Raw genomic sequence first — 121,896 nt, 5'->3', positions numbered from 1 at the left:
TCAAAATGCTAAAGACAGGACTCAGCAATTCCACTCTTAGTATATATCCAAGAGAATGGAAAACATGGCCACATAAAAGCTTGTACATAAATGTTTACAGCTGTATTATTCATAATAGCCAAAAAATGGAAAGAACCTAAATATCCATCAGTGATGGATATCCATAAACAAATGTGGTATATCTCCACACAACTGAATATTTGACCATAAAAAGGAATGAAGTACTGATACATGCTACATCATAAATGAACCCTGAAAACAGGCTAAGAAAAAGCCAGACACAAAAGGCCACACATTGTATGATGATTCCATTTATATGAAATGTCCATAATAGTCCAGATCCATAGAGAGAGGAAGTAGATTAGTGTTTGCCAGGAGCTGAGGGGAAAGGTGGTGAGGAATGATTGCTAATGAGTATAGAGTTCATTTTAGGGATGATGAAATGTTCTGAAATTATTAGTAGGGAGGGCTGTACAACACTGTATATTTAAAAGGGTGAATTTTATGGTATGTGATTTCTGTCTTAATGCTGTTACTTAAAAATAAAAAGTCAACATGATTTCCTATTTTTTTTTTTTTAAGATTTTATTTTTAAGCAATCTCTACACCCAATGTGGGGCTAGAACTCATGACCCCGAGATCAAGAGTCACATGCTCTACCGACTGAGCCAGGCACTACATGATTTCCTATTTCTCAAATGCTCAAGGTCAATTGATGCAACTTTTAAATGAGCATGAAAGAAAGGTACACATTATTTAGCTAAAAAGAATCTTGATACTGTTAGTATATATAATGGCTTAGAATAGTTTTATTTCATATTCTGATCAATAATGGATTAGATACTTTATCCTTATCTGGGAAAAAATACAAGTATAGGTAGCTACAGTCTGGAAAGAATTACTATAGGCTATAATTCTTTTAAAAAAAGTAGTATTTGTTCTCAGCAATATGAAAAACTTATAAGGAACTGACCCATGGATGACAACAGGTCTGACAAAGTTAACATGTGAGACAAAGGTTTACACGGATATACATATTTTTTTTTAATTTACAGCACATGGAAACCCAGAACAAAGAGTTTTTATATTCTAGTTCAGTCTCCTTTCTAGGTACTTTCTAAATGGTATTCTTGTGATGATTGTTCTCCCTTTAGAAACCATCAGTGTTCCTCCTAGCGTGAGCTGGAGACCATCATAGATGACAAAAGGCATTTTCTATCCCTAGCAGCTTGTTCCCTGCACCAGGGACAACACTGCAAAACATAAGCTGGCACACACGGAATTTCTTTTAAATCAAAATAATCCAATCTAGCCCTTCATTCTTTGATTGCCACTCTGTGCTTTATAGTGCATGAACTGAGAACCATATTCTGTTGCCTGCAACATGCTCCAGACCACGTCGATGCCATAGTGACTATGTTCACATGATTGCTCAGAGCTTAAAAAGAGAACAGAACACCAAGTTTCTTGCAAAATGGAAGAAGATAACTCAGTTTTCAAGGTCTTTGGCTAAAGTTTCACAGATGAATTGTAAGGTACGCTGGTATAAAAAAGCATCCTTTTTCTTTGGCTTACAAATGTTCAAATGGTCAACGTCCACAGGAATTAGATCTCCAATGCCTAAATCTGAAGAAAACAAAAATATCAATAAAATCTTAAGTAAAAATCTAAGTAAAAATCTAGACGTCCCCTGTCAATACTGAAAGAAGATGTATGGATAGTTCTAAATGGTGATTTGGTTGTGATAAGGGACTCTAAAAAGATACAGGAACTGGAAGTTTGACCATAGCTAAACTACATGTGACTAATCACACGAGAATGGATTCTTAGTAGGTCTAATTTTAAGCTTTTCATAAATTCTTTGTATGTAATCTGGCCTACTTCCTAATTTAATAGTGAACAGAACCTGAGCAGTATCATCATCAAAACCTTTATACACATGCATGTTACTACTAAATTATTCCACACTTCTTTTAACCACCTCTTTTTCTAGAGTTTATATTATTATACTTCATAATGAGCTCCCCTGTCCTGATGACAAGAATGGGAATGTCTCACATAGGATCCATTCTTCACTCTGCCAGGGGGAAGATGATTTAGTGCTTGAGAGATCTAGTTGAGTTTCTGATGTTTCAGCCTAACAAAGTGCACCTAGATGGAAGTGACAAGAGGTCCTGGTGAGGACTGCCAGGTAAGGAATGCAGGTGATGGTTATGAAGGAAGACAAACCTCCTCATGACCCCAAAGGGCAGACAGAATTATGACAAGGCTCTGTAGCGACAAACAGGTGGCCCACAGTATTACCTTTACTTTTGCTTCAAGCTTCCAAAGTCCTTTTTTTAAGTTCTACAACTACTAAATAGTAACTCTTCACTGTACAGTGTATTACTTTGTGGTAAAGCCTCTTTAGGTTCTACTACAGAGTATTTAATACATAATGGAGTTAGGACAAAACTTGTTATACAGGCTGAAGAACCATCTGGCAGGCACTCCAGATTCCCACTGTCCCTGGGAGCTCTCAGTATGGCCGAGTGCCACTAAGACAGCACCTAATCCTGCCTCAGAGGTCATCAGGTTGGCCAGGTGAGAGAAAAGCATTTCAAGGAAGGAAATGTGTGGGTTATCTACTATTACTATTACTGAGTAATACAGGAGTCAATAAAGAGAATTAAGATTTGGGCCCTACCTCAAAGAGCCTATATTACATTATAATACACCACAGTAAAAGGTATTGGTTATTTCCTTCAACCCCAGGATTATAAAAGAAATTGTTGCTTGAATATTCCCCATCTAAGATTCCAATGGAAAAAAACATTTAAAAAAATCTTTCATTTGTTAAAGCTTTCACACCTTTAGCTGCACAGAGAAAGCTTTAACAAATCAATTATCAGTCTGTTAAATGCCCCTTTCGTTGTAGCTGATAGAAGGACTTTGAATTCTTAATACAACAGAGCTCACGGAGGCAGCCAGTTAACCTCTGCCAGCTAAATGAAGGGAGGGAGGAGTAATGCCAAGGTTGTATGTTGGCAGAGAAATTTTAATCTATAGCTGAAAAGAATAATAGAATCTAGATCTTCATATAAACTGTCTCCTAAAACTGAGAAGCTTGAATATAAAAATGGATTGTTTATGATTAAATATAGGTACCACCAACCAGGCATCTAACAGCAAACAAATTTCAAAAGAAGGAGTACCTGCTGATTCCACGGGCACCACATGCAGTTTAATCATGCTACCAATGTAAGTTGGCAGTGTTTCTACAAAATTCAGCACCTGAAAATTTTTGTCTTTAGCAAACTCCAGAAAATCATCTTGTAGTGTTTTAAGTGCAGGAGAATCTGTAAAATTCCAGAAAACAAGACTGTGACAAATTCTGTTTACCCAATTTATAATAAAATGTACTAAAGAGAAAATTAGGGTTCTGGTTCAAGATAATAACTTGTTTATTTTCTCTCCTTCCTATGAAGTCATTAAGATGAGAGTAGAGCTAAAGCCACAGCAGAACTGATAGAGGCCGGCAGGCCGAGGGAGAGGCTTCACATGTTACTGGTTGACCATAAGCATGCGGGGCAATGTGGTATGTGGGACTGGGGTCCCTCAGTGTGCTGGCTGGAACCTTCACCCTAAAGCACAGCCTCCCATCGACAAGAACTGTCTATAATCACAGAGGGCCTGTCCCCCATCCTCAACTAGGAAAAGGCAACCAAGACATACCAGACCCTAGAGGATAGCTTACAACCTAAAAGAGACCCAGTGAGCAAACAAAACACCTGGGCACAGAAGACACAGAACTCAGTGAAGAAACAGAAAGGAACTTTGAGAAAAAACTCTAATTAGTATTGTTAGAATGATTTCAAAAGACTCAGAGAACAAGAAAGAGCTTCTGGAAAATAAAACTTGACTGCAAAAAATAAAGTTCAATAGACGGTTTAGAATATAAAGTTAAGTAACTCTCCATAAAGCAGAAGAAAGAGAAAATATGAACAAAAAGACAACTAGCATATTAAAGGCTCAGCCAGGGCCTCCAAATTGATTAACAGGCATTCCAGAAACTGAGAAAATGTTTATGAATCAAAATAAGTATTATAATTAATATCCTGAAAATCTTAAGTCTGTTTATATTTTAACAGTTGATTTTCCAAACTCATGGAAAACGGTTCATTGGTAATTTGGAATAATCCTTAAAACATGATATAACTTAAAATTTTAAATATTTAAGATAGTATTAAAATTGTATTTGAGGATACCTTTGATACCTTAAGGAAAGGTATCAAAGAAAAATCAAGCCCAAACTAAAAATTTTCCATGATAGTCTAAACACAATTTGTATACAAATAATAAAATGGGATAATATAGCCAAGTTAGAAACCGTCTTCTTTTCTCCTTCTCCTGTATAACTGATATTAATACAATCCCAATTCCCCTTCATGACAGAACATAAATATTACCCTTGCTGAGTTCTTTGACTTCCAAAGAGGGAAAAAGAAGATAGCGAACATTAACAGAGTATTCAGCCAGATGGGATCCATGATGAGGAACGCTATAAAAAATTATTCCTCTGGTATTGTTTATAACAGTACTCATTTCTGGCTTCTTAGAGGCTTCCAGCAGCATCTTTTTGACAAGAAGACCTAGCCATACAAAGAAAAACAATGCATAAGCTCTTTTTCTTCCCTCCATTATTCATAAAACAAAAGGAGATAGGGAACAACACAGAAAGAGATATTTTCTTTAAAGTTTAAATAATTCTCTAGAGTCCAACACACAGGGCCTTAAAATACTAGCACTTGGTAATACTGCTGACCTAGAATCCAGCGGATCCTTGAAGAGCATGGTTTCAATGGTATGGGTGCACTTATACACATGATGGATTTCGTACAGTACTATTAATGTATCTTACGATTTTCTTTACATCTTCTTTATTGTAAGAATACATACAGAATACATATACAAAACATATTAATTGAGGTCAGTAAAGCTTCTGGTCGACAGTAGGCTATTAGTAGCTAAGTTTTTGGGGAGTCAAAAGTCATAGGCAGATTCCTGACTGCACAGGGAAGTCAGGGTCCCTAACCCCCATGCTGTTTCAGGGTCAACTGTACATAATACAAGCCTACAAACAGGTAAGATCCTAGAAACTCACCCTAGACAGATCTTTTATCACAGAATACACTATCTCCTAGAAGGAGTACTAGGCATTGCTATGTTGGGTGTCCATCAATGAAGTAAATATGCAGCACCATGTGTCCCTATCCTGTCCCCAGTGGCCCACTAATGACCACAACATTAGGACAGTACTAATATTCAAAAAAGACAGAGCCCCTAAAGCTTATCCACCATGGAAAACAAAGTTTCTGTAGGAAAATGCACCTAGGAAGGCCCCATCTCTTCCATCCCCCCACCCTGGGCTTGAAGCTGATAATACAACACAAAGGTCACTTATATGGTTGGTAACCGTGGATCTCTGTGGACACAAAGGGCTACATCTACGTCTCTCTCAGCAAAGAGCCCCACCTCAGAGTTTGCAATCCCGAGCGTTTCATCAGATAAACTAGGCCAGAGGCTGTAGCAAGGCCCTCTCCAAGGCGGATGGTAACATCTCTTGTGAGAAATGGGCTGGGGAGTGGGCCGAGAGGAGCAGATGACACTTAGCAAGCACACACCAGGACCCAAAGAGCAGACATCTGCCATCACACCTCCCCCTCAGCAGGCTTGGGGCTGTGGGCTCTGCGATGCTTGGGGATGCAGGGAAGAAAGGAGAGCACAGGGACCAGCCAGGAATGTTGAGGGATATTCACAAGGCAGGCTTACATGAGCCACGGACTGCTTCTGATGTTCACTGATTATCGCTATATGAAAGCATTACGTTGCCAACCACATGTTCCTTTGATATGGTTTGTTACTAGTGGTCCCCTTGTAGAAAAACAATTAGGATGGAAGGAAAGCAGTCATTTAAAAACTCTTAGCTATAGCCAAAAACATTAATTTAGAGGGCAAAGGAGCCAGTATTAAGTGAAACAGGGAGCTGTGGTAACAGGTGAGCCCCACTGGCTGACAATAACCTCACAGTGCTGGCTTCACAAAAGTGAAACCTACTTACCTCCCATGCTATGTGAAACCCAAATGACTGGCCTGTCCCCAACACCAGCCGCTCTGAGCTTCCTTAGAAGTTCGTTGCTCCTGAATGCAATGGACTTTCTGAACAAAATGAAAACAGCAGGCATTATATGAGGCTATTGATTCCGCACCCCCCCACACACACACACAATTTTACTATCCAAGTTTTTAAGGCAAGAACTTTCATTGGGCCAATACTACATACTATATTTTGGGGTCAGGAATACCCCTACTCTGTTTGATTTCTACAACTGCTCATTCCCCGTTTCTAACTTAGTCACAGTGGCATAACTGGGAATATCTAGGCCCAGAACAAGCCATTCACTTACTAAACAAGCAGGGTTTGAGCATCTATTACGCATCTGGCAATTTTTACAAGCTGGATCTCACACCGACTGCCCCCACCACTCAGGATGTGTGTTCTTGTCATCATGTGGCCTGAAAATAATGCTGCATTGTCTGCTGTGAGCTCACCTACATGGTAAGCTGCAATTCTACTTAGTTCTACTTGTACTTATGCTGCAAACATTAAGCTTTCATCATTTTGGTTTATTTAGAAATACCAGAAAGCTCTTAGAATCAGAAAATTCAAAGTAATTTTCAGGCTAAAAGGGAAAGTCAAAACGATCTACTCTGGTAGTTTCAAACTGTTTATCTATAAAATCCTTTCCTTGCAATAAAGGTTTGTCAGAGCTCCTCTTGGTGCAATGGGGAAGGACCCCTGAGCTCCTGCCCCCTGGCACCTACGTGGGGGCTGTTCAGAGACAACGCTCAGCTTAGTACCAGTGATTCCGACCAACGCTCTCAACTTGCAGACCAAGCTTCCCAGACAAGTTAGATGACCTGAGACCACACAGTGGGTCACAGGCAGAATCGGCTACCATCCAGGTCCCAGAGCCCAGAGGTCCAGTGCTCCTCTTCCTGTATACACAATCAGCATGTATGACATGCAAGTGACAGAGGCAGCCTACATTGCTCAGCATCTTTTCCTTTGCTTCCTGTAGCCAATACACTTGCGAACACAGAAGCAAAAAGCCTCACGTTTACTTCTGGGAGTAAAGGAGATTCTGCTATAGAATCCATGGTCCTTACTACCAGAATAGTTATAAATGAACCACTTCAGGAACCCAACACTGACACTAGATCCAAGCCTTACACTAGTTCACTGTTTATATATTACTAAGTCCTTCTAGAAGGAAGAGAAAAAAGGTTTTTCATAAAAAAATTCTGTCTGTGGCATCAAAAGATAAAGCTCCCCTCAATCCCTGAGGGTCGTGGACCCCGGCCCTTCCTCCCAGTCCACAGTGTCCCCTCTGTTACCTTTCCATAGGACACCTCGTTCTCCAGTCACTAAGGCTGGTGTCATACTCCACAGATATAATTCGGAGAGCAGGACAGTCTCTTGCCAACCATGTCTACACAAAATGTAAGGTACAAAAGAACACACATGAATTTCCACTGCTCCCGGTGTTTGCTAGTGATTGACACCTGTAACTAAAGGCCACTGATACGGACAACTATAACACATTGCATTCGAACAAAGTTAAAAGGTGACTAGAAAACCGGTTCTGGCATTTTACTTTTTTATGTCTCTGGTCACAAGGAGGCATCGATATTTTTAGCATAAAGCCAATGCGAGTTTCGAGAGAATGTTCTCAGTTGTAATGTGTTATATGGCCAGAAGCAGGGAGTTTGTGGAGTCCAAATCAAATTGGCTTTTAGAAAGCATTTAATAGAAAGTTATGATCTCAGGACAGATGGCACCATCCGACGGCTGAAGATTCGAGCGGAGAACGCAGAGATGCTAACTGCAGCCACGGTTCCGTCTGTGGACGCAGGACCGATAGCCCTCTCCATAGGTCAGTGCTGCCAGAGACACAGTGCAAACCACTCTTTGTGCAGGACAGCCTCCGTGAAGGTGCAGAAGCTGCGGTGGACACAGCCCTGCAAACTATAGGCCTAGCCATCGTCGCTGAGATTTGGGTACACTGCGTGCAGTGCGTTCACCCCAGAGCTAAGGCTCTTAGAAGAAATATCACCGAGGAGATCCAAAGTAGAATTATCTTATAATAGAAATACTTTGAATATCTCTTCAAAGTATTTCTATTTTTATAATTATTAAAATCACAGAACTAGCAATGTATTATTTGTTATATTTTTAATAGGAGTGAACGAATATTGGTCCTTGCCAGTTTTTTACTCAATGAACGATTCTTTTAGAGTTCTAGCCCACACCCTAACCAGAAATGACACAACAGAAGGCAGGGTGACGAGCCCAGCTGTTCATGAACATACTACAAGTGTCTCTAAGGGACAGAAAAACTGTATGGTAGAAACATCCCAGGAAAAAGAGAAAAATAAGCAACTCAGAATGCGGGCTTCAATAGCCAGAGACACCAGCGTGCGTCATGAAGAGGGTGGCCTACCAGAGGTAGCCCTTCCTTACCTTGGGCCAACACGTGGTGTACCTGGCTTCATCCTCTAAAATCTTGTCAGTTAAAACCTGCTCGCTGTCCTGCTGGCGCCACGTTTTGAATGCTGCTCCCATAAGGCCATGAATAAAAAGGACATCTGCTTTAATGGGCTGACTGATGGGGGAGAGAGTTTTAAAAAGAAGCAGAATAAATGCATTACTGCTTTGGTAAGAGTCTACCTACCACTCTGTGGATGGTGCTCAGCAAGTGCACATACAGGAAATAACCGATGAAGGCGAGCTGTGTAAGCACAGGTGTGGCAGACATACATGGAGTGTGCGCACTGCTCTCTCTACAAGAATGGAGACACAGCTAGCCCTAGCCAGCTAGACCAACCAAAATCAACTGTAATGAGTTTAATAACCAATGAAGTGACATGTCATAGACTGCCCTCCAGAGAATTTCATCAGAATATTCCACAAATCAATAAAGTATTTAAGAAATTAAGTAAGAAGATGCTAGTGTAGTTTCAAATTGAGCATGCATGAAAGATTTTTAAAAACTTACCAAGGAAATAAATGTTTATCAGAAATGAGATTTTAGGGTCCCCTGGGTGGCTCAGTCAGTTAAGGGTCTGACTCTTGATTTCGGCTCCGGTCATGATCTCAGGGTTGAGGGATTAAGCCCCGTGTAGGGCTCCATGCTCAGCAGGGAGTCTGCTTGAAATTCTCTGCCCCACCCCCGCCCCGCTCACTCACACTCTCTCAAATAAATAAATCTTAAAAAAAAAATGAAGTTTTAAAGTAATTCATAGTCTTTAGATATGACTTTTTTTTTTTTTTTAATATGAGAGCAGGGGCAGAGGGAGAGGGAGGGAGAGAATCTTAAGCAGGCTCCATGCCCAGCACAGAACCTGACAAAGGGCTCAATCTCATGACCCTGAGATCATGACCTGAGCCAAAATCAAGAGTTGGACACTTAACCAGCTGAGCCACCCAGATGTTCTTAGATGTAACATTTTTAGAAACTGTAGATAGCATATGATTTGTAAGCTATTTATAGTACACACACAATTATGCAACACATATGAAATACATTTCCATATTACTTTGTTTATAAATTGGAATTAACCACAAAATCCATTTTTCAATTAAACGATTTTCCTATTTTCTGAGGTATTATTAAAGTACTGAGAAAAATCCAAGAAACATATAATTTTTTCATTGTGGTCCTCCTTATATTTATTATCTCAGCAATGATACAACTGGAAATGGTGACCAGAAATAATCTTAAGAAGGAGCATGAGTCAAATTTATTACAACTTACTCCTTCCAGTGAACAATTTTATACCTTGCATAAACTTTGTCCAGTCCTTCTGAGTTCCAGAACCAGGCTAATATAATATGGCTGCCTGCACAGGATGTCCTATCTCCTCCCATCCAAACCAACCTCTACAATCCAAATCAGCTATTAACTCAGATCTGCAGGAAACAAGTAGTGAAACAAAGAACTAGGCATTACAAAGCTTAAGGGGGGCCACATTACAAGAGGTGCATGCGATCTTACTGAAGGTCAGCCCTTGGTGTAAAATCACACTGATTAGTTTAGCTAGTTCCATACTTCCATGACAGCCCGCAATTCTTCTGAGGTTATTACAGACAAATTGTGTCAGTAAGTAAGGTTCTCGGGATTATTTATAAGGTATTTAACATCTGAATTATGCAGAAGTAAAGTGAAAAGATAAGCCCCCTGGGCTTTACCCCCCATAGGAAACAAGGCGACTGTCTGCTTCCTCACCTTGTGCGATAATGGGGGTGTAGCACGTACACGCCATCCTGGTATTTTTCCTGCACAGTCTCTCGGTCTAGATTAGCCAGGGTTCGGGCGGCATGTGAGGCCTCCATAATGCGGTGAGACTTCATCGCCTCTGCCAGTATGGAAACCCAACCTGGTGAAGAGAACAAACCCCCTCAATACCCACACTACTCCATCTGACACTTTGAGCGGTTTCTGACTGAAAATGGTGGGAGAAAGGCAGACTCCAGCATCCGTCTCCCAAGAAGAAAGAATACCCCAACTGCATTCTGCACTAAGGTTCTCCACGTCCCACAGCACGTGATGCCCCACGCCAGGTGCCCTGTGTGGGGGTCTCAGAGAAGGTAGAGGGGTTTAAGAGCCATTTCCTTTAGAAAATCTAACAAAGGTTGCAATTACTAGAGATGTCATCAATAAGAATATGATATTCTGCTTTTAGCGAGAATTACTAAACTCAGTAAGTTTTCATACTAGTTATGTCATCCTGATTGTCTGACACACTAGCAGCCTTTAATACACACAAGAAATGGTCTCTTAATAATGAGCTTGCTCAGAAGTAACAAGTATCGGCGAGGATGTGGGGAAAAAGGAACTGCTGGTGGGAAGGTAAATTGGTGCAGCCACTGTTGAAAACAGTACGGAGGTTCCTCAAAAAATTAAAAATAGAATTACCATATGATCTAGTAATTCCTCTACTAGGAGAAAATGAAAGAAAGAAAACACTAATTCAAAAAGATATATGCACCCCTATGTTTACTGCAGCATTATTTACAATATGGAAGAGCAAGACAGGGAAACAACCTAATATCCATCCACAGATGAATGGATAAGGATGTGGTACATATATGTAGTGGAATATTGCCCAACCTTAAAAAAGAATGGAATCTTGCCATTTGTAACAACATGGATGGATCCAGAGAATATTAAAGTCTTAAAAAAAAAAAAAAAAAAAAAGGTGCCTGGGTGGCTCAGTTGGTTAAGCATCTGCCTTTAGCTCAGGTCATGATCTCAGGGTCCTGGGATCAAGGCTGCTGCTGGCTCCCTGCTCAGTGGGGAGCCTGCTTCTCCCTCTGTCTGCCGCTCCCCCTGCTTGTGCTCTCTGTCAAATAAATAAAATCTTTTAAAAAAATAAAGATGGTTTTAACTTTTTTTGCTGTACCTATGTTCTCTGAAGTGTTTACCATGAGAATCTATTCCTATTTTATTTATATAACTTAAAATAACACAATATGGGCCTTGAGGGCAGAGATGTGGGCTCAAAATTTCTGTCCCCTACTTACTTACTGTGGAACCTCAGTTAAGTTACTTGGCTCCCTGGGCTGGAAGAAGGTTCTAATAAGTTAATCCATATAAAAACTGCCCTTACCAAGTCCAGCAGGCACTCAGTACAAAGCAGCTATCCCATGTCCTCCTCCCTTGCTCTGTGGCCAAAGTGTTGGAACATCAGTGTGATGACAATCCAAAAGAAGTCTCAGGCCCAATAATTCTTTAACAATATTCAAATTTGTAATATCAAAAAATGCCCCTTCCAAATGTGTTAAAGAAAGCTTTATAATAACAAATAAGAATGTTTTAAAATTCTACCTATAAAGATATACAGGTATATTACTGGTATACATACAAAAATATGCTTTATTTCTCTTTATTTATTTTTAAAGATTTTACTTATTTTTTGACAGAGAGAGAGACAGCAAGAGAGGGAACACAAGCAGGGGGAGTGGGAGAGGGAGAAGCAGGCTTCCCGCTGAGCAGGGAGCATGATGCGGGGCTCAATCCCAGGACCCTGGGATCATGACCCGAGCCAAAGGCAGACGCTTAACGACTGAGCCACCCAGGGGCCCCTATGCTTTATTTTTAATGGAATCCCAAGAAAGGAAACACAAAAGAAATCATGGCACAAGCCACTTCTATGGCTTTTTTTAGTTGACAAAGTATTTTCACAATGCCTGAGATACTTCACCTTTTACAAAACATCAAATGCCCCCTGGAAAACGCGTCTTTAAGATTCAGTGTTTTTAAATTATGTAACATCTGAATACATGATAATTATAAAAACAATTTAAAAATAGCTTTTAATAATCAAAGTCCCACTTTAGCACTCCCATCATTTCCCAATTCCACTTATATCCTCCAAAGTAACTAGAGTTAAAAGTTTGGTGGCGACCCTTCCAAACCTTTTTAAAAATTCAGTCCTATACCTATAACTTCTACATATACACTATAGCTCTATTTCCTTTTTTTTTTTTTTTTTTTGCCTAAATGGAATCGTACTATTCCTACTGTTCTGTGACTGAATCTAGTACTTCAGTATTATGTCTTGGAATGCTCTCCACATACATCAACTTTTCTTTTTAACTATAGCATTTAACATAATTTGAGTATACCATTGTTTATTTAACATTATTCCTACTGGCAGACATTTAGGTTGTTTCTATTTTTTCCATACTGCAAACACCAGTCCAATAAACATTTTTATACACAAATCTTTAGGAACACCCATGAGTATTGAGGTAGGAGAGAGTCCTAGTAGTATTATTACTAGGTCAAATGGTATATACATTCTTTTAATAAATACTAAGTGCCTATCAAAAAACTGAATCAATTTACATCCTCACCAACAATATATGAGAGGTGCAGTTTTAACACACCTTCAATCAGCAGTGGCTATTACCAGTATCTTTTTAACTTTTGTAAATCTGAATGGTAAAAAGTTACAGACTTGATACTATTAAGATTTATATATATATATACACACACCTATATATATAGGTAAAGATACAGGATGCCTAAAGGAAAAAATACAACAAGGTAAAGCAGCAGAATGCCGCTTTACTGAAATATTCAGAAATAATGGGAGCTGAGCAAAAAGAAGCATAGATAACTCTGAAAAGTTGAGATATAAAATCAAAAGCAAAAGAGAGGGTGAAAAAGCAGGGGGGTGTTGTGTCGCGCCACGAATTTAGGTGGCTCTTCATACTGTCCCCTAATCTGTGTCGATCAAAGAGTCCTGTTGAGAAGGAGCCGCTGACTACGCAGATGAGAAAAGACTGGCAATCCCTGAGACAGTGAAAGGAGCCAGGTGTAGTTGGAGGGCTCATAAGAGATGGCCCTCTTCCTATCATCAAGAGCAGAAAAGGGGAAGACCGGTTTGGTTTTGGTAGCGGGAAACGGAGGGAAATTCCTTTCAGGGTCTCAGCTGTCTCACTGAAGTAGGAGACGTCACCTGCTGAGAGGGACGGAGTCTGGGGAAGGTCTGAGGATGTGGAGGAGGTTCCAATCGTCATTGCTAGGAATGTTCAGGCAGGCTGCCTGGAGAAACAGGACCGCTGAACGAAACTGAAGGTGATGGCCAGTCTGCTATGATTCTGTGCTCAGCCACAGAAGCCGCAGACAGGAGGTTTTCTGTAGTGCTGGGGTCTTGACCAAGGGTGTGCTCAGAGGATGGAAGAGAAAGGGAGTTCTGGGGCACTGAAGAAAACGTCAATGAAATGATGGACCACGGAATATATATACACTGCGTCAGGAGGGGAGTGAGGATAAAGAGGACGATTGGACTGGGAGAAAATAAAGGGGTCAGCAGATAAATTCCTGGAGAGAATAAAACCAGTCACTGTGGGAGCAGATGCAAAAACAAGCTTGAATGAGAGGAGGATGTGCTCGGAGAGGTGAATTACTGATTTTGCAGGTGAAGTGGTTTCAGGCCATGACTAAATCCAGGTGTGGCATGGGAGTGTAGTACTAGACAATCAGGAGCAGAGAAGGAAGTCGATGGAGATGAGAAGGTCAAGGAACTGAGAGACCAAGGTGTTCAGTGGGCTGGTCCAGTAGATACTGAAATCACCGAGAGGATGAAAGACTTGGGATAAGAGCCAGGGTTCAGTTCGGGGAAGAGTGTTTTGTGGGTTTTTTAAATAAAATACTGATTTGATCAAGGCTCTATCCCATTAAAGAAACTGAAGATAAGTCAACATAAATTATCCAAAGTAAAACACAGAGAAAAAAAAATATTTGAAGAGAAATGAAGAGAGTCTCAACGACCTGTGGAACAGAATCAGGAGATCTAATATCCATGACTGAGGTCCCAAAAGGAGAAAAGAGCAAAAAGAAGACAAGAAAAAGTATTTTAAGATATACTGACTGGAAATTTTCCAAATTTGATCAAAAATATCAACCCATTGATCCAGTCAGCTCAGCATACTGTGAGCAGCATAAATATAAAAAAGGAACCAAGCACTTCATAGTCAAACTGCTAAAAACCAAACATAAAAACCTTAAAAGAAGCCAGAGAAGACACGACAAGGTACATACAGGAGAACGAAAGTGGGAATAAGACACTTCTCATCAGATAGCGGTGGTTAGGAGAGAATGGAATGACAGTTTTAAAGTGCTGATAGAAAAAGTAACACACTGTCAACACAGAATTCTTTATCCATGGAAAATCTCCTTCCTGGGATAATCAAATAAAGGCAAAGGAAAGACCTTCAGAAAATGAAACGTGAGAGAATTTATCCAGCAGGCCCAGGTCTTTAGCCTGAAGGGATATGATATCAAGATGTAAATGTAGATAAACAGAACGGAAGGAAGAACACTGGATATTACAAATGTGCAAATAAGACTTTTTTTCTTATCGTCTTTAAGTATCACTTGACTGAATAACAACAATGTATCACAAAGTCTATAACATATGTGGGAATAAAATACATTACGACAATACCAAGGCAAGGGGTGGAAAGTGAATTACACTGTTGTAAGAATCTCACACTATATATAAAGTGGCATAATAATAATACAAGATAGACTGTGATAAGTTAAGGATACCAGCAATAAAAAAAAAATACACAAATAATACTATATAAAAAGCCAAAAGAGGAGAAAGAACAGAATGTAAAAGATACTCAAGTAACCCAAAAAAGTCAGTAAAGGAGAAAAAAAGGAAACAATATTCATAATTACATTAGCGGTAAAGAGACAAAACACTCTGATTAAAAGGATCAAACTGGATTTAAAAAAAAAGATGCAACTATATGCTGTCTATAAAAGATGTACTTATTTTTAGAGTCACAGAAAAATGAAAGCAAAAGAAGGGGAAAAGATAAAAGATTGGTAATGCAAACAGCAAGCATAAGAAAAAGTGTGATCATTAGGGAAGTGAAAATCAAAACCACAATAAGCTATCACCTCACACCAGTCAGAATGGCTAGAATTAAAAAGACAAGAAATAACAAGTGTTAGGATGTGGAGAAAAGGGAGCCCTTGCACACTGTTGGTGGGAATGTAAATTGGTGCAGCCACTGTTGAAAACAGTATGGAGGTTCCTCAAAAAATTAAAAATAGAAATACCATACAATCCTGGAATTCCACTACTAGGGATTTATCCAAAGAAAATGAAAAAACTAATTCAAAAAGACATAAGCACCCCTATGCTTATTGCAACACTATCTACAAGAGCCAAGATATGGAAACAACCTGGGTACGTCAGTGGGTAAATGGATAAGATGTGTATGTGTGTATGTGTGTAATAGACTATCAGTCAGCCATAAAAAAGAATGAGATCTTTCCATTTGTGATAACATGGATAGACCTAGACGGTATTATGTTAAGTGAAATAAGTCAAAGAAAAACACAAATACCATATGTTTCAATTATACATGGAATCTAAAAAACAAAACCAAAAACTCCCATAGAAACAGTCATACAGAGAACAAACTAGTGGTTGCCAGACAGGAGGGGAGTGGGGGGGGGGGGGGGGGCTAAGTGAAACAGGTGAAGGGGATTAAGAGGTACAAACGTCTAGGTATAAAATAAGTCACAGGGATGAAAAGTACAGCATTGGGAATATGGTCAATAACATAATAATGTTGTGTGGTGACAGACAACTACACTTATGGTGAGCATCATACAGTGTACAGAACTGTCAAATCACTATGTTGTACACCTGAAACTAACATAACATTGTATGTCAATTACACTTCAATAATAAAAATGTTTTTAAAAGAAAAAGAAAGCTAGTGTGGCTATTTTAATACCAGATCAAGTAGACCTAAAGAAAAGGAGTGACCCCAGTGGGAGAGACATCCTTTTTTAATAAAAAATGAATAATCTACCAGGAAGAGAAACCTGAAAGAACTAAAGGAAAAAACAGACAAATTCACAATCATAGTTGAAAAATTTCACACATCTCTCGGTAATTCATAGAACTAGACAAAAACGCAATGAAGACCTAGAGAAGATTTGAGCAATACTGTCAGCCAATGTGGTTTAATTGTTATATGTTGAACACTTCACCTAACAACTACAGAGCACTCATTCTTTTTAAATGCACACAGAACATTCACCATGACAGACCATACAACAGGCCATCAAGTACGTCTCAATAAATTCCCAAAGACTAAAATCTTATAGGGTATGTTCTCTGAACACATGATATATTAAATTAGAAATCAGAGACATATGATACCTAGAAAACAATATTTATAAACTACGCAGCACACTTTTAGGTAACCCATGAGACAAAGAAAAAATTCACAAGAAAATTAGAAAATATGTCAAACTGAATAATGATAAAAATACAATATATCCAAAATGTGAGGGATGCATCTAAAGCAGGTTAGAGGAAATTTACCACTTTAAATACAAAATTGTAGTGATTTGAAAACATGTCTTCAAATTCTTTGACACTATTCTCCATTAAGAGGTGATGAGTCTACACCCCTTCCAAATCTCTTCCCCTTGAATGTGAGCCAGGCTTAGTGACTAGCTTCTAATCAATAGATCATGGCAGAAATGACTTTCAATGCTTGATTATAAAAGGAAAAAAGCTTATACCTGGCCCTCTCTGGGGACGTTTACCCTTTACACCTAGCCATCATGCTTAAAGGAAGCTCAAGCTGCATACAGGGGCGCATGTAGAAAGGAGCCAATGTCCCCAGTCCCAGCTGAGAGCCAGTACCAGTTTGCAAGCCAGGTAAGCGAGCAATCTTCAAAGTGTATCCTTCACCCCACAGCTAAGATGCTCCAGTTAATGCTGCTTAGAGTGATGTAAGCCTTCACTATCAAATCTTGCCCAAGTTTCAGATTGATGAGGAAAATATATGACCACTATTTTAACCAATGAATTTTGTGTTTGATACACAGCAACAGGTAACTGAAACAAGAAAAGAGGTTAAAATCAGTGATTAAGTTTCTACCTTAAGAATCTAAAAAGTAGGAACAAATAAAACCCATAGTAAGTAGTCCTTTATAGAAAAAGTTGGCTGATCCCTGAATGAGACTTCATTAAATTAAAAACTTCTACTGATCAAAACTCTCGTAAACAAAACTAAAAGCAGGGACACAAGAAAAAAAGTGAATTCATAGTTTCTAATAATAAATAGCTCTAATAAAATGAGCACATATGTATGCATATTTGTGTGTGTGCATCTATACATATCACCTTGCGTTTTCCACTGAAAGAGCCAAGAAGCAGACACTCCAGGACCAATAAGGACACCAAGCACCCAGATCCTGGTCTCTACCAATCAATCTGCACTAAAATCTACCTGCATTTCTCCTCAGAGAGATGAGCCTGGAACATCTTGTTATTCCAGACAGTAAGGAATGCCTCCCAAAACGAGGTAGGCACATTGCAAGGACACATGGAGCCAGTCTATGGGGCTCCCACTAACCAAAACTGAGACAATCTGGCACCAAATGTGAGGTACAGTAATAAGTTATAAACCATTAAAAAACCAGGAATCTATGTACCCATACTGATGGGGGAGGGAGGGGGGAGAGTCAAGAAGGAAAAAAGGAGGGAGACAGATGGAAGGAGAGAGAAGGGCAGGCTCTTGCTTACAAGAAAATGCCAAATGCTGAAAAGCACATGGGGAAGGCGTGCTGCAGTTAGAAAACCATTATTTTGCAACCATCATGCTAAAGACTAGATGAGGCAAGAATGTTCAGTAGATGAGGAGGATATCTGCATGGTCTTAAATATCTCCCCACCATCAGTTTATTAGTTGCAAGGGGGGAAAATCACGAATTATACTCCGAGTACACCTCTTGGTTAACCAAATCATATCAAAGATGATGTAAACAATTAGATGGTCATCATGGCAAAAACTGCTCTCCTGTGACTATCCACACACCGATTATCTTAAATGTGGATTATCCACATGTCTCAAGCGATTCCGTGCCCCTACTAAAATGACATGCTCTAAGGACCCATAAGTAACCCTAAGCAAAGTCTTAAGTCTATTAAAAAATTAATGTATCATGAGGGGTGGAGGTGGGAGAAGAACAAAGGACCAAATCCAAAATACTCAGCATATAAAGGTGTTACCTGAGCGAACTATAGTAGAATGAAGATGTTCATTCAAAGCCATATTTCCAATGATACGCATTATATTTCTCTGTATTGTAGGACAATCCTTGTGAAGTTGGTACAGCCTCTGAAGTAGCTGCAAGCCTCCGTTTGCTTCAATTTTATCACAATGTGTAGATATCTAGCACAACAAATCAATGAAAGCTCACTTTATGTTGCACAAATTCACTAACCAGGTGACAAAGTATGCTGATGGCACAGCCAGGGGGCTCCTGCTCAAGGACAGAGACCTACCTAAAACTCTCATGTCAGAGAGAATAAATAAATAAAGCAAACCCCTATCTATGTGAGAGGTGATTCAAAATCACTGAAAAAATGAAGGCATATCTCACCAGGACTTCTGAAATTTTTATTCTTATTCTGTTTAGCTCTTGGTGGGATGTATAACCTGATGATGTCATTATTATAAAATTGTTTCAATTTATAGGGATACTTTGGCTGGCTTGAAACTACCTTAAAAAGCTTTTCTCTGCTTGAGAAAGCTGCCACCTGGTAACAGGGAAAAAAAAACTCCATGCAAGTGGCAGATTTTGCTTCTGCATATAAGAACTCCCAGAGATAAGCACCACTTGTGGCCCTGCACACCACCCCACACAAGTCCACAGCTATGGGGCTCTCCTAAAACTCAGGAGTCAGAACAGTTTTTAAAGAGAAAGATCAAGTAGTGAAAATAAAAAAGAAAAAGGGATGTGAATTTTTAATGGAGAAAAGAGATAAAAGAAAGCCAAAGGAAATACGTAATACTATTATAAGTCGTCACAAGGTGCCAAGGTCACTGGCACGGCCTTGGCCTCCTCCCATCACCAGCTGTACTCACTAACATGACACCATGTCACATCTATGCAACAATTTCCATTCTCCAAATTTTTATTGAATTTTATCACATTTTAAGTGCATTTAAAAGTATGTCTTTTAGACATACGTCAGTGAGATATGTGATGACTTGAGAGGTTTCTGGAAAGGTATTCCACGCACTGTACTTTCCACTGAAGATGCATCTATTACTTCAGAAACTAGTCTGAAGTCGCAAAAACTCCAGCTCATATTCCCACATGCCCTTTTGAACTACAATGCTAATACCTCTGTTATGTACTCAATTCCTAACTCCACTGGTGGGAACTAGAGATGACCAAAGATGCTTCTGAGCCATGACTAATGGTTCCTAAAATTAAACTGGAGAGTTTAAGAGTTCTAGGATGGGGTTTCTCATGATGTGGGATGAACCACTTCCAGCAGCCTCACCAGGGATGCCTGTTAAAATGCAAATTTCTGGACATAACCCCAAATCTACTAAATTAAAATTGCTAGAGGTGACCAGGAAATATGCACTTTTAAGCATGCTTCCTGAGTGATTTTTATGCATTCATATTTGAGCACCACAAAGTTTGTTGCTTTTTTCTTTTTAAAATCAAGAATGCACCAGGGGGCACCTGGCTCAGTTGGGCATCCAACTCTTGATTTGAGTTCAGGTCATGGTCTCAGGGTCCTGAGATCAAGCCCCATGTCGGGCTCTGCTCTCGGCATGGAGTCTTGCTTGAGATTCTCTCTCCCTCTCCGTCTGCCCCTCCCCCTTCTCTCACTCTCTCTAAAAATAAATAAAATCTTTAAAATAAATATAAATAAGTAAATAAAATCGAACTATGATCACGACAGAAAAGTTGTCATAAATGCCAAAAAATTTAAAAACCACTAATACATGCTCTGGTTAAAATTCAAGAGTATGGTCATCCAAATATTTACTTTTTTTCTATATGCTGCATCTCTAGCAGATGTTTTACTGAAAATTAACTACCTGGTAATATTATTTGTAAAAATGATCTGAGAAAGGCAGGAGATAGCATAGTTCAAAGGTCAATGCTGTATTTAGACAATGGGTTGTTTTCTTTATGTATAATTAAGATTAAATACATTTTTAGAACTACTTGGCAAAAATGAAATACATGTATTGGTGCTAAATTATGATTATCAATTCTAATTAAATGGGGGGAAAAGCAGAAATTTTAAAACGAGCAAAAAGCTTTTTCTTCTACAAAAAATGAGGATTACTTCCCTTGATTGAGCCAACAGGTACAATTTTTTCACTGTGATCATAAAAACTAAACCACATTTTTAAAATGTAAGTTACCTCAGAATGTTTTACCAAAGCTTCTAAACAGAACATTTCCACTGTAGCTGAAGGAACTTCTCCAAAACTTTCAGCATAAGGAAGTCCATTTCCTCCAAAACACCATAAGCCACCCTGAAAGATAATTAAGATGTTTGCTAAAAAGAGTGACTCATATTTTTTGTTTGACAAAAAAAAAAAATCCCTGAGCTATACACGACATATTTTGGAAGCTGAAAGGGAACTAGTTATGCAAATTGTTGCTTACTAGAACAGAAAACGTAAGGAATCATTTCTAGAAAAGAGGCAATCTCTATGTCTTTCTTACTTCTTTACTCTGTGTCCTCTTCTCTCAAAGTATGAAGACTAACACACAATTCTTTAACAAGAAAAGCCCAGGCTGACCATAATGTTCTACTGTCAGATGATGTTAGAGTAGAGTCTACCTGAAGTCTATTAATCAAAATAATAATAAAGAGAAAAGGCATTACTGGGAAAATTTAAAATGAAGATAACCGATAAGAATGATCAGAGAGCTTTTAATTCTTCATAAACTGAAATTCAAGTTCATATGGAAGAATAATCAGAAGAGCTGGGAAAACCATGAGACAGAACAGGAGTGTATACTAGCCCTCGTAGATAGTGAAATATAAGAATAAACAGGGAACATGTGGTGATGAGCACCAGGTGTAATACACAACTAATGAATCATTGAACACTACATTAAAACTAATGATGTATTATATGTTGGCCACCTGAACATAATAAAAAAAAATTAAAGAAAAAAATAAACTGGGAAAAGAAAATTTCAACTCTTACCATAGATCAAACGCTAATGTCACTAGTATACAATTCCCTTCAAATCAGTGACAAAAACAGCAACAATGCTACGGAAAAATGAGCAACAGTCATAAACAGAACGTTCCTAGGAAGGGGAATCTACCACACGATGCCCAACACTGCTCTTACGAGAAGCATGCATGGTGACACTACATGAGAAAGAACAGTTTCATCTATCGGGGGGGTGGGGAAGCAGGCACTCCTATCACCCTGCTACTTCTGTGGAGGACAACTCAGGACAGCTGCGTCTAAACTGCAAGCACCTGTGCCCTTCAACAGTTCGTCCTACAGAGACACACAAGGGCAAAGTGATGCAAGTATAGGTTCCTTCACGGCAGCAATGTTTGTAAGCGTGAAAGACTGAAACTACCTACTGCCATCAACAGGAGGCTGGTTAAATCATGATGGGTCTACTGTACAATGGAATGCTATATGAACATGAAAATTTTTGAGTCTCCTCATATATTGATATATACCAATCTCCAAGATAAACCCTCAAGTGAGAAAAAGGGGCAGAAGAGTGTATCATAAGCTACAATCTGTGTTAAGAGTATATATAACCACATGAGTGCGTGTGTCTGCTGGGGTGGGGGAGATGGAAGGGATGGAAGGAAGACTCATTACTACACCTCCTTTGAAGCGCTTTGTATTGGAACAAGGGGCCATAACTGTGCCTACAGGCCACCTGCTGGTAAAAGAGCTCAACTACAAGGTAATGTTTTTCAAAAATGTGTATAGAAAGCCCAGTGTGAAATATATTCCATAAATTTCCACATTTTGAGCTAATGTATAGGGCCCATGGTCCAGTAAACCTAGTAAACAAAATGTTTGGCCATTCTATAATTCTTACTCATGCCCTCCTCTCTGATGTAACATTCTGTTTTTCCAAGTTTAAACATGCTTGAATCTCAACCATTGATGCTCTTGAAATCGAGGGCTGGGGAGGGACTAACTCATTAAGAGTCACTCTCTCCTCTAGCAGACATGAGGGCAAAGAGTGAACTGGGGGGTGGGGAACTTTTCTTAAAGATCTACCACCACAACCTGCCTCCCCCAAATCCCTCTCCCTACCTCACACCCTCAAATCATCTGACCTCTTTCTAAGCTAAATGCTCCAAGGAAACAAAAAGAAGGAGGAGAAAAAATTACCTAGGATTCTGCGTTTTTCTTGATCATTTTCTAAGTGGGATATAAGAATACAGTTCCAATTCCAACCTCATCAGCAAAGCTTTGAAGTTATTTATGAACTGGCAGATTGTGTGGTAGTAAAAAGCACAAGCAAAACGGAATGAATAAAAGGTGCAAACGCATGGTGTGGTCATATGGATTATATTCTAATTCTTTTTTTTTTTTTAAGATTTCATTTATTTATTTGAGAGAGAGTGAGTGAGCACAAGCAGGGGAAGCAGAGGCAGAGGGAGATGGAGAAGCAGGCTCCCCAGTGAGCAAGGTAGCCCAATGCAGGGCTTCATCCCAGGACTTGGGGGTCATGACCTGAGCCAAAGGCAGATGCTTAACCAACTGAGCCACCCAGGCACCCCTGTATTCTAACTCTTAACACGAAAATAAATACACATAGGTTACTGCTGCTTTATCGCTGGATTAAGGTAGAGCAAGATTATATAAATTTGTAAAAAATTAAGAAATGCCACACATCGGGGCACCTGGGTGGCTCAGTCATTAAACATCTGCCTTCAGCTCAGGTCATGATCCTGGAGTCTTGGGATTGAGCCCTGCATCGGGCTTCCTGCTCTGTGGGAAGCCTGCTTCTCCCTCTCCCACTCCCCTTGCTTGTGTTCCGTCTCTCGCTCTTGCTGTCTGTCAAATAAATAAAATCTTTAAAAAAAAAAAAAAAAAAGAAATGCCACACATCAAATTCCATAATTGCAACTAAAAAACAATTTCTTAAGGATCAAAGAAATGCAGAGGAAAAGAAAGAGTGACAATGTTAAAAACAGTAATAAGGGAAAGTATAAAAATTAGAAGGCAATAATAATAAAGCATAAGAGGAAATGTCAACTAATAAAGTTACTAAAGAATTTATATCCATATTATCTATTAATCACATGTGTAACAAAGCATTTTATGTATAATTTTTTCATTACGATACTCAATTTGAGACACAATATTACTGTGGATTAACATGGTATTTTTCAAATGCATCTCAACAAGTTTATAACAACCAAATGACTTAATGCATAATAGATATTTTCTTACCATATAACCTACACTCCAATTAAACAATATCTCCATTTTTGTCTGTCATACAAAAATACTTTGATTCATAATAGACATATGCGAGTTGTTACTTAAGTATGTATAAGTTTGTGCACAGCTGGCTATTTTAACAATGTCATGACTCATTCATTATTCCATAAATATTTATTGAGAATATATTGTGTGGGAGGCTGTATTTGGTACTGGGGAGAATATTATAGACTACTGGAAGGGAGTAAGAGAATTAAGTAAACAAATAAATATAAAGCATAATTACACAATGGGATAAATGCTATAAAGGGCAATATATGCAATAAACATTTGAGATAAAGAGGAAAGTCTCTCTGAGGAGGTGACAAGCTGAGAGCTGAAGGACGAAGAGGCAGCCATATGACAAGCTGGTAGCAGAGAATCCCAGGCAGAGGGAACATGAGCAGATAAATACTTCACAAGTTCAAGGAATGGAGAGCAAAGGCCAGTGTGGCTGAAGCATCGTGAGTGTGAGGGAGAGTGAGCATGAGGGAGGGGACAGTCAGAAAGGCAGTGAAGAAACAGATTCAGGTAAGCTGAAGCCAAGGGCTGCTAAGAAATGGGACATCTGAAAATGATTATCCATTCTCCTAGAAACACTTAGAAAAAAGCTGTGTTTGCTTTCTCTGTTACTTAAAATTGATGAGATTTACCCACAACCAAAGCTGGGAGAAGGGGAGGTACAGGGAGTTTGCAGATGACAATGATGGGTTCATTCCAACAAAGAATCCTCAATGTGCACAGCTGCACATCATGGGGAACCACAGGACCGAGGAAGCCTGTCCAACTATGTGAAAGCAAACTTGTTTTGTGTAAGTATTTGTGTAGGTTTCCAAATCCTCTGTCGTGAAAGAAATATCCAGTCCTTAAACCAAGTCTGTTGGTGTCTCTCAATCATAACACATTGCTACACTTATGCAGATTGATGTCAGAAGTGTTTTGATGCAAGGACTTGAGACCCTAATACCTAAGCTGATTTCAGAGGGACTAGGATATTACAGGGGCAAATGATAATACAAAACTGCAGGATTTTTAGCTGGACTATCCTTAAGCCAAGACCACAAAAGCTTTGTGATGGGAAATCATTTCAATGCACCACATCCACTGTTCTCTTGACTCTAGGCAGCTTGTTGTATTAGATGAAGAAGAAAGCACAATCTAAAATGTTCAAACTTCTGCATCTCTGGTTGTTGCTTCCTTAGGCTCTAGGTCACAGACACCTGAAGTCCTCTAAGAAAGGTTGAAACTGGGGATAAGCTGACTGACTGGAAGTGTCCAGATGGTAAAAAAACAAAACAAGACTGAAAGCTGGATCCTGACACCAAAGAAGGAACAATCTTGATGGTAACATCTGGGATGGTGGAAGGCCAAGGACCACCCCTCCCTGTCCCCCAGACTCCGAGCAGATTGTAGTCAGCAAATTCCCAGGGCAGATAATGGATGGCTGCCAAGGTCGTAGCTGTGGAGGAGGGGACAGCAAACCTGGGAAGTGCTTTTGCTCCCTCTGACCCAGTTCTCCCAATGAGCAGAAGGAACAAAAGGAGGGAAGGCAGATCACTGCCAGGGTGGGTGGGGAGCAGGGGGGACAGAGTGTCTTGATACGGCTTCTAATTGTGGGTCCCTTTGTTTTAACGTGCGTAAAAGCTAATCTCTGGTGTTTCTGCGTAAAAATTTACAACCTCAGAACTCTGCAATTTGTGCAAACCAACTCTGCTTAGAAATGGTGTTCATTCTAAAATAGGAACTGCTGATCCAGGGTCATCCTTAAGCACCTGGGGTAGATAGAATTCAGGGTAGGGAGGGCATATGCTTGGATGGGAAACGTTATGTCTTTATTCCTGACATCTCACAGAAATTCTGCATTGCATTCAATTATAAACACAGACAATAAACCATAGTAACTGTAGTAATCTGTGTGACTCTGTCAGCAATAGAGAACACAGATAATTTCCTATCACATCTCATTTGCTGCAGCTTTCTGAAAATAACACTAGGATCTTCATTCCTTTGAAAGCCAACTGCACATCCTCATACTGGTGACCCAGAATTGACATTGCCATCTAGCGTCCACCTACCAGCAGTTACTTGAGACCCATAGACGGACAGACTAGTCCTCAGTTTAATATTCTTATTCAGCCCAGCAACAACAGCATTCACAGTGATGTCTTAAAGAAGCAAAATTTACACATTGAATTGAACCACACAAAATTGCAATTTTCCCCAACTCTGTCGCTGGAAGGGTCTAAAAGCAACCCCACTAGCAACGAGCAAGCTTACACCCAAAAGGTGGTTTCTAACAACCACTGGTTGTTCCTTCCTTAGAAGGAACCAGGGCTTCTTGAAGATTCAGCTGACTCCAGAGCTGGAGCAGAGAAAGTTTAAGATGGAGCCTGGAATGTTTTCTAATGCCAGAAAATAAGAAAGTACTCAAAAAATAATGGAGACAATTCCAAAATGCATGGGAGGCAACCTGAAGGGGTTTTCCACACCAAATCTGAGACACTTTGAGCATCAATATGAGTAATAGTAGTACTGGGTTATAATCCAGTGAATAAAATAATCCATGAGCCCCTGGATCCATGGATCAGGAAGGAAGGAAGGAGGAAGGAAAGCTTTTCCTTACAGTAGACAGAAGTAAAGAGGGATGGTTAGAGTTGGGCAGGGGGGAGATCACCATTTTGCAACCATCGAAGAATAACCATTATCGGGCACGATTCATTGAGAGGATACTGAAACCAACAGCTGAAAGTTTGAAGAGGAACAGGATAGACTAATAGTCTCAAACATCCCCTCTCCCCTCAGATCCTATATTCATTATAAACAAAATATATATTAACATTAAAGCAGAGAAACCTGGCAAGTTAACATCAGCAACAAGGGGACCAACTGGCATCATGTGCTTCTGGATGTGGCACAGTGGGAAGGACACAGATCACCTCTGCTGTGTTCCTGCGATAAATGCATAAGCGGACTCTAATCCTGAGGACACGTGAGACACACTAAATTGAGAACATTCTGCAAACCACTACTTTGTATTCTTCAGAAATGTCAATGACATGAAGACTAAGAATGGCTGAAGCATTTTTCCAGATAAAAGGAGACATGACCATCAAATGCAATGTTTCATCCTAGACATGGATCAGATTTAAAACAAAAAAACAAACAATAAGCTACCATAAAAGAATTACTGGGATACTTGGCAAAATTCAAACATCGAGTCTATATTAGATCACAGTATTCTATCAATGTTAATTTTCTGAGTTTGATATCTGTACTGTGGTCATATCTCAGAAGGTCCATGTTGTCAGGAAATACAACACACTTAAGTCTTTAGAGGTGATAGGACATTATTTATACGTCTAACTCTCAAATGGTTCAGGGAGGAAAATAGTAAATATGTGTGAACAGACATATAAAATATATCTACAGAGAGATGGGGAGTAAACTGGGGGTCAGAAAACAAATGGGACAAAATAGTAATAATTGGTGAATCTTAGTGAAATGTATTATTTCTGCAATTTTTGAAGTTTGAAATTATTTCAAAAGTTAAAATATTTTAAAAATAAATTTCAACTTTCCTGTTCTAAATGTATCCGAGGAGTGATTATTACTAATTAAATGTATTGTTATTTAATGCATCAATAAGAAGTACTGTATTATACCACAAAAATTATTTTTGATAACACTATTTCAATATAATTGGTTTCCTTTGTAATCCTATGTATTGTGTTTTATGCATCTAGAAATAACTTCACAGACTTCACTAAACCACCGGGGGGGGGGGGGTCCATGGCATACAAATGTTAAGAAGCTCTGCTCTAAAATCAAACAGCTGTGTAGGTTATCTGCTAAGGCTAAGTAACCTCCTGAGGAGGTAGTTTTGTACAGAAGCAGCATATTGCCCCTTGAAAGGTGCTTGGAGACTGTCACAAGGCAGTTTCGGCAGATCTGTAAAAACTAGATGGACACCCCTCCTATCTCTTCACTCACAACTTCTTAGTAAGTAAAAAATCTGAGAAGCCTAACTAAATGGGGGGCGGGGGGAGGGTGACGGGGTGGCAGGGTGGGAGAGGAGATGAGAACAACTAAAATGGAGTTGCTTACTGGTCTGATGAGATGGGGCCTCAGAACTGAAACTAAATTAAATATTTTTTTAATGTTTAATTAAAGATGTGCTTTTTGTTTTTTGTTTTTCTAAAGGAATTCAACCTCTTTGATTAGGTTTATTGCTAGGCATCTTATTGTTTTGGGTGTAATTATAAGTGGGATTGACTAATTTCTCTTTCTGCTGCTTCATTACTGGTGTATAGAAATACACCAGATTTCTGTATGTTGATTTTGTTTCCTGTGACTTTACTGAACTCATGTATCAGTTCTAACAATTTTTTGGTGGAGTCCTTTGGGTTTTCTATATAGAGTAGCATGTTGTTTGCAAACAGTGAAAGCTTGACTTCTTCCTTGCCAGATAAACCTAATCAAAGAGGTGAAAGACATAAAAGAACATAAAGCCCTCAATCAGAATGGCTTTCCCGTGTAAAGATAGTCTTACTCCAAAGGTGTGAAGGACCCTGAAGAGCACTTTGAGAACTCTGACAAGATGGCACATACAGCTGGGCATGCTGACCTGTGCCCTTCTGACCTGTGCTCGGTCTCCTTGTTTGCACACCATCTGCCACTACACAAACTTTACATCCTATGACTGCCTACTGGCACCTTGTTATCAATTTCGTCACCACTCCAAGGGGAGCCACTCTGATAAACAATGCCAGTCAATGCCTTGATCACAAAAAGGGCTCAGGCTTAGCATGTAATGGGAAGCTATCTGGAAGGCTTAATGCAGGAGAATGAGTGGATCTAATTCACGTCTTATTTTTTTTTTTTAATCACTCTGGCTGCTGTGAAGGCATACAACTGGAGAGACAAGTAAGGAGCTCGCTGTGGTGTCTGAGATGATGGAGATGTGATACGGAAGCTTTCTGGATCCAGCAAGATGCTGAACGTGGCTTCTAGTGAATCCCTCCCACTACAAACATTTAGAAATGTCTACTGAAATATAATACAAGCTTTTTTTTTTTTTAATTTTATTTATTTGAGAGAGAGAGAATGAGAGAGAGAGAGCATGAGGAGGGGAGGGTCAGAGGGAGAAGCAGACTCCCCGCCGAGCAGGGAGCCTGATGTGGGACTCGATCCCGGGACTCCAGGATCATGACCTGAGCCGAAGGCAGTCGCTTAACCAACTGAGCCACCCAGGCGCCCAATACAAGCTATTTTAAAACATAGCCAAGTTCTAAAGAGAATGGGAAGAAGAAATAAAGGACAGTCCTCAGGTGACAGATTGAAAACAGAACCTTCAGCAGAAGCAGTGAGCACGGGGCAACTAATGTAAAATGCCTACAAGCTCCTTGGATGGGATTTTGCCACTTGTTCAGTGTAAGAGATGTGGTTTTGGGTCTCACATTCAATGGGAATTAAATTTGAGATACCTATATAAAGGCAAGGCCCTGGAAAGTTTGCCCTCTAAGAGAATCTAGAAAACTCTGCCCACCAGCCCACAAAAGCAATGAGAAAAGCCTGTTTCTGCTTGGGGCTTTGGATGAGAAATCAACCCTGACTATTCCATCTACAGATGTGTCTGAATTTATACTCTCTATGTGACACAGAAATCCCAAACCAGGGAATGAATATCAAACTAGTCCAGTAACAGTGAAACCCCTGGTGTATCCAAGAGAAGTAAACACAAAGGCTGCTCTGTGAGGACAGATTTACAATCCAGGGTACTTGGGACTCCCACAGAAAACAACCTGTTCAGCTAAAGACAAATTCACAGTAAAAATACATAACTCATGTTAACCCACAATCTAATATAAGAGAGTCAATGCCGCCCCAAACAGTAACTAACACCTCAATAAACTGAAATAATAGAAGACACTGAAAGAGGGGCACCTGGGTGGCTCAGTCGGTTAAGCGGCTGCCTTTGGCTCAGGTCATGATCCCAGAGTCCTGGGATCGAGCCCCGCATCGGGCTCCTTGCTCACGGGGGAGCCTGCTTCTCCCTCTCCCTCTGTCTGCCGCTCTGCCTACTTACACTCTCTCTCTCTCTCTCTCTGTTAAATAAATAAATAAATAAAATCTTAAAAAAAAAAAAAAAGAAGACACTGAAAGAGACTTTAAAATTATTTTAAAAACGACAGCAAGAACAGAGCCGAGATGAAAGAACAAGACAGTATGAGAAAGAGATGATGGCAGCCAGGGGGACGTGGTTACAGTGCAGATAGTGAGGCAAACGGGCTCAGGCTGTATTTGAAGGGACAGCTTGCAGGAACTGCAGATTGGCTGAATGTGGAAGGAAGAAAGAACAAGAGTTCCTAGCCGTTAGCTTAAGCAACTAGGTGGGTGCTGTGCCATTTACCGAGACGGAAAGGCTAAAGGAAGAAGAGCTTAGTGGAGGAAGGGTGGGCTCAACATGCTGAGTTTGGGACATCAATTAGACATCCGAGCAGAGACAACAAGTAGGAGGTTGAGTATTTAAATCTAGAGCTTGGGTTAGAATGTAGGATTAGAGGTATCACTTTAGGCTTCAATAGCATATAGATGATATTTTAAACCTTGTAAGTTACTATCTATTCATTCTTCAAGATGTAACTTCAGAGTCACCTCCATGGAGCCTTACATGACTTCTTAAGCAGAGTGAAGGGCTCTCAGAGTAACCCGTATCTCTCTCATACATTGTGTGATTTTGTTTATTTACCTGTCTCCCCACCATCCCTAACAGTGCCTGGCACGCGACCAGGAGCCAACATGTTTATTCTGTTCCTGAATGGATGACTATTCTAAGGTTCTAAGTGCTAGCCCCTGGCGCAGTATCCTAGAAAGGGTGGACGGGCACTCCAAAATATTTACTGAATGAATAAATGAGATAACCTTCTGAGCAGCTAGACTTTGACTGCTTTCACTCAGAGCCAAAGATGTAAAATACTGGACACACTCATCGAGCTCCGTTTGAGGTAAAGAAGCCAGCAGCTGTCTGAGCTCTTCTTCAGTGGAAGAATCCTGTAATGAAAGGAAAGGAAATTTTTCATAACTAAGCTCAACAACTGAATACAACAAAAGTACCCAAAGAATCAAAGCCAAAACAAAAGAGCAGAGACAAATTAGTGCTTTTAGTCTTGAAAACTGTTGCCCACCTAAGGACATAGAGAATCAATTATGAGTTCTGTACTTCTGTGTCTGCTACCTCAGTCTGAAAGCCCTATTGCAAAGTTTAGCTCTTGACTCAAAATGGATTATTACACTCTAACTAAACCTTGCTTCTATAAATCCAGAACTCATTACTGATTTTCTCTAATAACTTACATCTAGCATATTCATTTTTCTATTTTTCAATAACTGATTGCAAGTTTTCAGATTTTCATTTTCTAGGAAAGCCTTGGAAAGGTGCTGAAGAAGCACACTCTAATACCTATTAGTGGTTAGTAATTAACATCTATGTGGAGTAATACATTAATATCTATATGTAGTGTTTAATAAAAACCTATGCAGAGTGATATGTTAATATCTACACATAGTGGTTCTCCAGGAGCTTTTTTGCACCCCAGGAAACACTCAGCAGTATCTGGAGATAGTTGTGGTTGTTACAACTGAGGGGACTGCTACTGGCATCCAGTGAGTAGACCAGGGATGCTGCTAGACATCCTACAATGTACGGAACAACCTTCCACAACAAAGAATTATTTGGCCCAAAATGTCAGTAGTGTTGAGAAAAACAGATCTACAGCAATATTAGAACTAGGGCCTAATTCATCGATGTTGATTGGCTATGAAGTTACCTTCTGGTATATAAAGACTCACAATGCCCAAAAGGGGAAAATAACACAAGAGAAACAACATCTCCTGATAAATCAAGAAATCTTTGTATAGGAACTACAATTTCAGGTTTACATCTAGTTTACCTGCTTGTGAAAAGTAGCCAACAGACTGCTTTTTGAATGGTTACTTTGCACCCAAAGTGAAGATGATATATTAATCTATTTTTCACTCACTGGACTATTTTATTTACTTACTTCTTTTAAAGATGGCAAAGGAGGTGGTGGAAGAAAAAAGCGAAGATCACTCTCTTTGCTTCGTGCCAAACCAATAAGAGTTCTCAGATCACAGGCTTGAGCAATTATCCTATACTGGTAATCTATTGTAAAAGTATGTTATTAGCACCCAAATTAGCTTATAGTTGTTTCAAGAATTAAATGAACATTTAATTTTTAAATTATAAGTTTGTGATTCAAAATTTCCCACGTCTCTTTTCATAATCACAACTGCATTTACACTACTGGTAAGCCAGATATCAACATTTCCACGCCTGATCTCATAATTCTCAACATATATGTAAGCATATCATGGTCTAACGAACCTTTTGAAGAACTGAACTTCAAATGTGAAAATTGATAGGTCAGAACCAATTTAACTTCTCCTTTTCTTTGTAATAATTCTAGCGTTTAAAAACTGTTTTGATCACTACTTAAAAAAACCTGAGGTTGCACTGAGATCTACTGTCCCTGGTATGGTGTGGTGCTTTGCATCTCTTGATGTCCATGAATAATGTGAGGTTTCAGATGGTGGTACTTTGTTTGAGCCTTCATGATTTAACCAGTCCAGCCTTTATGTATTGCTCTGAATGACTGTGTCCCCCCCTACTCATGTTGAAACAGAATTCCCAATGTCATGGTATTTGGAGGTGGGAACTTCTGGAAGCCCCCATGACTGGGATTACTGTCCTTATAAAAGAGACCCAGAGAGATCCCTTGCCCCCTCTGCCACGTGAGGACACATAGTAAAAAGCCGGTCATGTATGAACCAGGAAACAGGTCCTCACCAGACATCAAGGTGGTGATGGCACTATGATCTTGGATTTCCCAGCCTACAGAACCGTAAGAAATAAATTTCTAGGGACGCCTGGGTGGCTCAGTTGGTTAAGCGTCTGCCTTCAGCTCAGGTCATGATCCCAGGGTCCTGGGATCGAGTCCCACATGGGGCTCCTTGCTCGGCGGGGAGCCTGCTTTCCCTCTGCCTGCCTCTGTCTCTCTCTCTCTGACAAATAAATAAAGTCTTAAAAAAAGAAAAAAGAAATTTCTTTTGTTTATAAGCCACCCAGTCTACAGTTTTGTGTTATAGCAGCCCAAATAGACTAAGCTATGTCTATGTATCGAAAACAAAATTAGAACCACTGAAGCAGGCATTATTTTTAATAATGGCAGTTCATGACCTGGGTGAGTTCTTTAAGATCAAGTGGGGAACTTTCCCAAAATCTATGTGCCTGGGCTCCCACTCTGATTTTTCTGATATAGTAAATCTGAAATGGAGTCCTGGAAGGTAGATTTTTTTTTTTAAGATTTTATTTATTTTGAGAGACAGAGAGAGAGAGAGAGAGAATGTGTGTGCACAAGTCGGGGGGGTGGGCAGAGGGAGAAGCAGACTCCCCACTGAGCAGGGAGCCCTATGCAGGGACTCGATCCCAGGACCCTGAGATCATGACCTGAGTTGAAGGCAGACGCTTAACTAACTGAGCCACCGAGGCGCCCCTGGAATGTAGGGTTTTTTTTTTTTTTTAAAGATTTTATTTTTTTGACAGAGAGAGACACAGGAAGAGAGGGAACACAAGCAGGGGGAGTGGGAGAGGGAGAGAGAAAAGCAGGCTTCCTGCTGAGCAGGGAGCCCGATGCGGGGCTCGATCCCAGGACACTGGGATTATGACCTGAGCCGAAGGCAGACGCTTAACGACTGAGCCACCCAGGCGCCCCTGGAAGGTAGATTTTTAAAAATATTTTTATTCTAAGTCTTCACCCACAGTGAACAAGCTTATAAGTTATATATAGCCACCAATCAATCAACTTGTATGGAGGCAAAGATCTTATTCTGATACTTTTCTCTAAAACTATTCTTTTTTGTTTACCCCATTTTATAAGATGACTACTGATAAAGTATATTTTAGTCCCTGTACTATAATCAGAGCAGATCTGAACTCTTGCTCATGTACTTTTACTGTAGAACTTGCAATTTTTAAATACAATTAAATATTTTAAATTTTCCTTTAAAAACAATAAACACACAAATCAGGTACACTTGACTCATTATTAGTATTAGAGCCAAGTAAATTGTCAAAGTGAAAACAAGTATAACTGTATGGTGCAGCAAGTAATTAAAATATATTTCGTGGGGCGCCTGGGTGGCTCAGTTGGTTAAGTGTCTGCCTTCGGCTCAGGTCATGATCTCAGGGTCCTGGGATCGAGTCCCACATCGGGCTCTCTGCTCTGCGGAGAGCCTATTTCTCCCTCTCCCCCTGCTCTTCTCTCTCTCTCTCTCTCTCTGTCAAATAAATAAATAAAATCTTTAAAAAAAAAATAAAGTAAAATAAAAAATAAAATATATTTCGTTAAATAGGAACCAAAAGAAAATGCAAATATAATATTAGGCTATCACTATCAGCACCAAGAGTTTCTCTCATCAAGTAAACTTCGTTCTGGTAGAAAGTTACACAAATACATCTTCCTCAGTTTTGAGCCTGTTCTTATCAAACACATCTGGATACCAGGCCAGCAGTTTTCTACTTTCTCTATCACTGGAGTTTCTTTTTTAAAATTTTAATATTCAGATTCCCTGAATTATTTTCCTTCCCTGACAGCTCCTCTCCTTCCCCTGATACCAGCGGTCGGAGCACGCCGGCAGAGTGGCAGGTGCTCGGAGGCCACGTTACCGTGCCAGTGATGGCTCTCTGACATGTCCTGCACGGCCTGCAGTCGCGCCGCTCTGTCCCCCGACTGGCTCTTCCTCAGGAGCAGCCACGTAGCACACTCGTGATCCTCGACATCAACTGTACTGAAGGTGTCTTTGTGGAAAGAGAAAAGAACAAGACAACAGAAACAGTGCCAACAGTTAAAACATGTTACCCGGGCGCCTGGGTGGCTCAGTTGGTTAAGCGACTGCCTTCGGCTCAGGTCATGATCCTGGAGTCCCTGGATCGAGTCCCACATCAGGCTCCCTGCTCGGCAGGGAGTCTGCTTCTCTCTCTGACCCTCCCCCCTCTCATGTGCTCTCTCTCATTCTCTCTCTCTCAAATAAGTAAATAAAATCTTTAAAAAAAATAAAATAAAATAAAAAAATAAAACATGTTACCCTTTCATTTATTTAAGATGGTAATTATTTTTTTTTAAAGATTTTATTTGTCAGAGAGAGAGAGCACAAGCAGGGGGAGCGGCAGGCAGAGGGAGAAATAGGCTCCCCGCGGAGCAGGGAGCCCGAAGTGGGGCTCAATCCCAGGACCCTGGGGTCATGACCTGAGCTGAAGGCAGACGCCTTACCGACTGAGCCACCCAGGCGCCCCAAGATGGAAATTTATAAGTACTTGAAATCTACAATAAGAGACTGAAATCCATTTCCGGGTATTGATAATGACTGGTAGGTTTGTTCTTAGTTCTGTCATATTATTTTGTTAGTATTTATTATGTATGTTATCATGTGCTTTTGTTTTATATACTACGTTGCTTTCACAACCTGGTCTCTTATTTGTTGTTGCTCTTTTTCCCTAAAAAACTTTTCACGATGAAAAATATCAAACATATGGAAGAATTAAAAGAATACCTTAACATCCACATGTTTACAGCTATATTTAATAAATTTTATTTTTCCATATTTGCTTAATCTATATGGATGTGTATTTTTTTTCTAAACCATGTGAAAGGAAGTTGCAGATGTAACATTTGACCCTTTCTTAGTCAACCTGCATCTCCTAAGAATAAGCCTGCATTCTCCTATATACTCACAATGCCATTATAACACCCAAGAACACTAACAAAAATCTTCCATAAACCATCTAAAATCCAGTCTAACTCCATATTCAAATTTCTCCAAGTGTTCAAAAAATACCTTCAGAGCCGTTCGTTAAAACCAGGACTTGATTCTCTTTAGTATCTTTTAATTCTTAAAAATTTTCTCACCTCTCTTTTTCATGATGGTAACTTTTTAAAGAGATCAAGTAAGCTCTTTCATAGCTAGCTCTATATTGTAGATTTGTTTGATTGTAAAATCTACATTATTGATGCAATATTCTCATTATGAGAAAGCATGGGAGTGATTTTCTAACAAATTTAAAATTTTAAAACACTCATCAACAGAAAACGGTATATTTAATCTCAATATTTATTATTATATTATCTAACAACAATACATCCACAAAGTGGAAGGAAGAAGACTGTCCAAGGCATCAAAATTAAAAGCACCCTTAAAATTAAATATAGCCCAAGAGAATAATGTCACTTAATTTTCCATAGCTATAATTAATGTCAGTATAAGAAATGGGGAAAAAAGATCTCAAGTTGATCATCAAATGACTTTCAGATCATTGATAAAGACTCCAAGTTAAATATTTGATACTTACCAGCAAATGGGCCCCACAGTATCTTGGCTGATGTTGCCAATACTTTTCTTACTGCTTTGTGAAGCTCTTTTCTTGCCTGGTAGGTGATTCCTAAGATGATTACAAACTTAGATAAAACCAAGTATATATTCTTAATGCTACACTCCACTACTTTAAAGAAAAATGTATAAACTAAATTTTTTCAAAAAATATAAAATAGCATTTTTTTCTTTTAGTGTCACTATCAAAACAACTAAAACCATTATGTGAACACAGAGCTCTAGATCCCAAAATAAGATTGCTCTCCAAGTCAGGAAAAAAGTAAAAAACTAAACAAAAACAAAAACACTAACTAAAGCTAACAAAATCCTCATATGCAACATAGGATTAGCTACATTCAGGAAAATGTCCCAGAACAACAGCCCTTCTCAAACTGAAATTTGGAGATGCCTTACTATGGAGATGAAGCTTTGCTATATGGATAAATTGTAAACTATAAAAATCATCTGTATAATTGAAACTGTAATGCCAACAGGACAGATGGTGATTTACACAGCAGTAGAAAGGGAAGAGTAGAATCCGCCTCACTCAGAGAACATAACGTTGTAACAGACAAGGTTAGTCTGGCCGACGGTGCAGGAACAGGCAGCTGGAAGTCAAGGCAGCGCCTCACCAGGCTACCCAAGCCCTGATGAAAAGATACGCCTCTGCTCTAAAAGTTCACGTTCATCAAGCAACTGTCTGGTTACTAATTAGGTTTCCCTGTGACCTAAATACAGAGAAGAGGAATGTTCTGACTCGTAAAGACAGGTTTTCTAGCCTCTGTGAGAGATTTTTTTCCCTCTTTAGTAAGTTAGTATTCAGATTTATGAATCCATGTCATGATTTTAGTTTGCATGAATAAATCCCTTGAAGCAAGAATATATCTAAGCTAAGTGACAAAATCATGTTTTTATACTTGCTAAACTGAGGGCCAGCCTCTGAATTGACCTCCACTAAGGTGTGGAATTCCAAGTTTAGACTAAAATAGCCAGCTAGTCTTCACTTCACTTAGTTACAGGAGAGTTGCAAACCTGAATTAAACATGGAAGTCCAAAACTTGGTCTTCAATTACTTCTTTAGGAACTTGGTTCTCACAGGATTTGCTGACTCTTAGAATGAGCTGAACCTACCTTGTTAATATTGTGTTTTAAATACTCATTTTAAAATTTAATAACTAGCTTCCATTTTTCACAGAAATGGGATTACTTTACCATAAACTTACCATAATTTTCTCTTTTATCTAAAGAAACCGTGTTCACATATATATATGACTTCATTTTTTCTCTTTCTACTACTTGAGTATCTAACGTCAAAGATTTCTTCAGGGCCAGAACTTCATATGTAAGAAATAAAGAACCGCTGAAAAAGAAAAAAAAAATTCATCATGAATAAGTGATCTAAAGGTTAACACAAGAGCCACTTTTTTTTTTTTTTACATGACAGAATAACAGAATTATATTGGTTATGGAGCTCATCAGATTCCTGAGTATCACATAAACTGAATGGCTCAACCTGAACAACAGCTGAGCTCTTGAGCCTACGGATTGAGAATAATATTTCCTACAAGTGGTGAAAAAAGGTTAAGGGCAGAATTTCCCAAAAAAAGGATGGCAAAAATAAGTGCTTAGTAAACACTGAACGAAATAAAATGTTTTCTGAACGAAAAGTTTCATATACACTAGTGATTTGCACCCCATAACAAACAGAAATTTCCTCAACATATACCCTGTTGATTGAGCCACACTTTTATATTAAGCTTTTTGTTGTAGAATTGTCCTTCTTATTAAGAAACATAATATATACACAGTAATGTGGATATAACATATACTATATTTATATACATATGTATAAATGCATGTACACACATTTTTGTTTAATGAACAGTAATAATTACAATATCCAAGCAAAAAACAGAACATTAACAGTACCCCCAGAAGCCCAGAGTGTGTCCCTTCCTGATCTTGACCCACTCTCTCATCTCTATAGCTAATTATTATTTTGACTTTTATTACAATAATGTCCTTGGTTCTCTTTATAGTTTGCCACCTATACATGCATCCTTAAACAACAGAGCTTAGTTTTGTCTATGGACTTCATCAGGATGGAATCACACTGTATGTATTCTTTTGCTCAGCTTCTTGTTTGTGACATTTGTTCACAGTGCTGCATGTATCAGTAGTTCATACGTTTGTATTTTCATATGGTATGTGACTCAGCGATTGGATGGATATACCACAACTTACCCATTCTACCACAGATGGGTATTCAGGGAATTTCTAGTCTGAGTCTATTACAAACAATCCTGTTACACACCTTATACATCTACACTGTACACATGTGTATATGTTCCTCTAGGATACTCATCTAAGAAGGAGAATTACAGACTTTCTGACAGTATACATACTATTCAACTTTATTAGATACTGCCAAACTGTTTAGCCAATTTGTACTCCCATCACCAGCATATCTCTCCTAAGAGCTATGCATAAAGTCAATTTTTAGATGTGAAATACAATGTTCTTTGTTATGTACCCAAAATGAAGGGGTTTTTTCCTCAACAGACTGACCTACACACTCCCTAAATCCAGACACAAAGGCTGCACTGTCTAGATTCAGGGCTTAGTAAAATCAGTTATATAAGCATTCTCCTGACCTTTGATTTACATCCCAAAGTTAAAGCAGGTAAGACAGAAGGGCCAGACAATGGCCAGCACCAGAGAAACAGAATCCTCTCCTCTCTTAGAGTACTATCTGAGCACCCAGAAAGAGCAAATGCATTCAATATTTTTATTGTGCTTTGCATGAAAGACAAAATTCTTTACTAGAAATTATGTGATTAATTTTCACTATACTCCTGAACATAACCGTGAAATAGACAAAGTACATGACTATATATTTTGCCTGGAATGATCCAAAGGGAAAAGTCATCTATGTTTTGTCTTACATTAATGTCATGGAGAAATGTATGTATTTGAATAAAATGCCAAATCCATCTCCTTTATCATTTCAGCATCTAAGAGTTATATATGTATGTGTGTATAGATAAATGATCTCATATGTATAATAGTAAAAAAGAGTTTTAACAAAAACAGAATAGTATTAGACATATATTAACATATATACCCCCCCTTCCAAAAAAAAGGGAAGAAAGTCACTCCATTTATTAAGCATGCGCCTCTGAAGAGCATGAGATGGAAGATGTCAATCTGGTTTTCTCAGTCAGCCTCCATTTCCTTTCACGAGCGCTGTATGGTGATTTAAGGGGTTTTCAAAAATAATTTTGGCTACAGTCAATTTTTACCTTTCTGACCACTTTAGAATCACAAGATGTGATTTTAATATGTGAAGCTAATTAGTGAGCACCTGCTCTGTATGGGTCAAGCGCTTTTCTCAGAGCAACAGTGCCTGGCGGGTAGAATCCCCATTGTACCCTTGGACCTAAGATAAGACACTTCTCAGATAGTAAAGTAACTGGATCGAGACAACACTGAAGTGGTAAAACCAGTGATTAATCCACCTGTCTAATTCCAAAATCTATACCTAATTGCCACCCCATTCTACTGTAAATCACTTCCATTGGGATTTCAAATAGTAGTATAAAGAAGCCAATTAATATTTCATAGTTGACACTTACCCTAAAATAAGTGATCCAGTAAACTTTATTATATTTCCTTCAAAAAGAAAGGAAAAAAGTCAATGTGATGAGTTTCATTTTTTAAAATGTGACAGGAAATAGGCAACAGTGTCTCTACCTATATTATATAATTGGATAAGAAGTTACTGATATTTTTCCATGATTATGATCAATTACTTTCCAAAAGGCTTCCTATCCCCAGATGTAGACAAACGAAACAATAAGCACTGGGTATAAAAATATACTCTGTATTTCATACTCATTCTCACTTCCTACTATTCTCCCTTTCTTGTATCTCTTATTCTGTCATCCCCAGCAAACCAGTAGAGACCCCGGTGTTACTGCACCTGGGACGTTGCCAGGCCTGCAGTGCTTCCACTGAATGAGACAGCCATGAAGCTAACTTGCCTTCTGACTCCTTCTAGTTCACAGCCAGTTAAATAAGGGACTGGGGAGAATTCTCTCCATCACTACTAAGATGATACTGGGGGGGGGGGGGGGGGGGGATCATATTTGTGAAGCAGGGACACAAAACGACTTTTCCCAAAGTAATTATGTTATAGTTGGTGGTTAAGTGCCATATGTATATAGCCCCATTAAAAATACTGGTTACAGGGGCACCTGGGTGGCTCAGTCCGTTGAGCGTCTGCCTTCGGCTCAGGTCATGATCCCAGGGTCCTGGGATTGAGCCCCGCATCGGGCTCCCTGCTCCGCGGGAAGCCTGTTTCTCCCTCTCCCACTCCCCCTGCTTGTGTTCCCTCTCTCGCTGTCTCTCTCTCTGTCAAATAAATAAATAAAATCTTTAAGAAAAAAAAATACTGGTTACATTCTACCAGTTTACTTATAAATTTGTTTGGAACTTAGAAAACTTTTTTAATATAAAAAAAATCTCCTAGTGGAAGACACATCTAGCTGCCTATTTGATCCACATAAGCCCCTTAATCCTTACTAACACAACCTAATTACTATCTAAAAATATTCAAATTCCTTACTCTTACAGCTAGGGCTAGCCATGCAACACAGTTGTAGCCCATCAGCTATAGATGGAAGTCGGTAAGTAGAGATCCCTCCCCAAATAAAAAGACACAGCTTCATAAGATGACTTTTGACCTTTCTGCCTTCTTGATGTCTAGAGATTCAGCAACCGTGTTGTGACCATGAGGACAATAAAGTTAATGGAGCAGGAAGACAGGAGGACTGCTAATCTGTGGTTCCTGCTCTAAATTGTCTCTCTTGACTCCCTGTTATATAAGAAAAATGAAAACTTTACTAATTTAAGCCATATGCAGTGAACATGCACTGAACACAACCTTTACGGATACATTACCCATAATCGTCAGGTATTGCTACCTGCCTGCAAAACTTACATAACCTTTAATTCATTGGATGTGTAGAGGTTGCAGGTTGCTGTCAGAGTTTCAACTTAGGCTACTGAGAACACATTTATCCTCCCTACGGAGGGATAAGGAACTCAACTCGACTGACTTCTCTAGACATCAGGCAAGGGAGATGGACATTCCTCCCAAACTCCAAGACCTTAGTAGTGGTTCCAGAACTGGGAAGGGGACAGTTCCAGGAGGTCAGCAGGGATGAGATCAGAAGTTGTGACAGAGCTTCCTGACTGTGGGACTCCTCTAGGATTTTTTATTTTTTATTCTAAGATGGCTTCCTTCCCACCCACCCCCACCCCCTCGACCCCCGCCCAACCCTGTGGGCCCCGAGAGCAGCTTGTTTCCTTCTCTACTGCTACCAACTTGCTATGTTTCTTTTTCACTGGCTTTTCTCCTATCCTAAAGTAAATTCACTACTCTCCTATCCTAAAGTAAATTCACTACTCTTTGGTCTTTAGGAATGATGAGAGAGGAAAAGCTCCCTTCTCTGTCTCAACCCCTCTTTTTATATTTAAAATACAGAATCATAGAATTTTCTACATGAAAAGGAGCTATCCTAAAAAAAAAGATGTATCTTAAAGAACAAACAGAAGCTCCATGAAAACAGGGACTTTGTCTTAATCCATATGGTATCCTCAGGGCCTAGAATAGTACCTGGCACAATGAATGAAACATGATCTAGGCCTATCTTCTGTTTTACAAATAAAGATTAGTAATGAATAAGGTAAACAAAGATTTACAAATAAAGATAGTAGACCAGCACTAGATCCTAACCTCCCATAGGGCAAGCACAACATCTTTGCCCACTGCTGAATTCCCAGAACCTAATACATGTGCCTGGCACCTTATTTTGCACAAACTTAATAATGAATGAGAATGTAGTGATACTTGAGTTTGAAAGGATGAGCCTGAATCTGAGGGGACACAGAGGAGGGGAAAAGCTTCCCAAGAAAAAGGAGTATTGATGGCTCTGGCCTACAAATTTGGGGTGCACCAATGGTATAGAAAAGACAGAAACAAATCTGAGATTTATCATGGATTAAGTAAGTTTTTGTGGACCACCTGGAAAACTCAGCCACAATTCTATCAATGTTTCCTTTAGAAATACTGTTTAAACTGTACTCACTGATATCTCTCCAGTATGTGGTAGTTTTGGGTGGAGGAGTTAAGGTTCCTATTCTTCTCCAGCAGATGACACAATAAGCAGCCAGGGACATTCTGTGTATTTAGAACAATTAAAACAAATTTAACTTGACAGCTAATTAAAAACATTTAACTATAAGAATGCCACAATCACAGTGGATTGCCTATAGAGTTAGGTTTTTTTCAAGACCAGGAAAAAAACTTTTCCATTAAAAAAGAAATCCCATCCTTAAAAAAGACATACTAGAGGGGCGCCTGGGTGGCTCAGTCATTAAGCGTCTGCCTTCGGCTCAGGTCATGATCCCAGAGTCCTGGGATTGAGCCCCACATCGGGCTTCCTGCTCAGTGGGAAGCCTGCTTCTCCCTCTTCCACTCCCCCTGCTTCTCCCTCTCCCACTCCCCCTGCTTGTGTTCCCTCTCTTGCTGTGTCTCTCTCTGTCAAATAAATAAAATCTTTAAAAAAAAAAAAAGACATACTAGAATAGTATTTTGTTAGTACTTTATTCTTCTTCAAACTGAGTCCAACTGTGAACAATGATTATAAGGAAGCAGGAAAACACCAATTATTAATCAGAATGTCAATACATAAATTTTAAAATTTTTCAGTATCTTTTAAAATATATATATGTATACAAATAGGTGTTTATATTTACCTTTGATGACTGAAGGCTCTACAGAAATGAAAAGCGCTCAAAATGGAAGACATACTTAGAACCCATGGAAGTATTTAGCTCTCCTCTAGCTCCTTCAGGATGGTACCCAACATGGTTTAAAATCTTTGTTAACTGTTGGCATCCTTTTGGAGAAGAACTGTCGCTCAACTACTTCATCGACTGAGTAAAGATGACTGAAATATGATGCAATCGTTTCTAGAACAACTCAGTATTCTAGAATCATATCAGATTGTCTTTGGATAAGACTTTTTTCTTTCGTTTTTGCTATAAAGGAAAAGAAGAAAAGCACATTGAGGAATTCATGTGAGAAAAGGTCTTTTGGTTCAATATATAAAAAGTTCTAGCAGCTTTATAGGGATAAGGAGGAAATTACTTGCTGTAAATATCTAAAACATGTCTCTTAGAGATAACACAAAATAGGGGCACCTGGGTGGCTCAGTCAGTTAAATATCGACTCTTGATCTCAGCTCAGGTCTTGATCTCAGGGTTGGGAGTTCATGCCCAGCGTTGGGCTCCACATTGGGTATGGCGCCTACTTTAAAAAAAAAAAGAGAGAGAGAAATAACACAAAATAAAAAGCTTTTGCATTTTTTCTTGTAATTCCAGCACATCAATTGATAGCTAAGCAAACTGGTTTAGGCAAGAAGTAAACTTGTAAAGGTCACTATTTTAAAGGTCATTGTTTATTTTCTCACTTGTTTAATGGGTTGCTACTACTACTCCATGAGACATAAGGATACTGTAAAAAATGATATAAAGACTGCAATGAAGTAGATGCTCATGAAACTCGGGCAGAATGCAATGTAAACTAGAGTTTGTGTACAGATTTGCATTTTAATTACTACACGACAATTTAAGTAAAACAAAAATACAGAGCAAAAATACCTATTGCTTCTTTCAACCCTGACACTATGAAAGCAATCAACTGTAAAACATTATACAAATACTCTTTGCTATTACTTCTCTGGCCTAAAAAGCTTCACATTGTTAACTTAAACATCCTTCCCCCCGCCCCCCACCAGCCCAGGCAGGCTTCCCTTCTACTAAATCCTGGAATAAATCTAAGTCTACTGGAAATATGTCCTCATCTTATTTCCTTCTGGGTTTCCTCAGATGACATCACTGGCCCTTGCAGCTCTCTCCAGAATAAAATGCTCCATTTCTAACTCTCTAGCAATTCGGTCAGAGTCTTGATGGTTTCTCTGCTCTCCAGCCCCAACTAACCTCCCATCCCTTACTTGTCTGGGAGTGAGCAGCCAGTCTCATGGCTGTCCTTCCCTCCCACACATCACTCTCTGCCTCCTTCCTCAACAGTACTAGATCCCTCCTCTTTCTTTTTTTTTTTTTTTTTTAAGATTTATTTATTTATTTGAGAGAGAGAGAGAGAGAGAAACTCAAGCAGACTCTGCACTGAGCACAGAGCCTGATGTGGGCCTAATCCCATAACCCTGAGATCAGACCTGAGCAGAAACCAAGAGTCAGATGCTTCAACAGACTACACCACCTAGGTGCCCCTAGACCCCTCCTCTTTCTAGTAGCCCGCAACCCTAACCTGAAATATGCTTTCTTTGTTCCTACACATTGAAAGCCAAAATGGGGTGCAGGGGACGGGCCGGGGGAGGGGGTGGGGGAGAGTCGGGGAGTGGTTCAGGGAGAATAAAAGACAAATTGGGAGTGGGTTCTCAGAATCATTTCTGCTGTTCTTAATCAGTTCTCTCCTCATCCCCACAAGGACTGTTCTAAATGACCCACATACCCTTCTAAGCCTCCTTCCTACCTCTACCCTCTCAAATGATCTTGTCTCTTATTTGACTGAGAAAGTTAAAACTGTAAACTCCCTCAACTTCTGCCCCCTTACCTACAAGCAAGGATGTATCCAGGTATTGAGGGGCTTAACTTTTATTCAAGGGGGGGCTCTTTAAAAACAAACAAACACAAAATCACAAATACCAAATTAGGTACTAAAATAAAAGTTATTTAGGATGAGAAAAGATAACACAATAAATGACTGGAGTCAGAAATTTTGATACCTTTCTTCTGAGATTTTGTTAGCATGTCAGAAATACTTGTATAGAAATGTTTCTGGGGGCGCCTGGGTGGCTCAGTCGGTTAAGCGGCTGCCTTCGGCTCAGGTCATGATCCCAGGGTCCTGGGATCAAACCCCGCATCGGGCTCCCTGCTTAGCAGAGAGCCTGCTTCTCCCTTTCCCTCTGCCTGCCACTCTGCCTACTTGCGCTCTCTGTCAAATAAATAAATAAATAATATCTTAAAAAAAAAAAATGTTTCTGGATTACAATCTGGCATTCCCTCTCCCCCCAGGACATTACAACTCCTAGTAACTCATAGCACTCGAAGGGGCCCATGCAAGTAAGGCATCCAAAAGCATAAGGTTCATAACTCCCTGGTAAATCCATCTTGGCCTATAAGTGTCTATTCATCTATATTCATCTACAGTGCCTTTTCCAGATTCAAAATGGATCTTCTTCTGCATTGTTCTTCCCAGTTTCTGAGGAAAAGATCTTATTCCCTTTCCAAGGGGAAATCTTATTCTAGGTCTCATCTCTTTCACTTCCACAGGGACCTTGATTTATTAATTAGCTGCTTTTCTCTTCTTGATCCTCACTCCCTTTCTTTCAGCTTTCTATTCCTCCTCCCTAAATACTGGATTTCCAATGTTCTCCCAACAAAACACAAAAACAAAACAAAAAACAAATGACTAGGGGGGAAAAACCGTCTCTCGATCCAAGTGCCTCTTATCGCACCTTCCTTGCTAAGATTCGTTCTCCAGGGTCCTTCTCTAGCACTGACACAGCACTCCTGAAGGTCATCAGTGAGTGACATCTTTGTTCCTAAATCCACTTTTCAGGCATCATTTTGCTTTTTCTGAAACATTTCATTTCTCTCTCCTGCTCTAGCTACTATGACTCCCGGTCTTCTGGTTTTACTCTCACACTTCTGGCTGCTCCATCCCATTACTCATTCAACAAACATTTATTGAGCATCTCACCTATCATCTGTTGGGAATGTAAACCTGAGGTGTGAATAAGACAGCAGAGCCCCTGCCCTCACTGGGCTGCCAGGTGGCTCTGCTGTCTCCACCTGGCCCTTAAATATTAGTGTTCCAGGGGCTTCCATCTATGCTCCTCTTTTTCTCTCATGCTATATTCTCTGGCTGAGTAATTTCAGTTTTGTTTTGTTTCTTAAATTTCAGTTTTTTCCTCACAAAGCTCTACCATAAGCTTGTGATTCCCAAATTTCTATAACTAACCCAGGTCTGTCTGCTAAGCTGCAGGTGCATACATATTCAACTGCCTAATGCACACTTCCACTTTAAGTACCACAAACATCTAAAACCCAGAATGTCTAAAATCAAATAATCATATTCGTAAAACCAAATATCCTAAGACCATTTATTACCAGACCATAGTTTCCTCACTGATTAGAAGAGTTCTCCATACACCAAGGTCTAATAAAATATCCTAAGACCATTTATTACCAGACCATAGTTTCCTCACTGATTAGAAGAGTTCTCCATACACCAAGGTTCATTTCTGGACAATTTTGCTCCACTGATCTATTCGTCTAAACTTACATCAATGAAATAACATCTTTCTTAATTCCTGTATCTTTAAAATAAGTCTTGATAGCTTCTAGAGTGAGCCCTCCCATCCCCATTCTTTTTAGGACTGTCTTGGCTATTGGATTTTGATTGGCACTGAATTGAATTTACATATTAATTTGGGGAGAACTGATATTACATGGAGTCCCCCCATTCGTGAAAAGTTACATCTTCAAGTTTAGACCATTTGTAATTTTCTCACAAGGGTCACACACACTTTTCCTTTCTGTTTCTTCCTTTCATGGAAAATACATACGCAAATGTATAAAATGTAGAGAGAGGAATCAAGTGGATCTTATCAGCATCAAAAATCACCAACACGTGGCCAATCTTGTTTCATATAAACCTGTTCTATCCAATTGAACTTCGGCATGATAGACATTTCCTATATCTGCACTACCAGTGAGAAAATATGGAGTGTGACTAAGGAACTAAAATTTTTATCTTATTTAATTATTTTTAATTTAAATAGCCACATGTGGCTATTGTACTGAACAGTGTAAGCTATACCAAAAACCACATTCATTTTCCACCACCGCCATACCCCATTATTTTGAAGCAAATCTACAATGTCTTATCATTTAATCTGCAAATACTTTAGTATGTTTCCTTAAAAAAAAAATTAACCACCATATGTCAAAACAAATTCCTCACTATCATCTAATATCAAGAGTGTTTCAATTATTTAATAAACTTTTGTTTTGTTTAGTATTATTGGTTTACTACAATTAGGATCTAAACAAGGTCCACACATTGTATCTGATTGCTAACGTGCTTTTTTGTCACTTATTTCTACAATCACTGTTTTATTTAGATATTTCTCTTTTTGAATTTGTCTTGATAATATGTATTTTTCAAGAAAATAGGCACTTAAGTTTTCAAAATCATTAGCATAAAATTGTTCATGCTATTCTAGATCTTTTTCATGCCTAAAATTGTCTACTTTTTTTTTGTTGTTTTTGGCATTGCTTATTTGTACCTTTTGGGGGGGGGCAGTCTTGTAGAAGTTTATTAATTGAAAAATTTATTAATTTTTTAATTATCTATTGGTTTTGCTAATCATCTCTATTTTATTTCATATTTCTGCTCTTCACTATGTCCTTCTTTCTTTCTTTGGGTTCATTCTGTCCTTTTCCTAACTTCTTCAATAATGCTTAACTAATATATTAGGAGCATTTCTTGACCTTTCATAAACGAATTTAAGACTATAAATTCCCCTCGGGGCACCTAGGTGGCTCAGTTGGTTAAGCATCTGCCTTTGGCTCAGGTCATGATCCCAGGGTCCTGGGATCGAGTCCTGTGTCTGGCTCCCTGCTCAGCGGGGAGCCTGCTTCTCCCTCTCCCTCTGCTGCCCCCCCGCTTGTACTCACTTGCTCTGTCAAATAAACAGGTAAAATCTTAAAAAAAAAAAAAAAAAGATTATAAATTCCCCCTCTAAATTTTGCTTTATCTAAATTTCACAAGGCGTGATATTTCCACTATGATTTCCTCCAATCCATGGGTTGTTTAGGGTTGTTTTTAGTTTCCAAACATGAAATTTCTAAAGATTATCTTTTTATGGCACTATATAGCACAGATTCTTTGGAATTGTGGAGACTTGTTCTGCTAGCTGGTAATAATCAATAGTTATAAATGTATCACACAAATTTATTCTTAGTTAAAAGCAGAATTTAGTTATATCCATTATATCAAGTTTGATAAGCATGTTGTTAAAAGTTTCTATAGCCTTACTAATTCTTGTCTCTATGATCTACCAATACCTGAGACAGGTTTTTAATAATCTTCATAATGGCTTGTGTATTTGTCAACTTCCCCTATCCATTATTTCTTTAAATTATTTATTCATTCAACAAATACTTCTCTAAGTCCCTATGAACTGGGAAGTGTTCCAGGCACTGGACGTATAGCAATAAACATGAAAACTATGTCCTTGCCTTCATATATCTTACCCTCTAATGCAGAACTCCCCAACTGGTGAGCCAAATGAATACTATCATTTATCATGATGTGAAAAGGTGTCATTATGTACATGCAAATTCATGATTAGAACCTTACTACCCTATTCCTTCTATCGTCCTATATGTGCCCTCTTTATTAACATTTATTGCCTTAACTTCTATTTCATATGATATTAGTATGTCCTTACCAGTTTTCCTTTAACAAGTATTTAACTACCATATCTTTCCCCATCATGCTTATAATCTTTTGGTATTATTCATATTTAATTTCAAAATTGTTTTTTTAATAGAAGAATTTAATCCATTTACATTTATTGTATGTTGGACAGATCCAAGTTTTATTATCCTTTAACTGGTTTAAAGTTATACTATTTATTTCTATTCATTTAGAAAATAATTGCATTTTAAACATGCTATATAAAGTATAACTAAGCAATATTGTTATCCTCCCAAATGAGTCATTTTTAAAAGCAAATATTTACCAACATTTTTGCCAATTTCTTTCCCTACCATTGCTTCTTACATCTACAACCTCCTTCTGGGTTCAAATCATTCTTGATGAAGTTATATCTTTTGGTAGTTCTTTCATGAAGGCCTACATGTAGTTAGCACTCTCACTCTCAGCATGTCTGAATATGTTGCATTTCACCCTCTTTCTTAGAACACAGTTAGCTGGGTTTAGAATTCTAGATTAACAGATGGTTTCTTCCAGCACATCAATGATACTTCCACTGATATTTCATCTGATATTTCTTGTTGCTCATGAGAAATCCATTGCAAGTCTAATCTTTCTTTCTTTATAGGCAAAAACAATAAAGAGGTTAAGAATGTTCTTTGTAGAACCATGCTGCCTAGTGTCAAACCCAGTTCCACTAACAACCTGTACTGATTGTACCTTTTATAATGCTTTGACATTTTGGGGTCTTCAGGACCCAGGTTTGGCTAATTCCTAGAAATTGTAAACAACTTGCTTGTGAGCACATCTTCCATATGCAAACCAACTAATCCATAGTCCGCACTCCCAAACACCTCCTTTATCTAACCATTACACACCAAGCCAATATTCCTTTTGCCCTAAATCAATCCAGGACCAAGTATCAGATAATTAGGGACCACCCCTATAGCCCAGAGCCTACCAAAATTATTCAAACTAGCCAATCCTAAAATTGTTCAACTTGCCTATCCTGTCTCATCCATTCCTTCCAACAAATTCCATAACAAAGGCTCTGGCCAGTGGTTTCCCCTCAATTTTACTTCCTGACCAACCCTAATACTTCTCCATGTGGCCCTGCATGGCATGGCATAGCCCCTCCTCTTGGGAACTACAAATAGTAATACCTCTTAATGTAGTTGTCTCTCTGTCATCTTAAAATACATGATTAAAACAAAATCCTGGGTATATTTTAAAATACAACTAGACATATGATTATGAGCCAGCTAATTAACCTGTGTGTCACCTTCCTACAGGACTACTCTTCCATACCAGTTTTGGAAACCACTGATGTTTTCCTGACCTTAGTTTTACCTTTGCAAGAATGTCATATAAATGAAACCATATAGCATGTAGCCTATGAGTCTGATTTCCTTCACTTAGCAAAACGCAATTGAGAATTATCTGTGTTGTTATATCAGTAATTCATTCCTTTTATTGGCTAGTACTATTCCATTATACGGATATTACTAGTTTGCTTATACATTCCCCAGCTGAGGGATATTTGGGTTGTTTCAGCTATAAACATTGCATACAGGTTTTTTGTTTTGTTTTGTATGAACATAAATTTTCATTTCACTTGGGTAAAAACCTAGATGTGAGTCAAAAGGTAAATGTATTTTAACTTTATATGAAACTGCCAAATTTTTCCAAACTGGATGTACCATTTTATATTCCCACCAGTAAATTATTAGAATTCCAGTTGTTCTGCAACTTAATTCATACCTGATATGGTCAGTTGCTTTTATTTTACCTATTCTAACAGGTGTGAAGTAATAGCTCATTATAGATTTAACCTGCATCCTCTCAATGGTCAATGATATTGAGCATCTTTTCATGTGTTTATCTGCCATCTCTATTTTCTTTTCTTTTTGTTTTTTAGTTTTTATTTAAATTGAATTTAGTTAACATATAGTGTATTATTAGTTTCAGGGATAGAATTTAGTGATCCATCAGTTGCATATTACACCCAATGCTCATTACATCAAGTGCCCTCCTTAATGCCCATCACCCAATTACCCCATCCCCTTGCCAACTCCTCTCCAGCAACCCTCAGTTTGTTTTCTAAAGAGTCTCTTATGATTTGCCTCCCTGTTTTTATCTCATTTTATTTTTCCTTCCCTTCCCGTTTCCTCTGTTTCGTTTCTTAAATTCTACATATTAGTGAAATCATATGGTATTTGTCTTTCTCTGACTTATTTCGCTTAGCATAATACTCTCTAGTTCCATCCACCTCATTGCAAATGGCAAGATTTCATCCTTTTTTGATGGCTGAGTAAATACTCCATTATATATATGTGCCACATCTTCTTTATTCATTCATCTGTCAACGGACATCTGGGCTCCTTCCATATTTTGTTTCTGCCATCTCTATTCTTTCGTACAGAGTCTGTTAAAATCTTTTGTCCATTTTAATAAGGTTGTTTGTTTTCTTATTGACTTTTAGGAATACTTATATATTCTGGATAAAAGATCTTCGTTAGATATACAATTTGCAAATATTTTCTTCCAAACTACGGCTTGTCTTTTCATTCTCTTAACTTGTGTTTTTAGAAAGCAAAAGTTCTCTGGGGCGCCTGAGTGGCTCAGATGGTTAAGCATCTCTCTTCAGCTCAGGTCATGATCTCCAGGTCCTGGGACTGAGCCCTACATTGGGCTCCCAGCTCAGCGGGGAGTCTGCCTCTCCCCCTACTTGTGTTCTGTCTGTCTTTCTCTCTCTCAAATGAATAAATTCACAAAGAAAGCAGAAGTTCTCAACTTCGATGAAGTCAAATTAATCAATTTTTTACTTTATGGATCATGCTTTTGCTGTTGCATAAAAGAAATCTTTGCCTAACCCAAGGTCACCAAGATATTTTCCTATACCTTTCTCTACAAGATTTATAGTTTTAGGTTTTTACATTTAGATTTATGATCCATTCTAAGTGAATTTTTGTATAGTGTGAAAGTATTGATCAGGGTTCCTTTTTTTTTGCATACAAATATGCAATTGTTTCAGAATCATTTGAAAAGACTACCATTTCCTCATTTAATTGCCTTTGCATCTTTGCCAAAAAATAATTGATCATGTGTATATGTGTCTACTACTACATATTTCACTAATCTATATGTTGACCCAATCTTTTCCAATGCCACACTGTCCTGATTATTGTAGATTTATAGTAATCCTAAAATTAAGTAATGTCTCTGAATTTGGCTGTTCTTTTACAAAAATTTTTTGCTACCCTAGTTTGCCATTCCATATAAATTTTAGAATCAGCTTATTTCTACAAAAAAAAAAAAAATCTGAGTTTGTGATTAATACTGAGTCTTCCAATCCATGAACATGGATCACCTCTCCATTTGTTCTGTCATCTTTTATTTTTTTCACCTATGTTTGGTCATTTCCAGCATACAAACATTGCCAGGTATTTTAAAAATTTTATACCTATTTCCTGGGTTTTGGTACAACTGTAAATAATACTTCCAGGATTTTTTCTTTTTTAATTTCAATTCCCAATTGTTCTTTGCTAGTATATGAAAATGATAGATTCTGTGTATTTCCTTATATCCTGTGACCTGTTAAACTAAACTCATTAATTCTGGGGCTTTTATTTTTTTGGGGGGGGTGACTATTTAGGATTTCTACATACCCAATTATGTTGCCTGTGAATAGAACAGTTCAATTTCTTCCTCTCCAATCTATATGCCTTCTATTTCTTAATCTTGCTTTATTTCATGGGGTAGGACCTCCAGTAAAATGCTGAACAGGAGTAGTGAGAGCAGATATCCTTATATTGTTCCTGATCTTAGGAGGAAAGCACCCAGTCTTTCATCATATTAAGGATGATGTTAGCTGTAGACTTTTTTGTAGATGTCCTTTACCTGTTTGAGGACATTCCCTTCTATTCCCAAATTGCTGAATTTCGACAAAAGCATTTTGTGCATCTATTAAGGTGAATATGTGATTGCTAATACATCACATTAATATTTCCAGAATAAATTGAAGTAATGATACCTTAGATATTTTTAATTTGATTTGCCTGTATTTTGTTAGGGATTTTTGTGTCTTTGTACATGAGAGATATTAATCTTTAGGGGTTTTTTTGTGAAATCTTTCATTTTCCCATCAAAGTAATGCTGGTCTTGTAAGTTAGTAAGTATTCCACCTTTTTCTATATTCTGGAAAAGGTTATGTAGAACTGGTATTCTTTGCTCCTTAAAAGGTTTTAAGTAATATTCCTGTATTATCTTTTTAAGGTCTTAGGATCTAAAGTGAGGCCTTCTCTTTCATTCCTGATTTTGGCAATTTATGTCTTCTCTTTTTTTTTCTTAGCCTGTCTGGCTAGAGGTTTATCAATTTCATTCATTTTTTTTTAATTTTATTTTGTTTTATTATGTTAGTCACCATACATCATTAGTTTTTTGATGTAGTGGAAGTAGCTTTTAGTTTCACTGAATTACCTTGTTTTTCGATTATCAATCTCATTGATTTGTGCTCTTACCTTTATTAGTCTCTGCCCTCTGCTTGCTTTGATCTCAAATACCTCTTCCTTCTCGAGCTTCTTAAAATTGAAGTTTAAATCACTGATCTAAGGTTTCTTCTTTTCTGTCAGTATTTAACACTAAAAATTTCTCAAGTACTGCTTTGGCTGCATCCTTCAAATTTGGATATAATGTTGTTTTTCTTTCATTCAATTAAAAATATTTTCCGGGGTGCGTGGGTGGCTCAGTCAGTTGAGCATCTGACTTTGGCTCAGGTCACATTCTCAGGGTTCTGGGATCAAGCCCCCGTGTCGAGAAACCCTGCTCAGAGGGGAGTCTGCCTTTCCTTATCCCTCTTCCTCTGCCCCTCCTACCACTCATGCTCTATCAAATAAATAAAATCTTTAAAAAATATATTTTCTAGTTATATTGTGACTTCCTTTCTGACGCATGGAATATTTAGAAGTGTGTTAATTTCCAAATATTTGGTAATTTCCAGATATGTCTGTTGATTTTTAGCTTAATTCCATTGTGGTTGGCGAACAGGCTTTGTATATTTTCAATTCTTTTAAAACTTGGTTTGTTTTGTGACACAGAATACGGTCTGTCTTAGTGAATGTTCCACATGCACTTGAAAAGAACGTATATTCTGTTGTTGGGCAGAGGGCTCTACAAAAGTCTATTAGGTCAAATTGGTTAATAGTGTTTTTCAGGTCTTCTCCTTACTGATTTTATGTCAGCTTATTCTGTTGATTACTAAAACAGGAGTATTGAAGGCAGGGGCTAGTCAGATCATCAAAGTCCTTTTTAGCTAAGTTAAGGAGTCTGAAGTTTACCTTGAGTTATGGGAAGCTGTTGGGAAATTAACCTTAAGAAATGGAGTAACAGAGGTGCCTGAGTGGCTCAATTAGTTGTCTGCCCTCGGTTCAGGTCATGATCCCAGGGTCCTGGGATTGAGCCCCACATCCAGCTCCCTGCTCAGCAGGGTGCCTGCTTATCCCTCTCCCTCTTCCCCCCTTGCTCCGCCCCCCAACCATGCTCTCTCTCGCTCTCTCTCTCAAATAAATAAATAAAATCTTTGAAAAAAAAAAAGAAATGGAATAACATGGTATAAATTTTTTTTTTAACTTGACAAGACTGAAAATAGGTTGGAGGAAAGCCAAAGCAGCAGTGGGGGAAGACTACTGGGGAGGCTTTTAATGATAATCAAGGAGAAACATGTACTTGATTTAAAGCAGTGGCTCTGAGAATGATGAAGAAACAGATTTAGGAACTATTAAGAGAATAGAATCTAATAACCACTTGAAAAAGCTGGAGAATAATGAGTAACAGGGAGGAGATGGTTATGGTTCTCACTTTCTGGTTTGGAATACTGGGGTATAAAGGGGCATATATGGGTAACATTTATCAAAATAGGGAAATACAGGAATAGAAATTGATTTGAGAAGAAGGATGAATTCCCAATTTCAACATGCTGAGATTAAGGTTCCTATAAAATATTCATGTAAGATGTCCATTAAATTATGTGGGTTTAGCAGATAGGTCTAAGCTATATAGACTTATGAGCCATTAGCACATACTATTAATTGAAACCATTTGTTGGGGTGAATTTATTGAAGAATAGTATATAAAAAAGTGCTTCTCAAAATGTCATTTTAGGATTATCAGATTATTAAAATGCAGATTCTTAGGAACTATTTTAGATTGAATTTCTGTTTTCAGTCTCATAAGGCTGAAACCAAGGTGTTAGCAGGGCTGCATTACTTATTGAAAGCTCTAGGGGAGAATCCACTTGCACACTCACTCAGGCTGTTGGCAGAATTCAGTTCCATGCAGCTGTCAGACTGAAGTCCTTGTTTCCTTGCTAGTTGTCTGGGTGCCACCCTCTGACCTTTGCAGGTAGCCTTCTACAGCTCAGAACCAGCAACAGTTTATCCTTTTCACATTGCCTTACCTCTGACTCTTCTGCTTTCCTATTCCACTTTTAAGGACCCATGTGATTATATTAGGTCCTCGCAGATAATCTAAAATAATCTCCCTAGCTTAAGTTCTAGAACTTAGTTCCATCCGCAGAATCCTTTTTTGCCATAATAACATAACATATTCACAGGTTGCAGGGATTTGGGCATGGACACCTACGGGAGACCAGTATTCTGCCTACTATAAGCTACTACGAGCATTCTGATTTAAGACTTTTTGTAGACCCATGTTTTCATTTTTCATTTACCTTGGGTAAGTACCTAGGAGTGGAACTGCTGGGTCATAAGGCAGGTATATGTTTAACTTTATAAGACACTGCCAGACATTTTTCCAACATGATTGTACCATTTTACACTGCAACCAATAATGAAAGAGTATGAGAGTTCCAGTTGTTCCACATCCTCACCGATATATGATGCTGTCAGCCTTTTTGGTTTTAACCATTTTAGTGGGTACATGGCAGTATCTCCTTGTGTTTTTAATTTGCAATTCCCTGAAAACTAATGATGTGGAGCACTTTTTCATATTCATGTTAGCCATTTACATTTATTTTCATGTGAAGTATCTGTTCTTTTACTCATTTTTAATTTGGATTGTTGGTGTTTTAAATGAGTTATCAGCTCTTTATCCATTCTGGAAACAAATTCTTTATCAGATATATGTACATATATACTGCAAATATCTCCTCTTCCGTGACTTGTCTATTCCCTTTCTTAAATGTACCTTTTGATGAACAGAAGTTTTACTTTCATAATGTCTCTTTCATCAAAATTTTTTTCTTTTATTGTTATCGCATTCTGTGTCCTGTCTCAGATATTGCTGCCTACCTCAAAGTCACAGAAATTCTCCTATAAGTTTGTTTTACCTTTTACTTTTAGGTCTTTGATCCATCTCAAATTAATTTTTGTGTATTGGGTGAAATGGTTCATTTTTCCCCCATATGGATATCCAATAGTTCCAGCATTACTTGTTGAAAACATTTTACTTTCCTCACTAAATTGTGCTTTGTTTGAAAATCAATTGTCTATGTAATTATGGGCATAACTCTGGACTCTATTCCATTTCATTGATCTATTTGATACCATACTGTCTTGATTACTAGAGTTCTATAAAAATCTTTAAGCTAGGTAGTACAAGTTCTCTGGTTTTGTTCTTCCTTTTCAAGATTGACTACTCTAGGTCTTTGGCACATTCATATAATTTTAAAGTCAGCTTATCAATTTCTATTTTTAAAAAGCCTTTTGGATTATGAATGTGATTGCATTAAATATGAAATACTAACTTTAAGTAGAGAACAGAGGAGAAATTCTGAGGACACAGAAAGTAAAAAGGGAGAGATTATGAGTACCAAATGAAACAAATACTCAAAAATTCCATTAAATTTAACAACAGGGAAGTCACCAGAGCTTCACAATGGTAGCTTCATTGCCCTGGTTGGAGAAGAAACCAAAGTGAAACTAAACATCCAATTTCCTCTTCATTCCTATTAATAAAACACCTGAATTGTAGCTGGGCATACAGATAACCGAATAAAGACAACATTACCTATCTCTCCCTCTACTTAAGTGTGACCACTGATTAGAAACCGGCTCATGGGCCCTAAGCGGATGTGTCACATGCAACTTCTTAGAAGTGTCCTTAAAAGAGTATGTGCCTTTCTTCACCTTTTCCTTTTCCCCCTTGCTATGAGCAGGTGGCAGATGGAATTAAAGCACCCATCTCAACCACGAGGTAGCATGCAAAGGAAGGCAGAACAGCAAGAAAGAGGAGCCCAAGTCCCTGATGATCATGGAGCTGCTGCCACACCAGCTATGGCCTGCCTACCTATGGAATCATATGCAGAGTTAAGGTTTTATTAGCATCTTTCTTTGTAATGCAGCCAAGCCTGATTCTAATACATCACAGTTTTAACTATCTATATGCCAGTGATCCCAAAGTTGTACCTTCAGTCACAATCTTTCCAGACTCATCTATCCAACAGCTACTGGAACATTTCCACTTGGATGTCCAACAGATCTTTCAAACTTAACTGTCCAAAACAGAATTCTTTATTTTTTTCCTCCCTAAAGTCTTCCTCCACTCATCCTCCCCATGGCAACCAAATGGCAAATGGTTTTTGGTGATAAATGATAACTGACCTATCTTGTAGCTCAAGCAAAACACCTAAATGTTGCCTCTGATTCCTTGTTTTCCCCTCACCCCCTGTCCAAACCATGCAAAATTCCTGCTCAATGCCATCTAAATACATCCCAAATCCATCTACCTTTCTTCATCTTTACCGTTACACATCTAGTTGAAATCATCATCATCTCTCACCTGGAATAATGCAATAGCATCCTCAATGTGCTTTTTGTAACTTAAGAAATCCTTCCCAGAGAGATGAAGTTCTGGAGATAGACAGTAGTGACAGCTGCACAAGAACATAAATGCCACCAAACTATACACCCAAAAGCGGCTAAAATGGTATATTTTATGTTAGGTGAAAAAAACCTTTCCTGGAAACAATAGAGCCTCCTATATATTTTTTTAAATATTATGTAAATGTCCTTCACACTGAAGTCTTCAATCCATCTGGAAATCACTGTTGTGAATGGACAGTAATAGGAATCTAATTTAGTCTTTATTCTATATGGATACCACGTATTTCAATATCATTTAGTGAACAGGGTACACTTTCCCCTGTTTTAAAAGACCACTTAGTGGTATGCTAAACTCCCATATTTATGTGGGTGTGTTTCTAACTTTCCATTCTATTCCATCTGACCACTTTTCTATCCCTGAACCAATACTAGCAATTAACACTTAACAATTAAGTAGTCTTAATTATCATGGCTTCATATTAAGTTTTGATATCTGGGAGGAAGGGACTTCCATTTGATTTTTTTTTTTTTTTTTCAAAATTGACTTAGCGATTCCTAGTCCTTTGGATTTCCATATATATTTTAGGTTCAGCATGTCAAGTTCCATGAAAAATCATGTACAATTTTAATTAGAATTACACTGAATTTGTAGAATTGGGGAAAACTGACACCTTTATGATACTGAGTCTTCCCACCCATGAATACAGTGTATCTCTCCATTTACTTGGGTCTTCTGTTACGTGTTTCAAAAAACATTACAATTTTCTCCCTAGAGGACTATACAGCTTCAGTTTGATCTATTTCTAGATACCTTTAGCTTTGAATACTGGTATGAATAGTACCTTTTTAAAAATTAAAATTCCTACTTAGCTATTGCTGGTACACAGAAGTTATTTTTTAATTCAGAAATCTTCCTGAAGGCCGTTTTTTCCCCATTTATTGAGTGCTACTTCCCTTTCCCAGATTTGTGATCTCTTCCCTTACCTTATAAATGCATGTATATGCATGTCTACACATATACACACACATTTCCTTTTGTTTTCTTTCTGGGATGTTTATTCTGTTCCATTGTTCTGTCTCCTACTACTACCACACTGTCTTAAATGCTGTAGTTTTATATTTTGATAGCATTACTCTTCTGTCTCAAACTTTTCTTAGCTATTTATGTTCATTTACTTTTCCAAATAAATACTGCAATTATTTTGCAGGTTCTTCCCCAGAGCCCAATCACTCTTTATTACATCACCATCTACCTTCTTGTTAACTGATTTTGCTATCTTTCTCCCCCCACTGTAATTGGCTGCCTGCTCATCATTGTATTCCCAGTGTCTAAAACAGTGTCTGGCGCATACCAGGTGCACAAAAATGTTTGCTGAATAAATGGATGGAGATTTTAAACCTGGATGATTCAGAGAAACACAGAAAGAAAAGCAGGTTTTGAAGTAATGGTGAAAGATAAAAACTAGCTCAGTTTTGAGAGGAGGTGCTTAGATTACTCACAGGTGATTAATGTGTAGGCCTCAGGCCAGCACCTGGGGCACAAGAGTGGAGGTTCAATGAGATGGTCAAGGAGGAGAATGCATGCAAGAGCGTTGGGGGCGGGGAGGAAAGAAAAGATACTTGGAAATAACAAGTGCTGACGAAGATGTGGAAAAAAAGAAACCCTTGTCCGCTCTTGGTGGGAATGCAAGCTGGTGCAGCCACTGTGGAAAACAGTACAGAAATAATTACAGAATTACCATATGATCTAGTAATTCCATTACTGGGTATTTACCCAAAGTAAATGAAAACATTAATTCAAAAAGATATAAACACCCTTATGTTTATTGCAGCATTATTTACCATAGCCAGGATATGGAAGCAGCCCATGTGTCCATCCATAGATGAATGGAGAAAGCAAGTCTATGCAATGGACTATCAGCCTTAAAATAGAATGGAAACTTGCCATTTGCAACAACATGGACGGATATAGAGATTATAATGTTAAGTGAAATAAGTCAAAGACAAATACCATAAGATTTCACTCATACGTGGAATTTAAGAAACAAAAAAGAGCCCAAAAAAAACCCCGACTCTTAAATATAGAGAACTGGTGGTTGCCAAAGAGGAGGTGGATAGGCAGATGTGCGAAATAGGTGAAGGGAATTAAGAGTACACTTACAGTGATGAGCACTGACTAATGCACAGAATTGAATATATAGCACACCTGAAACTAATATTACATTCTGTTTATACTTGAATAAAAAATTTTAAAAATTAAAAAAAATTGTAAAAAATACTTTAATCAAAAAGAGACACGTTGTAAGAACCATGCCTAGGGCGAGCGCAGAACCAGCAATACGGAAACCAAAAAGAGGAAAAATTTTGAGGGCTAAGAAGAGGGAAATGAATTTAAGAGCTGGGTTTATTAATGACATAAACACATGAAGTAGTAATGTGCAGCATTCGCTTAATTTGGAAGTACAATTTCACCTAAGGAATCTAAGCTAGAGCCTCATACCTCCACCGGTAAAAATAATTAGAGAGAGAGCTCTATTAGACTACACACCAAAATTTGGGGAAAGGATTAATTTTAGAACCCTCTGGGGTCTTACAATGACCGTTCGGGGTTTAAAAACCTATCAGCATTCGATCTATGCACCCTCTCGGGTCACAGCTAGAAGCTGTGGTCTGGCAGGTTCCGATTTCAATGAAACTGTTTCCTACTCCTTCTCATCATCTTTCCGTGACTACCCAGTGGGGGCTGACGGTACCGGCAGGTGCTTTAGGGGCCTCAGGGGGGAATCCGAGCTGGGCAGCGACTGGGAAAGGATAGTCGGGCGGCCCAGGCTCGGAGAGGCCCTCTCTCCCGGCTGCAGGTCGACGGGTCAGCCGGTGTCAGGGGCCGCGCCCCCGCGCCGCCTCCCCGCTCCCCGCTGTGCCGACTTCGCCGAAGCCCTCGCCCTCGCCCGACCCCCACGAGCCCGGGCTCCCCTTCCTACCTGCCGCACGCGGACTCGGCCAGCCCTCAGCCGCTCACCGCCGACCCAGGCAGCAGGGAGCCCACCTTCCCCGGCGGTTCCCAGCCGGAGCCCTCCAGCTGGCTACCGGCGGCACGTGATACCACCCCCGTCGCGCCCCGCCCCGCCCCCTCAGCCCTGCTCGTGCTCCGCCTCCCGCCGGCGTGCCCCACCCACAAGAGCGTCGCTGACCGATGACGTAGCCGGCGCAGGCACACTTGGCAAGGCCGAAGTGCTGCTGGTTCTGAGGGCGGAGGTACGTGGTGTTGGCCCTCCCAGCGAGAGGGGAAAGTGGGGTGCGTGGAAAACCGAGGGCTCCCAAGGAAAGAGGGGAGGGGGAGAAAAGTCCTAGAAGCCTGTTCTCCGAGTGCTGGGGTACAGGGCGGTGTCCGGCACCTCTCGGGGCCCTTCCTGAAGAGGCTTGGAGGCTTCCCGCAGTAATTGAACCGTGGATTTCATTACGGGTAATGGCTCGCGTCCAGGTGAAGTTTAAGGATTAAGTTGGCGTCCGCTGCGTGGGATATTTTCCTCCTCGGGCAGATCATTGGGGAACCTGATTTATGTGGTAAAAGAACATGAGATCTGGAGACCTGGCTTCTCTCTCTGCCTCTCCCCACCCCTTCCTCTCTCTCTCTCTCCCCCCCCCTTCCTCTCTCTCTCTCTCCCTACCCCTTCCTCTCCCTCTCTCTCCCTCCCCCCTCCCTCCGCCCCCTCCCGCCCCCCGGAGCTATGGCTTAGTCTCTTCGCTCCATCTCATCTGTGAAATGAGATAGTCGTCCTCACCATCCCTTTCACAGCTACTATTCTGTGATTTCTGCCTCCCGGAATCTTATCCTTTATCATTATCCTGGGTGGGACTAGAAATCTTGTGACTCGTGTTCTAAACTTGGTTTGGGTACGCGGGCGTAGAGTTAGGTTGCTTGCTTTGATTAGGATTGACTTGGTTAGCATTTGCAAGTAAGATTTCTGCATTAATATTCCAATAGACTCATCTTAATTTTTAAAAATCAGAATATCTATGTTAATGTTAGCCCTATGTTTTTCATAGACTTAAATGTTTAATGTGACATTTAATATTTTGCCTCATTTCAAGAGGCAAATCTCCAAAGTATATTGAGAAAGTTGATGTTTTTTTTTATTTTACCTTTTTTATTAGCATTTTAAAGGTCATCTGCAACTTCTGACTGGGAAAAGATGGTCAACGTCTTGAAAGGAGTGCTAATAGAATGGTTAGTAGTTTTGATACTTAATGAAATTTAAATCTCCATATTTAATCTTGATATATATGTACCTTCTCTAGAATCCGTGTTTTTGTTTTGTTCTAAGATCTAAAGGAATCGGGCGCCTGGGTGGCTCAGTCGTTAAAAGGTCAGCCTTCAGCTCAGGTCATGATTCCAGCGTCCTGGGATCGAGCCCCACATCGGGCTCTCTCCTCGGTGGGAAGCCTGCTTCTCCCTCTCCCACTCCCCCTGCTTGTGTTCCCTCTCTCGCTGTGTCACTGTCAAATAAATAAATAAAATCTTAAAAAAAAAAAAAAAGATCTAAAGGAATCAAGTCTTTCAGCTTTCTCAACTTCATTTTTCTTATATAACAAGTGAGACAGATTGTATTGCTGCGTTTCTTCCTGGTGCCAGATTTCAGTGTCTCAGTCCAGTTGATGTAATTGGCATATTTCCAGCATGTTTTGGTCTGGGGCAGTGTATTTTTTAGATCAACACTCTTTAGAGGAACAGTGCTCATATTGTCCTCCAACCATCAGGGATTGACTAGAATTTTAAGGTCTGCCTATGTCTTCACCATCATAAACTGTGGTCTTGAAAAAGTAAGAAAATCAAGAGCCAGTTGAAGGTTGTCTAAACTAGGCACACATTTCACAGGAGAAGCTAGATACCTTAATGGGTAGCAATGAATTCCTCAAAGCAAGCTATTAAGGGCTTTGTTATCACATAGTCTGAAAAACTAAACTACTGGACCAGTTCTTGCTCAGTCTCCACTTGTTTGTGATGGCAAGGCTGGGGGAGGAGCAAAACCAAACTGTAGGATACTCTGGCATTTAGGACAGCGTTGTCCTATAGAAATATAATGTGAGCCATATATGTAGTCTTAAATCTTCTATTAACCACATTAAGAGTAAATTGAAGCAGGTGAAATTAATATGTTTTATTTGACCCAGTGTCCAAAATATTTCGACATGTTCTAAATCTTCAAAGTTCTTACTAAGATTTAAAAATTTTGCTGAGTCTTTTTTCATACGACAGCTTCAAAATCCAGTGTGGAGTTTACTTTCACAGCCCATCTCACAGGCTGGCCACATTTCAAGTGCTCCGTAGTGAGCAGTGCAGATTTAATGTTTGGATAGACACAACAAAGACAAGAAGAAAAGAGCCAGTGATGTAGGAGGGAAGCTAAGAGGGAATGTTTCATAACGGTGAGTGGGCCATGTCCAGTGGTGATGAGAGATGGAATAAGTTGAAGACACACTAGAAGTCAGCGATTTCTTTTTTTTTCTCTCTTTTTTTTTTTTTTTTAATGAGAACTGTTTTAGTAGAGAGGTGGGATAGATTTCAGATTGGAGTACTGCCCTAAGTACAGCCCTCTTGCGTCAGGGTTCCCCACTTAGCGGGAAGTCTGCTTGAGATTCTCTGATTCTCCCTCTCTCTGCCTCTCCCCCCACCGCAGAGTGCGCTGGTGTGCATGCACGCACTCTTTCTCAAATCTTTAAAAAAAAATGTAGGTAATTGAATGTGCTAATAAAACAAAGTGTTGAGGGTAGAGCCAGAGAGTGTAATGCTAAGCGAAACAAGTCGGTCAGAGAAAGATAAATACCATGTGATTTCACTCATGTGGAATTTAAGAAACAAAATAAGCAGAGGGGAAAAAAGCAAGACAAATCAAGAAACAGACTCTTAATTATAGAGAACAAACTGATGATGATGGGGAGTAAGGAGTGCACTTGTGGTGATGAGCACCAGGTGTTGAATGGAAATGTTGAAATGTCGAATCACTAAATTAAGCATTGATTGTGACATTTTTATAATCAAATAATGTAGCAATTAAAGTATTTGAAAACATTTTTAAGTGATATGGGACAATGACATTGTGTAATACAATGGTAAATAAAAAGGTCTGAATGCCTTCATGAAATAACACTGAGCATTTACCAGATACTATCCTAAGCACATGGTACTACTCAGTTCTCACAACAACCCTATGAAATATAGGTATTCTTTTTTTTTTTTTTTAAGATTTTATTTATTTGAGAGAGATACAGATAGAGAGAGGAGAAGAAGGAGAAGCAGGCTCCCCACTGAGCAGAGAGCCTGACATGGGGCTCAGCCCCAGTATCCTGGGATCATGACCTGAGCTGAAGGCAGACACTCAACCAACTGAGCCATGCAGGTGCCCCCCAGATATAGGTATTCTTATCCCCATTTTTAAGATTTTTTATTTATTTATTTGACAGCACAGCAGGGGGAGCAGCAGGCAGAGGGAGAGGGAGAAGCAGGCTCCCTGATAAGCAAGGAGCCCGACATAGGGCTCGATCCCAGGACCCTAGAATCATGACCTGAGCCAAAGGCAGACGCTGCACTGACTGAGCCACCCAGGCGCCCCCTTATTGTGTTAAGTTTTTAAAAAGAATGTGTGTGTGCATATTCTTAGAATATCATATACACAGGCTAGTAATAACAAAAATATTTTTGGAACAGCAAATCCTTTAATAGGGATAGAAATGGGTAATTTAAACCTTTCTACCTATATCCTCCCACACACCCAGAAACTCTTGGCATTTTAGTTGCTCTTCATTTGAGTATCTACTGTGAGCAAAGTGTTTTTAGATGTATTCTCTAAATCCAGCAACCCTGCAATATAAGTACCACTGTCTCCATCTTACTACCTAGGACCCTAAGACATGGAGAGGCTCAGTGATTTCATATATCATACATATTTTGGTTGACTTAGCTGGGCTTGGGGTTAGTCTTCTTTAGCGTCATGTTTTTCTAAGGATAAACCTATTGTATGTCATATTGGGAACTTGGGACTGTTATTCTGGTTAGCTCAGTGTCCCCTGTGTTGGCCCTTTCTTTCTCTTAAGACCCTATTCATTGCAAATATTTATTGAGCACCTACAATATACTGAACCCTAATAAAGGTAACTATATCTCAAGCTGGACAATACGCTTATTCCCAAAACACTTTGGAAAATGCTTGTAAGAAGGAAATAAGCAAACAAAGCCATTTCATGTTCAATAACAGTTTTCTAAAACATTCTGTTCTCAGGACATACAGAATTTGGAGAAATACTTTTAAGATTTTTAAGTAATTATACCTGTTAGCTAATTATTACCAGGAAGGATAGTTTACCATTGGCTGAGCCAAGATTATCATTCTTTTTTTTTTACTTTTTTTTAATTTTATTATGTTAATCACCATACATTACATCATTAGTTTTTGATGTAGTGTTCCATGATTCATTGTTTGAGTATAACACCCAGTGCTCCATTCAGTACGTGCCGTCTTTAATACCCATCACCAGGCTAACCCATCCCCCCACCCCCTCCCCCAAGACTATCATTCTGATGGGATGGACAGTGCTGACAATTTTGTGCAGGTGACCAGTGAAGTCTCTGATCTGCTTTACATCTAACTATGTCATCCTGGTAGAGCCTTTGTGGTGTAATACTTTTTAGAATCACGTTTTATAGAGGTTAAACTCACTCAGGTTATGTAGGAGGGAGTTTGATTGATATCTGCCTTCACATCTCCAGGTCAAAGACCTTTTTTTCTTGCTCACTAGCCCTGATCCCAGGACTTTAACCAAGTATGTCTATGGGCACTTGGTTTTGTTTTTCTCTCTTACCAGCAGGTTCTCCCATAGAATCTCTTCATGAGGAAGTAGAATAAATAGCCCTGTATGCAGGCAAGATATTCAAGTTCCCTTAATGTTTCATAATAAAAGTCCCTTAAACTTTGTCCTTTTGAATCGTTATAAATTATATTTCAGGTACATGCTTGAGAATTCAGTCTCAAATTGCTTGCTGTTTTCCTTTCAAAAAGTTGAAGCGGTTAATAAGGGAAGTAGTTATTTCAGTGTCTCACCAGTCACTTTGTAGGTATCTCATTTGTCAGTTAGCAGTGTGTCCCTAGGTATGGGGAATGGTGCTGGTTCAAGATGGTTTGTAGTAGAACACAAAAGGGAGGGGGAGAACACAAAAATTGTTTTTATATGACCAGTTTAATTTATTTGAGGATAAAAACACAGTAGGATGGTGATTCATACCAGGCAAAGTTAAGCTTAAAAGTTGATTTAAAGGCAATTTAAAGAAAAATAAGAAGTAATATGTAGCTGAGGTGTTACAAGAGATGGCTAAATGAGCAAGGATAGTATGCAAATGGCAAAATTTGAAAACACCAACGTGCTAATTCAAAGCGCATTTGCAAGTCCCCCTGTCACTTAGGTCTCAATCCTTCTCTTACTGTTCCTGTCACCAGCACCTGACACAGTGGATCGCTTCCTCTTCTTGAATGTCCTTTGTTCACTTACCTTCCAGGACTCAGGGTTTTCTTCCTACCTCAGTGGTCACTGCTTTATAATCTACTTGGCTCATTTGTCCTTTTCTTCCTAACCTTTTGATATTAGGGAGACTGGGTCTTGGTCCTTGGTCCCTTCTCTGTAGCTGTGTTAATTCCCTTGTCAGAGCTTGATGACTGACTTTTTCTCTTCAGTCCGGACTTCACTGCTGAAATTCGGAATTGTCTATCCACTTTCCTACTCAGTTTTTTCACTTGGGTGCCAGTAGGCATCTCACAGGTAACATGCCTAAAACTCCACTCTTGATTTTCCCAGCAAACCTGTTCTTCCTCCTTCCTCCTCATCTCAGTAAAAGGCAACTCCACTTTTTCATTTGCTCTGACTGAAAATGTTGAGAGTCTCCTTAATTCTTCTCCTTCAAAGCTGGAGTCTAGTCTCAGCAAGTTAGGCAGGCTTTACATTCAACCTATGTCTAGAATCCAGACACTTCTCCCCTCACTGTTACCATGTGGGTCCAAACCATTATCATCTCTTGCCTGGGTTACTACAGTCACCTTCTAATCAGTCTCCCTGTTTCTACCCTTGCCCTCACTACCCTCCAGTCAGTATGATCCTTGCGTTTAAAATTGAAGTCAGTCTGTAAGTTAAATCATGTCACTCAATAAAAGCAAACTGCTAAAATCACCTCCAAGGCCCTTTGTGATCTGGCCCAGCTATAACTTTCTGACCTCATCTTTGACTTCTGTCCCCTTTAGTCACCCCTCTCCAGCCTCATGGCCTTACTCTTCACTCTGCCTAGGACGCCCTTGCCTGAGTCACTACATGCCTTGCTTACTGCCTCTTGTTCATTCAGATGTCACTGCTCAGTAAGGCCTTTCCTGCCTCCCCTGTTTAAACTTACAAGGTCCTATCACTTTCATCACTGCCATTTCTCATCCTACTTCCCTACTTTGTGTGTGTGTGTGTGTGGATCATAATGCTACCAGTAGAATATAAGCTCCATAATGGAGGATTCTGAATTGTTTTGTTTACTGCTGAAGACCCAGGACCAGAGTAGTGCCTAGCACATGACAGCTGCTCAATAAATATTTATTGAATGAGTGAATAAAGCTTAAAATAGCAAATTTACTTCTGAACCAATCAATTCTGCAGATTAGAATGCTCATTCTAATTCTGCAACCATAGAATATGACTGAATTTTGCCAAACCTAGGTTATTGTTCCAAACTTAAGTGTAAGATGACAGGCATACTAGAAACTAAATTTAAAATTTATGTCAGTTCTGATGTGGGCAGACTTGTTTGTTTATTCACATTTTATGGTGTAGTAAATTGTTAATAAAATCATTGTAATGGTAAGTTACTGAAAATAATTAAAATCATCTCTAGGAAGACTTGACTTTATTAATAGTCAATATACCATGAACCATACTCATATAGTGATTGAAATAAGTCCTTTACCTTTGTTAGCTTCACTTACACCTAGTTTGTACTTGAAAAAAGTAAAACTTGTTTTTAATTTTTTCAGGAAATTACACTGACCTCATTTTTTGCTAAACACATTATTGTACATTATATTAGGTCTAAAGAGTGTCCTTTGTTGTGATTCAGGGTTTTTATGACAGGTGTTTCTGTAAATCCTAGAAATCGGTTTTTTTGTTTTTTTTTTTTTAGATTTATGTATTTATTTGAGAGACAGGTGTGGGAGAGCTGGTGGTGGGGGGTGGGAAGAGGGAGAGAGAATCCTCAAGCAGACTCCCTGCTGAGCTCGGAGCCCGACATGGGGCTTGCTCCCAGGACCCTGAGGATTATGACCTGAGCTGAAATAAAGAGTTGGACACTTAGCCAGCTGACCCACCCAGGCACCCCATGTAAATCCTAGAAATTGTATCCCTCTTTTCCTTGTGACTTTATTCATTCCAAACTAAAAATCACAAATAAATAGAATTAAATTTGTGTCTCTTCTTTGAGCTCAGTATTCTCAAGAAGATTTTGGTAGGATTTCCTTTAAAGATTCTGAGTGATAGTTCAAACTTATAAAGTTCAGAATTTTAAGGAGGAAAAAAAAAACACTTGGGAACCTACTGTAAGCCAAACACTATCCTTGGCATTATTCCCCTCTAATTTTTATAACAGTTCTGTTATGTAGGCTCATTTTGTGGCGTTGAAGATTAAGTACATATTAAGGTCACACAAGTAAGTGATAAAACTGAGATTGAATCCAGATCTGACTTTTACTGTTCACCCTGCTTTATCACAGTGACTGTTTAACTGATTTTGTAAATTAATTTTTCACTGGCAAGATAGTGAAAATCTATTGGCGTCTTAAATGTAATGGTCATGGGCAAGTAAGGAAATTAATTTTTTAAATCAGTTAAGGGAGCTGTGATTCTAGGCCCTATTAACTACAAAGCTCTGAACATTCCTTTTTCACCTGTCAGTGACAAATTACTCTTTTAAAATCTTATCATTGGCCTCTTTCTCTAAAACTTGATGGAACAGTTCTAATACTTGAGACGGAGTGAGGGATTGAGTAACAGTTTAGAACTTTTAAAGTTACCCTAAAAATTGTGCATGCCGAATTCTCATTGCTCAGGTGTAATTTGACAGCTCAGTGAGTCGTTATCATGTGTTTCTCTCTGCAGTGACCCTGCCATGAAGCAGTTCCTGCTGTACTTGGATGAATCAAATGCCTTAGGGAAGAAGTTCATCATTCAAGACATTGATGACACTCATGTCTTCGTTATTGCAGAGTTGGTTAACGTCCTCCAGGAGCGAGTAGGTGAATTAATGGACCAAAATGCTTTTTCTCTTACCCAGAAGTGAAGATACTCAATATTGATCACTTAGGAATTACAAGTAACAAATGTGAGAGACGGTCACCATTCAGTGTCCTGTGTGACAGATGAGACTTAGTGGCTTAGGCACATATCATGGGAAACCTGTGATGTTTGTTCAGAAAAAAGTCCCTGAACTGATTTTCTTGGTTTTTTCCCCAGTACATGTACCCTAGAATTTAAAAAAAGAAAGAAAGAAAAAAACTTCAATGGTTGTCTGTAATTTGGCTTTTATTATCCTACATTAAAATATAAATGTAAATGGTTTTTGAATACCAATTTAATACATTAAGAATATAATGGAATATGCCTTTATCAGTTTAACCTAGGTGTTTGTTTTGCTTGTTCCTGTTAATGTGGGATTTTGTAGTGTGGGTGTGGTTTGTTCTGATCTAATTAGAAACTTCACAGATTGATTACTTAGATAAATATGCCAAGGTGGGACCTTTGGTAATATTTATGTTTTTGCAAATAATATCTGCATAGTGGCCAGCTTTACTGGTGAAGAAGATGGGGAAGAGAACCATGTTACGTTAATGTAAACTACACTTTGCATTTCCCTAAAAATACAGTGTTTTAAAAGTACAGAGTATTTGGGGCGCCTGGGTGGTTTAGTTGGTTAAGCGTCCAACTCTTGATCTCAGCTCAGGTCTTGATCTCAGGGTCATGAGTTCAGGCCCCACGTGTAGAAGATTAGAAATAACCAAAGGGCATGTTGCGTTGCAAGCTTTATCTGTTCCTTGTTCAAACGTTTTTGGTCACATTTTCCTTTCCCATCAGGACAAGTGTTCTTTTGTTTAAAAAAAAAAAAAAAGATCTGTTTTATTTGTGCCTTATTCCATATGAGAATCCGTTTAAACTCTTTTTAAAAAGAAATAAGGACTGTAGAAAGAGTACAGCATAAGGAATATAGTCAATAATATTGTAATAACATTGTATGGTGACAGATGGTAAGTAGACATACCGTGGTGAGCATTTTGTAATGTATACAATTGTCAATTCACTATGTTTTACACCTAAAACTAACAGAATATTGTGTATCAACTACAATTTTAAAGAAAGGGAAGGAGGAGCAGCTAGAAACAAAGTGAGTCTTGTGGGAAGCGGGATGATTGGGTTAAGATATGTTGCATATGGTTTTATGATTGTTTGGAGCAGAAATAACACTGATAGGAGCTTTGCTTCTCTTCCTGAAGATAGTGTTAACTAGGATGTGTTCATGTGATGAGAATTTTCTAAGAGAGAAGAGGACTTTTGCGATGCCATAACCCAGTTTTCTTCCCTCGTATGGTGTGCTTATTCAAAGCACCTGTGTACCATTTTCACTCACTTACACAAGCTGGACACTTCCACTGTTTGGTACAGTAGTTCCTCCATTATCGGTGGTTTCACTTTTCCACCAGCAACCAAGGTCCAGAAGCAGATGATTCTCCTTCTCACTATCGTCAGAAGGTTGATAGTAACCTAATGCTGTCATGATGCTTATGTCATTCACTTCACTTCATCTCATCATATGAGCATTTTGTCATCTCACATGAGGATCCCACAAGAGGAAAGACGGTGAGTATAGTACAGTAAGATAGAGAGAGACCATATTCACATAACCTTAATTACAGTTTATTGTTATTCTATTAATTATTGTTCTTAATCTCTTACTGTGCCTAATTTATAAATTAAACTTTGTCATAGGTATGTACATATAGGAAAAAACATAGTATACATGGCTCAGTGCTTTCTGTGGTTTCAGGCATCCACTGGGGGTCTTGTAATATAATTACCATCTATCATGATTCCCACCAAAATAATCAATCCACAGAAGTTTGATTCTCATATAACAGTGCAAACAATTTTGTGGCATTATTGGTACATTTGGTACTAAAATTTGTTGAGTAGAAAATATATTTCTTTAGAATTTCCTGCTATACTGAAATGGTACTGAATCTTGTGTTTCAGGCATATCTAAGTCAATTTCAAATAAACCTCACATATTTGTCAGCTAATACCTTTTATATTAACATGAAACCTTAAGAAAATTTTTCTTAAAATCCCAGTTTAAAAGGTATGGAAAAAGCTATATTGGACAGTGAATGCAAAGAGTCTTATGTGAAGGAAAATCTTTTTATTTTTTTTCCAAAGATTTTACTTATTTATTTGAGAAAGAGGGAGCAGAAGTGGGGGAGGCAGAGGGAGAGGGAGAAGCAGACTCCACTGAGCAGGGAGCCCAACATGGGGCTCGATCCCAGGACCCCAAGATCATGACCTGAGCCAAACTAATCGACTGAGCCACTTAACCGACTTAACTGAGCCACCCAGGCACCCCAGCTCTCGTTTTTTAAAAAAGTCATATTGGAGCAAATGTTAAGTATTTCTCTCTGGACACTGCATTAAGAAAGACAGGACATTGTGACACTAGGAAGCCCACTTGCAGCTATTTAGTTGATTTGTTCAACTACGAGATAATAGGACATAACCAACTGACATTTTACTTAGACTTTCCTTTTTGGAATCTGATTGACATTATTTGATTTGGTACACTTTAGATGTTGAGAATAAGAGACATAGGCTGCTTGGTAGTGGAGAAATTGACTACTGTCTTTTAAAAATAAAGTCCTGAATATTATGAAAAGGTAGTATTAACTAAATTGTCTTACCTGCAAAAAAGAATCATTTTAATTGACGGAAGTTAGGTGACCAGTCACAGATATCCGTGTACTAAAATTGTGATACTTAGAGTTATACTAATTTCTAACTTCTTGATAGTTTTTTTTTTCCTTAAATACTGTATCAGGTCAAAATTCTTAATTCCTTGAACCCTGATTTCCTTGTGAAATTTAATGTGATCACTTTAAAATTCCAGGCATCCTAAGTGTGCATCACAGTTAATGTAAAAATGTATATTGAGGAGTCAGTTTTGGTGAACAGTAATTGAACACTACTGATAATGGGCAACAAAGACTACTCCCCTTTATTGCTGATAGACACCACAGGTGGTAATCAAAATTATTAATGATTATATTGCTCCTAACATCAGCTGTAACAGGTGATTTGACATAACTTTATTATTTTCTGAAAAGATGGTAAATAGTGTGTACTTACTCTAGTTTGTAGTTACTCAATAAACCTCATTTACCTCTCAAGAAACTAAATAAAAGTTCTGATATGATTCCTTCTGATTTAACTAGAATACTGGAATCATTCTCTTAACATTCTCCTATCTTAACACATAGGAAGAGGATATATTTTAAAAGTGAAAAAATTATGCCGTTTGCAAATATAGTCAATAAACATTCTCACGTGTATGTAACTACTTCATTTGCAGGAAAGATAACACTGAAAGATCTATTGGTGAGGTTACTGAATAAGCTTTTTAAGTACTTTATTCTCACTATAGGAAAGTGATTAAGGGACAACCTGCATCCAAATGTCTGCTCCCTGCTTGCTGGCCCTGGGATCTTGGACAGGTCATTGAATTTCTCTCTGAAAATAGGAATACCTGTCCTCAGAAACAGTTTGGGTGATTGTAAGTTAACGTGTCAAGCACATGATTCTGAACTTTAGTTACTTTGAATCTAGAAGAGCACAGCGGAAGATGGGTTGGGATTTCAGCACACACCCACACACACACCCAAGGACACTTTAAAAAATTTCTGTAGAATCAATGCAGTGAGAATGAGCAGATGGGGGAGGAGGGGAATTCTTAGAAAATGAGCATTGGATACATAGCATACTGTGGCCCACTACCTTCACTAATCTTGAAGCTGCTCTTGGGCAACTTGAATCTTGTTGGGAAATACCCAAATAGTTCATTTTTCCGAGACTGTCCCCAGGGCCCAAGGGTGCAAGAGCACCCGGCTCCAGGGGTCCCAAACTAGATTCGGCTCCTGGCTGCTGACAAAATCCAAAGGCAGAGAGACAGTGGTAAAATAAGAAAGGAATTTATTTCAGTGAGGCCAACACTGGGAAGATGGACTAACATTTCAAGGAGTGTTTCTGGAGTGCTGAAAATACTTCTGGGTTCATATAAGGAGAATGTGGGGCAAAGGTCGGTGGGTCCGCGCAGGCTGGACAGTACAGGTCATTGTCTGGGGTCAGGCCTGTGGGGGCTCGCTGGCATCCACACAGACGTAAACAGATTGAATCACGTAACATCTGTACCATTCAATGTTAACATTCATATTAATTCTGATTATTTAAGAGAAATAAAACAATTACAGAATTGAAGTCCTGTTTGTATTCTTCCTCAATCACAATCTTCTTTTTTTACTTTCCCAATACAAATGGGACCCTGACGTTGATGAATCATCATCCATGGCTTTTGCTTGTATTAGTATGTATCCATCAGAAATACATACTCTTGTGTGTTTTAAACATAAATGATACATAAGAGATATAATCATGTGAACCATCATTCTATAATTCTTTTCACACTATTTTTGAGATCTGTCATGTTATATATTTGGTTTCAGTTCATTCATTGTAACTTACTGTCCAATTATATGAATACATACAATTTACACATCTGTTCCTTTATTGATAAACTTTTAGGGGATCTCTGAATGTTACTACAGTGAACATTTTTATGTGTATCTCCCCCTGCGCCTGTGCAAGTGTTGTACATTGTTTCTCAGAAATGGAGTTACTGGGTCAAAGGTCAGACACGCTTTGAACTTCAAGAAATCTTGCCAGATTATTCTCCAAAATAGTTGAATCAATTAAAACTATACCAGCGAAATGTGAAAGTTATGTTTCTCCACATCCTTGCCAGCACTTCTACTAATCTAATGAATTTAAAAACTGTTTTTATCTTTTTATATTTATTTTCGAAAGCTGTTTCAGTCTTGTGTATGTGTAATGGGTCATTACACACCTCATGTTTAATGGAAAATTTATGGTATTTCAGCTTCATTATTATTTTTACAGGTTGGCCTTTACCCTACCCTTTATTCTAACACTAAACCAGTGGGCAAATACCATTTGTAACAACTGAATTGTAAATGAGCTATTATACAAAGACAGTTTATGTTCATAAGTTGGAGACTTCCTGCAATAAGCTAGTTTTCCCTCTTCGTCTAAATTTTGCTAAAAACAGCAAACCATGTTGTGGTATTTTAAGTAAACATAGCTTAAGATATTTAGCTGCTCCAGTTGATCAATAAGATGCGGTAGATAGAAATTTTCAGGTTGAATTTTTCAAGCACACTTTTTCATTGAAGTATAACATACAAACAAAAATGCACAAATCAGAAATGTACAAATCTCTGAATTTTCACCAACTGAACATACCTCTCTAACAGCACCCAGATCAAGGAAAAGAAAATTAAACCACCATCCAAGAAACCCTCCCATACAAAACACCTGCTGTCACAACCGACCCAAGGGTAAACCCTGTCCTGACTTTGAATAGCACAGATTTGTCTCACTTCTTTTTTAACTTTATATCAGTGCAGTCAAGCAGCATGTACTCTTGTGCTTGGCATCTGTCACTCAGCATTGTATTTGCACGATTCATCTGTGCTCTTGCATGATGTAATAGTGTTTCAGTCTCATTGCTGTATGAATAGTATTGTTTCTCAACAACACTAGAGATTTTTTGGTTAATAAATCCTAAAAATTAATAACTATACATGTATTAAACTTCATTTTGAACTTGACAAACACACATCCAAAAAACTTGTCACTCATGCTAACATTTTTTTCTTCCAATGTCAGAATGTATATAACTTTGAGAGAAGAAATGGAAGTACAAAGTGTAACTGGAAAATATGTTGGCATTAGTTACATTGATATTCTATATTATTATAATAGCTTTTTCAATTCATTCAGCCCTTCATTCAAAAAATAAGTGCCTGCCATGTCCTAGATGTGGAGGATAGACACAGTTGTAATAAAGAAGGATGAGGCACCATGTATCAAAATGTCTCTGACTTCAAGGAACAGAACACCAACTAAGAGTGACTTAAGCAATAATGAAGTTTAATTGGCGGTTCCAGGGAGTTCAACCCTCTTCTGCTCTGCCGTCCTAATCATGCTGGCTTTTCATTCCTGGCTTACTGTCTGCTGCTGCTGCAAGGATTACACGTGCACGGCAGGAGCCCAAAGAAAGGAAGGCTCCACTTGCCTGCAGACAAAACAAGGAAAAAACGTCCTTCTGGTAGAACTGTTTCTTTTTATCAGGGAGAAAAATCTTTCCTAGAATCTTCCCACATGTCCTTCCCTAGACCACTCACTGGCAAAGATGAATGGAATAATCATAATTGGCTTAGATCAGTGATTCTCAACTTTTAAAATCACCTGGGGGCTTTCTTACAGAAGAATTTCAAATAATTTCTATAGATGCTGTCCGGTCTGGGTGGAGCTTAGTGCCCTGCCGTAAGTGTGGGCTGCACTATTAATGACTTGCTTCCAAGAATAGATTTGGACAGGGTTAGAAAGTAACTGGACAGCAGACTAACCTGGAAAATACTGCATTAGCCAAGTAATCAGGATTAACATCAGACATAAGTCAGCTTGAGAGCATGTACCTCTAAAATGATGTGATGAGAAGGGCACTTCACCTCTGTAGTTTTCTTCCTAAAAAAACAAAAAAAAAAAATCGTGATCCCAGTCTTAACCTTGAGAAAAGCATCAGACAAACAAATTGAAGGGAATTCTACAGAATACCAGACCAGGACTCAAACCCATCAAGGTCATGAAAAACAGGCCAAGACTAGGAAGCTTACAGACCACAAGAGATGAAGGAGACATGATGCATATGTGGAGGAGATTGCAGATGGGATCTGGAATAGGAGAGGGGCATTAGGTAGAAACCAAGAAAATTTGTGTAAAGTGTGCAGTTTAGGTAATAATTACCAGCATTGTTTTTCGGTTGTAATAAATGGACCATAACTAACATAAGATGTTAAGTATGGTGGGGGTGGGGATAGGGCTAGATGAACCAAGGCTGGCAACATGTCAAAGCTGGGTCACAGGTCACGGGCTGCCATGCTGTTCTGCCTGCTTTTTTGTATATCTTTGAAGATTTTCTTAAAAGTTTCAAAATGAATATTTTCTTCTAGTGCATAATCTGCCCTACATTTGTTTCAATAATAAAGTATAGGGTAATGTTTAATAGCACAAATATTGGTATCAAGAATTATGTATTTGAATCTCAGTTTTGCCATTTAATCATTGGTGACTTGGGGCAAATCCTTAAACTTTTCTAAATCATGGTTTCTTTATGTGGAAAATGTAGGTAATAATATAACAAGCACCGGACAATTTGAAAGTTTCCTCACCAGCATATAAACTTAATCTCTTTCAGTTCTAATTAACTGAAATACACTTCAGTTAGATTAAGCAAAAAAAAAAAAAAAAAATATTATGAGGTGTGTCTGATAAAAGAAAACCCAAGGACAGGATGCAGCTCATTCTCCTGTATAAGCTAAAACCAAAGATCTTCTGGCCCCTCTCTTCTTCCAGCGAGGATCAACTTTCTCTGCTTCTCATGCTTAAATTCAAGAGGGAACATGGTGCCCCACATCTGTTAGGTTCATATCTGTCCATTGAAGATTCCTGCCAGACTGATTCTAAGCTCTCTTGGTCCCAGTGCCTAATTTCCTAGGAAGAGCTCATTGCTCCGAGCCAGCTGTGGCCAGGGAAACCGTTGCATCGTATAGGCTTAACAGGTAACCACGTGGATGGATGTGGACAGCCCACAGAGGAGGTGTTCCCCAGAAACAGCTAATTTACAATCATGGGCTTTGCAAAGTATAATATCTTCACCAAATTCTCTATGTAAAAACATTAGAACATAAAATCAATTAATATCCATGCTTTTTTCATTCATTCAACAAATGTTTATTGCACACCTACTAAATGCCAGATACTGCATAACAAGCTCAGGATAAGGGCACCGGTGGCTCAGTCGGTTAAGCATCTGCCTTTGGCTCAGGTCATGATCCCGGGGTCCTGGGATTGAGCCCCAAAATAGGCTCCAGCCCCACTTTGGGTTCCTTGCTCAGCGGGGAGTCTATTTCTCCCTCTCCCTCTGTCCCTCCCCCTGCTCTTGCTCTCTCAAATAAGTAAAATCTCTTTTAAAAAAAACAAGCTCAGGATATATAGAATAAGACAGATTTAGTCCTCATTTGGCAACGTGGAGAGCAGAATTCAGTTATTCACCTGCATGTGCCTGTACAAAAGTACAAACATTCAAAACTCTTCCAAACTTCTGAGAAAAATTGATGCTCTGAGACAGATGTGGATGTGCTATGTTTATCCTGTGACATCCATGTGTTCTCTAGCACCTTGCTGTGTACTTCCCAGGAGTGCACATAGCCTAACTTCAGAGGCATAGGGTCCAGTTATGTAGATAAAAATAAAATGAAGGCCATCCTGTTGCTCTGTCTCCCTGCAGATGTTCATTGGGAACATACACGACTTTATTCTAATCCTATCCTGAGCGGGCAACCCTCTGACCTGACATTTGGTCACCAGAAGACAGTGATCAATGCATATGATTGTCGTGGTGGTTAGTGGTTGTCCTCTTGTTCAACTTTACTCTAGAACCAGAGACGACCTGCTTGATCATTGTGGTTATGTAATGAAAAAGCATAATCTTAAGGTTTGAAGATTTCTGTGTCTGTAAATAAATTTATAAATATCTGATTTCTGGAGAAAATAGTACAGCCTCAAGTCCTTTTCTTTTTTTTAAGGATTTTATTTATATTTGAGATAGAGAACTGGGGGAGGGCTCGAGGGGGAAGGAAAGAGACAAGCAGACTCTGCACTGAGGGCGGAATCCCATGCGGGCTCGATCTCACAACCCTGATTTTTGTTTTCTTAAAACCCAGATGAGAATCATGGAACACTATATCTAAAACTAATGATGTAATGTATGGGGATTAACATAACAATAAAAAAAATTAAAAAAAAAAAAAAAAAACCCAGCTGAGGTCCAATAAGTTTATTCTGTTTGGTGGCTCTATCCCACCATCTTATTTACTCACATGACATTTATATTTGGGAAGAAAAAAGGCAATTTGACACATTAGCTCCTCAAGCTTTTTTTTAATACTAGTTCTAACAGCTGATCTTGAGATCTACACATGGCCAGGTGGCAAAACTCTAGAGAAGGGCTTCCAAATTCCAAATGCACAGGAAGCCAGTTGAGGTTATTTTAAAAATAATTACACCTCAGGGACAGGAAATGCCTGGTCTTTTCCTCCCTTATAGTCTCCAGGCAAGCAACCCTTCAGAACCCTCGGCGCTCCCAAAGCCCCCAGACTCCATGACCCCAACCTGATGAACAGAATGCTGTCTCTCCCTCTTCCCCTGCACTGTCTCTCCCTCTGAAGCTAGAGCCTCAGATTAACCACATCAGTGGCCTCTTCTTCCCCAGAAAGCCAAATTTTGGAAGCTGCTAGGCTAGTGTTCTAGGATGCCCTGACGAGTCCCCGATCCGCTCTGGAAGGAGCCTCTCTGGGTCAAGGGAGAGGACTAGAAAACTGACTTGAGGAGCCACAGGAAGAGCAGATTAGGGTGTCAACGAGGGTCTTCCCAGCCCTCATCATGTGCCTGTTGATCACCCTAGTGCCTTTCCTGCGTGTGACCTGAAACTCTCCCTTCTGCCGCCACCCCAATCTGGGGAGAAACGTAGGGATTAAAGACGTGCGATACGGGGGTGGTGGTACTGCGAGGAAGCTTTATAATGTCACCCAGTCCACAGAGGAGCAAATAACACCTTTACCAAAACAAAGCCAGGCTCATTTCTTGACAAGAAATAGGGCCAAAGTTGTTAGTAAAAGAAATACAAAAGGAATTCCGAGATGCCTCTCTACAGATGCTGCCCTGTCCCGTGCCTTTGGGCGACTTGGCCAGAGGTGGCAGGTGCCTGGCTTTACTCCTTGTCAGTGCCTTTGGATGAAGAAAAGGGCACCCTTTCTAACCTGGGACCTCACAGCTGTAAGTAGGGACCTGGAAACCGTCAGTGCAGAAGAGAAATGCCGACATGTGACAGGACAGCTAGGTGGCTGACTGCCTACCAGCTCACTCAATTTCCCTGCAGCCATGCCAGACAAGTAAACCGCTCCATTTGCCAATCCTACACAGATTCTATGACAGAATTTACCATTATTGCCTCTAGAGTCATTAGATGTCCACTTCTTATTTTTAGATATTAATTTCCCCCTTTTAAAGGCAATATATCATGGGGCGCCTGGGTGACTCAGTTGGTTGAGCATCCGACTTCGGCTCAGGTCATGATCTCAGGGTCCTGGGATCAAGCCCTAGGTTGGGCTCCAGGCTAAGCGGAGAGTCTGCTTGTCCCTTTCTCTCTCCTTCTGCCTCTCCCCCTCCCCCTGCTCATGCTCACTCTCTCTCTCAAATAAATAAAATCTTTTTAAAAAATTTATTTAAAAAAGCAATATGTCGGGGCGCCTGGGTGGCTCAGTCGTTAAGCATCTGCCTTCAGCTCAGGTCATGATCCCAGGGTCCTGGGATCGAGCCCCGCATCGGGCTCCCTGCTCCTCGGGAAGCCTGCTTCTCCCTCTCCCACTCCCCCTGCTTGTGTTCCTGCTCTCGCTGCCTCTCTCTCTGTCAAATAAATAAATAAAATCTTTTTAAAAAATAAATAAATAAAATAAAAAAGCAATATGTCGTATAACATGAAAATAAGAAAAAATATTTGCCACAACCTCACCACCCTAATCCAGCCAAAATTAGCACTTTAATGTATTTCCTGCAAATATTCTCCAGTGTGCTCTACAGCCCTGTGGACATCCGCTGGTCCAGTGAAACATCCCCGGCCGTGCATTTAGGGAAGATGGACCACCTTCTAGAAACTAGTGTCCCAACTGGCCTTCAAACACCCGGCACCTTGATGTGGGCTCCGCCCAACTCATTCCCACACTTTCTCCATGTGGGTGTCTTCTCATTGCCCCTGCTCTTTTAATTTAGTGATATTGGGACACCCCTTCCCCTGACCCCACCTCCTGGTTGCCAACCCGCTTCTCCCCCAAGTCCATCTGCAGGCCACTGGAGAGAGTTCCCTCTTGGCTCAGTCCCAAACACATCTCACCATAAACTCTACTTTCACCAAATGGTATAGTCCAGAACAATTCCCTCTCTGCCTTCAACAGGAGGGTGGAATTTGGGTCTTTGTCCATTATGCATATGTCACCTTATTTGATTGCTGTTGGCCTTCACCCTGTGCTGTAATCTCAACTTCATCTCAGCTTCTCAAATTCATTTCAACTTCAAGGCCCAGAAAACCAACAGTGTACACTGCAAATGCCTGAACTCCCCTGTTTTTACCCATTCTGCCTTTATTGCAGCCACTGATCCTCCCCCACCCTTTATTTTTAAAGATTTTATTTTTAAGTAATCTCTATACCAAACGTGGGGCTCAAACTTACAACCCCAAGGTCAAGAGTCCCTTGCTCTACCAACTGAGCCAGCCAGCGTCCCACTGATCCCCCTTTTTAAGATTGCATTGTGACTTTTTAAACTAAGAGATTGTACCTTCTGGCTTCTGACTTTTGGTTCCCCTTAAAGGATATTGGTTTACATTCAAGTTGCTAGCTCTGCCTGACCCAGACAATTCTAGGAGCAGACCTAATCTTAGCTAGGTCCTGGAGCAACCCTTGGGGGACCATTGTAACTGGAGTATGCATGCAAGTGGTATTTGCACCAATGGTGTTATAAGCAATTCTCCATGCCCAGTATTTCCTTTAAAAATCATAGATTTTAGGGGCGCCTGGGTGGCTCAGTCGTTAAGCATCTGCCTCAGCTCAGGTCATGATCCCAGGGTCCTGGGATCGAGTCCTGCATCGGGCTCCCTGCTCAGCGGGGAGCCTGCTTCTCCCTCTGCCTCTCTCTCTCTCTCTCTCTGTCTCTTATGAATAAATAAATAAAATCTTTAAAAAAAAAAGATTCTCTCTTTCCCTCTCCCTCTCCCTTCCCCCCCCCACTCGTGTGCACTCGTGCACACACTCTCTCTGTAAAAAAAATTTAAAAAGGTAATTGCATTTGGGAGGAAAAAGACGATTGATTAACCCATTCACCAAGACAAGAAAGGGAAGAATTAGGGAAGAAGATGTGTTTGATTTTGGAATGTATAAGCTGAATCCATGCAGATGAAGAAATCCAGTAACACACGGATATATGGTTCAGGAGAAAAAAAAGTAGGATAGTCTATATGAATTTGGAAGTTAGCATAAGAGAGGTAGGTATAGTTTTGACTATTTCCTCTTGTGGTTTATCTAGGTATGACCTTTGCCTATTTAATTTTGGGGGTCTTAATAGTTTTCTTATAAGTTTGGGTGAGCTTATTTTATATTATTGTCTGTCATATTTGCCAAAAATTAGATGTCCCTTTAAGCCTGTACTTTCTATTTTAATCCTTTCATGTAGAGGAAAAATAAAGGTTTAATAAATTAATGTTGTCTATGCAGACAAAAAGCTATGTGAGCTGCAAATATGGAGAAAGAAATAGGAAATAGCTACTAGCATATTTTAGCCAAAAAAAAAGGCAGGAGAGATGAAGATTTATAGTACACATCTTACACTCAGCCACAAAAGAGACCAAAGCAAAGTAGAATGACACCAGCACGGGGCGTAGAATCATAGCTGTTGTCAGCAAGTTGGATCATGTGTTCTCGATCGAGAGGTAGCATATGATGAAGATAGGAGTTTATGGAGTAGCCAGTCTTACACAATAACACCGCAACCTACAGCTTGCTCCCTTGAGCCCACTCCGTCTTTCATGGTATCTATCCTTTGCCTCAGTTGTATTTCCCTCTTCCAGGTGTGTCTCCCTTTGTTCCTCCAGTGGGTTCTAATGATGTGGAAGCTTTGGACAATGAAGACATAGGACCAAAGACTGCTTGCTTTTTATTTTATTTTATTTTATTTTATTTTATTTTATTTTATTTTAAGATTTTATCTATTTGTTTAAGAGAGAGAAGGAGAGAGAGCTTGAGCAGGGAGAAGAGCAGAAGGAGAGGGAGAGGGAGGAGGGGAAAGAATCTCAAGGAGACTTCCTGTTCAGTGTGGAGACTGATGCTTGGCTCGGTCTCACGACCCTGAGATCATGACCTGAGCTGAAACCAAGAGTTGGATGCTTAACAACTGAGCCACCCAGGCACCCAAGACCGCTTGCATTTTATTCTTTTATTATTTTTTTTTAAGATTTTATTTATTTATTTGCGAGAGAGAGGGAGAGAGAAAGCACAAGGGGGGGGCAGAGGGAGAAGGAGAAGCAGACTCTCTGTTGAGCAGGGATCCTGATGTGGGACTCAATCCCAGGTCCCCAGGATCATGACCCGAGCCGAAGGCAGACGCTCAACCAACTGAGCCACCCGGACGCCCGCTTGCATTTTAATAAAAGGTTCCTCTCTGGGCAAAATTTGAATCTGACTATAGTACATTTAATGTTTATCAATATATTTTATTTATTTATTTATTTTATATTCACATTTATACTTATAAATTCAAAACTAAAATGCAACAATATGTTTATCATATACTTTTCAGATCAAACAAAAATTCAAGATTAAAAATAATTGTAAACTTCTAGACCCATTTAGTAAAAGTTGCAAGACAACATCACTCTTGCCCTAACAATGAGAAATAAACTAGGTATAGTACCAAATCATTTGTTTCATAAACTCATCAGCAAGCTGAGGTCACAAAGAAGCCTAACTGAACTAAATTCCAGAAAGTGATGAGCCCTTTCCAAACAGAAGAGGTCTACAATTGCTGTCTTTCTTGCCATTGTGGCAAGAAGAGGAGGAATCTGCCATGATGGAGGTATGGAGAAATGAGCCTAACTTTTAACAAACCTTTAATGGCTCTGTGTGGAACAGCATGGATTGAACTCCAGTCACCGGACAGTCTGCATCTACCTGGCACCTCTTCCACTGGTTTTCACCAACGTGCACAAGGGGAGTATGGGCCAGAGACCTAAGAAAAATCCCACTGCAACTGTCTGGGCCTTTACCTAGTGGTGTGCTTGTCCAAAGGCTGGGGACAGAGCAGGAGAGTAGAAAGAAATCCCTCTAGTAGATTTCTGGCCTTACCAAGTACATTAGAGTAGCCTTCTGAAAATTGAGGCTAGGGCAGCAGGGTGAAAAGAGACCTCCCAAGCACAGAATGCCCGGAACAGGACTTGAGAAAAGAGAGAACCATCTAGCAGTACCCCAAAGCTGGAAGCCAGGCTAGTAATTAACCATAAAGCACACAGATCTACAGTTCATGGAGCTGGTGACTGGGTTGCAAAACAGAGATCCCTGGGGTCTCACTGGTGCTCAGATTCCAAACCTTATCAAGAGGAAAGTCTGAATTCCAATCTCAAAACATTAAGATAGGAGAAAATCTAGAGCTGTCACAGAGCCCAGACCTCGCTTATCTATAGATTATTTTCAGTCTCCCCCTCCTTCATTAGTGGCATGACAGGAGAAGCAGCATGCTCTTTTCTGAGACTAAATGTCTTTTCCATGTCTACTGTTCTTTTGCTCATACTGTCAGTCATACAATAAAAATTATGACACATACAAAAAGCCAAAGGTGATTCATGGTCAAAAGAAGAAATGATGAATAGAAATTGACAGAGAGATGCCTGACTATTAGACTTAGCAAGTACAGAACTTAAACATACTGTGATAAATATGGTAAAAGATCACATCGAAAAGGTGGACAATAAGCATGAACAAATTGGGATATTCAATAAGAGATAGGAATTATAAAAAAGAACCAAATGGAAATGCTAAAAATAATTTTTAAAAATATATCAGAAATTAAAATTCAATGGCCTTAACAGAAAACTATATACAACAGAAGGAAGGATCAATGAACCTGAAAATAGGTTAATGGAATATATTTAGGCTGAAATATTAAGAGAAGAAGAATTTTAAAAGAAAAAAAGGAGGGGTGCGTAGGTGGCTCAGTCATTAAGTGTCTGCCTTCTGCTCAGGTCATGATCCCAGGGTCCTGGGATCGAGCCCCGCATCAGGCTCCCTGCTCAGCGGGGAGCCTGCATTTCCCTCTCATACTACCCCTGCTTGTGTTCCCTCTCTCACTGTCTCTTTCTGTCAAATAAATAAACAAAACCTTAAAGAAAAAAGAAAGAACCTCCAAGATCTGTGAAACACAACCATATGGTTTAACATAAAGGAGAAGAGGGAGAGGATTGGGCAGAAGAAATATTTGAAGAGAGAATGGCTGAGTTTTTCAAAAATTGATGAAGGATATCAATCCACAGATCTAAGAAGTTCTTGGAACTCCAAGCAGGAGAGATGCCATAAAAAGCCATACGTATGCACACTATAGTCAAAATGCTAAAACCAAAGACAAAGAAAAATCTTTAAAAGCAGTCAGAGGAACAAAATACTCATTACATACATCATCAGAAACAATGGAGGCCAGAAGACAACAGAAATACATCTTTAAAGTGTGGAAAGTAAAAGAACAGTTAAATTGGAATTCTAAAATTATCTTTCAAAATTGAAGTCAAGGGGCACCTGGGTGCTCAGTCAGTTAAGTGTCCGACTCTTGATCTCAGCTCAGGTCATGATCTCAGGGTTGTGAGATTGAGCCCCACATCAGACTGCACTGGGTGAGGAGCCTGCTTAAGATTCTCTCCCTCTCCATCTGCCCCTCCCCTCTGCCCTCTCTTAAAAAAAAAAAAAAACTGAAGTCAAAATAAAGACATTTTCAGACAGACAAAAGCAGAGAGAATTGTCATCAGCAGACCTGTATTTTAAGAAATCCTAAGATATGTTCTTTAGGCTGAAGGGAAATGATGCTTGAAGAAAGCCCAGATCTGCTGGAAAGAATGAAGAACACAGAGAGAGTCAATACATAGACAAATATAAAAGACCTTAAAATTTTCTTTCTTTTCTTTTTTCCCTTCCCATCCTCTTTTTCCCTTCCCTTCTGGCACAGAAACTTTGGCATTGGAGGCAGTGAGGCAATGAGGGAGAGGGAGTGCTGCACGGGGCCTACAGTGCAGAAGGCCCCAGAGTTCCAGAGGAAGTGTCATGGTGGAGGGCTAGGGTGTCACACAGAGACAGTGTTTGATGCCCTGGTGGCTGAGGACAAGGGGAAATGGGGGAAGGATGTCATGCAGAGGCTTTGGTGGAAGAGTAAACTGAGCAGTGGAGGGAGGATGCAGAGGTAGTTAGGGGGAGTCATTGGAGAGAGTGATTGGGAGACTGGTTACATTGAGCACAAAAGTCAATTGGTTGAGCAAAGAAATAAATATATTGAGGATATTAGGAGCCAGGTTTCTCACCATCTGAGAAGAGATTTACAAACACAGAAAGGGGGAAGGCTAGAAAGAACATAGGAATGTTGAACTGGAATTAGAAATGATATAAACTCAGGGCACCTAGTGGCTTAGTTAAGCATCAGACTCTTGGTTTTGGCTCAGGCCCTGATCTCAGGGTCGTGAGATTGAACCCCGAGTCAGGCTTTATGCTCAGCAGGAATTCTGCTTGAGATTCTCTTTCCCTCTCCTTCTGCCCCTTGCTCCCCTACCCCTGTGCATGAGCTCTCTCTCTCTGTCAAGTAAATGAATAAAAAAAGAAACTATATAAATTCATGAATATATATATACACAAAACTACATACATACATTTATTTTATTTATAAATTTTATAATATAAATTTTATATCCAGATAGTTCTAGAAATAGCTGTAGATGTGTTTACAAAATTTCCTATCTCTGTCTCCAGGAAGAGCCTAGAAAGCAATGATAGCCTCATAGCAAAAGCACCCGATGTTGGTTTCAAATGCTATCCTGTACTAAAAAGAAGCAGAGTTCTTTGGAGAAATGGCCGATTCAAGTCAGAGCACAGAAAGTATAAGATGTGTAAGGATATAGAAGATTTGGATAGCACTCTTAACCTATTTGATATTTACAGGGTACTTCACCTGACAAATGCAGAATACAAGTATACCTCAGGGATATGGCAGGTTCAGCTCCAGACCACCACAATAAGGCAAATATTGCAATAAAGTCAGTCAAATGAACTTTTTGGTTTTCACAAAGCATACAAAAGTTACATTTACCCGATACTGTAATCTATTAAGAGTGCAATAACATTATGTCTAAAAAAATAATGTCATTAATTTAAAAACACTTTATTGCTAAAGCATGTTAACCGTCATCTGAGCTTTTGTGAGTTATAATTTTTTTGTTGGTGGAGGGTCTTTCCTCCACGTTGATGGCTGCTGACTGATCAGGGTGGTGGCTGCTGAAGGGTGGGGTGGCTGTGGCAATTTCCTAAAATAAGACAACAATGAAGTTTGCCACATCAATTGACTCTTCCTTTCACAAATGATTTCTCTGTAGCATGTGATGCTAGCATTTTACCCACAGTAGAACTTCTTTTAAAATTGGAGTTAATCCTCTCAAACCCTGCCATTCCTTTATTAACTAAGTTTATGTCATACTCTAAGTCCTTTGTTGTAATTTCAACAATCTTCAGAGCATCTTCACCAGGTAGATTCCATCTCAAGGGACCACTTCCTTTGCTCACCCATCAGAAGCAACTCCTCATCCGTCCAAGTTTCATCATGAGATCGCAGCAATTCAATCTCCACTTCTAATTCTAGTTCTCTTGCTATTTTCACCACATCTGCAGTGAAGTTGTGAACGCTTCCAAGTCATCCATGAGGATTAGAATCAACTTCTTCCAAACTCCTGTTAATGTTGATATTTTGAACCTCTTTCCATTAATCACCAATGTTCTGAGTAGCATCTAGAATGGTGAATCCTTTCTAAAAGGTTTTCAATTTTTTTGCCCAGATCCATCAGAAGAATTACTATCTGTGGCAACTATAGCTTTATGAAATGTATTTCTTCAATAATAAGACTTGAAAGTCAAAATGACTCCTTGATCCACGGGCTACAGAGTGGGTGTTGTGTCAGCAGGCGTAAAAACAACAGTAATTTCATTGTACATCTCCATCGAACCTCCTGGGTGACCAGGTGCATTGTCAATGAACAACAGTATTTTGAAAGGAATCTTTTTTTTTTTTTTTTCTGAGCAGGATGTCCCAACAGTGGGCTTAAAATATTTAGCAAACCATCTTGTGAACAGATGTGCTGTCATCCAGGCTTTGTTGTTCCATTTATAGAGCACGCAAAGTAGATTTAGCATAATTCTTAAGGGCCCTAGAATTTTTGGAAGAGTAGGTGAGCATTGGCTTCAACTTAAAGTCACCAGCTGCATTAGCCCCTAGCAAGAGAGTCAGCCTGTTCTTTGAAGCTTTGAAGCCAGGCATTGACTTCTCCTCTCTAGCTATGACAGTCCTGGATGGCCTCTTCTTCCAAAAGAGGCCAACGATTCATCTACATTGAAAATCAGCTGTTTAGGGCGCCTGAGTGGCTCAGTTGGTTAAGCGACTGCCTTCGGCTCAGGTCATGATCCTGGAGTCCCTGGATCGAGTCCCGCATCGGGCTCCCTGCTCGGCAGGGAGTCTGCTTCTCCCTCTGACCCTCCTCCCTCTCATGCTCTCTGTCTCTCATTCTCTCTCTCTCTCAAATAAATAAATAAAATCTTTAAAAAAAATAAAAAATAAAATAAAATAAAAAGGAAAATCAGCTGTTTAGTGTAACCACCTTCATGAACTCTCTTAGCTAGATCTTCTGGAGAACTGGCTGCTTCACCCTACACTTGTATGTCATGGAGATGTCTTCTTTAAACCTCACGAACCCCACCTCTGCTAGCTTCAGACTTTTCCTCTGCAGCTTCCTCATCCCTCTCAGCCTTCCTTCACAGAAGCAAAGAGAGTTAGGGCCTTGCTCTGGATCAGCCTTTGGCTCAAGGGAATGTTGTGGCTGGTTTGATCTTCTACCCAGACCACTAAACCTTTCTCCATATTACCAACAAGGTTGTTTCACTTTCTTCTTATCCGTGTGTTCACTGGAGTAGGGCTTATTTCCTTCAAGAAGTTTTCCTTTGCATTCACTACTTGGCTAAGCGTTCATCACAAGAGGCCTAGCTTTTGGCATATCTCTGCTTTCAATATGCCTTCATCACTAGCTTTTTTTTTTTTTTTTTTAAGATTTATTTATTTATTTATTTGAGAGGGAGACTGAGAGCCAGAGAGAAAGCACGAACAGAGGAGAGGGACAGAGGCAGAAGCAGACTCCCCACTAAGCAGGGAGCCCGATGCGGGGCTCGATCCCAGGATGATCATGACCTGAGCTGAAGGCAGACGCTTAACCAACTGAGCCACTGAGGCACCCCGATCGCTAGCTTTTGATTTAAAGTGAGTGAAACTCTTCCTGTCACTTGAACACTTAAAGGCTATTGTACAGTCAATAACTGATCTAATTTCAATATTATTGTGTCCCAGGAAATAGGGAGGCCTGAGGAGAGAAAGAGAGATGGGGGAATGGCCTGTCAATGGAGTGGTCAGAACACACACAACACTTATCAATTAAGTTTGCCATCTTGTATAGGCATTATTTATAGCACCCCAAAACAATCGCAGTAGCAACATCAGAGATCACTGATCACAGATTACCATAAGTTTGAAATATTGCAAGAATTACCAAAATGTGACACAGAGATACGGTGTGAGCAAATGCTCTTAGCAGGGTTGCCATAAACCTTCAGTTTGTAAAAAAAAATGCAACATCTGCAAAGTACAATAAATAAATAAAGCAAAATGCAATAAAATGAAGTGTGCGCATACACATTCTTTTCAAGTGCATATGCAACAGTCACCAAAATAGAGCATACAGTCTCATAAAACAAGTCTTGATAAGTTTCAAAAGATAGGAAAAAAAAAAACATAAATTAGAAATATCAGGAATGAAAGAGCAAATATCATTATAGATCTTACTGACATTAAAAGCTTAATAAAGAAAATTACAAAGAACTTTATGCCAATCAATTTGAAAACTTAGAGGTCACGCACAAATTCCTTGAAAAAACACAATTTATCAAAACTGACACGAGATAGGAAAGCTGAGCAACTTATACTATTAAAGAAATTGACTGTTTAATCAAAGATCTTCCCATAAATAAAACACTAGGCCCAGTTGAAATTACATCACACATTTAAAGAAGAAATAATACCTTTCTTAAACTCTCTGAGAAAATAATAGAGAGAATACCTCCCAACTCATTTTTTTTTTAAGATTTTATTTATTTATTTGACAGAGAGAGACAGCCAGAGAGGGAACACAAGCAGGGGGAGTGGGAGAGGGAGAAGCAGGCTTCCCGCCAAGCAGGGAGCCCAATGTGGGACTCGATCCCAGGACCCTGGGATCATGACCTGAGCCAAAGGCAGACGCTTAACGACTGAGCCACCCAGGCACCCCCCTCCCAACTCATTTTATGAAGTCAACATAACCTGACACCAAATCTGAGCTAATATTATAAGAAAGATTATCAAGTAAGATCTCTCATGAGAATAGATACAAATATACTTACAAAATATTATTCAGTGGAATCTAGAGATATATAATAAGGAGAGATAGATACACATACAGATATAGATATATAGATATAAAATCTGAACTATATAATAAGGATAATACATCATGACCAATTGACCAAGGTCAGTTCAATATCCAAAAATCAATTAATGTAACTCATAACTCACTACATGAACAGAATAGAGGAGAAAAACCATATGATAACCAAATATATGCTGGAAAAGTGTTTGACAAAATTTAACACTCATTCATGATAAAAATTCTCCACAAATTAGGAAAACATGGGACCTTCCTCAATCTGATAAATGCATCTATTGGAATAACCACAATTAATATACAATGGCAAAAGACTGTGTTTCTGCCTAAAAATTGGAAACAAGGCAAGAATATCTGCTTTTGGGCACCTGGGTGGCTCAGTCGGTTAAGCGTCTGCCTTCAGCTCAGGTCATGATCCCAGGGTCCTGGGACTGAGTCCGGCATCAGGCTCCCTGTTCAGCGGGGAGTCTGCTTCTCCCTCTCTCTGCCCCTTCCCCCCACTCTCTCCCTGTCAAATAAATAAATAAAATCTTTAAAAAAAAAATAGTATCTGCTTTTACTATTTCTATTCAACATTATGCTGTAAGTCCTAGCCCGTGCTCTAAGTCAAGAAAAAGAAATGACACCTATGCAGATTGCAAAGGAGGAAGTAAAACCATGGTATTCACAGACAAACATGATTGTGTATGTTTGAAACCTTATGAAATCTTTAAAAAAAAAATGACAACTGATCATTGAATTTAGCAAAGTCATAAGATACTATATCAATAAAAAAATCAATTACATATATAAATTAACAATATACATTATATAGAAGCAATAAAAATTGAAAAATGAAATTTTAGAAATGCCATTTACAATAGCATTAACAATATCAAATACCTAGAAAATAGATCTATACATGTATCTCTTTTCCTCACCCATGAAATCAAGATGATAGCAATCCCTCTCTCAATATAGTGGTTGTGAGGGTTAAATGAATAAACACTTAGAATCCTGCCAGGCAGGTCTTAAATTCTTTGTAGATGGTAACCAAAACCTCAGTGTACTCAGCTGTAAGGTAAATGGAAGTTGTGACATGGATTTTTAAAAATCACAATGAGAAGTCTTTCCCGCACCACAAAGAAGGAATATGTGATTTATTGACTATGCAACACGGTGTTAAATCTGTGAAAAATGTGAATCTTGACCCGGAGTCTGATATGATGGTACTGAATAAGTTATTCCAGTAGGGGGGGCTCTGACCAAGCATCTTAAAAGCACAGACACACGCTCTGTCTCCGCTCTGGGGATCCAGCCCTTCCATGCCCTAGAATTTGTCCTTCCTTTGCTCCTTGTGTCATGTGAGTGAAATAAAATGCTGGTACAAAATATATTTTTTTCTGCTTAAGAGCAGTATACTGTAATAAATGAACTTGATTTGGATTTCAGACTTAATTTCTACCAGAGAAATAACGCATTTACCTTGTTTTGGGAAAAAGTATAGCTTCCTACTTTATAAACATGCACATTTGGGGGTTACAAACGGTATCTTTGCTATTTTTTCCCTCTTTGGAGACCACTGTATAGAAGGTTTTACAAAGGCTTTCTTGGCATGAGACCTCAAATTTACCCTTTTGCTTCCATACTCCCTTTACTAATTTTTTTTTTTAAGATTTTATTTATTTGACAGAGACACAGCAGGGGGAGTGGGAGAAGAAGAAGCAGGCTTCCCGCTGAGCAGAGAGCCCGATACGGGGCTTGATCCCAGGACCCTGAGATCATGACCTGAGCTGAAAGCAGATGCTTAACCTAATGAGCCACCCAGGTGCCCCTCCCTTTACTATTTAAAAAAGAAAAGAAGAAAGCCGCCCCCCCCCCCAAGACTCTGGAGAGCCATGTCTTCATCAGCAAGAGCCATTCTTTGTTGTTGTGTTTTAATTTTATTAAATTCAAAACATTTTCCCTATTTTCTTTTGACTTGTTCTTTACCTGTGTAGTCTGTGGAAGTGCAGGGTTTTTGTTTTTATTGATGTATATTTGACAATTAAGAATTATATATATTTAAGATGTACAATTTGGTGACTATATATATGGTAATCACCACATTTGAGCTAATTCACATATCCATCTCTTCAAATAGTTACCACTTTAGTAGGAGACATTTTATTATTTATTTATTTTTAAAAGTTTATTATTTTGTTTTAGTAATCTCTACACCCAACGTGACGCTCCAACTTAATGACCCTAAGATCAAGAGTCACATGCTTTTCCGACGAAGCCAGCCAGGTGCCCCAGTAGGAGCCATTTTATTTTATTTATTTATTTAAAGATTTTATTTATTTATTTGACAGAGAGAGACACAGCGAGAGAGGGAACACAAGCAAGGGGGAGGGTCAGAGGGAGAAGCAGACTCCCTGCCGAGCAGGGAGCCCGATGTGGGACTCGATCCCGGGACTCCAGGATCATGACCTGAGCCGAAGGCAGTCGCTTAACCAACTGAGCCACCCAGGCGCCCTAGCATTATGAGTTTTATATTTTTGTCATTCATCTCGTAGTTGCCCTTGAAGAGCTTGATTTAAAATCAAGTCAATGAAAGGGGACATGTCTCACTAATTTCAGGTTACTAGGCAACTAGTCTACTCCATGGCATCTCTTCTGTTGCTCAGGAAATTGGGGAAAGTTAACAGAAAACATGTACCATTTAAGACAAATACATACATATATGTTTATTTACATATCACAGATGTGTATTTGTATATTTTAACTTTTTTTTTTTTGAGAGAGAGAGAGAACACATGAGTAGGGAGGGGCAGAGGGAGAAGGAGAGAGAGAATCTCAAGTAGGCTCCATGTTCAGCAGAGAGCCCGACAGCAGGGCTCCATCACATCACCCTGAGATCATGACCTGAGCCGAAATGAAGACTCAGACGCTTAACCGACTGAGCCACCCAGGTGCCCTATATTTGTATATTTTAAAAAGAATTATTTCTGGGAAAACTATTTAACCTGCAGACTTTGTGTTGTCTTATTTTTCCAAGGCAACTCCCTACTCCATCTTTTAGTCTTATTAAGACAAATAAAACTAATATTTAGAATTCCACTTTAGAGAAATGAACGAATGTCAACCGTATATTTTCTTTCTCATTCCCTGAAATTTTTCATATAGGATCTAAGTTTTTCTTAAAACTAACATCAAAAACAAATATTTTTCTTACTGTTTTACCAACCGATATTCATTATTATCACTGTATGTGTTTAGAGTTGCAAGGTCAGAATTCCAGAAGCTGATAATTTCCTGTAGGGTACCTTGCCTATAATTATATGTACTTAATTTAGAATGATCACTTTGGTATGTAATCTGAAAACTATTTAGAGATACGGATTTCTTATGTCATCTATTTTTACTTCTTAAAATAATAATTTAAGAACCTAAAAATGTACTCATTATTAAAATAACTAAATATAGAATCCTTAATTAGTATTCTAATCACTTTATTTAATAGATCAGAGAATATCAAGACAAAATTAGTCCAATTATCTTTCCAAGCTAAACTATCTCTATCATATGTCCTTCTCTCACCAAGTAATTGCCAGAAATAAATACTAGTTAACATATGAACCTTTCCCACAAATATTTGGGACAAATTCAGTATTATTTTATTCTAAACTATTGTAGCTTTCACATGAATACCTAATTTATTTATCTATTATCCATCTATTGATTTATTTATTCATTCATTCAATTAGTCATCACAGATTAACCACTACCTGCCACTGTTCTAGGTACTAGAGATGGAGATACAATAGTAAACATGAGATTGTTCTCTTTTCTCCTAAGGTCAAAAACTTTTCTGATGCCTACTTAGAGCTTCAACGCTTTAAAATAGCTTAGAATCTATGTTAACATGAGCTGTATTTTTCAGAGGCTTAACAAAATGAAACTTGTTTTGTACTCCTTTAGCAGTCTCATGTAGGCATTTCTTGTTGGCAGTCAGGACTGATTCAGAAATCCAGGCCCTGTACATCTATCTGGTGGCTCTGTTTCCTGGGGCCTCAAGCTCTTTGCATCTAGCTGGCAGAGGATGGCAAAGCACACTCATTTAACTGCCTTGACCAGAAGCAACACGCATGACTTCTTCTCATATTCTGCTGGCAAGCATTGGTCATATGGCCTCACCTAGGATGGAGCAAGGAGGGGAGGAGGCTAGGAAATATTGTCCCTAGCTGAAGTCCCTAGAGACTTCCTAGTTAAAACTCTATCTGATGGAAGGACTTTGGGCAGATGATTACCCATCTCTGCTACAATATCCCAAACTCTTGCATTATTTTGCAGCTGTAAGATTATTACAGTGTAGGTAAGTCATTGCTGGGACTGATCTCTTCTGTAGTCTGACTCTTTTTTTTAAATATTTTATTTATGTATTTGAGAGAGAGAGTGAGCGGGAGAGAGAGAGAGAGAGAGAGAGAGAGAGAGCACAAGCGGGGGGAGGGGCAAAGGGAGAGGGAGAAGCAGACTCCCCGCTGAGCAGGGGCTCGCTCATAGAACTCTGGGATCATGACCTGAGCTGAAGGCAGATGCTTAACCACCTGAGTCGCCCAGGTACCCCTGTAGTCCGATTCTTTTTTTTTTTTTTTTTTTAAAGATTTTATTTATTTATTTGACAGAGAGAGACACAGCGAGAGAGGGAACACCAGCAGGGGGAGTGAGAGAGGGAGAAGCAGGCTTCCCGCGGAGCAGGGAGCCCGATGCGGGGCTCCATCCCAGGACCCTGGGATCATGACCTGAGCTGAAGGCAGACGCTTAACGACTGAGCCACCCAGGCGCCCCTGTAGTCCGATTCTTAAATAGTACTTAAATATTTAAGTCTTTCAGAGATGGTCTTCCTCTACCTGTTTTTTTTTTTTTTTTTTTTTAATATAACAAGTTACTAAGTTTCTAATAAGTAATTCTCTTTGGAGCAATGCTTAATTAGGTATAATTTGATATTTGTCACCATTGTTCCTATTGGTAAACATCACTTTCATCAGATTATGATTCTCAGAATTTGCAGTTAAAAGATCTAAGTTTTTTACTGAGTTAAACTAAAAATGGCTAGCATTAACATAACAACACAAAATTAACATGCATACAAAATTGGAATTACAGAGGCATATAGGTGGCTCTGTCAGTTAAGCGTTTGACTCTTGATTTTGGCTCAGGTCATGATCTCAGGATCATGACATCGAGCCCCACGTTGGGCTCTGTGCTCAGCGTGGAGTCTGCTTGAGATTCTCTCTCCCACTGCCTCTACCCTTCCCCCCACTCGTGCACACACTCTCTCTCTCTCAATAAAATAAAATGAATAAAATCTTTTAAAAAATAGGAATTCCAGGGTGCCTGGGTGGCTCAGTCGTTAAGCGTCTGCCTTCGGCTCAGGTCATGTTCCCAGGGTCCTGGGATCAAGCCCCGCATCAGGCTCCCCGCTCTGCAGGAAGCCTGCTTCTCCCTCTCCCACTCCCCCTGCTTGTGCTCCCTCTCTCGCTGTGTCTGTCAAATAAATAAATAAAATCTTTTTTAAAAAAAAGGAATTCCGAAGTATTAAGCACACAGTCTTAATCAAAAGATTTACTTTCCTAAATGTGTATCGATTCTAGTATATTTTCATTATGTTTTGCCTGGTTTTTGGCATCTGTGTTTTTAGAGAGCTGATGATTTCTGTTAACTTCATTTACTTGTGTCATGAATCTTGTTTATGGAAACAGAAACCAAACGAGTGTAAAAAGTCATCGAGGTCCTCAGAGCTAAATGTAAATTACAACAGTTGGGAAGATTTTTCAGATCGTAAAAGGAAACTCGACCTAAAACTGCTTAAGCCAAAAGAGGATTTATCATCTCTGAGAATAAGAAGCTTCAAGATAGTGAAGGTGTGTAGGGTTCACACCAGGGTTGGGTCTTCAGAGGGTCCAATGGCCCTCATGAGCCGGTTCTCTGGGCCCCACCCTCCCGGCTGCCTGGGCTGGTCCCTCTCATGGTCACAAGATGGCAGCAACAAGCCCCAGGCACCGCAATCTGGTGGGGAGAAGCTGCTCTCAGACTTCCTCAGGACTTCTTCGCTTTACACTCTTAAAAATTTAGGGCGCCTGGGTGGGTCAGTTGGTTAAGCCACTGCCTTTGGCTCAGGGCATGATCCTGGAGTCCTGAGATTGAGCCCCATGTCGGGCTCCCCCCGCGCTGCGGGGAGCCTGCTTCTCCCTCTCCCTCCGCCTGCCACTCCCCCTGCTTGTGCTCTCCCTCTCTCTGTCAAATAAATAAATAAAATCTTAAAAAAAAAAATTAAGGACCTCAGAGAGATTGCCTTTTTTTTTTAATGTGGGTTATGTCTACTGATGTTTACCAATTTTATAAATTAAAACTGAGAAAATTTAAACATATTTATTAATTTATTTATAATACAAATAAACCTTTATGTGCCAACATAAATCACACATTTTTATGAAGAAAAAAAAAACATCCACTGTTTTCCAAAACAAATGTAGTGAGAAGAATGGCATTGTTTTACATTTGTTACAAGGCTCTGTAATGTCTGGCTTAATAGAGAACAAGTGGGTTCTCATATCTGCTTCTGCACTCGATCGGCTCTGATATCACACAACGTGTAAGCTCTGGGAAAGACCAGTGTACATTAACGAGACAGTGTGGGTGTACATGCAAATGACATCTTGGTATTATTATGAAAACAGACCCCACAGATCCCCTGAAAAGGGGGGTCCTTATGTTTCTTTTTAAGAGCTAAGAAGCTGTTTCCAAAAGGCTTCCCCCTAGCTGACTACGCCTTGTGCTTAATTAACCAGCACGGGATCGCTTGCCTATTTCTAAGGAAAGAGAATCGAATTGGCAGGATTGACTTATGCCAAGGATTTTTTCACGTGCATCAGAATCATGTGCAATAGAATCTGTTAAAACAGATTGCTAAGCTCCCAACTCTAGGGTTTCTGATTCAAGAAGTTTGGGGTGGAACCTGAGGATGTGCATTTCTAACAATTCCCTTGTGGTGGCGCAGCTGCTTGTCACCGTCCGGCACCCACTGTGAGACCCACTGACGCAGACCAGTCAGGGATTTTTGGGGGTGGCCAGGCTTCCTGGAACATGCTGGGTTGCGGAGGGCATGGATAGCTTAATAAATTGGGGTTCAGTAACACGCAAGAGGGGAGATGGCTGTTGGTACAACCAACGGTGTTTGCTGTACTTATATTCTCAGAAAATTCATGGTAGATTCGTCCAAAACAGAGAAATACCTGAACACCGGTCCTGTTAGTGACTTTTTACTGGTTGCCAAGTATATCTTCAATTCATGGTCAAGGGAAGAAAAAGGAAGGCAAGGGAGAAGGGACGGAAAAGGGAAGGATTGGGTGGAGATAAAAAGGTAATTTTGAAATGCCCCATCTCTCTCTTCTTCTAGAGCCTTCCTAGCTTGAGAAGTGTCAATTAGATGAATCGAATGTGGAGAAAGTAAATGTAGCTGGGCGAGTCTACCCCTTTGAAAACTCATTTTCCTACCTACATTTTAAGAAATCTACTGAGGTCTAAAACTGTGTGCGGCCAAGCTCCAGACCCCCTTGCAGGTAACCTCGTTCTTCACTTTCACAGGGCTTAGCAAAATGAAATATTCCTTATAGGAGGTTGGCACAAATATTCCAAACCATAAAGAAGCCACAGGATAGGAAAGGGCCCTTTATATTTCTATCAGTGGATTTCATCGAAAGAGCTAAGAGAACTTTGGAGTTGGAAAGGACAGCCCGCGGCAACGCCCCCGCCCCCCGCACTGTAGAGTCTGAGGAATGGAGGCCAGAGATGGAGGGATGCGCCCAAGCTCCCCCAGTCACCGAGTGGTGCTACGAACCACACCCCAGACCCTGGGAGCACATCTGTTCTTCAGAAGTTCTGACTGGATCTTCCATGTGGTGGTTAAAGCAAACAAACCAAAACCAAAACCAAGATATAAGGAACAGGTTATCTGTAACAGAACAAGACCCACATGTTTCAGGAGTTTGAAATTGGAGTGAAGTCAGTTCCGCCGCATTCTGCTTTCGCTACAAGCCTTATTCCCCAACCGTCTTTCGTCCCCAGACATCACAGCCCACTGCTGCAATCAATCCGTGGCTCTCATTCCCAGCAGCTTCCCAGAGGGCCATCAGCCTCCTGAGGTTTGGGTCAAAACTGGTGCACAGCCCCGGGACGCCCATGCCAGCTTCCCCGGCCAGCCCCGGGTGCAGGCCGCAGGCGCCCTCTGCTCTGCTCCCCCTTTGCCTTCCTGTCAGAGGCCTCACAGTGTGGGGCCCGCCGGTCAGGCCTTACTGTTGAGCCTTATGGAGGAAGGTTATAGGTCACTTGTACGAGCCACTCCTCCTTCCCAGAGACCAATTCTGCATATCCAGAGTTGAGGCACTTTTAGGACATTGCCAGAAAAATGAAACAAACCGAAACAAAAACGTTCACCCAGGTCAATGGTGCCTACCTGCCTTTACAGTTGCTTAGGCGAGGCCGCTTCCCTGCCCTTTGGAAGACCATTGACTACTCCACTTAAAGAGAAGTTTGTACCCTACTCAGGGTCTGGTCAGAGCTCAGGGCTGCATAAAGGACCACCTCCATGATGACATGATTGGAAGGAAGGAGAATGAGTCTTCAATTGTGGGCCAAGCATGGCAGCCTGCTCACCTCCTCGCACTCCTGGGGTGGGGAAGGAGATGATTATGAAGGCTCACTCTCTTTTTTAAAGAGTTTTTTCTGTTTCCCATCTTTTTCTTTTGCAGGGTGAGTAGAGTAATACTTTCGGTCCTAGACATTGGCCCAGGGGTTACCTTCGCTCGGGAGGCATGCAGCAGGATGGGCAAGAGGACACAGGTAGCTGAGGAGAGGCTCTCCGCGTGAAGACTGCTGGTGCAGTCACTTCTGTGTGTCCAGCGAGGCTCACCAGATGAACGGAGAGGCACGGGTCCACCCAAGGCCACTTTACAAGGCTCCCACTCCCCCGATGGACCACCCTAGTACAAGGTCCTTCCTTATCTGAACCAAATCCCCCTCCTGTAAACCACAAACACTGGCTCTTGATTTGGAATGTGTTTGGTCCAAAGTAAGGAGCTTAATAAATAATTAAAAAGGAATTTAAAAACATACAAAGTTCACCAGTATCATCTTCTGTTTTTTTTTTTTTTTCAGGTTAAACATTCTTATTTTCTTCAACAGCTATTTATAAAACTGTAAAAGAACTTCTAGAGTCCTTCCCATGCTTGTCACCCTTCACAGGTTAGCTGCAACTTATCAATGTCCTTCTTAAACATGACTGTGGTAGTAGGCAGACCTGAAGGACAGTCTGGATGTGGTTAGCGATCCTAACTAGAGTACAGGGGACCATGGGCATTTCCTTCCTTATTCTGAATGCTGTATTTCCATAATGAAGCCTAAGCTGGCTCTAGTATTTTTGGTTCTCAGGACATATTAAAAGACGAAGGGCTTGATCTTATTCTCCAAAAGCTCTAGCTCCTTCGCTGTGGACACTTTCTGGCTCTCTATATCCAGGATCCAGTTTCCCGACACCCGTGCTGAATGTCTTGGTGGTTGAAGGGCTTGAGCTAGCAGAAACTTTGGGCTCAGAATTATGTTGTGGTCAGGAGGGAGGGAAGATGTGACCAGAGATTCTGGGTGATAGGGAGGCAGGAAAGATGTCTCTAAGGAGAAGAGTTTTGGATTGTCAGCATCTAAATGTCTTTCAGTAATGTGATGGGCAGGGGGTGTGCAGAGAAGGTGAGGAGAGAAGGGCAGAGACCAACCGAGGGACCCAGTTGTGACTTTTGATCCCTTGTACCTTCGGGCTCAGCCTTAGAGTAGTCCAATGGTGCTCAGACGCTGTGCTAGCCCCACGCTCCTTCACAGGTGCACAGCCAAATGTTGAGTGTAAAATATTTATATCACAACCAGGTTGTCATAATGTTATCAAGGTGCTTGTCAGATCCAGTTTGAGCTCAGAGCTTATAGTGGGACCCAAGGCAGATGTAAGAATTGCATAACTTTTAAAGAAAGGTCACATATTTCTCAGAACTTTTGGGAGCTTGAGCAGAGTAGTAAGAAGTTTTTCTCAAACTTGAACCTAGAGGTAAAGGACAGCCAGTTAATAGGGTCAAATCATGAATGTCATATGAGACACTTTCTTTTAATAATTGTCATTTAACAATTATTGCAGATTGGTTTATTTCCTCAAATGTGTTGCCAAATCTTCTAATATTTAAACACAACAAATACAAACACAAGAAAACACACAAAATGAGCCAAGAAACACAACAAAATGGGAATTATTGACCCAGCAGGATCTCAAAGGCCATGGAAGGGTTCTTATCGCCAATCTCCTTCCAAATGACTCCCAGTTGCCTCAGATTTCTAAACAAGAAGCAATCATTTTCATTTCATAATTTAAAACTTTTTTTTAATAAGTTCAAAATGCAGGGGCGCCTGGGTGGCTCAGTCGGTTAAGTGTCTGCCTTCAACTCAGGTCATGATCCCAGGGTCCTGGAATCGAGCCCCGCATGGAGTCCCTGCATCAGGCTCCCTGCTCAGTGGGGAGCCTGCTTCTCCCTCTCCCTCTGCCACTCCCCCTGCTTGCATGGGTGCATGTGCTCTCTCTCTCTCTCTCTCTCAAATAGATAAATAAAATCTTTTTAAAAAAAGCTGAAAATGCAGATTCACAACAGATTAAATAGATTGCTGTAAATGCACCTTCAAATTTAAAATGTTGTAAGGAAACTATTTTCATCCTGACAGGGCAGAGAGAGAGAGAATAGACCCCTAATTGCATGGTGGGGGGGGCGGGTAAGGTGGGGGATGGAGGGCTCCCATGAAGAGTAACAGGGAACAAAGACAATAGTAAAAATAAGGCCAACAAGGTACAGTGTTCGTCCTGTGGTAAGCATTTAATAAACCTGAGCTATTTTTGATTGGGTACCTATTATGCAGGAAGCGCTATGCTAAGTACTTTACATAAATTATTTCATTTAATTCCTTCAACAGCCCTGTGAGGTAGATATTGTTGTTTGAAGGTATGGTTAAGGAAACAGCGTCAGGCATGTTGTTCTTGTTGTCACTTGTTCATAAGGGGTAGAAGTAAGACTTCAATGAAGACGCTTGCTCCCAAGACCATTCATGTAGCCACGGACACTGTGGGAAGCCACAGAGGCAGAAAATAAACTTGAGGGCCTTAACAGTTTTGCAGAGTTGGCTGTATGCACGCCCAACAGTGCGTGGATAAAAGAGTTTATATACGTGGGCCCTAGGGAAAACTACGGTATTGGGAGAGTGGTTTCAAGGTTAATGCTTTTTCATTTTGCAGAAGAAAGTATTGTTGCATCCCTACGGTATTTGTTACATCATTTTTATACTGTTTTATAGATGGCGTTTGTTAGGTCAAGGAAGTTCTTCAACTGCATATTTTCATCTTTAATCCCTTCTGCTGCTAACTTTTACACGTCTAATGGTAAAGATCAGATTTTTCATGATTTGTGCCAAGCCCTGCTTGCTGATCCCAATTAGTGTGTGTGTGTGAAAAAGAGAGACTTTAAAAAATATGTTATGTATACATTTTAAAGTACTTCTATTTAGAGGTTGTATATTTTGTGGGAAGGACTACTGGATAATTCCTTTAGTTTCCCCACAATGTTAGGTGTAATATTGAGTCATCAGTTGAAACATAATAGTCATTATCTTGAATTGAGTGAAGGCTATATTTTATGTTTAAGGTACTCTAAGAGCTAAATGTAACTTTTTTTTTTTTTTAAGATTTTATTTATTTATTTCACAGAGAGCACAAGCAGGGGGAGCAGCAGGCTCCCCACTGAGCAGGGAGCCAGATGCTGGGCTCCATCCCAGGACCCTGAGATCATGACCTGAGCCGAAGGCAGATACTTAACGAATGAGCCAGCCAGGTGTCCCTACGTCTTTATTTCTTAAAGCTTTCAAAATTAATTTTAGGGATGCTTATAAAATATTATCAAACAATGCTGATATAAATACTTCTATTAAATGTTCTATATTATGCGCATACATGCAGGAGGCAAATACTGTCATTTAAAAAGTTACCTTTTATAAAATTAAAAGAAGTCTAAGTAGCACTTTCCAACATTTGCGAAATCATAGGCATGGAATTTCAGGATTAAAGGACGCCTTGTCCAACCCCGCCCCCCCTTTTTTCCTGACAATCAGAAATTCACAGAAGTGGGAATTCTTAAATCTGAAGCTGATTTAAAAATTTGGCAAATAGGCAAAATAGAAAAAAGTGCAGAACCCATGCAAAGAGTGGCTGCTATACTTAGCTACATAGGGCATTTATGCTTTCAGCAAGAAAGGATGATCTTTTTTTTAATTAATTTTTTTAAGTAGGCTCCAAACCCAACCCAGCCTGAAGCCCAACACGGGGCTTGAACTATGGACGCTGAGATCAAGACCTGAGCTGAGATCAAGTGTTGCAGGCTTAACTGACTGAGCCACCCAGGCGCCCCTGATCTTGTCTATTTTTTTTTTAAGTGCACATATGTGAATAATCACACAATCAGCGATGGTATTTCTTTGTACAGGACGGAAAATGAAGGACGGATGCACAGCTTCCCTAGCGGGACATCAATTTAATAGCGGAGAAAAACTGTGAATTCTTTTTCTTTGATGTTAAAACGACGCTCTCTGGTCTTTTCTCTATAAGACCAACTGAAAAAGAGATTCTGAGGTCTGAGATCACCGTCAGAGACACTTGAATGACTGTCTTCGTGGGAAGCTACACTGGTTCATAGCACAAGCAAATCTGTGCTTTCTAGTGGCTTATCAACTTAGGACAAAATGTGATGTCCACTTCCGGCTCAGATGAAGTTGGGCCAGCGCACACATCATTACATTACCCGGTGGCAAGGATTTCTCAAGTTGGGGTGGGTTCAGACTGGACTACTTTAATCCTTTTCGCTGTTGTAACAGGCTGTGAAGTAGCCCCGCAAGGCGAGGACTGCGAGATGGCGTGTGCACGCGCGAGTGCTGGTGTGTGCCCGTGTGAGTGCGCGCGCTTGTGAGAGCCGGTGTGTGCTCGTGTGCGTGTGTGCACGCGTGAGTGTGTGCTCGAGTGAGCGTGCAGGGGCCGGCGGGTCCGTGGAGTTGCGGGTTTCGTGAATGGGAGCAGGTGGCCAGCCGGGCGGCGGCTCGGGCGGGGACAGAGCGCCAGGTGAGGGGGGCGGGGTGCACGGGGGGGTGGCCCAGCCCGACCGGGGGCGGGCGTCAACCGCCGGGGCGCGGGTCCCCCGCGCGCCAGGGCGCGAGGCCGGCCGGGGAGGTGCCTGCCAGCCGCGCCGGGTCACGTGGCGCGGTCACGTGGCGCGGAGCCGGGCCCAGCGGCGGCGGCGGCGGCCGAGGGAGGCGGAGACTCGGCCGAGACGCGGCGGGGGGGTTTGGCAGGCGGCGGCGGCGGCGGCTGTGGCGGCGGCGGCGCGGGGTTGCTGGAGGCGGAGGCGGAGAGGCGCGGAGGAGCGCGGGGCCGCCGCCACGGGCGCTAGGAGGTGAGGCGGGCGCGGGGCCGCTGTCACGGGCGTCCGGGGCCGGGCGCTGCCGCCTTCCCGGGCGGGGAGGCGGCGGGCCCCAGCGCCGCCGGGAGCGCCCTCCCGAGCCCGGCCGGGCGCCCGTCCCTCGAGGTGGGCGCCCGGCCCCCGGCTCCGGCCAGGCCCCTGTGCGCGCGCGGGCGGGGGGCGCGTCGGGCGGCGCCGGGCCGGGAGGGCGGCAGCGCCCCGGCTCGGCGGGAGGGCCGGTCCCCGGGCGGGGGGGGGGGGGGGGGGGGGCCGCCTTGGGTGGGCTCTCCCGAGGGCGCGGTGGGAGAGGGCGGCGGACACCGGGCTCCGGGCGGCGCTGGCTGCTGTTTTGCTGTTTGAGCCTTTTGTTTCAGCGTACAAGAAAATGGGGCGAAATAGAGCTTGGTGTGCGTGTGTGTGTAAATCGGGAGGCGTTTGGCTTGGAGCCATTTTTTTTTTTTCTTAATTGTGGAGAGAGAAAATCCCTTAAAACGGTTTCCCCAGGGAGACGGGGCTGTGCTCCTCCTCTTCCTCCCCAACGTCTGGATGGAGTGGATTTCCCTCCCTGTCTCTGCCCACCTTCTCGTCCTCCAGTCTGTCTCCCTCCCTCCTTCCCCTTCCTTCCCGCCCCACCTCGGTGAAACCCCCGAGCGAGCGGGGTGTCTGCAAAGCGGCCCGGTCACCTGTCGTCGCAGCTGCAGGAAAATGCTGGCGCTTCTGCTCTCTGGTCTGTGCTTTTTCCTCCGGCAAATCACGGAGATTCCGCTCAGAATACCAACCCTTCCTCTTTTCCCTGCTCTTAAAAACAAAGTGCATGATGCCGGTTCTGAAGTTTGACCCGCTTGGGCAATTAGCAGGGAGAGGTGTCTACTTTTTCCTGTCACACCACTTCAAGGTTGGAAAGGTGAGGGCCATTTAGCTTTGTGGAAGGAAATGAGGGTGACACAGTCCTACCGGGGATGGATGTGACTTACCTGCTAAATTGCTCTGGTGATCAGAAAGTCTCCTAACACTTCTCTTCTTGGGGACAGTCAGCTTCCCTTGTTGGGAGCTGTTTCCCGGATTTCTGTGTTTGGGGGCTCTCCTGTTTGTATTTTGCAGTTCAGCTGTGCCTTAAGGACGCCCAGTAGGCAGATTTTTGAAAAAGCACAGGGAAAAATCATTTCTAAAGTTTTGAAGAATGTAAAAATTTATCTTTGCGGGGGTCCCTTTCTTTCTGTCTCTCTGTGTCTTGGGTTTCCCTTTCTTGTTAGCTGGAGTTTAGTTCTTGCCCTCAAGGCCACTGGGTACGGTGCTGTGGTCCTGGAGAGTGCTCATCCACAGGCCCGGCAGCATCAGATAGCTGGGGTTTGAGGTTGTGATGGATGTGTAGTGACAGGGCACCTTGCACATAGCCACACTGCAACCCAGAGAGCGGCCGCCCAGCCTCCTGGCTGCCTGGTGGGGCATTTTGGAAGCTGATCTCAACACTGTGCAATGATAGCCACATTCAGACTGGGAGGACCTGAGGCGTCCCCCTTGTGTCTTGATAGTTTACCGTTGTGGAAATGAATATGTGAATACGTTGTGAAAAGCCAAACCTAGTGTTTAGTTCCTCAATTTAAAGAATAATAATTTATAGGAAAGAGTTGAAGATGTGAATGTTCTTTAAGAATTTTAAGTGCTTTAGTAAGGGCCGTGAAAGCAGGATCTTCATGTGATAGGAGAGGTGGTTGACCTCTAGAGTTAGAAGTATGTAGACCTGAGTTAGAGGGAGTCATATGGGGAAAATTTTTAACACAGTGGAGCTTTCAGGCAGGGGACAAGAGTAGAAAGCCAGCATTGCTTCCTGTGCCTGAGAAATAATAATAATGTGTTTTCTACTGTATACTTTAAAATTGATTTCATTTAGAAAGGATGGGTGTATCGTATTGAACTTTCTGTTTTCATATGGAGCTGTAAGTGTGGCAGTTTGGTTATTCACACATTTTTTTCCACCAAAACTCTGAATTGAAAAAAAAACAAAACTCTTTGACCTATAAAAAGATCCATGGTACGTGAAACTTGTTTCAGCCCTTAACGCCCGAGATCCCAAGTAATGGAAGACTGGTAAAGACAGCAGCCTTCCTTCCGGTGCAGTGTCCGCCTTCTCACTAGCTAGTGTACCAGACAGAACGTGAAGCCCAGGTGTACTTTTTGGTTTTACTGCAGATTCACTGAGTACTGGAAATCAGGAATGTTTATTGAGTGCCTACCATGTGCATGGCGAAGCTAGGACGTTCTTCTTCATCTGTTCCGCTGCATTTACAGTACCAATTGCAGTGTCCCTCCTGTTGTTTTCTGTGTGTGGAGAATGACTGGAGATAGATTGAGTGGGCCAGCAATGCATGTGATTCATAAAAATTCATTAAAAATTGAGTAAAACTTCTATTATGAAATACTTTGATTTCATTATTGCATTGGCTCCTATTTGGGTCTGTGAAGTGTTTTCAGTATTACCTTACTGAAATTGTTCACTTGCCCTTAGACTGCTGAGACAGCAGGGAATATGTAATTAAAATGTAAAATTTCTTTTACTTTGGCTGGGATAATGTAAGTTCATTTACTAAATCTTAACATACCAAACATACTATTTTTTCTGTGGCAAAATATACATATGAAATTTATCATCTTGGGACGCCTGGGTGGCTCAGTCGGTTGAGCATCTGCCTTCAGCTCAGGTCATGGTCTCAGGGTCCTGGGATCGAGCCCCGCATCGGGCTCCCTGCTCAGCAGGGAGCCTGCTTCTCCCTCTGCCTTTGTTCTCCCTGCTTATGTTTTCTCTCTCTCTGACAAATAAATAAAATCTTAAAAAAAAAAAATTATCATCTTAACAGTTTGGTGGCATTAGTACATTCCCAGTGCTGTGCAGCCATCACCACCATCCGCGGCCAGAACTTTTCATCTTCCTGAAACTTTGTACCTATTAAACAATAACTTCTCATTCCCTCCTCTCTTGGCCCCTGGCAATCAACCTTCCACTTTCTCTCTCCATGAGTTTGACTACTTTGGGCCTCTTGGATAAATGCAGTCATGCAGTATTCGGCCTTTTGTGACTGGCTTACTTCACTTAGCATGTCTTCAGGGTTCATCCATGTTGTAGCATGTGTCAGGATTTCCATCCCTTTTAAGGCTGATAAATAAATGTTCCATTAGTATATGTATGTACCACGTACGTATGTGTATACCACAGTTTGTTTAGAAACATTCTAAATCTTATACTGAGTGTTAACAATCATGGTAACCTCATGATGATCAGGAACTCTCACTGGGGATTGTAGATACCTGTGTTAAAATAGGAAAATTAGTTATTTAGTGCATAGTACCTTTAAAATATATAGGATTCATAGGGACTAAAGCTAATATGTATGTTATGTCCTTGCTGGGTCCTGTCATTTCCCTTGCATGTGGATTGTGACATAGGGTACAACCTTTTGAAATTTGCGTGTGATGCAGATGATGTTTTTACTTCTAGCTAATGTTGTAATGGTGGTATGGTGGTATATTTTGCTGTATGGAAGAATATATAGGGTTCACCCTGAGGAATAGATTGTATAGGAAGGGTGGGGAAAATGTCTATTTCCCTTTATTTACCACTTTCCAAAATCAAGTGTTATTTCCCTAGCATCATCCAGTGGTGACAGATGAGCGTTTCTCTCTCTCTCTTTTTGAAGTTATCTTTATGAACATGTCTATTATAGCATTTATGATGCATTTCAGTCCATTTCAGTTAGTTTCCTTTTGATGCTCAAATTGCCCTGTCTTTGTGATTAAGGCTTAGTCAGGTTGGCTCCAAATCCGTATGACACGCCTCTAATAATGCATAGTAGCTTCTTTGCTTTTTGCTATGATGAGATATTCCAGGCTCATCTTGTACCCTTCCTATTCCAGATTTGGAATCAGAGCAGACCATTTTCAAAGGAAAAAAAAAAAAGGAAAAATAAATGACCAGTAAACAAAATATGCAATTTCACTAGTAATTAAAAAAAATGGAATTAAAAGCAATGATAAGATGCCATTTGTTATGAACAGAATGTGTCCTCCCCAAATTCATGTGTTGAAGCCCTAACCTGCAGTGTAATGGTATTTGGAGATGCTGCCTTTGAGAAGTAATTAGGGTTAGGTGAGGTCATAAGGGTGGAACTCTCATGATAGGATTAGTGCCCTTGTAAGAAGAGACACCAGAGAGCTTGGTGTCCCCTGTCCCAGTCATGCCCAAAGAAGAGGTCATGTGAGCACATGGCGAGGTGGCAGCCACCTCCAAACCAAAGGAGAGGCCTCAAGAATGAAACCTACCTTGCTGGCATTTAAATCTTGGACTTCCAGCTCTCAGAACTGTGTGAAATAAATTTCTGTTGTTTAAGCCAATCAGTCTATGGTATTTTGTTATGACAGCCTGAGCCAACTAAGACACCATTTTTAATATATTAGCAATGTATTTTTTAAAAATTTTGTTTATTTGAGAGAGAGAGAGAGAGTGAGCATGAGTGGGGGGAAGGGCAGAGGCAGAGGGAGAAGCAGGCCCCCTGCTGAGCCGGGAGCACAACACGGGAATCCATCCCAGGACCCAGGGATCATGTCCTGAGCCGAAGGCAGATGCTTAACCAACTGAACCACCCAGGTGCCCCCGTGTTGGCAATATTATTCATACTCAATTTACACCTTACTAGGTGTGATATGATTTGGTAAAGCATAATATATGTAAAGTATTATATTATTAAGATTCTTTTGTAACTTCTCTTGGTAGTCTTAATATTTGGGCATCTCTCAGTTTGGAAGGGGAGTAAGGCAGATAGTAATTTCCAGTGCTGGTGAAGTTGAAGGGAAATGTGTGCTCTTTGTTCTAGCAGAGATGTAAATTGATGCACTCATTCTAAATAGCTGGTATTATGTATCAAAATGGAAAACTTGCATAGCTTTTAATCCAGCAAGTTCATATTTAGGAATTTATCCTAAAGAACTATGTAATGCAAATATATATGTGTATACTAAAGAACTACTGAATATATGCAATTATATAGTAAATAACTGAGTAAGGAATTGATTAAATAGATTATGGTACTTTGGTTCCATGAAGCCATTGAAAATAATGATATGGATCTATACTATTTCTAGTCTGGAAGATGCCTACGATATATTATTGATTTAAAAAGGCAGGTTACAGAACTGTAAACGTAGCACTTGCATAAAATATAGGCATAGAAAATGCTGAACAACTAGGCTTTGGATGCCAAGAACCAGGCCTGTGAGGACCTAGGCTTTGGGAACCACCTAACGGATGGTCTGTTTGATCGCCATGTCTCAAAGGCTGCACCAGTTGGTTTCATTCTTGTGTAATAAGATTCAGTTTTCCTGGAGAGAGGGGCTATAATTGGCCTAGTTTGGGTAATTTGCCCTGTGTGTGTGTGTGTGTGTGTGTGTGTGTATGTATGTGTATGATTGTTCTCAATTGTTTCACAAAGACCTTATGGAATGCAGGAGGAGTCATAAGGAGAGTTGGGGTGCTTTTAGCTAAAGAAAGGAGAAGACATTCTAGGAAGACAGGAGATAAATGACACTACATATTTATTTAAAATTAAATACAGTCTTTGCTGAAAAATGTTGAATTAATTACCACATCTCCATAAATTACTGGAAACTCTGATAAGCTTGGTCTTTCTTTTCCCTTTACCATCCCATTTTGGCATGATAGGACCTCTACCAGTGGGTCAGTTCTATTTGGTTTCTTGCTTTTATAGAAAACAATGGGTTGAAATTAAAATTTTGGGCTATTTATGGATTTTAAAATTTATGCTGTTTTTCCCTTTAAATTTGATTAATTCAGGACCAAATATATTTCTCTGATGTCAGTTGAGTAGGAATAGACGTCTTGCACTTGTGTGCTGTCAATGATACTCACCCTTGAAAGAGAATTTTAAGAATAGAAATGAAAAGTAGTATTTATGGGCATCCTCCGATAGTAATGGTGTAGTAGGTTGTAGAGAGTATCGAATTATTCTCTAGGTGTGCAGAGGTGCTGTGCAGATAATATGGACTTATTTGAACAGTTTTCTCACTGTTGGTTATTTTTTTTTTTTTAAAGATTTTATTTATTTATTTGACAGAGAGAGACACAGCGAGAGAGGGAACACAAGCAGGGAGAGTGGGAGAGGGAGAAGCAGGCTTCCTGCTGAGCAGGGAGCCCGATGCGGGGCTCGATCCCAGGACCCTGGGATAACGACCTGAGCCGAAGGCAGACGCTTAACTGAGCCACCCAGGCGCCCCTCACTGTTGGTTATTTTTAATCAAAAACACAATTAGAGTTAATATGGGTGTGAAAGAGCTCTGAGAAAGATAGCACACACTACAATTTAAGATATTAATTTCTTACTTTTGAAAAATGAAAGACTTAATTTAGACCTTAATGGATGTGAAAGGGTTTGGAAATGCATAGTATAAGGTGTTCTGTTACAGTTATTTGTGCTCTCTTTTTGGTAGTCTTGACATGTAGGTATCTCTTCCCAGCTTGGAATGGGCAGAGTGAGAGCCACAGGTTTAAAGTTTTTGTTGTTTTGGTTTTTTCATGTCTAGTTAAGGCTAAGTAGTTGACCTTTTTTTTTTTTTTTTTGGTTTTATTTATTTATCTGAGAGAGAGAAGCAAGACTCACTGCTGAGCAGGGAGCCCGATGTGGGGCTGGATCCTGGGACTTCGGGATCATGACCTAAGCCGAAGGCAGTTGCTTAACCAACTGAGCGACCCAGGTGTCCCAGAAGTTGGCCTTTTTAACCTTTTTTTTTTTTTTTTAAGATTTTAAGTAATCTCTACACCCAGGGTGGGGCTCAAACTCACAACTCCGAGATCAAGAGTCCCATGCTCTACGGACTGAGCCAACCAGGTGCCCCAAAGTTGGCCTTTCTGTTGAATAATTTTTATGACAAAAGTCTCCACCTTTACTTTTAAGTCTCAGCTGTTGATCCAGCTAATTACTGGTTGGAACATTGTTTTTTTTTTTTTTTTTTTTAAAGATTTTATTTATTTATTTGACAGAGAGAGACACAGCGAGAGAGGGAACACAAGCAGGGGGAGGGGGAGAGGGAGAAGCAGGCTTCCTGCGGAGCAGGGAGCCCGATGCGGGGCTCGATCCCAGGACCCTGGGATCATGACCTGAGCCGAAGGCAGACGCTTAACGACTGAGCCACCCAGGCGCCCCCGGAACATTGGGTTTTAAAGGCTCTTTTATATCTACTTTCAAAAACTTTTTCTCAATGTTTTCAAATTCCACTTAAATGTTATAGACAGATGTCACTGAGCTCTTTCATCCTTCCGAATGTCTCCTTTACCAGTTTCTTGCAAATGACAAAGGGACGATTAGTTTAAACTTCTGAGGCAGTTACTCCTGATTTGTGTGAGTGTAATTTTCAGTCTCTAGCAGGGGAAATCAGGAGTCTTGTGTAGAAAACCCTTTCAGTACCACCTTTGTTGTTCCCTACATTGTTTTCCTTCATGCTCGGCTATTAAGAGTGTATGTACCTCCCCGGGGAAACACATGACGTTGTTACTTAGCATAGTAGTGTCAGAGGTCCTCTGTGAGCAGCAGGCTGAGCTGTTAGTCCTGGGACCGGTCTCGTATTCCTGAAAAGTTGATCAGTGGTGATGTTACCGTATGCTGAGAATATGCAGGATTATCTTTGCGCATAATCTGCTTTTTAAGCTTCAGACAACCCGCTTAGCCATAAAACCAGATGGACAGATTCAGCTCTAGCGGTTAGAATATCAAAACATGCATCATAAGAAGTTAGGCTTATGCTGTGAATGAAAACCCTGGTCAACCAAAGCTGACATTTTAGGCAACCAGACTTACTGTTGTGAATTGTTAAATAATCAGAAAATTTAACTGTGTATCAACATTTGTCAAATTAGAGAGGAATGCCTTCAGAAAATGATACCCATGTTTAATTCAGAGGAATAGGTTGAAGGAGGTTGAATCATGGGCATAGCCAGGTAGATGAATGTTGTTTGAGCTCCAGTCACTGAATTTTTCCAGCCCTTACAAATAGTTTGAATCTTTTTCATTTTTCTTGTCATCTTTTCCTGTGAAATGAGAAACCCCGTCCTGAGTTCCCTCTGTAGGAAGTTAACTTTTCTGGACTAATTTTCTGATACCTGAATTAAAAATTCTGTAATAATTTGAAATGCTTGGATAAAAACACAATTCTTAGCAAAGCTACCTCACAGTTTGCTTATCTTATTCATCAGTAATAATTTTAAATACTGTGACAGAGGTGAGGAGGCAAGTGGCATACGCATATTGTTTTGTCTCCTTACCCAGCTCTGATTCTGAGGGGCTTGGGAATGAATTAAATAGTATAGGATTGGGGTGCTGCCCAGAATCTATCTGGTAGAGCTTACTAGAGCATCAGTTCCCAGCCGTTTTGGATTTATGGCACCCTGTTTGTGTGTGATTCTGCATCTCCCTCCACGTCACCGTTGTAACGGCTGCGGCAGCCAGGATGGTGGTATCGGGGGGAGCACGGTGCTGATACATGCAGGCTGCAAATGCTCACCACAGTTCAGTTTTCTCTAATTATGTCAGCCTTTAATTTTAACTAATCACTGCCAGTAACAAGCCTCACAATTTCACCGCTCTATGAAATAGATTTATTTAAGTTTTTCATCAGTTAAAATTAATGTTTTTGAAAAATTTTGTGGTACAATATGGTGAGTAGTGTTTGTATCTTATGTGTATTTATGTGCAAGAAATGTGCTGGAGAAACATTAAGTACCATTGTAGGTCCTCCCTAGGCTAAAAATGCTTCCTAGGCTAAAAGTGCAGAGCATATATAGAAGCAATAGTGTTTAGAAGGTGCTTTGAAATCGGCTTTCTATGAGTTAATAAGTTTACTGTGAATAGAGAAGTCTCAAGGTTGATCGTATGGTTCAGAAATGGTGTGAGTATCTTTTTTAATCCTGAGAGCCGGGGGATGTCACACTGTCTTCCCTTTCTTAGCTTTCTGTGTGTTGCATGTAATGTGGTCTCCTCGGCTGACTAATGGTCATAGCAATGCAGTCTCTTTGGCTGTCCTTCACCCATGTTCAGATGGTGAAGTTGCCTTTCGCATGACACAGAAAGATGGCATGTGCTTGATTTGGGGAGCTCAGTTTGTTTCTCTGGGACTACTGTACTTCTTTCGAGATGCCCCAACATACATATCATTTATATTAAGTCAGAGTGAGAATATTAAGAATATAAGACAGCCAAAACTTTTTGTGGGAGATAGGGTAAGCGCTGTCATGTGAAAGATGCTCATAATCTGTGGAGGTCAATTTAAAGCCAGTTACTTCAACTTTTAAATTTTATTGTTATTATCAGACCTTTCACTGGATTGTTAATGACTAGCAAAATTGGTTTGAGTTGAACCTCCTTTGATGCTAATGAGTGGTAAAGTGGACCCAAGGTGAAATGTCTGGAGAAGGAGGCATGCTGGGAAGACTGGACTTAATCACAAATTAGATCATGAATGAGCTTCCAGAAGTTAGGATTTGGTTTAACCCCTTTCTCTTCATTTTGTGTCTACCTGGTCTTAAGTATTGTTACCACATACTATGATTTTGAGAAGTGAACTATCTCATAGTGTGGGAAACTCCATGCAAGTAGGGTAATAGAGATCTGCCTGGGGGTATTGGGTGAAGATAGTCAATCAATTGGGATGCAGACTTTTAACCACTGAATTTTTAGTCCACTGTTTTTAATCACGGTCACGCACTTTTCTGTGTGAAAAATATTTTGTTTCTTGGCCTCTGTATTTTATATGTGGAACTTCAGTGTTGCATGAGATTTATAACTTTCTGCTTACTTAATTTTTAATATGATATTATGGCTAATATTCTTAATATTTTCCCTCTGACTTAATATAAATGATATGTATGTTGGGACATCTCGAAAGAAGTACAGTAGTTCTCCCTTATCCACGGTTTTGCCTTTGGTGGTTTCAGTTACCCACTGTCAACTGCAGTCTGGAAATAGATGATCCTCCTGAGGTAGCACCAGGAGGTCCCTGGTAGCCTGAAGCTCCGCCGCAGTGCCTGCATCCCTCACGTTACCACGTGGGCAGTGTATCATCTCACGTCGTCACGACAGGTGGGGTGAGAAGAGTACAAGGTGTTTCCAGAGAGAGGAAGAGAGACCACATTCACATAACTTTTGTTAGAGTATGTTGTCATAATTGTTCTATTTTACTCTTATTGTTTATTTCTTACTGGGCTCAATTTATAAATTAAACTTTATCACAGGTAAGTACATACAGGAAAAAACATAACATAAATAGGGTTCAGAACTATTTGCAGTTTCAGGCATCCACTGGGGGTGTTGGAGTGTATCCCTGAGAATATATATATCTCTATATATTCTCTCTTCGAATTCTCAGTCCCCTTCTAAATTTAAAAACAGGAAAAACAACCAGTAAATTACTAAGATAGGTTGGTTTGAATATAAACTTCTGAGTTAGATTTAAATGGATATATTTTTTTTAAATTTTTTTTTTTTTAAAGATTTTATTTATTTATTTGAGAGAGAGAAAGAATGAGAGACAGAGAGTAAATGGATATTTTTTAAAGAAAGAAATGGGGGGGGGGTTGGTGTAGAAGGGCAGAGCGAGAGGAGGAGAGAATCCTAAGCAGGCTCCATGCGCAGTATGGAGCCCGACGCGGGCTCAGTCCCACAACCCTGAGCTCATGACCTGAGCTGGAATCAAAGAGTCAGATATTCAACCGACTGAGCCACCCAGGTGCCCCTAGATGTAACTGTATTTTATTTAAAGAGATGCTTTTTCTTTGATTGTGAATCTCTAGAAATTCAAGTAAATGGGGCTCTTAAGTGGGAGAGGGCTGCTCACCTGTGGCAAAGGCTTTTCTGCTTCCTTTTTTCTGTCCACCTGATTGGTTGGTGCAGAAGTTTTGAGTCTGGTTTGCCATGTAGGTTCTTTGTACACCTTTGTTTTTGCTCAGGGTTCCTACTTCTGGTTGTGGTTTGACCTGTTTTCACTACTATGGGCACCATGTAGCTAAGCTAGACATAATGCAGAACATAAAGAGGAAAAGAGTTTTGGATTCTAGAAGGAGACTTTGGTTAGGACTGGTCAAATGAATTAAACAGAAGGTAGCTGCCTCTGGAATGCTGCATTGAAGCTCTGCTTTCTCTAGCAGAACTCCCAAGCCAGGGGGAATTAGAGCCAGTGGGTAGAATGGGAAGAAATATGTGGTTTATGGAGGCTCTGAATTTGAGTTTGGATATGTCGTAGATTTGAAATGTGTGTGAAGGCAGGTGTAGCAGAGAGAGCACCTAGGCATGTAGTCTTTTTTTTTTTTCTTTAAATAAGAAATTTACTGGGGTGCCTTGGTGGCTCAGTCAGTCAGTTGAGCTTCCCACTCTTGATCTTAGCTCAGGTAATGATCTCCATGTAGGATTGAGCCCAGGGCTCCACGCTCAGCGGGGAGTCTGCTTGAGTCCCCCCCCCCCCCCCCCCCCCCCCCCCCCCCCCCCCCAGGGCCCCCCTCCCAAATCTCTAAAATTTTTTTTTTTTTAAAAAATTTTATTTTTTTTTTTTTTTTGACGGAGAAAAAAAGGGGGGGGGGGGGCCGCAACAAAAGGGGGGGGGGGGGGGGGGAGCAGCAGGCCCAGGGAGAGGGAGAAGCAGACTCCCTGCTGAACAAGGAGCCCGATGCGTGGCTCAATCTTAGAACTCTGGGATCATGACCTGAGCCGAAGGCAGACGCTTAACCGACTGAGCCACCCAGGAGCCCCTAAATAAATCTTTTTTATTTTTTTACTTTTTATTTTTTAAAAATTTTTAAAAGATTTTATTTATTTGGCAGAGAGAGAGAGGGAAAGCACAAGTAGGCAGAGAGGCAAGCAGAGGGAGAGGGAGAAGCAGACTCCCCGCTCAGCAGGGAGCCCGATGCGGGGCTCCATCCCAGGATTCTGAGACCATGACCTGAGCCGAAGGCAGGCGCTTAACAGACTGAGCCACCCAAGCGCCCCTAAATAAAACTTTTTAAAAAAGGTTACTGTGTTATGGATACTAACCCCTTTTCTTTTGTGTATATTTTCCCAGTTTGTTGGTTGCCTTTCAACTCTTAAATCTGTTCATGACATACTGTGATGTATAAAAGTGTAAGTTTTCTATGTAGTCAAGTCTTCCAATCTTTTTTCCACGTTTTGACTTTGATGGTTTGGTTAGAAAGTTTTCCATGTATTATTTTTTCTCTCTCTCTTTTTTAAGCAGACAAGTATTTAAAACTTTTTAAAATAAGGTTTTTATTTTGGAATAATTTTGGATTTACAGAAAAGGTACAAAGATAGTACAAAGAGTTCCTATATGCCTTTCCCCCAGCTTCCTCTAATGTTAATATCCTATGTAACTACAGAACATTTGTCAAAACTAAGATACTTGTGCATCATTATTAACTAACCTTTAACTTCTTTTAGATTTCATCAGTTTTTTCACCAATGTCCTTCTCCTAGGGCAGTATGTTGTATTAAAATGGGGTGGGTTTTAAAGAGGCAGGCCCTGAATGGCAACATGCTCCAGAGAGTAGCTGTGTTCACAGCACGTTTGTGTCGAATGTTTACAGTCCTTTCCCACATACATGGGATTTAGATGGAGAGTATCCTTGATTCCTGGTCTCATGAGACACATCTGCCCCGAGGGAGCACAGGTCCTGGCTGTGGTGCTGTTGCGCATGTGCGGGACCACACGGAACTTGGGCCTAGAGATGCCTCTCAGATTGTCCACACTGACTGTGCTGCTTCCCTTTTCCTTTCCTGGTAACTCCTTAAGGTGTCTTCGCTCCCACGCTGTTACCTCATTCTTCTTTTGCCTGGACCAGAGTGGAAAATCATGATATGTTGTTGATTTTTAATTCTAGGAGAGAAAGGCATCCTTACTGTGAGGAAGTTTTTTATGTTCTAGACATCAAGGTAAACCCAGAATATCACTACTTTGACCCTTCAGAATCTTGGTGCTAGATATGACTGGTCTTCTGACTTTACTGCCTAGATGAAGTGTGTTGTACCTGATGGGAAAAATGTGGTTGACACAGATCAGATAAATGCATGTCTTACTCCTTAGAAAGGTTTAAAAATCTCTGTGGCTTCTTTGCCCGTCTCTACCCTGACCTTAAGTGGAGACAGATGAACAGAGGAGGTGGAGAGGGCAGGCCGGGGATTAGGTGGAACAGAAACCATGTTGGGTGGCTTCAAGCCCACACTGCTTGATAAAAATAGCATTAACAGGGAGGCCTTAGATGCCTTTGCACTTACTGTCTATAGGCTTCACAGCTCAAATATGTTAATGTGAGTTGGGCTGAGTTTTTTTTTTTTTTTAAGATTTTATTTATTTATTTGATAGAGAGATAGCAAGAGCAGGAACACAAGCAGGTGAAGTGGGAGAGGGAGAAGCAGGCTTCCCGCCGAGCAGGGAGCCCGATGCGGGGCTCGATCCCGGGACCGTGGGGTCACGACCTGAGCTGAAGGCAGATGCTTAATGACTGAGCCACCTAGGCGCTCCTGGGCTGAGCTTTCTCATGGGTAGTGAGTAGCTTTTACTTGGGCATTCAAATCAGTCTCCCTTCTCCTAGCTAAAAACACTTTTAAATTTTCTTAACCTTTTCTGACTTGGAAGACACCCCTCCTTTTCCATCTAGAAAACACTGAAAACATGATGGCTGTGCATGTTTTAGGAGGAGAGATCAGTGAAGGAGCAGAGAAGAGGACATTCATTGGCTTTGGTTTTCTATAGACCTGGAAGACAACTTCTTTTTTTTTTTTAAGATTTTATTTATTTATTTGACAGAGAGAGACACAGTGAGAGAGGGAACACAAGCAGGGGGAGTGGGAGAGGGAGAAGCAGGCTTCCCGCTGAGCAGGGAGCCCGATGCGGGGCTTGATCCCAGGACCCCGGGATCATGACCTGAGCCGAAGGCAGACGCTTAACGACGGAGCCACCCAGGCGCCCCTGAAAGACAACTTCTGTAGTGTTGCTGTACTCCATCCCAACTGTTAGAATCAGTTAATGATATTGGAAAGCCTCCAATCAAGCCACAGGTAACCAATAGGAATATAATTTTTAAAGCAGAATGTCCTTTAGTAGATTGTACCTGCTTCTGTTTGGCCAGATAGGAGTCAGCCTTTATTTTTTCTGGAGTTTTTCTCAGTGGTTTGTGACTTTCCATCGCAAGTAATAATTGCTTACATATGCATAACACGTAGTTTACAAAGCATTTGTCAACGTATGCCATTTTATTTGGTCTTCACGACAACCTTGTACATTATGTCAAGCACATATTTCTTATTTTATGAGGAAACCGAGGCCAAGGGATTTGCCTGTAGTCATATAATTGTTGAGCAGAAGTCTTGGGGCTTGAACCAGCACCAGCTGATTAAAAGTCCTGTGTCCCTTCCTCTATCCCCTTGCTCGCCCTGTGGCCTCCCCTCCGAGCTGGTCCTGCCAGTTTTATAGATGCACCGCAGGAGAGGCTGGTGGAGGTTTTCTGTTGGCAGTCTTGCGTAATGGTGACCAGAGCATATAGCCCAGATTGATAATTAGTAGACCTGTTGAGTGCACGTCTACCATCTTTTCTTCCCTTCTTCCTTCGTAATGGGATTGGGTTTTGTTTAAACCTTCTCTCTGTCTGCATGTGACTGCAGAGAAAGTGATCCATCCTCAGCACAGGGATAAATTCTGATGTGTTTCAGCTCCTCGTGCTGGCCCCATTCACTGTAGGTGATTGCTGGAGGGGTGAACAAGAGACCTGCCTGGTCCTAGCCAATGAGATGTGAGGGAGGTCTGCCAGGAGTTTCTGGAAAACTTCTCAACCTTGAAATGACAACACTAGATAGCCCTTTCCCTCTGAAAACTGTCTGGATGTGGTGCCTACAACTGTTAACAGTCATTTTGCTACAATCTGAACATGAAGCCGTGCGCAGGAGAGGACAGAGCCAAGAAAACAGCGCAGAGAACTCCTCGGAGCCTACCACCGTCCCGCCTCTGACTTGTTATGCAAAATAAGTTTCCTTGTTGATCAAGGCAATTTGAATTGGGATTATTGGTTACTTGTACCTAAAGACATGCTAATTTATGTAGTAGCTACCAGATGATGGATTGCTTGCTTGCTTGATTCATTCATTCATACCATGAAGGAGACATACAGGATATAAAGGTAGAACTTGATCTAGTCAGAGGGTCAGAAGTGGCTTCCCTGAGGAAATGGCAGAGGCCTTGGTGAGGGAGATTCCTTTTCATGCTGGGCCTTGTATCCCATGTTTAAGGATTTTGGTTTTTATTGCAAAAGCAGAACCATTGAAGGATTTAAATACATTGAAGGGTATGGCATGAGGGCAGTGAGCTATAGTTAAGTTAAGCTGCTCCTGCTAAAGAAAATCTTGGCTTAACATTCCAAAGAGTTAAGTTTGATTTGAGCAGGCAAGGAGTAGTCAGTGGTTAAGGCCCTGGTGATTAGCAGGTGCATCCAGAAAGCACAGAAGAGCATCTCTGCTTGGAATCACATGAAGTAAATAATCCAGATTCTTTTCTTCCTCCTTGCCAGTACACACACACACACACACACACACACACACACACACACACACACACAGGCAGCTTTCATATGTTTTAATTTAAGCATAATTTATGAATGAATGGCATTCTCTTAGGGTTTGAATCATTTAACTTAAAAAAAATGCAGCGAAGAAATCTGTGTTGGGGTTACAAAAAGAGTATAGATGGTTTCATTATAAATAAAATTTTAAGGATGCATTAATGTATCTGAAATTGAACTTTTAGCATCTCCAAAGGTTTTTCTCCAGGTTCGATATACTAAGATCTGCTCCGATTCTCATACATATGGATATATTAGCAAAACTGGATTCCATCCCAGTGTAAGCAGGCGGGGGACCTGCCTGAACCATAGAGTGGAAGTGCAACGAGAGCGGCAGTGTTCCTGTAATTATATCAGGATGTGATGTAGTCCCTCCCTATGTTTATTAATTAGTGGAGTTGTAATGAGACTTCCCCCCCATGCTTTTAAGGATGCTGATCAGTGGGCATCCGGGCAGGATTTTAGTTGTGTTCGGGAGCCTTCTGTGTACAAGTGGGAGGGATCCGTGTTTCAGGTAGTGGCGGGTGAGCCTCCCGCCAGGTTGGCATAATGGGAACAGGACTCTTCTGGGTTGCCATCTGTCTGTGGCTGATAGGAAACCAGCAGTGACTTCTGAGGAGTTTATGTTGAAATACCTAGGAATTAGTAATGTTAAGACCCTGCTGATCAGGTATTAGGAGGTGGGGGGAAATAAGGCTGTATGTAGCGATTTTTCATTATTACTAATTTCAGGAGATGTCTGCTTGGGTTCAACAGTCTCCATCCCCACCCCCTGAAAAACCACAGCTCTTTTCTGCCCACCCAGACTGACCATTCAAATCAGTCTCAGTTCTGTACTGAGTTTCCCACGGCAAGGCAACACATTACTCACACGACTCACATGTAATACTGTGCACGGTGTTTGCCACTGAGGGGGTTCGGTTTGTCTCTGTAACTCTTTAAATGTGTCATGTTTTGTTGTTTAAATTCTAGTGAGATATAGTTAACAAAATTTATAATTTTATTTATTTATTTATTTATTTATTTTAAAGATTTTATTTATTCATAAGAAACAGAGAGAGAGAGGCAGAGGGAGAAGCAGGCTCCCCGCTGAGCAGGGAGCCTGATGCAGGACTTGATCCCAGGACCCTGGGATCATGACCTGAGCCGAAGGCAGATGCTTAACCATCTGAGCCACCCAGGCACCCCAAAATTTATAATTTTAATCATTTATAAAGTGTACAGTTCAGTGGCTAATTAAGTACATTTGTACTGTTGTGCGACCATCATGATGTTTTTAGCAAGTACTCTGATATACTTAAAAAACGGTGAATTCTTCTTTTCCATGTATCAAGTATATATAAAAAATAATTAGCATGCTCTGCCTAATGTGATGTCCCTTTGGATTTTAGGCTGGAATATACTTCCTTTCCATATGGGAGCTGGCTAGGTGGAATGGAGGTACTGTGCCCCCATTTCTCTGGGTTTGGTTTGCTGCTCTTGCCCTGGGAGGCTCAGTGGCTCTCAGTCCAGGTACAGTGGTTTTCAGTGGTGCCCTAAAGGCGGCTCTGTGTCTCCTGATTTATACTTTAAAGCGAGGGTGTGGCCTAGAGAAGAACTCACTCCTTTAACCTAGCATTACTTGCTGTGTTAACTACAGGAGCTGAACTGTGGTGGCCTGGTGAAGGTGTGTGAGGTCGGAGTTGACCCTGTTTTTAACCCCTGCCAGAGAAGCAGGGTCTGGGGTGGCACCTGCCGCCTCCTGGCTACGGACCCTGCTGGGTTCAGTCTACCACCTGTAGGTTTCTATCTTGCCTTTTTCAAAACAGTCAACAGAAAGAACTGTAGAGCCCTCTATTAGAGGTTTCTTGGTTACAAGTCAGAGACCTAAGTGAACTTATGAGAAAAAAGAGAACTTAGTGGAAGCGTTCTGAGCTGTGTACTGCAATCTTGGAGGGATGCAGCGGGGTCTCAGATCAGGACCCAGAGACTGGGACGCTCCACGAATGGTCCTGTTGGCTCTTTCCTTCTCTCTCTCCCCCTCTCTCAGCTTCCCTCACTGCTTTTGAGTTATTTTCTTCTGTCACAGACCAGCATCCTCTATTCCTCAGTCCCTGTGGCAGACATGGCCACCAACACTCAGGTTTTCCGTATTATGAACCAGGTGTCTAGAGAGAGACTGTTTTCTTCGTGTTCCAGAATTTCCTGGGAAGAACTGAGAGTGGTCCTGGAAAATGGTGACACCCGTGGTAAGCTGTGGGAGGGCACAGGGCAGTTGATGAGGTCATTGACGTTTAGCAGAAAGGACTTCCCTGCTACAATTTACAAAAAGTGTTAACAATTGTGAAAGGACCCAGGCAAAATGAAACAATAAAGCTAAAAACTAAATCAAACCAAGACAGTACCATCAAAAAGATGCTACCATTACCAACAAAAAAAATCCTGTAAGTTGAGGAGATGAACCTGCTAAATAAATTCTGGAATTACTTTTTCTAAAATTAAATGTCTTTTTTAGTAGCACGCATTGTAGCTTATTTTCATATCCGCATTGTTTGAACTCAGAGAGATCGAAGTTTAATCAAGCAGGATAGCTTGATGTGGGAGACATATTCTTGAAAACTTGAGTATAACTAAAATATTTTAAATTATATTTTAAATGCACAGGGAGAGCTTGCTATCAGAAGTCCTGTAATTCTTTTTTTCCCTAAAATCATGCCCTAGTTTAAATTTGAATCTTTCTGCATCACATTCACTTAAATCAAGATGTAAGAGGGTGATGTATGGAAGGGTTGAATCACTATATTGTACAGCTGAAACTAATATAACACTGTATATTAACTACGCTGGAATTAAAATAAATTAAAAAAAAAGATGTATCAGTGGATTGTCCATCCTTGCAGTCATTATCTTGTTGGGGTCTCTGGGTCATTGGCAGGTCATGCACTCCACTGATTTCTGAGATTATGAAAAAGAGCTGTTCCGGGCGCCTGGGTGGCTCAGTCGGTTGAGCATCTGCCTTCGGCTTAGAGCATGATCTCTGGGTCCTGGGATCGAGCCCCCGCATCGGGCTCCCTGCTCCACGGGGAGCCTGCTTCTCACTCTCCCTCTGCTG

At 40.2% G+C, this 121,896-nt stretch overlaps 3 protein-coding genes across 10 annotated transcripts in view; 2 read left to right on the top strand and 1 right to left on the bottom strand.

Annotated features, from left to right (window-relative positions):
- Positions 1-568: 568 nt before the first annotated feature.
- SERAC1 (serine active site containing 1) lies at positions 569-60,886 on the bottom strand. Of its 3 annotated transcripts, none has more exons than XM_032407566.1 (18): positions 60,760-60,886; positions 43,166-43,450; positions 42,496-42,587; positions 39,979-40,015; positions 37,567-37,703; positions 36,324-36,413; positions 34,644-34,775; positions 31,960-32,081; positions 30,821-30,949; positions 20,834-20,947; positions 18,667-18,829; positions 10,329-10,479; positions 8,564-8,705; positions 7,438-7,532; positions 6,101-6,198; positions 4,449-4,631; positions 3,195-3,338; positions 569-1,626 (listed from the first exon to the last, which is right to left on the bottom strand). In XM_032407566.1, exons 2-18 carry the CDS (start codon positions 43,216-43,218, stop codon positions 1,490-1,492), a joined length of 2,019 nt encoding a protein of 672 aa, XP_032263457.1. In that variant the 5' UTR covers positions 43,219-43,450; positions 60,760-60,886; the 3' UTR covers positions 569-1,489. The 3 variants fall into 3 exon arrangements, with proteins under 3 accessions (XP_032263457.1, XP_032263454.1, XP_032263455.1); XM_032407563.1 differs by lacking the exon at positions 60,760-60,886 and adding an exon at positions 43,613-43,675; XM_032407564.1 differs by lacking the exon at positions 60,760-60,886 and having other exon boundaries at positions 43,166-43,595.
- A 57-nt stretch (positions 60,887-60,943) lies between these two features.
- Positions 60,944-69,408, top strand: GTF2H5 (general transcription factor IIH subunit 5). 3 transcript variants are annotated; one of them, XM_032408287.1, is made up of 3 exons: positions 60,944-61,033; positions 61,934-62,006; positions 68,951-69,408. In XM_032408287.1, exons 2-3 carry the CDS (start codon positions 61,972-61,974, stop codon positions 69,129-69,131), a joined length of 216 nt encoding a protein of 71 aa, XP_032264178.1. In that variant the 5' UTR covers positions 60,944-61,033; positions 61,934-61,971; the 3' UTR covers positions 69,132-69,408. The 3 variants fall into 3 exon arrangements, with proteins under 3 accessions (XP_032264178.1, XP_032264179.1, XP_032264181.1); XM_032408288.1 differs by lacking the exon at positions 60,944-61,033 and adding an exon at positions 61,042-61,241; XM_032408290.1 differs by lacking the exon at positions 60,944-61,033 and adding an exon at positions 61,642-61,734.
- Positions 69,409-102,707: 33,299 nt separating this feature from the next.
- Positions 102,708-121,896, top strand: part of TULP4 (TUB like protein 4) — a 235,332-nt gene continuing 216,143 nt past the window's right edge. For 3 of the 4 annotated variants that reach the window (XM_032407561.1, XM_032407562.1, XM_032407557.1), the window contains exon 1: positions 103,052-103,147. The gene's annotated coding sequence lies outside the window, so the exon portion shown is untranslated. Of the gene's footprint in view, positions 102,817-103,051; positions 103,148-121,896 lie in introns of those variants that run through there. The other variant, XM_032407560.1, reaches the window with a different exon arrangement.

This window comes from Phoca vitulina, unplaced genomic scaffold (genome assembly GCF_004348235.1).
Source record: "Phoca vitulina isolate PV1807 unplaced genomic scaffold, GSC_HSeal_1.0 scaffold9, whole genome shotgun sequence".
Lineage (NCBI taxonomy): Eukaryota > Metazoa > Chordata > Mammalia > Carnivora > Phocidae > Phoca > Phoca vitulina.
This window is presented reverse-complemented; position numbering and strand designations above follow the sequence as displayed.

What these genes read in the sequence shown, in the direction of transcription:
- SERAC1 (XM_032407566.1), bottom strand. Translation starts at nt 43,218, where the DNA reads ATGTCTTCCATTTTGAGCGCTTTTCATTTCTGTAGAGCCTTCAGTCAT. An exon ending in CACCCCCATTATCGCACAAG is followed by an intron (nt 8,706 to 10,328) that starts GTGAGGAAGCAG and finishes CTCCCCCATCAG; the next exon opens with TCAGCCCATTAAAGCAGATG. An exon ending in GGTTTCACATAGCATGGGAG is followed by an intron (nt 4,632 to 6,100) that starts GTAAGTAGGTTT and finishes TTGTATGGCTAG; the next exon opens with GTCTTCTTGTCAAAAAGATG.
- GTF2H5 (XM_032408287.1), top strand. Translation starts at nt 61,972, where the DNA reads ATGGTCAACGTCTTGAAAGGAGTGCTAATAGAATG. An exon ending in AAAGGAGTGCTAATAGAATG is followed by an intron (nt 62,007 to 68,950) that starts GTTAGTAGTTTT and finishes TTCTCTCTGCAG; the next exon opens with TGACCCTGCCATGAAGCAGT.